This window comes from Mytilus trossulus, chromosome 7, assembly GCF_036588685.1.
Source record: "Mytilus trossulus isolate FHL-02 chromosome 7, PNRI_Mtr1.1.1.hap1, whole genome shotgun sequence".
In the NCBI taxonomy this organism is placed as follows: Eukaryota; Metazoa; Mollusca; class Bivalvia; order Mytilida; family Mytilidae; genus Mytilus; species Mytilus trossulus.
The window spans coordinates 41,207,953-41,314,317 of NC_086379.1; the positions used below are offsets into that span (position 1 = coordinate 41,207,953).

At 30.7% G+C, this 106,365-nt stretch overlaps 4 protein-coding genes and 1 pseudogene across 7 annotated transcripts in view; 2 read left to right on the forward strand and 3 right to left on the reverse strand.

Annotated features, from left to right (window-relative positions):
* LOC134725085 (inhibitor of nuclear factor kappa-B kinase subunit alpha-like) overlaps positions 1-5,602 on the forward strand; it is a 25,127-nt gene extending 19,525 nt beyond the window's left edge. The window contains exons 14-19 of the mRNA XM_063588606.1: positions 853-965; positions 1,215-1,264; positions 2,087-2,189; positions 2,340-2,484; positions 3,344-3,486; positions 4,723-5,602. Of these exons, the coding sequence (XP_063444676.1) occupies positions 853-965; positions 1,215-1,264; positions 2,087-2,189; positions 2,340-2,484; positions 3,344-3,486; positions 4,723-4,816 (648 nt within the window). The 3' untranslated portion in view covers positions 4,817-5,602. The remainder of the gene's footprint in view (positions 1-852; positions 966-1,214; positions 1,265-2,086; positions 2,190-2,339; positions 2,485-3,343; positions 3,487-4,722) is intronic.
* A 5,151-nt stretch (positions 5,603-10,753) lies between these two features.
* On the reverse strand, positions 10,754-22,354 carry LOC134725086 (multiple inositol polyphosphate phosphatase 1-like). The gene is made up of 4 exons (XM_063588607.1): positions 21,613-22,354; positions 19,922-20,043; positions 14,789-14,904; positions 10,754-13,596 (listed from the first exon to the last, which is right to left on the reverse strand). The coding sequence occupies exons 1-4, from the start codon at positions 22,340-22,342 to the stop codon at positions 13,221-13,223; spliced, it is 1,344 nt and encodes a 447-aa protein (XP_063444677.1). The 5' UTR covers positions 22,343-22,354; the 3' UTR covers positions 10,754-13,220.
* Positions 22,355-22,540: 186 nt separating this feature from the next.
* Positions 22,541-60,748, forward strand: LOC134725087 (bifunctional 3'-phosphoadenosine 5'-phosphosulfate synthase-like). 4 transcript variants are annotated; one of them, XM_063588611.1, is made up of 12 exons: positions 22,541-22,674; positions 49,910-50,260; positions 51,278-51,416; positions 51,979-52,097; positions 52,574-52,687; positions 53,055-53,166; positions 55,082-55,287; positions 55,795-55,926; positions 56,407-56,536; positions 57,586-57,728; positions 58,103-58,228; positions 60,503-60,748. In XM_063588611.1, the coding sequence occupies exons 1-12, from the start codon at positions 22,645-22,647 to the stop codon at positions 60,743-60,745; spliced, it is 1,845 nt and encodes a 614-aa protein (XP_063444681.1). In that variant the 5' UTR covers positions 22,541-22,644; the 3' UTR covers positions 60,746-60,748. The 4 variants fall into 4 exon arrangements, with proteins under 4 accessions (XP_063444681.1, XP_063444678.1, XP_063444680.1 ...); XM_063588608.1 differs by lacking the exon at positions 22,541-22,674 and adding an exon at positions 29,139-29,232; XM_063588610.1 differs by lacking the exon at positions 22,541-22,674 and adding an exon at positions 30,631-30,733.
* Positions 60,749-64,882: 4,134 nt separating this feature from the next.
* On the reverse strand, positions 64,883-81,284 carry LOC134725088 (transcription initiation factor TFIID subunit 6-like). The gene is made up of 12 exons (XM_063588613.1): positions 81,093-81,284; positions 80,415-80,501; positions 79,900-80,053; positions 74,927-75,144; positions 74,365-74,430; positions 73,822-73,899; positions 73,024-73,125; positions 72,336-72,460; positions 71,461-71,593; positions 70,791-70,916; positions 66,274-66,480; positions 64,883-65,575 (listed from the first exon to the last, which is right to left on the reverse strand). Exons 1-12 carry the CDS (start codon positions 81,249-81,251, stop codon positions 65,123-65,125), a joined length of 1,908 nt encoding a protein of 635 aa, XP_063444683.1. The 5' UTR covers positions 81,252-81,284; the 3' UTR covers positions 64,883-65,122.
* Positions 81,285-87,790: 6,506 nt separating this feature from the next.
* LOC134727039 (adenosine deaminase 2-like) lies at positions 87,791-91,386 on the reverse strand (annotated as a pseudogene).
* Positions 91,387-106,365: the final 14,979 nt, after the last annotated feature.

Sequence of the window (106,365 nt, forward strand, 5' to 3'; positions counted from 1 at the left end):
ACCTGTGGTAAAATATAGATATATTCAAGCCCCCATGAATTATTTCGATTCTAATAGGACAAATATGGCAATTCTTTTGGATCAAAGCGCTCTAGGTGGAGGCTGATATTTGCCGTTCCCATAAATAAACACACCATTCAAATCGCGTAAAAGAATGGAACAAACTGAATAAATAACATGCTTAAACTGTTTACAATTATGTATTTAGATAGTTTTGGATGAATTTAATGATAATTTACTCAAATGTCTTATATGTTTAAAAAAAAAATTTGGCTTATATCACATTTTAGCATCGTTTGTTTACGTTATCTTGTTGTGATGATTTTCGGTTTCACAAGCGTGTATTTTCCCGTAAAATGCTTATATTCTGACGTTGTTGTTTTATGATGTCGGGTAGCTCCTTCATTAAAATACATATGACGTGGGAGTACAATAGGAACAGCCCTAGCAATATATTCATATTTTACCACGGGTGTGTACTGGGGTGTGTACTCAAAGCGTTTGAAGGACGTCATGTTAGAATACACCACATACACTTTAATATGGTTATTGATGAAAGTCACAGGTCTCAGAATTTTTTTTCCTATATACCTTATTATAACTTGCATTTTAGAAAAATGTCAGGTGGTAACGAAGTTCCGTTATATGCCGCTTTAAAGGCTGTCAACCCCACTAAAACTTGTTATATTGTAAATCTAAATTGATTTATCTTTACAATGGTGTATAACATGCCTACATTTGTTGATGGAATCATCTGTAGCAATTCTACCAAAGTATGTCAATCGTAACAATTTTGTTCTCAGCTATTTATTACACTACATAATCAGAATTTGCTCTGTTTATATTTTACAGAAGGAAAAAGTGGACAGATTAGACCAGCAAGCTGCAGCCTTACAAACTAAAATAATGGAGTTAAATAAAAGTCCTTTCTCTAAAATAACTAAAAATGAAAAGCTGGAAGAATGGTAAGAAATGTATCTAGGTAAAAAGTACATGACTATGTAAAAAATATATAACAATCATAAGATAACATTGATTATTTGATGTTTTATTGTCACTGTTTGAAATAATTTACTGAATTGTCTGCTCTGTATTTCTGTTTTAAGAACTAGATTGAGAAATAAGTACAACTTTTGAATTTGAGATTGAGTATCAAAACTTTTAAGTATAAAAGGGATATAAGTTTATTACATTAGTACATTTATAAATTTTAGTGAAAGAAAATCAAGAGAATTATATCAAGAATTAAGACAAGCTGGAAAAGGTAAAAATAATTAAATATTAGTTTTAGTGAATAAATCTATTTGAAGGAGGTGAACTGATGACTCTTTTCATAAAGAATCTGAAAAGTAAAAATAGATGCACATTACAAAATAACTCTTACACAATCAATGTTAATTTTGTGATTTATTGTGGAAAAGTCCAAAAATGTGAAGTCATATTTGATTTTTTCAACTCGTATGCCAATTTTTAATATTTGATGTCACTTTCAACATCTGTTGTTAGAAATAACTGTCTGTCAATGTTTGAAATATAAAAACAAAACATAACTGGCTGTTGTCTTCCTTTGTTTTAGTGCTGTGGTATTTTTTTCTGACACTTTATATACGATGAATAGAGTATTTGATCAACAGTGACATGACCCCATTCTGTCATCTTTTGAGTCATGGAGTAATTAATTGGGAATCTTTTATGATTGAATAAAAAAGTCAAGTGTTTCAGTTTTAAGGATATTCACATCTCTTATTTAAAAAATAACAAGCTTTGAAATAATCTGTTATAAGTTATTAGAATATTAAGATATGAATATGAAACAGAAAAAGGCACAACACAATAAAAAAGAAACATTATACATGCAATATTTCAATATATTTGAAACATTTATAGAATTAAACAATTAAAAAATACTTAAAGTGTATTTACATGAGTGAAAAAAAACCATACTGGTAACCATATAAAACATAATTAAACATAATTCATAAAAGTTGGATACAATATGAAAATAATAGAAATGAGAAAAATGGAAACTGTTTTATGAAAATCTTTTATATATGTTCTAAAATATGCCTTACAAATTCTTTTTTAGTAGCAAAAGAGAATGTAAAAGACCACAAACAAATGGTACAGGTTGTAGTTAAGTGTGTGATTACAAGGGATAGCAGTCTACATGATCTTTTTACACATCTATCGTAAGTTATTCTAAACTCTTTACTTTCTTAAGTTTGTTGTACCAATTAATAGAGACGCATGTAAAATGTATTAGAATGTAGTTGTAGTAGTAGTATTAGTGAAATAAAATTTAGTAATCATGTATTGTAATCATGGAAGTAAATTTTCAGAAAAATCTGTTCCTGTAAGTGTGAACTGTCGCAGTTAGAACCAGAGATTAAACAACAAAATAGAGAACTGGCTGAGGTTAACCAAAACTTATTAAGTATACAAAAACAACGACAAGATAACATATGGAAATTACTTAATTTCACTGTAAGTATGAGTTTTATATTTTTGGCTAAAAAATACAGATTCTAATTGTCAGTCTTTTGGGTCCTCAATTAGCTATCTTCAAATCTGCCTTTTATCTGAGAGTCACTGACAAAAGGTGTGTCTGGCATACACAATTATGAATCTTTTTACTTTGATAAGAACTTGTAAATTCTATGGTATTTAGATTTTAGAAATAAATACATTATAAACAAGAGGCTGTCAGAGTGAGAACAAACCAAAATATCCTGCATCTTTATCTAAACAATGTGAAGTAAGGAAAAAAATCCTTAAAAAAAAATTTGAATATAATCTAATGAAAATGACATTTGAAAATCTGAACCCCCAAACAGTATCAAGTAAAAATTAAACATTAACACATCCCAACAAAAATAAAAAATAAACATTAACACACCCAACAAAAATAGAAACTAAACATTAACACACCCAACAAAAATAAAAACTTAACATTAACACACCCAACAAAAATAAAATATCACATAACAACTGTGACATCTCACTTCAAAACATGCATGACTTATCATGTAAAGACCTTCTATCCAATTCATATACTTATAAATAACACCATTTCAATTCAGCCGGAAATAACTCAAAATAAAAACAAATTGTATACAGAAAAATTAAAATGGTGAAATTGAACTTGACCTTCATTTAGTGACATAAAACAACATATCTAAATTTGAAAAGATTTCTTCAAGGCGTTTCATGTAAATGAACAGACACTGGCATGGCAGCCACCCGCCCCTGTCCTCTGTACATCCTCAAATCAATAGCTGATTTTCCCTCCAAATATCCAGATAAAAATAATGTAAAAATATAAATGTTAACATTATATTTGCAGTTAAAGAATAGTGTGATAGCTCGACAAGATTCAAAATCCAGTAGCTCTTCTAATGAACAGGCCAGTATGCTTATGTCTATCTGTGGTGAATCTTCAATAGAAACCAGCAAAGTTGTTGCCAGCTCCAAAGATTTGAATAAAAAGTAAGTAATATTAGCTATCCACCATAAATCAATTCTCAAAAACGATATTAATACTTTAATTCAGGAATTATTTCTAGGGTTTTATTAATGCAGATAATATGACTGGGTATTGCAATAATAACTCACAGCTGTGTGCAGATTTACCCTGAAATAGCAAAAAGATATCTTGCATTTTTGTTCATTTTTAAATGATTTATTTTTTGATGTAACACGCCTTCTGATTGGCTGACGTTATTTTGTTATCAGCCCATAGACATAATTAAGTCATGTGACTGTGACGTCATCAACTTTTTTTTTTATGGTTTTCTACGGTTTTAAATGGAATTTAGAATTAAATTATAAGAAATGACTAATATTTTTTCTGTCCATTCAAAATAACAAAAAAAATGTGGTGCTCACTGTTAAATAACCCGTTTCGCACGTTATTTAGTGTGCACCAGATTTTTTATTTTATTTCTTCATAGACAGAAAAAATATTACAGTCATTTCTTAAAAAACTTAAAAATAAATAATGCAATAATTTCAGAATTTACAGTAGTCTGTATGACCGAAATGAGATAAATATATTCATCATTGGGACATCAACCCATCAATACAATAAAATATTAAAGACTTGGCAGGATGTTTTATAATATACATTTACAAATTTAGTGGCCTTCAATCATAAAGCAAGTAAAGTTTCTTATTTCCTAAAGGCTAAATGCCATGACAACATGCTGCAATATATATCCTGTTGAACTCTTTAACATGAATATATACATGTATGGGAGAATACATTAATTCAAAATGAAACAAATGCATACACAAAATATAATAATTAGATAATAATTAGCATTCACTTAAAAGGAGATGTAGGGTTTACATCGAAGTCAGCAATAAATCAACACACAATTAAATTCATCTAGAGGTTGAGGTAAATTGTTTGTAAAATTAATTACTGTTGAATAGCGAAATATATAGGGTTCAAATATGTATGTATAAGGCCGTTAGTTTTCTCGTTTGAATTGTTTTACATTGTCTTATTGGAGCCTTTTATAGCTGACTATGCGGTATGGGCTTTGCTCATTGTTGAAGGCCGTACGGTGACCTATAGTTGTTTATGTCTGTGTCATTTTGGTCTTTTGAGGATAGTTGTGTCATTGGCAATCATACCACATCTTCTTTTTTATATGTAGTTTTAAAGCATCAACATATTTGGACATATTTTCTTATAAATGTTTGATCTTATCTTTACAGACTAGGTGATATTGTGGATCATGTTATATTAGAGCAAGAAGAACTATTTTCTATGGACTGGAACTTTTTATCTCCCAAACAGGAGAATTCTTGACAGGGAAGTGAACAAGTAGTCATATTTGCTGAACAATCATTACAATGATAATCATGTCATACTAAACTATGATTCAGTTATGTTGTATAACTAAGTGAAATTCGATGTGTCTATGAAGCCATAAAAAAATAATAGTTAGGTTTGTTTGCCCTATTAAACCCTACCTACCTAGAAATAGCTGCCTACTCAAAGCCGTTTTGTGTCCTGAGGGGTAAAAGTTTTTTTTTGATCAGATATGCATAAAAAGTTAAATAACATCTGGCACATCAATTTCTTTTTGCTGAAAAAAAAGAAAATGCCTTCCTACCTACCCAATGACTTTACCCATGGGTAGTGTTTGGGCAAACCAATTGTTTTTGGCCTGGGATCACACTTGAAAGCTTTGAGTGTTCAATGTCTGAAAAAAAATTGATTGCAAAAGTTCTTTGATGTCTTCAGAGTTATTTTGTTGGTGCTCAACATCACATTCATTACAAAAAAAAAAGATTATGACATCAGACTAATTTGATGATAAGCAAGTAAAATGCATTTTTACTTTATATTCTTTCACCAATTGTCATATTATGCTTACACCTTATTCATGGGACCATTTAGATGTCATGTGCAATAACATTCTGCAGGAAAAATAATTATCAACACCAGTACCAAAACCTCAGTCAATTTTATATAAACCATTGATCTTATGATGTGTTTTTATTATTATTATTATCAATTCTTGTAAATAATTTAATTTAAGTAAATATAAATGGACTAACTAACACTTTATTATGTAAATTTTATCAGATCTCACTTCATGTATTGTTATGTTTCATTCATGTTATATATGAAATATTTCACACTGGATGTTATGTAGTCAGAATAATAATTATTTCTCTTGTTTAAAACTTCAAATCATGAATATTTTTTTCTATTTATATATATATTAGCTAGGATGCAGTTTTTAATAAGACAGCTGTTTTAGAATAAAACTCTCTGTTAGTCTTTGAAGTCACTTTGTCTCCAAATTTCTATTTGATTATGTTGTACCATGTTAAAATTTGAGTTTTAGGCAGTGTTTTATCAAATTGTGATCAGGTTATCTTGAAACTTATTGCACATGTTTGTTATGATTTTTTTATGATGCAAACTTTATAGATAAACCAGAATTTGAAATAAGGATGTTTAATACCTAGATTTCAGGTTTCATTGAACATGAAATAGAAAATTTTGAGATGGGCATGGTGTCCCATGGAAACAAAATCATGTTCCCCATTAAACATTAGTTAAAAATTTAATGAACTTTCCAATCATTTTCAATAATCAAAATGGTAGATTTGAATACATACTATGGAGTGCCTTTTTTTCTGGAACATTCTTTCCAAGATTACCTAGTACAGTTTTGATTTATTAATCAGGATTAACTGTGAACTGATTATTTCTCATTGTAAATGTGCTTTAAATGTGAACATTTGATAATAAGTACATATAATGTATATATATTTTACATATTTTGCATTTATTGTGACAAATTTTTATCTTGTTAATTATGTATGTCATAGCTGTATATTTGGCGTTAATTTTATCTTGAAATTTCATATTGTGTATCATATATTTGAGTTCCCATTATGTTCAACTTCCTGTTTGCCAAAAAATAAATCTCTTAGCCAGTGAATATTTAACTATTTTAACCATGTTTTGTAACGTTGTAAAATGATAATTGTTTTGTCATTTTTCTTACTTGATTACAAAAGATTATTGCTGGATATCAAATATAGTATTATTGATAATTTTATGTCAATCAAATTTGTTAACAAACTTTTAAAATTTGGCAAAATTTAAAAAAAGAAAGATACACTTTTCTCTTTAATTAATTGATAATCATATGAACACTTTTAAATAGCTTATTGCTGGTTGTTAGTTAAAAGTAATAATGACCCACTTCAGTTTAAAAATTTTGGTCAAGGTAGTTCTTAATAAAGTCAAAAATCAACTTGAAACATGGTGCACATGTTCCCGATGATATGATCTTTCTAATTTTGAAACTTTAAATAAGAGTTTTTACCCCTATTTCAGGTTCACTGAACATTAGAAAATGATAGTGCGAGTGGGGCATACATGTTCTATGGACACATTCTTGTTTGTATTTATATTTTTTTGAACATTTTTGTATGTCATTACATTTTATGCTTGGCCAGCTACCACTTGCAAATTTCTAATTTGACACAATCCAGTTTTATAGTACTGTAACCATATCATATTTTATTACTGTAAAATTTTGTAATTTCAAATGACTGCAAACGGTTTTGATGGTGTGATTGTGTGATGTGAATTAGAGTATATTTAATGAATGTGTACATAAGATGATTATGAACAGACCTTTTATACACACTTTAATTAGATATATGTGTGCTTTCGGTAATTTATATTTTTCCCTCAAGTTGTGTTTTGTTTCTGTTGTTGCAGTAAAAGCTCTTGCAAACTTACAGAATACCAAATAAGGATACTTATTTTCTCATTCAAACTGTGAGGATGTGAGATCATCATAATTTGAATGACTCTAGTACAATATGGTTTCTCATTATTGCATTAAAACTTTGTGACTTAAAATAAAAAAATTATTGGGGTTACGGTATGTTGATTTAAAAAAAAACAATTCAACATATTTTAACTAATGTAAAAGGGAAGCTATTTTTACTGAAGAAAAAATTTGTTTTTATTACAATATTTTCTCTCAATGTGTGCATTAGTTTTAATTTTTTGCCTTAGAAATTTTACTTATAACTTTTTCTGTTGGAATATATGTGACTTGAATTTCTCCTACGAAGTTTCAGAATTATAAACAAGTTGTGACGTTCATTTAAGAGATTTACTATAAAACTGTCATTTTTTGTGTTGATTCAAATAGATAACTTCGGTTTTAAATTGACATGTGTAAATTAGATTGAAGAAGTAGATGAAAAAGCCTGCTGACATTCAATTGTTAAACTTTGAACAATTAGTAAAAAGTGCCATTACCAGAAGATGGTTTTCATATTATCATCTATTTTGTTATACTTTTCTCTACTTGAAACAAATTTATACATGTACTAACAGTTGTCCATAGTAAGTTGATACATTTTAAAAAATTGCATCAATGTTTTATGTTGCTATTAATCTGTGATATTGTAAGATAAAAAATATTTATATATAGCAATAAAAATATGAAAATATTTGTTTTGGAATTTGTATAATACAAGTACATGAACAGTGTTAAAAAAATTCTGAAAAGTCCAGTAATGGTAAACAAGGTCGTAGACATACAAATCAACCTTTTAATTGTTTTAATTCATGCTATGTATATAGATGTCTAATGACCAATAGGCAATCATTTATAACTATTAAAGACAAAAGTTTGTTAAGGGTCTAAGGAAGCCTTCCTTGATATATGACTCCTTATTAGTACTTTAGGTTTGCACTTAGTCTGTCTGTCCATCCATCAGTCCGCCATATCAGTTTTCCACACTTTTTCTTCATGCTTAAAGATATATATTGATTTGATATTTGGTGTATTGATTTATCATGACAAGTTACAGATCAAGTTCAAATTTTGTGATGAGTTATGGTCCTTGGACTTTGAAATTTGACTTGCTGTTTGTTATATAGTTTACACCATGACAAGTTATAGATCAAGTTAGAATTTTATTCCATGACAATGAATTGTTGATTCATAGCAGAATGTGTGTGTGATTGTTCTTGTCTAATCATAAAACATGTTAAACATATTATTCACAGTCATGGTCATTGATAGATTGATTTTTAGGTGTTTAATGCATTTAACACTATAAGCTCCATTGTGCAGGTCAGATATTAATGTCAGAGTAACCAGAAGTGCCTCTGAACTTTTAGCCTGAATTTTCAAGTCTTTAAGTTTATCTTAGACAGGATACAAATTCTGGACCTCCTAGTAATTTTCTACATTCAAAAACCTAATTTGCCATTTGAATTAGAAAGATCATATAATAGGGAACATTTGAACTAAGTTTCAAGTTTTTTGGACTTCATCAAAAACTACATTGACCATAAACTTAAACCTGAAGCGGAACAGACAGACGGATGAACGAATATTTAATGAACGAAAGAAAATACCAAAAACAAGATACCATGAAAGCACCAAGGTGGTGCTACCATTATAAGGGATGGATCACATGTGTCTGTGTCATGAATGATCAGTGATGTGCTTCATTCATCTGTAATAATAAGGCTTTTTTTTGTAAAACATGTTAAACATATTATTCACAGTCATGGTCATTGATAGATTGCTTTTTAGGTGTTTAATGCATTTAACACTATAAGCTCCATTGTGCAGGTCAGATATTAATGTCAGAGTAACCAGAAGTGCCTCTGAACTTTTAGCCTGAAAACCGAGTCTTCACACAGTTGCCAAATGCAGGGTTCGTTATCATTTTCTGGTTGCTAGTTCAGTAAGTAGCTCTAAACAGCCTGTAAAGGCTCTGGTATCTGTTTTACTTCTGAAAACCTATGTGCTTACTTGCAATACAATTTGGAATATCAGTTGATATAAAATTGAGAATCGAAATGGGAAATGTGTCAAAGAGACAACAACCCGACCACAGAGCAGAAAACAGTGGAAGGCCACCAATGGGTCTTCAATACAGCAAGAAATGTTGCATATGTATGCATAACAAAATTATTTATACAGGGTTCATTTTAATAGTGTATAAATAATAAAATGAACATTCTCTTATAGTTATTCCTGTTATCAATTTCCAACATGAAAGATAGTTCTTGTATCACACTGAACAGACTGTGATATGCTATAACAACCAACTTCTTTTTTCCTGTGACAACAAATATTTGTGATTGCTTCAATAATATACAAAACACTTGTCTGTAAGTTGATGACAATAATGACTACAATGATCATAGGAGGTTAGCATAAACGCCTTACATTGTCATGCTTTTATAAGGATGGGAGGATGCTAACATCAAGAGGCAAATTAAATACATATTCAGAAAGAGACCATTATAATGTGATACAAGGATAAACTTGGTTATGTCCTAGATTGACCAATTGAGCACATTATTCAGACTTCAGGTCTTTTACTCCTAAATAGTACATACCTGGTGGTGAAACATCAAATACCAATTTTAAAGTCTTAAGTTTGACATTGACAGCATACAAATCTAGGACCTCCCATAATTGAAAACTAGGTGCTCCGCAGGGTGCAGCTTTATACGACTGCAGAAGCCTTCCCTGTGTTATATGGAAACTTGTGGTACAATGTCAGAGAGATCCATACAGTTACAAGTTATTATCTTGAAACTAGAAAAATCCTTGTTTTTGGCCCTTAATTCCTAGACTGTTTGCCCAATAACCCCTTTAAATAAATCCCAACCTTCTACTTATGGTATTAAACATTGTGGTACAATTTCAGAACAATTGAAATACTAAGGCACAACTTTTTGTCCTGAAACTAGATAAATGCTGTTTTTTACCCTTTGGGCCCCTAATACCAAAACCTTTGGGTCCATAACCCCCAAAATCAATCCCAAGCTTCCTTTTGTGGTTATTAACATTGTGTTAAAATTTTATTTGATTTCTTTTCAATTAAATTCTTAAGTTAATATCTGGAAACAATCCCTCTTTGGACAACGCTGATGACGATATGATACCAATATACAACCAAAAAAATTCATTTTTGCTGTCATATAAAAACAAGCTATGAGTATGATGAAAGTACCAAGGTGGTACTGCCATTATAAGGGATGAATCACACGTGTCCATGTGATAAATAAACTGTTTTCTGCTCTTGGTCAGGTTGGTGTCTCTTTCACACATTTCCCATTTGTATTCTCATTTTTATTCTCAATTTTAGTAATGTACCTTTTTGTAATTTTTGGACACACTGATCATTTATCTGTAATAATAAGGCTTTTATAACATGTGGACATATTTAATACTCAATTGTAAAAGTAATTTATAAAATGTAAATAAACTAACCTTCAAAAATAACATATAAACAATGACTTTTTTGATTAAGTTGTCATACAGCATTTAAGAAATAACTTTCATTATCAAAGATATTTTTGTCAAACTGTGGAAAAAGAAAAAAAAAAAAAGTTTTCTTTGAAAAGGGAGGGATAAAAAAAATCCCTCATCAAAGAAATTAAACCAACATCATAATTAAATAAAAACAATAATGCACTAAATGAACTGTCCTGGTGCAAGCAAAGGGAAGTAACAACCCCAAAAGTTTGGATATATTAACTAAGTAGTAGCACCAGTAACATGGCAAATTTTACATGTAAATTATCATGATTTAAAACTGTTAAATGATTTGCATAAAATAATGATATTTTTCCTATAGCTCCATGACAGACTAGCCAGTTTATTGAATTATTCAGAGCAGAGTTACTCTTCTCAGTTGCATGAACTGAATAAATTCAATCCAATCGTCAACTGATTCAAAATATTAACATATTAAAAATAAAAAGTATTAAAGACATATTTTCAAATCAGGTGTACTATTCAATAAAGCTTTTGTCCGACAGTTTTGTCCATACAATATTAAAATAAAGAGATGTGGTACAATTAATCTTCATCTTTCGTAATTCATTTGAAAAAGTCAGAAAAAAACAGATTATTGAGGAAAATTTGCCAATTTATTTTCCTTGTCATGATTTTTTCCGAGCCTGATTATTTAAAATAAATTCAGTGAGTAATAGATTTCATTACATAGTTATATCTTATAGGTATATTGATCCAATATCCACCTGTTTATAGTATGGATCACATTTCGGACCTTTTACCTATAATGTACAGAGTGCACACACTGTAATGTGTTGCCTGCATGACTGATTATGATTGAATTTTTAAAATAATTGAAAGTCTCTAGTTTCATACAAGTTCTTAATCATGTTAATGCAGGTACAATAGAAACTTATAACATTATCAATGAATCTATATATACAAAATATAAGTGTCAACCAAGATTGTGGTCATGGGTTAATACTAAAATTTGTTCTGAGGCATTTGAAATTTTCTTTTTTCAATGTATTTATAAATAATAATTAAAAGAGATATGGATTCATGGGAATGAGTCATCAACCCAACAATAAAATAAGCGGGAAAATATTTAGAGATCAACAAACATTCTTAATACATAATTAATTCAACAAATAAATGAAATACAACAAATTAAAATTACAATAAACATATCTTTCAAATTTAAGCCACTATATTTTTGAAGGCATAAACCTGATGAAAAGGTTTTCAATTCTAATGGATTGCAAGCATGATTGACACTGTTTCTTCAGTTTGTTCAAATTTCTGACCAGCTTGCAATTTAATAAGAATTTTGAATTAATTGCTAATGGTGGAGAGAAATTTGCAGCTATAATCATGATAATCAAGTCAAACTAATATCAAAATGTAGTTCTTGTTCCTGTAAACAAAGAAATATAAAATTCCACTTTGAATAGCAATGACTTATATCCTACATGTTTCATATCCTTTGATGTAAAAACTACAATTATTATCTTAGGGTGCAATCAACAATTTTTTTCTATGACGTCATATTTTGAGGGACCATTTATAATTGACCCTTAGTGGTGTTAATGTTAATAAAGATACTTGTATAAAACTAAATATCATTAGAATCAGAATTTTCTCTAGTTTATAATGAAATAAAAATAAATTGTACTTTTAATAGTACCAAAAAGTTTTATCCAGAGAAAATGGGGAAACATTACCTAATCTATGCATAAAAAACCTGAAATCAGGCCATATGCACACCCATGTAGACATGATACATGCACATTTTTCATAATCAAAACTTTATGAATTTCATAGGTTTTTACCTGGTCTTTCTAAAAAATTATGCTTCAGGCTATGTTCGCCTGCTCCGAAAAGAGCTACAGTGGGTGCAAATAAGTTTTGCACTTTTCACTGCCAAAAAAACAGGATGTTTACAGTTTGTCTCCCCTCAAAACATGTGTATTTAATCTAATTTTTTAAAACCTTTTTAATCATTCAACCTGTCTTAATTAAAGCTAATTAACTTATTTTTACAATCAAATACAAAAAACATGATACTTTTTCACCAATTATGTTGATAAAAAGGGACTTCCCTCCATGTCTATTTTTAGTCAGGGAATAACCCCTAGTTTTTTATACGAAACTGTTTATAGCCCCCTTAGGTTTTCTTCTCCCTGTTGTTTTTAAATTATAGAAAAATCTTAGTAGTAATTTGTTTGCAAAAGTTGAAAAAAGATCATAATGGTCTTTGATATTTCCAAAAATGCAATAAATTCAAGAGTGTATCTTACTCTTCAAATACTACATTTGAATTGGAATAAAGCAGTTAATTACTTTTCCTGAGACTGAGACTGATGTGTTAATTTCCTCATTATTGGGAAGCCTTCATCACAATTCATCATGAAGTTTGTTATTCTCACATATTTCTGCATAATTACAATTGACTAAGTCATCATAATACTTCATAAATTGTTTATATTCACATATTTCCTGTTCACATGCAGGTATTACAATAGGCTTTTCATTGACGAACATTCTAACAACATAAACCTCTTCTTCTGTATTTTCACTGGCCTCACACTGGTATAGTCCTATGCCAAAACTGGCAGACATTGGTACTATCTTACTTGTTCTAAATTGTCGTTCTTTTTGAGCTTCATAATTATCAGCTTTTAGTGGAACAGAATCATTAAATAAACCAAATGCTGTGTAAATTGGAATGATAGTTTCTGCATGTGCAAACTGTATATCTGCCACATTATAACTGAAAAGAAAGAAAAATGTAAGCATAAAGTAAACAAACTAGAACTTTTTTCCTTGTATGAATGTTATAACCTTCAAGAACAAAGAGCCTATTTTTCTTATCTAGCAAAAGTGAATCAATTAGATTTACATATAAAATTTGATCAACAATTTATTTACAAAGGCTAAAGCTGACCCCTGTTGCCCCTCAGCTAAGGCTAAGGTCGTAAGGAGGAATTAAATGATTGCAACCAAACAATTAATTTTCAGATCTGATACTCAATGAGCTAGTTTTCTTCAATTATAATATCCCTAAATGCCTATGACAGTTTTACTGGAATAATTCTTCAAGAATTGTCTGTATTTATAACAATTTTCAATATATAATTGTTAATTTCTGTGTTATTTGGTCTATAGTGGAGAGTTGTCTCATTGGCAATTATACCACATCTTCTTAATTTTAATAAGCTGTTTATCTAGTGATACCCTGTTAACCATGTTAACTCTGAAGTTGTTTAATAAAAACCCCACCCATGAGAAGTCTTCCACTCCAAATCTTATTCACAAGGATTGCGCCTGAACCTCTGGCTTCCTTATCAATCAATACAGACCTTCTTTTTTTTCTGTGACAATTTTGTAAATATTTCCTTAATATATGAATAGAATCAAATTCAAAACAGTGTGGTCCTGGCCATTGATTGACGACCTAAATTATCCCATTGACTGGGACAGATTAGGTGAACATTTGTCTGTAACGACATTGCTCACTTACTTATTATAGAATTTAAACTGTGGGGTCACCAAAGGTTCTTAACGCCTTTAATAATAAAATAATTCGAAAAATTATTCAGGAATAACCTTTATGTTTTGATTTATATTATTATTATAAATCAACACATCGTATTAATCCGGATTCGTTTTTCATATTGCTTTATTTAGGTGTTGAGAACCTTTGGTGACCCCACAGATTCAGTGTCTTTAACAAGTACATAGTGAGCAGTGATTGTTACCGACAAACGTTCACAACGTTCACCTAATCTGTCCCAGTCAATTGGATAATTTAGGTCATCAATCAATGGCCAGGACCACACTGTTTTGAATATGATTCTAAGTCCTTTTTCAATTTGGATATAATTTGAAATAATTTACACATAAACCTAGTGGATAATTGTGAATGCTGTAATTCATTTAAGTTTGAAGATGAGTTCACTTACTCTTCACCATTCCTAGCTTTATAGATCACATCATTTAGCTGTTTGAATACATTGCTGTTAAATGGACATGACATTCCCCAGTTAACTGAGTGACCATAACCTCTTTTCCAGTATTGCTACAAAATATAATAAAAAACAGGTAAATATGTGTAAGTTTGCCAAAAAAAATGTATCTACAGAACAGTAAAGTCAGGTGCTTTATTTTACAATGTTTTATGTGCCCTTTTTTTTCCTTTTTTTTCAGTGAGGCAGATAATCCACCATTTTTTTTTAAAGACTTTGTAGTTGAAGCAGGGATGGGGTAATCGTAATCTGTAATCATAATCGATTGTAATTGATTACATTTTTTCAAGTAATCAACAGTAATCTGTAATCGAAGACATTTTCGATTACATGTAATCGTAATTTAATCGATTACAGCAAAAATTTGGATGTAATCATCGATTACTTTTCGATTACATTTCGATTACTTTAGTAAAATAGTTTGATAAAAAAGTTGCCTATTTCAGAGGAAAATATGTATGTTATCACTTTATAGTACAGATAAAAAAATTATGCATCAACAATATTTGAGAGTTATTAAGCAACTGCCTTATTTCTATCTATTGTCTCAAGCTGTATTATGAGTAAATTTTCTTTATATCTAGCTTTTGAAACAAATGGATGTACATATATGTGCTTGTCAATAATTCAAGAGCTTTAATATTTAAATAAAAAATAGATTTGAAATAATAACATAGATCTTAAATAAGAAAAGTGTCTGTCTTTCATTAAGTTCTGTATTACATTTTTTAAAAGTAGTAAGCTTATTTGTATTAACTTTCCTGAAAACATCATTTTCAATCAGAGTTGAAATTAAAGCTTAGAAAAGATATACAGCTGATTTCTTAAATGTTATGATATACATGTATATAAATTAAATTAAAAAAGAACACAAAATCCTTTTAACCAATGGTAATGCATAGCAATTCTTTTTAGTAATAGATATGTTCCGGACCATATGAGTATTTGGACCATACGCGTATGGTCATGACCATATGCGTATACTCATATGGTCCGACCATACGCGCGACCATATGAGTATAATACTCGTTTGGTTATTAACGGGCCGGACCATATGAGTATTTGGACCATATCGGTATATATTTTTTTAAATTACATTATAAAAAAAAATTATCTAAAAAAAATGATGGTAACATGACAATGTATATTTATATAATACAAATACTACGTAAAAATTAAATATTGATGACATAGTTAGTTTTCAGCGTAAATTATATTCTTACATGTAGGCTTGGATGACATTAATTTATTTCCATACGGTATCATAGTTTTTTTACATTTGCAAGTCTTGGTTGTGCACGATCCTTTTCATTTACACCTTTTGTTTGCGAGTGAAAAGCTAGCCTTTTTGTAAGCTCTGCTTTGCGTACAGTGACACTGAGGTCTTGGGCCATTCCGATGTCTACAGGATTTTTTTAAAGAAGCTCTAGATCTCAAATATCGTAACATGACTAGTACTGCAATACATTATATTCACAAACCACTTTTAAAAATAAACTATGTTACTTTCCAGTAACTTCTTAATTGTGTAATGTTGTTCAATTCATTAAGAAATTTTGGAATTCATTTTTTTAAGTCGAAATGTTGCCATTCCGTGACTCGTAAATTTCATACCTGCCAACTGTCACTATTTGCGGGGGATTTCCCCCATGGAGGCTCCCAAATTGAAATTTTGAAAGAGCAATTCTGTCCACAATTTAACCAAAACAATTAATTTTACAATGACTTTAGGCTTATAAAAGTATGAGGAAGCCAAAAAAACAACATTAAAATGTATTTGAAGGCCCCCTTGAAGGTTTTTTAGGACTGTGGCAGCCATCTTGCATGCAAAACCCCCATGGGCATTTTGAAAAGTTGGCAGGTATGCGTAATAACAAATCGGTGTTGACCATCGGTAATGACCATAAGTATAAAATGTATTTATTATAGTTTGGACAAGTAAGTAAAATTAACTAGGTGAAACTTCTAATTTTTATTTAGCTTATCTTTTTATTATAATTTAATAATAAAATTACCTTTATGATAGCGTCTTTTTGCTGAACGGTCATACCATATGAAGAGTTTAGAAGTATTAAAAGTAAACTGTAACAGAGTGTTAATTACCCCGACCATACGCGTATGGTCGGACCATATGAGTATATACCCATATGGTCATGACCATACGCGTATGGTCCAAATACTCATATGGTCCGGAACAGATACATGTATCCCTTTGACACTATAAATATATTTTGTATATAATTTGTTTGAAGAAGTTACAAAACTTAACAAAATTTTTGTCTTTACTAATGAGATGATCAAAGTCTTCTAAACAAAAAAACAAACATACTTTGTTTTTATTTCAATTATCTTTTGTCTAATTAAGAAGGAAATTTACAATATTCAGCCCCAGGTTATAAATTGTACTCCAGTGGCATTTAAATAATCTGTAATTAGGGTGGTTATCCAAACAAAAGGTTTAAATCATGCATGTCATTATAAAAATAAATTTTGATCTTAAAAATTTGCTGAACTAATTCATTGTTCTTCTTATTTTATATTTCCTTATAAACATCATAATTAAGGTGGTATGGGAGTCTAAAATAAAAAAGATAGAATTTGTTCATACTTTGTCAAAATGTAGTATCTATTGATACATGATCAAAAATATTATAAAAATGATAGGTCACCATGCATTTTCTCAAGCTACAGGTTGTGACAAAATGACAAATTTTGTATGGATTATACTGGAAAAAACACCATTTTGTGAATAAAAACTAAACAAAATGATAGAAATGTAAAATAAATTAGGAAAAGATTGCTTTCAGACAATGCTTTGAGAATATCAAAAGAAAAGATAGGGTCACCGTATGTTTTTTCCAGCTAAAAGACAAAATAGGAAAATTTCATGTAGAGTCCTTCAGAAAATGCACTGTTATAGAGTTACCTCCCCTTAAAATGCCAATTTGAAAAATATTCAAAAACAACCAAAATTAATCTACACTTGTAAAAATATTAATATTTCTAAGTTATATTCTTATAATTTGGTTCTTTTAGATGAAAATTCACATTAAATTCTGCATTCCTGCATCAAATTTTGATTCTCTGTTTTTTACAATCCAAGATGGCGAAAGACACCCATACCACCTTAACTATGCTAAAATGTTTTTTTTATAAAGAGTAAAAACAAAAAACATAGGTCAGTAAGAAATCTAAATTTTTGAAAAACAATTAGTCATGAATAAGTGGTTATTGCAATGTGATGACATCTTTCATTTATGTTGAAAGTCAAAATTTCAAGATTTGTTTTAAATATTTCTAATCTTCTTTCAGAGATTTGATTCTAAAAAAACAGCTATTAACTTATAATTTAGAAACAATGCTTTGAATGATGCATTTTATAAAGATCTTTATTTCCACTATACAAATGTTGAGCAATTGTGTTTTACTCATGTTATTTTTTGTTGAAATGTTGAAGTATGTAATTGACAGTAAACGAAAAGTAATATAATTACTTTTGATAAAGTAATCGAATACATACTAAAATTTTAGTAATCGATTATTAATCGATTGCACAAAAATCCTTCATGTAATCGATTATTAATCGATTACATTTGTCAGTAATCGTGCCCATCCCTGAGTTGAAGGCAAATATATTTGAGTCTCTGCCTAATTTACTCACAACTTTTCTAGAGTCAGATTTATTCATATAGAGATTGGAATATTTTGCTGTTTCAGCCACCCTTTTCACAAAATAATTTACTATTAAAATTGAGCTTAAGTTATCCAGAATTGTGTATTAAGATTTTTTGTGAAAAGAGCATCTGGTTTATTATTGAAGATCATATATTTACATTTAGATGTCCCCTCAGTTTTGATATTGTGAACTTGGGCTCCTGTCTTATAATAATTACTTTTTACATCATACAGAAAAGATAGGAAGGTAGATTGCTTTACAGTGGTTGTCGTTTGATGATGTGTTATATATTTATTTTTTCATTCATTTTTTTGTACATAAATTAGGCCGTTAGTGTTCTCATTTGAATAGACCACTTTCGAGTTCATCCGTCACCGGAAAAAACTCGTCAATTATATGCGCCTTTATCACCTTCATTTGTGCGTTTAGGGGCGTCGTCACTTCTGTTCCAAAGTTGAGCGAGTGGTTGGAAAACTATAATTCTATATTGTACGAATTCTTCGGCAAATTGAATTCTCAAAATTGACAACCAGCACTGCTGTCATTAGGGAATTGTCATTAAGTACCTACAGAACAACCATTATTTCTAGTTTATCCTTCACAATGATGATCACTAAGACGCTTGATGAATGTAAATAGTGCAGGGATACAGGCGACCCCCTCTATCTGGTAAATGACGTCATAAAGGTGCATATAATTGTCAAGTTTTTTCCGGTGACGGATGAACTCGAAAGTGGTCTATTGTTTTACATTTGTCATTTCCAGGCCTTTTATAGGTTAATATGTGGTCTGGACTTTGCTCATCATGCTCATTGTTGAAGGCTGTACAGTTACCTTTAGATGTTGATTTCTGTGTCATTTGGTCTCTTTTTGGGAGTTGTCTCATTGGCAATCAAACCACATATTCTTTTTTATATACATACACATATATATCTATGCATATAAAAAGATAAAGAGTATTTGTTCAAAGCCTGATAATCTGCTGAACAAAATAACATTACCGCCCACATCACTCCCCCTAAGAAAAAAAAACTTAATTACTTACACGTATCTGATAAATATAAGCCATACTTATATTTAATTACATTAAAATCAGGAACCAAAAATTGTTTTTCTTTAAAAAGTTTAGAGTTTTGGTCATTTGGGATTTTAATCCAAGAAACCAAATGATCAGATGAATTTTCTTATCAATCATTGTGTATAGGTATAGATTTCTGTTGTCATCATTTTTTCTCAGTATGTTGTTATTGACGTAATGAAGGATTGGTATACAGTTGACATTTATCATGTTTATACAAATCTGTTGCAATCATCTGTTGCTAACATCAATTATCTTCATTGTCTTATTTGTTTGATTTATTTGATGATATATATATATATATTCAATAACTTACCTTCAAATCATAAAGATATTCAAATATAAATAAATCTTCTTTTTCTAACATACCACACCAATCAGACTTATCAAACATTGCTAGCTCAAAGGCACATAAATGGTGAATTGTCTGGGCTTCTTCTGTAATTGAAATTAATAAAATATTCTAAAACTTTTGGGGACAATATGTAAATTTCTGCCTAATTCCAACCGAGTTTTTGAAAGCAAGATGTAAGGTAGAACATAAGTATTGAAAATATTTTTTTTTATTCTAAATTTTTTTTTGCACAATATATATTATATACATTTCTACTTAGTTCCAGCATCATGAACATTGTCCAACTGGTTTTTGAAAGATGTTATGAAAAAATTTGTATATTAAATGTCATTAACCTAAATAATAAGTAAAATATGTGCATTACCAGCTGTACAAAAATTGACTTGCAAAAGTCATTTTATGTATTGATTGAGATTTGCCTTAAATCGACTTGTTGAAGTACATGTTTGTCAATGAACTATCAAAATGAGGTCAAGGTCAGATGAAACCTGACAGAATGACATGTGCTCCTTGCAATCATTCCATACACCTTATGAAGTATTATATCTTCTGTTTATATACATAATACTAGTATCTGAGAAAAAGACCTAATCATGTTAGTTTAACCTTAATCATTAATCCATGAAATGGGATTGAGGTCAGAGGAACCAATGTCTTGTGCTGACAGATGTGTAGATATTGCAAGGAACCCATATATATACCAAAATTCTATAGTTATCCTTTTACTCATAATGAGTGAGAAATTCACAATACAAAGAAAAAGTTCAACATGTTCAAGCAGTCACCAATCCATGAAAATGAGGTCAAGGAATATGTACCTAAAATGTATGACAGACAGAAACTTCAAAACATAGGATATCTGCATTCAAGGTATGCAGCATCCAGGTCGTCTACCTTCTGTAATATAAAGCTTTATTCAAAAGGGTTACACTGCCAATGCTGGATAGTAAAATCCTTGACTTGCAGGCATGTTAAAAAATAACTTCCATGTGTTATTATGAATGTTTTTTAAGGTAAGGTTAAACATATTAAAGTCTGTGGTTTTTTTTTTATGTTTCAGTGTACAATGTAACATGGTTAAGATGATTCTTAAGCCATAAAGGTCTTTGGTATGAATGACAATTGTATATAGTTTCTGACTGTTGGATTTTACAGCATCATTTTCTTTCACTATGTCGAGATTCATATAGAGAGATATTAAAGCTGATATAATAAATAGAGAGAAATGGGCAAAATTAATGATAATGATATTTGGTACATGTATGTAACATGATCAATTCATTATGATAATGATGATAATATTTGAATATATATCTAAAAAATATGAAAATAATTTCTATGGATTTTCTATTTTTCAATCTGTGTGGTGAATAAAAATGTACATTGTAACTATCTGTTTTGGATGAAGTGATGTCTTATTATGATTTGATTTTTATTTTTGGTGATCATTTGTGAAGTACTGTCAAATGACTGTTAAACATGTTAAATGTTAATAATTGATAAATGATCACAAATATTGTGAAACCTCTGAAATATTATTGCTTATTTCACTTGTTTACAACTTTACAAGTTTCAATCAAGATATATATGCAATCCATAAATTATAAAATTATATGAAAGCTTCAGGTGTTTTTGTCTGATGCTTCATATACCTGAATTTAAAGTCTTTAGTCCAAGTTTATCAGCAATCTTTTGAGCAATTCTTTGCATCTCAGCTCCATACTTAAATGAAGTATGTTCTGGGGCAGCTGTTTTATTATTTTCAACTGATTTAATATATTTGGAACAAGTGTCAAAGAACCTCAAGAGTTTATCATTTATTGCAGGCTTCACATTTTCCCTTGATTCCCCATCCAATGTGTCAGTTAAACCCTCGTAAAATGAAGCACAGCTTGCCTGTGTTCGCTGCTTGTATGTGACACCATAGAGAATGTTTTCCAAATCACCAGTAAATAGTAAACTAAACCTTTGCCCAAATCTCCTCCCAAGTGAAAAATGTTCATCTTCTCCTAGGTCAGACAGATGACCAGCCTGTGTTTCTGGGAAAGGATTTTCCCATGAATTGAGAAATGGAAACCGTTCAAGAACCTCAGGGTTGGTCTTAAGGATATTTCCAAGAACTGTCATTTTCTTTATCCAAGATAAAGTAGGTGATCTAGACCCATGTCTAAGAATTAAGTTCAAATGAATAATTTGACATTCTTTATTGTCATAATCAACCCAAATTTCCTCATCTTCCCGTATAAATTCATCTATATCTTTTCCCCAGAAATATGGTGTTTTAGTTGAATACAAAGGAATCCTAAAATCAGTACTGCCCATTCCATAATTTGCTATAAATAATGATACAAGACACAAAATCAAAAAAAGCAGACTATCCATTTTCACCGGAAGTGACTGAAACCAAAAGTGAAAGTAGATTTTAAAAATATGTCTTACGTACCGAAAACAAAATTTCAAACATTAAACTTTTCAAAGAGGATTGTTTAATACACATCGATGAAAATAATGATCGTATTTTTGTTCAAATACTGTATTATTAAATGTTTGTAAAGCAAAATGATTTTACTGAGCCAAATAGGATTTTAATTGATACTAAAAGTTGGGTTTTATATCGGGATTAAATAGCTTTTTTATATCACACAACATCCTGTCTGGTCAAGCTCCAATTCAGAATCTGAAAGATGAGTGGAGAAAAAATATTTTCAAGACATGTAAGATTATATAAGATATTAAAATACAACAGCGTTTAACCATTCACAAGTCGAGAATGTCATTTTAAGTTTAGATGATCCTGATTCTAACTTCTAAGGGTGAACCTTTTGAAGGTTTGAGCCTTTGACACAACTTATCTCTAGAGTTGATCTACTACCATGACTACTCTTCGTCTCTAGTCTCTGGAAACACAATCATCTACATAAGCTTAATCATAGACACTGTATATGATTTGAATAGAAAGTCAAGAAGATTAAAATGAAATATATAACAATGGAAATTATAGTACACCTGAACAACAACATCCCAATAGGGCTCTTCACGGTTAGTTCGGCCATATTGGATAGGGGGCAGATTTTCATAATAGAGGTAAAAATGGTGTGAAAAATACGGGAAAACATCATTAAAACAGAGCTGTTGCTTGGAAACACACATAGGATTTCCCACACTTTCATACTATTTCCACCTTCTTCCAAAAAATCTGCCCCCTATCCAATATGGCCGAACTAACCGTGAAGAGCCCTATTAAATTTATCATGAAAATGTTTCAACTCCAACATTATAGAGGTCAAATTTGACATAGCAGAAATTGAGTATGACAAGGCCTATAAATATCTTGCTGTTATGTTGGGGCCTTTTTAAGCTGACTATATGGTAATCAGGTATTTCTCATTGTTGAATACCATATGCACAACTGTGCAGTGTGCACAATGAGGGGGGATAGGAGGGTACCTGATCCCGAAATCCCAGACTTAAAAAAACGAAATCACGAGGTCCCAAATTTAAATGAAGTAAATCCCAACGTCTCGAAATCTGAAAAAAAGGATTCCCGGATCACGAAAGGGTCAATCAAGAAATTCCGAGCTTAAAAAGACCCGATCCTGCAGTCCCGATAAAGGTCCTATCCCCCCTCCACAATTGATAACAGAGGGGGGATAGTACATGTACCTTTATCAGGACTCTGGGATCAGGTGTTTTTAAGCTTGGGATCTGGGAATTCTTTTTTTTTAATTTCGGGACCTCTGTATTTCGTGTTTATAAGCCCAGGATTTTTAGCTTTTTAGATTTCAGGATCAGAACCCCTCCTACCCCCTCTCATAACATGAACGTTACAATGTACATCCACTTCAATTTAACTTTGTCGGGTAGCTGTTGTCTTATTGGCAAATCCCCAACAATACATTGTATGTACCACATCACCTTATTTTTATATTAACATGAATATAATTGTGAAGACTTAACGGAATGTGAGTTTCACTGGCTTGATTGGTTTTAGAGTTGTGTTTAATTTGAAGAAGTTTTAAGGACAATAGGAAGGTGGGACAGCTAGACTAATACTTGATAGAATTGCTTTTCATAATACACATACATGTGATGGACTGTGAAACTCAGATCAGGAGATTTGGAAATTTTGGTCAGGAGATAAGGACTCAGATCAGGAGGTTTTTTATCGACATAAATTTTGTCGTTAACGTAACCGTATGATGTAGAAATTGTGTTTTATTCTACAAATTTCCATCAAATTGTTATATGTTAAAAGTACCCTTATTGCCTTTCTATTTGAATGAAATAAAATATTAAAAAGAATCTGTTTCTTTTGTTTTGTTTTTGATAAATGATTGTTCACTGCTTGCAAATAAATCATTATATTTTTTTATCTTATCTGTATAGATTTGTATTCATGTTTCCATCTCCTTGTCATTGGTAACTGTATAGACAAATAAGAAAGAAATATGCTCTACATGCATATTTGCAACATCATAAAGTATTTAAAAAAAATAACAAACACTAACAATAGTACTGCATGGCTGTTCATCATTATGAAAGTTATATTTGTCATGTTTGTAGAAAACTTATAAAGACTTTAACAGTGTAAATTGTTTTGCTCTATATAGCTACAAAAACAATAAAATTTTATATACTAACATGTACAATTTTAATCCCATGGTTTTATTAGGAATTTACTAAATAAGATTGATATTTAGTGTTAGTGTAAACAATCTGCAGACATATTTACTATATAAACTTCAATTTAATCCTTGAAAGGAAGTCTAGATTGCTAAAATAATTTTTATACGACCGCAAATTTTGAAAAAATTTTCGTCGTATATTGCTATCACGTTGGCGTCGTCGTCGTCCGAATACTTTTAGTTTTCGCACTCTTACTTTAGTAAAAGTGAATATAAATCTATAAAATTTTATCACAAGGTTTCTGACCTCAAAAGGAAGGTTGGTATTGATTTTGGGAGTTTTGGTCCCAACATTTTAGGAATTAGGGTCCAAAAAGGGCCCAAATAAGCATTTTCTTGGTTTTCGCACTATAACTTTAGTTTAAGTTAATAGAAATCTATGAAATTTTGACACAAGGTTTATGATCATAAAAGGAAGGTTGGTAATGATTTTGGGAATAAGGGGCCCAAAAGGTCCAAAATTAAACTTTGTTTGATTTCATCAAAATTGAATAATTGGGGTTCTTTGATATGCCGAATCTAACTGTGTATGTAGATTCTTAACTTTTGGTCCCGTTTTCAAATTGGTCTACATTAAGGTCCAAAGGGTCCAAAATTAAACTTCGTTTGATTTTGACAAAAAATTAATCGGTTGGGTTCTTTGATATGCTGAATCTAAAAATGTACTTAGATTCTTGATTATCGGCCCAGTTTTCAAGTTGGTCCAAATCGGGGTCCAAAATTAAACTTTGTTTGATTTCATCAAAAATTGAATAAATGGGGTTCTTTGATATGCCAAATCTAACTGTGTATGTAGATTCTTCATTTTTGGTCCGGTTTTCAAACTGGTCTACATTAAAGTCCAAAGGGTCCAAAATTAAACTGAGTTTGATTTTAACAAAAATTGAAATCTTGGGGTTCTTTGATATGCTGAATCCAAACATGTACTTAGATTTTTGATTATGGGCCCAGTTTTCAAGTTGGTCCAAATCAGGATCTAAAATTATTATATTAAGTTTTGTGCAATAGCAAGTCTTTTCAATTGCACAGTATTGGGCAATGGCAAGAAATATCTTATTGCAAAATATTGTGAAATAGCAATTTTGTTTTTAATTAGAGTTATCTTTCTTTGTCCAGAATAGTAAGCAAGAAATATCTAATTGTAAGATTTTTTTTTATTTGGAGTTATCTTTCTTTGTCCAGAATCAACTTAAATCTTTGTTATATATACAATATACAATGTATATTCACTTTTTACTACCAACTGATAAATTAAAATAATCTTTATCATTCAGTGATAACAAGCATTTTTTTTACATCTTAATATTTTAATGTATTTAAATGAGTAGTAATTGTTGCAAACTCCATTAGAAATTTCAATTGAGATTAGTTTTGGAATAAGGGAAAGGGGGATGTGATTAAAAAAAATGGGTTCAATTTTCTCATTTGAAATTTCATAAATAAAAAGAAAATTTCTTCACACATTTTTTTGAGAGGAATAATATTCAACAGCATAGTGAATTGCTCTAAGAGAAAACGAAAATTTTAATTTCATTAGAACACATTCATTCTGTGTCAGAAACCTATGCTGTGTCAACTATTTAATCACAATCCAAATTTAGAGCTGAATCCAGCTTGAATGTTATGTCCATACTTGCCCCAACCGTTCAGGGTTCAACCTCTGCGGTCGTATAAAGCTACGCCCTGCGGTTCTGGTTAAATTTATATTATTTATTTGTCCCAAAACATTTAAATTCATTTAATTACCACCCTTTTATGCTTATTTGATTAAAATGTATATCATTTATAGTCTTTTTACAATTTACATTTTTAAAAGCAAAATAACTGAAAACAGGATAAAACAAAGGGAAGTAACAAAAATGTATTTCAATTTTGCGTGTGCCATAAACAGAAGCTACATAGAGTAATTGATAATCCAACACCTTATGATTGTTCAATCAAACTATTATCACTTGTTAATTAGCCTTTAACAAGGATTAAAATCTCCACATGTTGCGTAATCAGGTTACACCGGATACGTTCGATAAACCTCGGACTTTTACAACTTAAAAAATCTCCGGTTTTTACGATCTCAATGATAAATTTTGTAACCAAATAGTAAAAATGGCGACTGAAAATTTTCATTCATGATTTTTTTTTTGCACGGGAGTTTTTCCTCTTCGACGGGAGGACGGGAGGGGACACCTGAAAACGGGAGTTTTGTACTCCCGTCGGGAGGTTCACATGTATGAATACACAGGTTTTTGAAGTTGACCAAATTATTGTAATGCCATTTTGATTTAATGATTTTTAAAGGAGTTGGGTGACTATCACTATGACCAAATTTTGACTCTCTTACCACATTGACGCCTTTTGAAACATCATTTTATTCATTATTTACCTAATGGCTAGGTAATTTTCACTAGACCTTAGCAATCTTTTAATCATTAGTTAGAACATTGAAATAAACCAGATTTAGAATTTTATTGCCAAAATACCTTTTTTGTTAAGCCTTAAGGGGGTCTCATTGGGGATGGTTCCGATCCCGGATCCCGCTTACTGTTTTGTCAGATTCCCGTACACTATGTACGTAAGCAATTCTCATTTTTTTGTCATTTCCCAGGTCCCGCTAGACCTTATTTCCCGTTTTCACGACACAATAATAAGACTTTTACATGTCCCGCTTACAAAAAAACAGCAATCCCGTGACACGTTTAGACTCTAATGAGACCCACTGTTAAGCCTTCGACTTTTGTCGAAAAAATGAGACATCTCAATTTTACATTCTCACTTTCTCAGTGTGGACGCCACCAAAGTTTTGAAATTGTAATCACTTTCTTAAACTTACCTGGATTTCTATCAAACTTAAACAGAAAATTATTTTTTTTATGTATTTTCCACATACTTATAAATGGACTTCTTTTTCTGCCACGAAAACTACATTCACTAGATCTGTGGTTCAAGTTTTTAAAATTTGAATAAATTATGACTTTAATGTACTCAAACTGTCATCATGGTCATGGATTTTTACCAAACGTGGACAGAATCTTGTTTATGATGATAAGATAGTGTCTAGAAGTATTTTTTGTAAAAAAAAAATGTTATTCTGTAATTTGCATATAAACATGATAAATGGACTTAGTTTTTCTGCAAGGAAATGTTGTTAAAATCTTCCATTTCTTTGCCAGGGAAACATTACATTCACTCTGTGGTTAAAGTTTTTGAAATTGTACAGATTTAACCCTCTTTAAATGAAGTATTTATTATTATCATTATTATTATTAGCTCGTCTACGATCATAAGAAAGTATCCAGAAGTTAATTTTTTGTAAAAAAAAATGTACCTGTTTTTCTGTATTTTACTTATAAATGGACCTTTTCTTCCTGTTAACATTAACAGTCTGCAGTTAAAGTTTTAAAACATGTATAAGATTCATAAACTATCCTGGAATTTTATCAAACTTAGACAGAATTTTCTTACAATCAAAAGATAGTATCGAGAGGAATATTTTGATTATTTTTTTCTCCTCATTTTTGTTGAGCCTGCAATTATCAGCATATTAAAGTAGGCAAGAAACTGGGTTCTGTGGAACCCTTATGAATTTTGTGTTTGACAAACACTGAATAATATTACATATTATGTAACATAAGCCAAAATTTTCTGTACTGGTATACCTCTTATATATATGTCTTTTTAAAGTTGTTGAATTTGATGGACAATTTGAATCCATTTTGGTATTTATTGGAAATAAACCCATAATATAGGAGATATTTATAAACTGAAAACATTATCAACATTACAATGCAAGATCAACATAAAAGAAGTCTTATAGTACATTTGTAATGATGTATATTCTTTTCTTTAATTGACGTAGAGTTGCAATTGTTTATATATATATTTAGTCCACAAGACATTCATGACATTGAAGACAGTATGCTATTTACATTGATATGCATTCATTGTATATAAAATGGCGGCCAGAAGTTATAACAATGAAATAGAAATAAATTCAAATACGAAATCTGTCTCATTTTATAGTGTACTCTACATTCATATACATTTTAGATAGAATTGTATAGTACAACCTTTTAAGCTTGCACTCAAACCAATGATTAATTTGTCAAGTGTAGTTGCCAGTCGGTCATATATTTAGTTCAAAACAATTATAATGTACTAAGTCTGTTAGTGTATAAATAAAATAAAGGTCAACATTTAGAACAATGTTGCAAGTTTACTTATTATGACATATTATCTTAATAAAATCATAATTGACCCTATAATGAGATGACTATATACTGTACATGATGTAAAGTGTTCCTAAGATTTTGGTATAAATATATATGTCACTCAATAAATTTTCCAAATTATATGGGATCAAAATGATATAATTTAGGTAGTGATAAATGACCTAGAGCCAGTTAATTTCATCTTGTTACATGTAGATAACATTTGCACTGAAGGCAATTTTGTATTCAGATTTCTTGAACAAGTTTTTGTAAATGATTTATAAGGCATAGTGATTCCTTCTAGTTATACCCAAACTACCTGTAAATGATGGCAGCCAACTATTTTGCATGGAATTCATATGGAGATCATAATTGCAAGAATGTAGGTTTGACAGTCTATTGAATTTTTTATGATTTTGAAACTCTTTATGACAATGTTTCTAGACAATGCTAGATGAATTTATATGAAATTACCAGCAAAGTACAAAATCATTAAAAGGAATGAAATATATAAATGTGTGGTATCCCTGTATAGCTCAATGCACAGCAACAAAACAAAACAAATTTAAACACAAGAAATCTACAGGTTATCTACCATGTTTACCATCAACATACATACAATGTATGTACATGTACAGTCTATAAAAAATTGACATCTTTTGGCCATACGGTTGCATATAATGCTTACATCCACACCATTAGAACTTTTATGGAAACATGTAGTTGTCTTATTTGTATTCATGCCACATATATAATATCCTTATTTTAACAGTTTACTGGTCGCTGCGGGTGACAATTTGTTGCTTAAATATTATATTTACTATCTGTAATTGACCCCATGTCTGTTTCAAATTCTATTTATATGAGAAAATGTCAATCCCTCGTTTTTGTGTCAAATATAATTTATAAACATTTGATTTGAATCCGTTTGGCTCTATAATAGCTGGGTCATAGCTATAAATAGATAATTATAATGCTTTTCATGAATTTTAAAGTTATTTTTAAAACTGCATGGTATTTAAAATAATAATAAAACATGTTACTGTATTTAAAAATGAGTTATCTGCAATATGACGATTAGGAGTTATAGATACATGACATGTACATTTATATTAGTAACAGATGACTTAAAAGTCTGTTACTACATGTATATGTACTAAGACTAGTATATAATTTAAGATAGCATACTTAGCTTGATAAAAGTGGCCAGAGATCTGAATTCAGGTCTGAAAATAGCTATGAATTAATTATAATTCATTCTCCTTCTACAGGAAGTGAAATTGTGTATTTCATGTTCATGAAATGTTTTAAGATTTTCTTAGCCAACTATTTGTTTTTTTACAAAAAAAAATTTGAAAGTGCATATTCCTCTATCAAAACGTGGAACTGTTCATAGGCAAGGGTACACTAGTATTGTTCTATATATTTTTATGACACCTTGATATTCACATATTTCATATAGAATTGGTTTCTTTGGATTGTAATTGTGTTGCAAAAGCATGCACTTATACATGTTTTTTTTTTTAACCATAAAAATTAGTATCCCAATTTTTGTACCACTTTCACAACTAAAAAAGTTAAGTGATTTCCAATTTGTTATAAATTCATAATGTAATTATTGTCTTTTTTTTCTTACCTCAATCCATATATGATTTCTTACTTGGTAGATCATTGAGAAGTAACAGATGTTGAAAAAATAAAAATAAAAGAAATATATATATATATATAAATCTCTCATTAATAATCCTACGTGACAGTTGTAAAGTGACTTAGTCCTGTCTCAGCATACACATATTCATAATTTGGACCTAAAATTTACATCTCCAGTTAGGAAAAGTTTGTTTATTATGTCAGCTTTCAATTTTTCTTATGCAATGCACCAGGTAAGCAGAATTAGCAGATCAATATTGCAGAAGAATGAATATAAGCATTTGTATACATAATAGTCTTAAGGTTCATTATTAAGGGAGTTTTTCATTGATGAAACACTTTCTTTAACCCATTGAATAATGATGCGGTGCATGAGACTTTCATACTTGACTAGTTAATGGTAAACATTCTTTTTGTATGACAGTTCAAGCTATGAAATTTCTAAATGAATTATAAAAAGATTTGAAGTATTTTAATTTTGAACTAAATTATTGCTGCAATTTAAGCCTGTGAATTGATGGGCGTTGTCCTTCCTCCCTTTTAATCTACAAAAGTTTAAATCTAAATAATATAAAGATAAGGAAATATATGGTATGATTGCCAATGAGACAACTTTCTACTAAAGTTCAAATGAATTGAATTAAAGCAACTATAGGCAACTTTTGGGCCTTCAGCAATGAGAAAACTCATACCTTAGTGTACATGATTGTTAGATTTCTAATAAAAACTGTAGTTAAGTATCTTTTAAAATTAATAATTCTTAGTTTGCTAATGAAATAGAGCTTTTTGTATTCTTTCATACAAAGAAACTTTAAATTTAAATTTGGAATCTACTAATAAATCATTCAATTTTAATGCCCAAATGAAAAATAATCAATAGTTTCATTCAATTGGTTTAATTAAATGACATGACTTTTTCTCAGCATTTTTTTTTATACCAGGTATAATGTCCTTATGGGAAAGATTTAAAGTTATATAGTTAGATAAAATTTATTCCTGTAAAAATAGATAGATTATTATTGTAAACTATTAAGTTAAATCTCATTTTAACACTCATTATTTTAAAATCAGATTTAAAATGTCTAGGAGAGTTCCCACAAAACTTAATTTTCAACTATAAGGGGAAAATTTGAAGGCATTTTTTATTTAAGAAAGATTTTTCTTTTAACTACAGAATAAAAAAGTTGGAGTACTGATCATATACTTATATATTGTCAGTGTTTTTTTAAAAGAGGGTGTAATTACTCAGCTACAATATTATCTAAGGGGAACAACCCCGAGATCAGATGTAGCCCAGAAATATCCTTGATTTTTTAGGCAATGTCAAGTCAGTAATGTAGGCTTACTTAATATATTATAAACAGATATATCATGTAAAGGAGGTATATTTGCGAAAAATACCAGTTGAGAGAATGTTAAATTTCACGAGCTGTAAGGCGAGGGAAATTCTTTATCAAGACTGGTATTTTTTGCAAATATACCTCCTTTACATGATATATCTGTTTAATTACATCAAATGTTAATGTTGTAAAACGCATTGATGATCGTGACGTTACAAGCGTCCAGTCAGATAGAGTATTTTTTGGCAAATACCACCACTGAGAGGGTAAAAAAGGCAAATCCTTTTTGCAAATACCGAGGCCGCGTTAAAAAATGAATGATATTCGTTTGATAACAGTAAATTGGTGAAAAATACACTGGCTATCAACTAATCAAAACCCAGGATTCTTACATAAGGTGGAATTATACATCAAATGTTTTCTTTCCGATATAATTACACCTTATATAAGAATGCCAGATTTTGATTGGTTGGTAGCCAGTGTATTTTTCACATATTTTAACATTTTTTCCTTATTTCAAATGAATTTGCTTATTTTTCACCACTGTTAGTGAATTTGCATCAAATACCATGGTATTTGCCTTTTTGGATATTCCTTTTTTCCCCTTGCGAGCATCTTCTCGCCCATTTTTTTTTTATATGACGTTACATAAAGAAAGCGAGCTAATGCTACATGTGCTATTTGCCACAGTTCTATGATAATATCCACTTATCCTCAAAATTATGAAATTATGCATAAACATGTTTATGAATTAGTGTTGAAGGCCGTACATTAACCTATAATGGTTTACTTTTTAAATTTTTATTTGGATGGAGAGTTGTTTCATTGGCACTCACACCAGATCTTCCTATATCTATATATCTACAAAAAAGGTTTATCTTCACCTGTGTGCAGAGTGCTTCAATCTGAGAAAAATACCAGTCTTGGGATCAAATTTCCCTCATCTTTTGGCGTGGGAAAAAGTAAAAACACAAAAATACTGAACTCCAAGGAAAATTCAAAGAGGAAAATCCAAAATCAAAAGTCCAAACACATCAAACGAATGGATAACAACTGTCATATTCCTGACTTGGTACAGGCATTTTCTAATGTGGAAAATGGTGGAAATTTCACAGTCCCTTGACTGGTATTCTTCGCAAATACCCCTCCATAATATATATGATATAATTATCTGTTCATAATCCATTGCAAAATATAGATATTTTATCAAATTTAGATAATTATACAGTGGCTGTTCAAGGTCATTATTCATTCAGTGGTTTATTTTTAATTTGATGAAATTTTTGACTTTTGAATTTATTAATAACTTGTACTTTCATTTAGAGCATACATACTTATTGTGACAGTTACTGTCATTATTTGATCAGAATTGCTTCTATACCATCTTTATCATTGTCTTTTTCATTGAGGAAAATGAATTTTAATTATAACTATTTTATTTAAGAATTGAATGCTTCTTTTTGTAAATTTATTGGGGTGTAAAAGCGTTGACCGAAGTACATTTTGTATGAAACGCGAAAGCGCTTTATTTTTGGTATTCTGCTTTGTTTTATTGAATATAAAAATTATCACATAATAAAAAGGCACATTAGTTTAGGATAGAATATAGGGTTTTAAGAAACACAGATCTTTTATTTTTATTTAAAGGCCTATTCAACTTTTGTATTGAGAGATATTCTTGAATTTGGTATTAAAAAAACTATATTCTAAAAAATTTCTTATTAAAAATGTCCCTCTCACTCAGCTTTGCTTTTCCCCTCCATAATAAATAAACTGAGAAAAAGTATCATAGTCTATACCATCTTAATAGGTAAACTTCCGATTAATGATATGAGCTAGGTCAGGAGATATGAATGACCTTAACATTTCTGTTGTAGGTTAAAATTTAGGTGGAAATCTAGAAAATGTGATAAAATGAAAATCATGATTTTTCTATTTTTTTTTAAAACACCTTCAAATTATCTGATCCTGTAAATTTTTAAAGTATTGTTACTTGAGTAATATTATTGAACAGAATCATTAAAAGTTAGCAAAACTTGAGTCCCTTAAGGTTTGTTCATTAAGTTACTGGCATAAGTAGTTTTATTCGTTGGAAATCTTGTATCATTACATTTAAGTTTGGAGTCCTTGGGAACATGATTGTGCAATCTGACAGTTGATATATATGTTTATGGGATTTGAAATATTTGTAAGGTTTAAGAGTACTACATACATCGAGTCATTCCAGTTAATATCTGATAAAGGGGGATAGATATTTTTATTGGTCCTTTCTGAGGGGTGTAAAATTTTTACATCTAATGGGTGAAATTTTGGGTTTTTTCATCTAACACATACACTTAATTATAGGCAAAAAACTTCTGAGGGTCTTGCAGCAGTTAATAATTAAAAATAGTTACATCTTAGGGGTTACAAAAATGTCTATGTCAGATCTTGAAGGGTGCTTTGGAATCTAGACAGTTTCATATTATGTATAATCTGGTATTGTATTTAATATTCTGATGGGTACAATATCCTTGCAGTAAAAAATTCTGATAGGATGTTGTTATTTCCCATAAAAAAATCCACCCAATATGAACAGAAACTCTACATCAAGTCTTCATTTTTAGATCTGATAGGTAGTTTTTCATGATGTTTTTTTCTGATACGTATTTAAAAAAATATCCCCATCCATCCCCACCTGTCAGAAATTAACTGGAATGGTCCATCACATTAGAATAGAATAATTTATACCTGTATTATATACTCTTAATTTTTTGACTACATGGCAAATGTTCAAATACAGTACTTTTACCCCTCAAGTCTGCAAGCTGACCCCACCTGTTGTTGAACTTGAGTTTAGCCAAGTGAAAGGGGAAACTTGTTTTCGTGAAGAAAACAAGCGTAAGTTCTTTTTTACATATATTTACATGCAAAGATACATATACAATGTATATGGGCAGGAATTCGCTAATGCTCCTTTAGTGTGACATTGTAAGAAAAAAATAAAAATCATTATAAGCTTCTAAATTTTTTACAAATTATTGCTACAAATGGTGTCCTTCTATTTGTAACCAAAAAAATCATTTTTAAACTTGCGTCAGTTTGGAACCAAAGCAAATAATGAATTTGGAGCATGTAACATGGACACTTTTTCCAAATTGAGATTAATGATTCCTTAACTTATTCAACATTCAATATCATATATATTGATCACAAAACATTGTCTATCATCAAAACTCTAAAATGTATATTTTCATTTCTTTCAGAAATTTTGTGAAAACAAGTTTCTTCTACTTTTCTGTCAATGTTACATGCAATGTTTAAGAGAAAAAATACAGTAAGAATCATTTTCTTTCTGAACATGTAAAGGCTCTTTTTCATTGTGTTACCCTCACATTAAAAAATTGTATTAATATTTTTGCAATTATCTCATTTCTGTCATAAAATAGTGACTTAAATGTTGCATGTAACGTGGACACAAAAAATATGAATAATGAACCATGCCAGAATTGACCTTAAAAGATATAAAAAGCCTCCAAACAACCATCTGAATGTAAATTAAACAATAATACTGCCACATTTCTCATATATGATATTATTTAAATAGTGGTTAATACCAAAACCATTCACCTAAATTTCAGACAGCAGACATATTTTTTAACTATACCAGAAGTTATGCTTGTTCATGGTGGTACACTATGGAAGGCTAAATTAAAAGATATTCAAATGTCAAAATAACCAGAAAAATAAAATTAAGACCAAAGATAGATCAATTGATGAAGGAGTCATCCAAAATTTCCACAACATGAAACATTTTTATATCAGTAAGTAAGCAACCGGTTTTTTTATGCACAGGGATGAGATTGATAAGAAGACAACCACACAACCATTAGCATCCACAAGTTTCTCACTCAATAACTAATACTGACAAAGTAAGGGTACAAAATGATTACATGTATCCCTCATTCATGTGACACAGTTACACTTAAAACTAATAGTATGAAAAACCAAGACAAAACATGGACAAATCTACAAGAGGTTGATACAGCTGCATTTATTGAGAATCTTATTTTCAATCGTTTACATAACTTCTTTAAAGAACAATTTGGGTTTCATCTTTGAGGTTGTTGTCTGATAGACATATTACCCCATATCTCGTTTTATTTCTGCTGGTTAATCTTACATTTATGATAACTTTTTAAGGTTTAAACAATAATTTTATTTCAAACATTCAAAACAAGTTTCTTGTTTCTTGTTTTCTGTCTCCAACATCTTCAACTATCTATCTGAAAAAAGAAAAAAACAAAACAACAATTAATCTACCCTCAAACAGAACCAAAATCCATGCATAGATTATAAAATTTACAATAATATAGAAACTCTCAAATATCTTGTTTCGATTTTTCAATGCCATTTCATCTTGAAAACTTGTTACCTAAACTACAGGAAGCCACAATTTAAAGGGCCCCATAATGACCGGTGTAAAACAATTCAGGAGAGAAAACCAACACCCACTAGACCATAGTCCTGTTTTCAACTTTATTTGGCCTTCTTTTACTTTTTTGTTTCATTGGCGTCACTGAAGAGTCTTTTGTAAACGAAAAGCGTTTCTGGCCTACAAAATTTCAATTCTGGTATCCATGATGAGTTTATTATTATTATTTTGAAATCAGAAGGAGCCTGAACCTCTTATAATGCAAAAGATATTCTGGAATGTCAATTATTGGCATAACAATTTTAAAAAAAATGTTACAAATTGAATTCCTCATGATTTCTATAATGAGCATCAGTAAATACACATGATACATGTGTTGACTGGTGATTGAAAAGGGATAAATAAACAAGATTTTGAAATAACTATCTTCTACACTGCTGTAGAATAGTTAAATTGGAGATCACTAGTATGTCTGCATGCACAGTCACCATCATCTGGTTTTCTGACACAGAAAAACACTACTATCTGACTGGCTGAAAGGACCGTCACCACCTGACTCACTAATAGGGACCTTATCAGACTGGCTTACACAGACATCATAATCTGCCAGGCTGATAGGGTTATCACCATCTGACAGGCTGAAAGGGATATCACCATCTGACTGGCTGACAGGGACATCACCATCTGACTGGCTGATAGGGACATCACCATCTGATTGGCTGACAGGAACATCACCACATGACTGACTGGCAGGAACATCACCAACTGACTGACTAATATGAACATCACCATCTGCCAGGTTGACTAGGACATCACCATCTGTTGGCTGACAGGGATATTACCCTCTGACTGGCTTACAAGAACATCACAGACTGACTGACTGACAGGAACATCACCAACTAACTGATTGACTGATATGTACATCACCATCTTCCAGGCTGACAGGGACATCACCATCTGTCTGGCTGCCAGGGACATCACCATCTGACTGGTTGTCAGGGACAGTATCTTTTTGCAGCATCTTCCTGAGAGTTTTCTTCATCACATTTATTGCTGATCATCTTTTTCTTTCTTTGGTTTATATTGCCTGTAGATTTTTTTTATTAAAAAAAGCATGTAAATTTTCAAGACCGACACCAATTTTGTTGTCAATGAAGAAAATACACTTCTATAAAGAATATTTATATTTAGAAATAAAGATGAAGTTTGATGGTGGTAAAACAAGTTAAATTATCAATAATCTCTTTATAGAGCAAAGGAGTTAGTAAATGTTATCAGTTCTGTTCATGCGTGTAACATTGACAGAAAAGTAAAAGGTTGTATGTCAATGTTACATACATGAAGACCAGAAGATATAAGTGGTGTGCTTAATAGTCAACTTTGGAGAAATAATATAATTGCTGCCCAGTAATATCTAATTAATCATTTAGGTTATAAAATGTTATATTAATGTCTGACTTTAAGGAAGTAATACCTTTGCATGTAACATAAAATAATCTTGACACAAAATATTGTTGTCAATGTTACTAACTAGTGTTAAAAGACAAATTAAACAGGAAAACATGAAAACGCTTTAATTTTGTAAAATAAAAATAAGATAATAGCTCCATATGGCAGTAAGTTTTGTTTACGCATGTAACACTGGCCTGAACATGTAAAAGTCTAAATAATAGACTCTGTCAATGTTACATACACAATTTCTTAATGAAAAAAAAGTTTAATTTGGGTTTACTTTATACATTATTTTTTAAAATAAGTATCATAATAATAACTTTGAATATTAAAAATTAGATAAACTGTTGATTTTAACACAGTAAAATCTTCTCATGTAACACAAAAAAGACCTGATACAAAAATCGTGGTCCATGTTACTCATAAAGTTATCATAGGAGCATCAAAGAAATTGTGTGATGACAATATTTCAAATGTTAGTCATTTATAAACTCAGATAAACTCATTTTAAAGCTCATAACAGAGGTTTGGAAATCAATGCTTTTAAAACATTATAATTCTGGGTTATGTATGTAACATTGACAGGAACACCAACAAATGATGAGGAAAAATTGCTGGTCAATCAGGAAAAAAATAAACACAAATAATTAAAACTCATTTATTTCTTTAATATCATTTTAATGAAGCAAATTTAAATTTCAACAAGATTTTATTGATTGAATAATTGTATGCACATTTATTAGGTTGTAGCATGTAACCTGGACGCAGAAGATGTGTCAATGTTACATGCCTTTAAACAATTAGAATTACAAGTAAATATTGTAAAGTCTAGAAATCAAGAAAGATCAACAACTTCTCTGTTTAGAATTCAGCATAAATTTACATTTGATTTAATATTATGCACTGGCCAATTATGCTTTAAGTGTAATAAAGTAATATTGTTTTTATTCTGGTGTCAATGTTACATTTAATGTTTTCAAATTAAGTGGCCAGTTATCTTTATAATGCTGAGAATGAATACAAGTACTAGTTAATCAAATTGGCAATTAACCTGTGGTATTTCATGTAATAAATTAGATTGATAAGGCAAACCGTACAAAAAAAAGCTTTTGCATGTATCATAGACACCTTTCCTTGGTAAATATTTTCGTGTCAATGTTATGTACAGAAATCTCTCCAGCAATAAAATGGATATCGTAAGGGTCAAACCTGTTTAAATACAAGATAAACTTATATTTTTTGACAAAATTGCAAAGCAAGTCACACATCATTATCAAAGAACCTAATTTACACAGAAAGTGCATGTAACACTTCATTGTGAGGTAAAATTAACCTGGTCCCACTCTCTTATCATCTGCTTGATCACTGGTAGATGCCAAGTGTGAAAGATGGCAAAGCCACATTTTAATGTAATTGTCAGTGGGTTGAAATGTGAAAAAAATAATTATGGTAATGCTTACTATAAAAAGTATGCAACTGTTATAAAAAGATGAGTATTATTGGGCAGTATTGACACGAAAATAAAATAAATTTTCTTACCTTCTATATTTTTCAAACTTCAGTTGATTGATAAAAATCATGAAATCCAAATTGTACCCATTGTTGACAGCTTTCAAAATTTGCCATGCTGGACCAATAACTTGTTTCCAAAGCTAATCAGCTAATGAAAAGGTGCATGTAACATTTGTTGACCCGAAAAGTTACATGCACTTGTCCATTTTCAAACGTATTTTATTTGCAGCAATAATCGGTTTCTGTACAAAATGGGGTTTCTAAATGATAGACCGATCATTTTGCAGTTGATTTTCAACTATTATAGTAGAACAATTCTTCAGGCATATTCTAAATATGGCTAGGGGTTTTGCCACTGCAGAAATGTCACACTTTTTGTCTACAGTTTTCAACTGCCAGCACTTAACAAGTGCTGATTTTTTGTTGATTTTTTCAATTGGATCAAATTTTTTTGCATTTGGCAATAAAGACTAACCCACTTTGATATTTAAACAATGTTTATTCTCCAAATTTGCATGATTTCTTTATTTTTTAATTGGATAAACACTATTGACCCTAAAATTTCACTAGCGAATTCCTGCCCATATATATATCTACCAACAACATGCCTGCATGCATCATGATCATTAGTAATTGTATACAAGAAAGATTTAATGTTCTTTCATTTGATTTCTTTTCAAACTTGAGGCTTGAGAATGTTGAGTGACAGCTTGTTGGAGTTTCTATGAAATCAACACAATCTTTTGTTAGTGCAAATTATCTATATTGATTATTAACTATTTATATACTGAAAAGATTCATTTCTGGAGCATCAATGAAATTTCTTTCATACGTGGCTCAAAAGGACAGTAAATTTTCCTTTTAAGAATTTAACCATTTATGAACTGAACATTTGTTGATAGTAAATAATGAATTAGTTGTAACAAATTTGTATTGCAAAATTTCATGTTTTGAGGTTAATTAAGTTGTTAGTAGGAATTTGTATTGACTCTCAACATGTTAAAATGGGAAATTATATGTTGGTTATGAAACTTTTGGTCTGCATACAGTAAATGATGAAGTCTACTCTTGATGCTGAGTAACTTATCCAAATATAAACATAAGTTTCCATATGACCACCTCTGATCAGATTTGATTCTCATTTTATCACTATATTTATTTTATATTAACTTAAGTTAATTTTTTTTCTTTTACTTAACTTTTGATCAATGGGGAAATGAGAAAAGCATGGTTGCCCATGCAAACAAAAAAAAATGAAAAAAAAAATCAGTTTCCCCTCAAAAAACTTATGTAATGAGCCTCATGAGGTATTAAAACATGAGATTAATTCTAAAACATGTCAAAGATAATCATGAAAACGATCCATTGTGCACTTACAAATGCTTTAAAAATATTTATATAAAATCTTTCTTTCTGCATACATGGCATATATGACCGCCATGCACTTTTTTAAAGCAGGCCTCAAAATTCCAGCCGGGATTCCAGTGGAATTCCAGATTTATTTTCTCTTGGGCGCGGATGATAATGACAAAGAAGAAATTTTCATGGAGGATTTAATTTCCTTTATTTCATAGAAAGTATATGTCCACGAAATTAAAACCTCCACCAAAATTTAACCTACATATGATATCACTTCCATTTACTGGAAACCAAGAAATGAAATCCCAATGAAATCTTATATAGAGATAAAACTACGAAATTTTAACCCCACAAAAATTAAAGTTTCGTAATTCTACAGTATATATGTTTTAGACATTCTAAAACTTCTTCTAATGATTTCAGTCATGTCAGTCATGCAATCTTAGTTCTTCTAGTACTTGTTAACTCTCAAACAGATATTTCTCTCCTGTGCTTAACCTGCTAAGGACTAAGTAGAAACTTATTTTTCATTAATTTTTTTCAAATATTGAAAATCAGTTATTCAAATTGATGATAAGTTCTACAATGAATCAATCAGTTTCTCCAGAATGTTTATCTAAAGTAGGACAAGAAGACTGGTAAAAACAATTATGGTACATATATGTATTTGCACAAGAGTCTTATAATATTGTTCTTAGGAAACTTGAAATGGAGAAATCATATTCTTTTCATATAACAATCTTTCTTAGTTTCAACCAATAGGACTAAGCTAAGTGATAAATATTTGAGATTTCAATAAATTAGTCCAGTCAAACTAAGTTGCAGCAGAAAATGTTTTAGTTCTTATCTATAGCATAAAGCCCCTAATATACTCAGAAAAAAGTTCCATAAAATCTAACTTGAGGAAAACTCATAATAAGCATTTTTAATTTCTTATGCAAATAGGCATTGGAAGGGGAGATAACTCTGCAAAAATGAGTCTTTTTTTCAGTTTTTAGTTGATTCTCTTTAAAAATTCATGTAGTGTATGATACTTTTATGAGTTTTTAAGTTTGTAGTAGACTATATTATATAATCTTCTGCTCATGAAATGTACAAAACCTAAGAGTTTTGGGTATTTTTTTTTTTTTGCACAATTTTATTAAAGAAATGGCAAATTTATTGCTTTGTGACCATTTTGAAAGAAAAAAATGTTAATATTTGGTATTGTTTATATCTGTAAATTACATTTGTTCAGCATCTACCTTGTTCAAAGAAACTTTAAACTACAAAAAGAAGAATATATAAAAGACTATTATTTAAACTTGGAATTATTTTCAATTATGGAATTTGTATAATTTCTTGAGATTGAAATTACATGTTTTTTTCTGTAATCTAATGTTCTGTGCGGCGCACAGCACAACCTATTTCCCAAAAAATAGCACATTTTCAATAGAACGCCTATTTGGTTTTATTCAATTTGAGATTCTTAACCTTGACATTCTGAAAAAATCTAATAAATGGATTATGAAATCTAGGTTCAATTGAGCTTGATAAAGGATATGAAAACTCCTTTACAGTTGTATGTTAACTCTTAAGATGGCTAAAGGTTTAAGAATCAAACATTCTGTTGAATAGAAGAGGTCAAGTTATAATTTTGTATCAACTTTTATTGATATTTCTGCCTTTTTTGCAGAGTTATCTCCCATAGCAATGCAAATCTCCATAGGAATTTTAAAATTGTGATTTTTGTTTGTTTGCCTCTAGTTAGATTTTTCTGTGTGTATTTGGGGTATAATGCTAAAGAATGAACACATACAAATCTTCTGTTGCAATAACTTTAAGGTTGAGGGTCAAATTTATGCTAGATTGACTCGATGACTGGACTAAATGTAATGTTGCATACATGTATTGCATCAACATTTAAAATACAAATTTATATATTTTCAAGCTTTGCCTTTTTAATACTTTTTTCAATAATAAAAAAACATTGTTCAATTTCTGAATCTACAGTTTATATATTTGAACAAGGGTTAGAGTTTAAATGTCATAAAAGTTCAAGGGCAATTCAAATCAAACCCTATTGAAATATTGCATTCTTTTAATGTATTACCGTATAGCGGGTTATTTTCGCGGGTGTAAAATTTCGCGATTTTCATTGAATAAGGTATACGAAAAATTTTGGCGGTTATTATTTTGGCGGATTCGACATTTTTAGCATTACCTTTGCATGTACACTTTTAAATTGGCGGAATTTATTTTGGCGATTTTGTTCTATCCGCGAAAATAAGCGAAAATTTACACCCCACGAAAATAACCCGCTATACGGTATTTACCATGTTTACAGACCATGAATACAAAACATGCAAAAGGAATATATATATATCTTAATGAGTAAAGATTTTAAATGGTACTGTAATTAACCCACTACACTGGGCCATAGTATGCTAGAATATAAACAAATCAACAAAATTAAGGTCAAAATAACAGGCTTCAAAGGGTTTGCTCTGTGGTATGGGATTTGCTCATCGTTGATGGCAGTGACTTATAGCATGTATAGTTGCTGACTTCTAAATGATTTGGTGTAGGGTAGAAAGGTTTCTCGTTTGGCAATCGAATCATGTGTTGTAACTTGTAATCTGAGTTGTTATAACTCGTAATCTTGTTGACGTCAGATTTGTATATTAAAAGAATTACACTGTAATATATTTAATTATTTACAAAAATAAAGTATGTTTTTATTTTGTATTTTCCTATGACATGGGCATTCTATTTAAAATTCTGAGATTTAAATGTTATATTTAGTAGTTGTAAAAATAAAATTGAATAATTAAATAGAATTGATTAGTATTAAAATATTTGTTAAGTCTTAGATCAGTTATGAGTTAGAGTAAATGTTTATAAGAAAGCTGATTTCTTTTAATCTGCACATCACGAAATCAGTTTTCGTAGTAATCTCATGCCACGTTCACACTGACATTTAATTCGAATTGAATTTGAATCGAATTGGCTAATCAAGTTCACACACTCTTCTATTTTAATTCGAAATTAAAAGTTAACGTCGTTTGGACAGTAAAGTGAATTTGATGATCATTTCAATTCTAATTAGAATTGACGTTAGGACGTAAAACGTTTCGAATACTAATTAAATTAATTCAAATTAGTTAACTAATGCGAATCGAATTCGAATTACGTGTGAACAGAGCATTATAATTTAACAAGAAAACAAGAAGACAATTTTCTTTTTGTTAAATTTGCAAGAGTCAAATATTTATATCCCTCTTAAGCTTAGCTTTATAAAGTCATGAACAAAAGTAAAAAAATACCGTACTCTGATTTCAGAGGGACCAGTCCCCCACTTTTTGTGGAAAAAATTAGATTGATCATATAATTGCAGAAACATGACTGGGGCTAGCCCCCCTCCACCCCCCCCCCCCCCCCCCACCCCCTCTTGTGCCTTCAAGCTGCAATGCCTGCATTTTTAGAATGAATTACCTCCCTTGAACACTTAAGCTATTTTTCAGCATGATCTGTTGACAGGTAAAATACAGAACTGTTATAAAAATTAATGCCTTACACAATGTTCTTTGATCCCAGAATAACTTTTAAGTGATATTTGTTACTCTGATAATTTGTCAATTTCTGCAGCTACATTTAAATTCTAAGTTATTCAATTATTCTTTGACCAAACTAACTTGATTATTGAACTGCTAATTTTAGAAGCCCCTTGTAATATTGAAAAATATGGAAGTTGGGTTATGGTTTTGAATTGTGTAATAGAACAAAGTTATGCTCTTCTTTTACCATGTTAACAATCATCATGTACATGGAAAACAAATATATACCTTTAATATAAATTGAAAAGAGTGTTTAGATTTTGTATTGAAGAATATCCAGAAGTCAATACTGTGTAAAAGTAATTACTGTTATTTGGATAATGTAAATACCGGTAATACAAATAATACACATGTAAAGGGTTGAAGACGTGCATTTAAACTTGTAACTAGGTAACTCTGAGTTAAAAAGGTGGATTGTTAAATAAGAACATTTATCATGTTTATCTGTACATGTATAAAAACAGTTCATATGGTCTGAAGGTGGAACCTTGAGAAAGATAAAATCAAGTAAAACTGATGTCATAATACCTGTACATTACTGTAAAAATCATTAAAAAACATATTGACACCTGACGACATAAATAATGACCTCTCATTTTGTAAAATCACTCATCCAATGACCTTACGCTATCTATAAATACTAAGTAAAACAAGTCTATCATCCATACCACAAACACATCATCATATTGCCACGTTATATGAAAAGTTTTTAAATCAATATATTGTACGAAGAGGATTCAACATGTCAGAGAAAAAGCTGATAACTTCAGTAAGTCTTATTTTTTAATTTTATGTTAATTGCAGAGAACTCTTTAAATTTCTTCCTATTTCTAAAAAATATCATGAATAAATTACACATAAATATATGTTTACAAAGTTTTGTTTTTAACACACTTTTCTGCACTCAAGTTGTAGTTTTTAATCTAAATCAGGTAACAGGTGCAGTACACTAAAACATTAGATAATGGTTGATTGTCTTGGAATTTTCAAAAAAAGGAATATAGGACTGTAAGATTATTGATTACTTTAATCATATAGAAGGGGAGATGGAGTTTTAATCAAGAGGCCCGCATTTCAAGATCATGACAAGCAGTTGAATAAGTTTATTCGATTTAAGATATATATCAATATCATGATCTGGTAACAGATGCATACATTAAAACTTCTTATTTCTATTTTAAATTCTTGATTATCTGTAAATTTTCTGAGAAAGTACCTTTGTTTTATCATACAGAAGGAGATGATTATACCAAGGGGGCATTTAAAAAAAATGATTAGAACTTTAATAAGATGTTTATACATTAAATACAGATTTCTTAAGGTTATAAAATATAACCACAGAAATTCACTAATCACCAAAACAGCATCCATGGTATTGTAGACATCTTTTACAAATGTTAATGTTGACAGCAAATAACTTTATTTTTAAGGACATACACTAGCTAATAATTAGTGTTCGTCATGTCCATAGGAGATATTAGATATTTAAAAATAACTTCAAAGATTTATTCTTGCTCTGTTAATCACTACTACCGGTATATTAATACTGTTATTTGTCATTAAGGTTAAGTTTAAGGTTTTTAAAACAATCAGATTCTGTAAATGGCAGAGACTAAAGAATCCCAAATCTAATAGTACACTATTTAAGGGCTCTGTACACTGTTTTTAACAGATATACATGACATACTAATATTGTGAACATTATGATGATGTGCAGCAGCAGTAAAATGCTATGAATTAGGCACATGATTTAGTGTTTTAAATATTGACCTTTGAATTGACACTGCCAGTACATTATTATCTATGTTCTGCATTATAGTTTAAGAGATACAGAAATTTGACCTAGATTAGGTTACATGTTCGGTATATAGTACATGTAGTAAAAATATTCAAATCAGTTCACATTGTCATTCATACTTACCTGACTGCTTAAGTATCACACTCACTACAGGAATTATGCATTGGTGCATCTGTGCATATGGTGTGAGACCACAATATTTTGTAGTGCATTTCTCTTAATAGACAATAAATGAAAATTAAAAAAAGTCCCACTTGCGCTTTCTAAATATTTTTTTTTACAGTGGTGTTGTACTACTTTTTGGACAAATCATATCAAAATTATAGAAAACTTCATCTGCTCTTACTCAAACTATGGACAATTTCATGTTAAGTGGGTCTTGAAATTTTTTGACGACTTCTGAAGTGTTAATTTTAAACCTTTTTGACTTTTCTTTAAAATTCATGGCCCAAATTTTTTGACTGTCATTTCATTCCCCTACTTGCTATTTGAGGCACAAAACATGGAGAAATACATTTGGAAGGGGTATAAAAAAAATTGGCAAGACACTACTAAGGGACTATATTTGTGGACAGCAAATATCAAGGGATGACAATTGTGATCTAGAACCATATTTATATATGTATGACATTTTTACATTGATTAACATTCATTGGAAATAACTGCTCAAATCCCTGCACTTATAGAAGCATTCATATGGGAGGTAGCAGTAGCCATGTTAAGATGTTACAATAAACTAAGTCGATTATAAATCCTTTGGTTTTTAATAGACAATTTATAACATTTTGTGTTCAAAGCAGACCTATATGATGTGTTTGAAAAAAAACACATTAAATGAACACAATTAATGAAGAGAAAAAAACTGTCTCACTATATTTATATAAGTACACATATCCTTTTACCTGTGACTTATTAACCAACTTTTTGCATAAATGACATTGACAAATAACTTTCTTTAAGTAATTGATGTTAAATATTTTTTTTAGAACAAAGTGTTGCATAATGGGTGATACATTGTGTATTTGTATATATATATATAGACACCCTTTTAAAAAAGATGTGGTTGAATTTCCTAGGGAGCAACATCCACTAAAATATTCATTCAGATCCAGTGATGATGTTTTAATTTAAAAATGTCACATTTGTTTACCCTATGTTTTGTTAGAATTATAAACCATGACTTTGATACCTTTTAGTGAGAAAACTAATTTAAAATTAAACCACTATTTCATAGTTTTACCAAATTTTCTTTATAATTTAATTGATTAAAAAGGTGTTGTATCATTTAGATCTCTTAAATCTTTAATGGCCATGGCAACTTACATTAAATCAAAGTTTTGATGATGAAATCAAGAAATATATTTATGGTTTTATTGACATTTAATAGTTCATGTCATTGATGAAATGTGTTATAAAATCATTAGTATGATGTTTGTTTATGTATGTGGGAGTCATACTGCCCAAACAGGGGCCCTTAATTTAAAAGAACCATTATTGTATGTCCACTCTTTGTAATTGTATTAAATGTATTTTTCACCTTTTAATTAAAAGTTATTTTTCAGTTCTAAAAATAGAATGAAACTGGCATATTTAGATTTATTAATGTTTAATTTAACAGTTGTGTATAACTGTTAAGATATGCAAGACAGTGCAACTAGGCCATTGAAGCAGTACTAAATGTATAGTATTCAACCACTTATAAAGATATAACGATCATGTACAGTCTTTTTATACAAAGTAGATTGCTTAAACCATTTATTTATATACATAGCAACAACTATCAATATAACTTCATGATGGTGAAGTTTCAGAATGGATCAATTTTAATTGACAATGGACTACTTGTTAAGAAAACGTTTTAAAAAGATGTTTAAAGAAAAGGGTATGGGAAGTTAATGAGATATGAGCAGAATGAGGAAGAAAGGAAGATACCTTTAAAAAAAGAAAGAAAATTGTGGAAAATAATCAATAACATGAATAATCTACCTGTAATTTAATAATTTATGAGTACTTAAAATAAAGATTTAAACAATAATAAAGTTTAAAGAAGTTATTTCCCAATTCCTCATATATGTAGGGAAAAAATAGATTTTTCTGGAGTACATGTACAAGTTTTACCATTTTTTGTTCCTCCGTATAATGCATGACTTCAATCTAATAATGTCTTGTTCCTGCATATTGATGATTAGAAATTTTATTCTCAGGGTAAATTTATATTGATGGCAGTACTCTTAGTTATTATCACAGGATCTTAAAGTTCTCAGGTTCCTGTATATCAACGGCTTTCAACGCTAGTAATCCTATTCTCACAGGAAATAACGTCTTGATTGTTATGCCAATTACAATTTTTTGTAGGAAAAAGAAATGTAATACTGTATATGAATTTTTAGCTTTGTTGTGATGTCCCTAATTTATTTAAAATTTAAATTTAATATCATGGAAAATCTATCAAAATCAAAAGTTATTTATCAAAAATATAAGCTCCTCAGTCCTCAGAGACGTTATTTGTCATAGTTAGTTAATTTTCAAAACTGATATGAATAAGTTATACATGCATGGGCGTATCCAGCCATTTTAAAAAGGGGGGTTCCCAACCCAGGACAAAGGGGGGTTCAAACTATATGTCCCCATTCAAATGCATTGATCATCCAAAAAAAAGGGGGTGCAAAGCCCGGGAACCCTCCTCCTGGATCCACCACTGACATGTACACACTGTAACAGTTACATTTATAGACATGATAGATAATAAAGTGTATAATGTGTGTCAAATTCAGAATTGTGCTCCCATTTTGTAGATATGTTGCTGAGCCAGTACTTGAATATTGCTTAGAAAAACCAAAGAGTACACAATTAGTAATTCTTCACTATGCGGATCTCATGTACTTTTTGACTTCCCTAATAATTTCACATCACAACTCCACAAAAAGCTATCAATACATAAAATTGAAAAAGGAAATTAAATGCATGATTAAATATGTAAAATGTACTGAAAAAGTTTCAAAACTTTAAATATTATACTGTGTTTAAATAATCTATATATTAAATGAAGTAAAGAAAATACTTTAGAAAATACAATAGTTTGTAAGTGAGTGAAGTTGAATTAATTGGTAATTTTAGAAAAAATATAATAGTCAATAGAAATGCAAGATTTTTGTTTAAGGTATGCCTTATTAAGCTAGAAGCACGATTATTTTAAACTTTTTTTTCAGAAATATATAAATATAGTCAATGTAAACGTTCTATGTATATTTCTTAAATGTAATACGAATAATTTCTAGGAATAAATGAAAATAATATGGGATCTCTTAAATGTTGCACACAGATTAAAATTAGTTATCAAGGTGAAACTATGATAATGGAATTCAATAGGCTACTGAATTATAATGAAAATTATTTCTTGGAATGAAGCACTAAAAATAGCCCAGTAGAAATTAAAAAAAATCTTTTGAAATGTTTGAATGGGCTGGAGATTTATAAGTAATACAATGTTGTTAAACTGGTTATACTATACTGAACCAGGAACCTTGTTATTTTCCAATAATTCATTAAAGGCCAAACCACAAATTACGTACTTACATGTCTTTACTACATTGGACTAGGACATATATTTATTTGTATTGTTTTGAACATTTTTTTATACATGATACAATACAATGTATATATATTTTGTGAAAAATCTAAAAAGCTATGCCAGACCTTACTTGTAAATTTGTAAAACAGAAGTTTGACATGACATTCATTGAAACGACAAATATTTGAAGACATCAATCAAAAAGATCACATTTAATGGGGAAAAGTGTTGTTTTCTATGAAAGATTTGTATACATTTGTAGTAACGTTGATTTATATTTATAGACTTGGTCAATATGTTACAAATAAATAACATTAAAAACTGGATGGACATGAAGAAGGAAATTTATTTTGATTATCATTTACAGGCCGTGCAGAAAGCCACAAATGTTACGTTTCAAGAAAACCTTGTTGGTCGTGATAAGAGAGGTCAGGTCCTAGGACAAGGCAACCGTTTCTTGGGATGCACTGTTTGGTTGACTGGACTCTCAGGAGCAGGAAAGACAACTCTTTCATTTGCTCTGGAAAATTATTTGGTTAGTCAAGGAATTCCATCATACAGTTTGGATGGAGACAACGTAAGAACTGGTTTGAACAAGAATCTTGGATTCACACCTGAGGATCGTGAAGAGAACATCAGACGTATTTCTGAAGTTGCTAAGCTATTTGCTGATGGTGGAATAGTATGCCTGACATCCTTCATCAGTCCGTATGAAAGGGTTAGTAAAGAAAAATATCATACAATTATTAGCAATATTTTAAGGTCAGTTTTATTTTTGAAAAGGCTTGATTTTTTTTTTTAACTTTGTAAGATGGTTCCATATATAGAATTTTTAAATCAAATCATATGATATTATTAGTTAATTTTCCTTTCTTATCTGCTTATGGCCATCTGTAATAAACAAAATTCACAAAAACTAAAACAGTTCCTCTACAACATGCACTATACATGTCACTCAATGACAATAATATATATGTGTGTATGATTATCATTATGATTCTCATTATGATTCTCATTATGATTCTCATTATGATTTTCTCATTATGATTCTCTTTATGATTCTCATTAGGATTCTCACTAGGATTCTCATTATGATTCTCATTTTAAATATATATTTTAAAATTCTTAATTTATGGAAGGAGAGCTATACTATACAAATGCATGCCTTATGAACTAGTGCATGTCCATTTCTAGAATCATGATTTCATAGAAGTAAACAAATGTTTATCAAGTAACTTGATACTATCAGCTTTTTATAAATAAGCAATAAAACTACAAATTAATTTCAGATACATGATATTCAAAGATTTTAAATGAAAAAAAAAATCGCAATATTATATTTCATTCCAGAAAAATGTACTTAGTTGGTTTTCATGAGTTTAGTTAATTAAAAAAAGTATAACAAATATATACAAAAACTCCTGAAAGGGGAAGTTCATAAAAACTAAAAATTAAAATGACTGCTCCAAAAATTGTACTAAATAATATTGCCCACAGCAATAATATTGCAACAGAAACGTAGGTCAATTTTCAGCTTAAAAAATCATTGAAAAAATAATGTAGTACTCAATCAACTTCATGTGCACGTCAAAAGCATTTCACCATTTATATCAGACTAAAATTATTAATAGATTTCTTAAAATCTGCAAGGTCCAACTTATTGTATAAAATTGAGAATGGAGTTGTGTATATAGAATAAAAATGTCTTATTTCTGATTATATATCTGATTTACAGGACAGAGCAAAGGCCAGAGAATTACATGAGAAAGCAGGACTAAAGTTTGTGGAGGTATTTGTAGATACCCCACTAGAAGTTTGTGAAGAGAGAGATGTCAAAGGACTGTACAAGAAGGCCAGAGCTGGACAAATTAAAGGTAAAAATTGTTACAGTTATTTCTTGCCATATTCTTGCTATATTCTCTGAGATTTATGGTTTAAAAAAATGACATGCTATCTCTCTATTTCACAATTCACAATCAGTTTGGTTCATTGGACAGAATTTGATGCACAAAATTTGTTCCAATTCAGAAGTTATTAATGTATAATGTAATTCAAACTCATTATTTAAATAGTCTTCTTAGAATCAACTGATGTTGATTCTAAAGGTATTTAAACTTGATAAGACTCAACTCAGTCCAGATTTGGTAGTAAAGACAGAAAAGTAAACTGTAATTGGATCTTTTTAAAACTTCCTAAGAAAATATAGATATAAGAAGATATGGTATGAGTGCCAATGAGACAACTCTTCATTCAAGTCACAATTTATAAAAGTAAACTATTATAGGTCAAAGTACGATCTTCAACAATGGGCAACATTTACTCCCAAAGATTCAATGAGTTGGAATTAGGCTTTTTTATTGACAGAAAATAATTGTCATTAAAAATAAACTTAAATGTATTGAACATATCACTAATTTTGATATGTTTCTATGACAGGTTTCACTGGAGTTGATTCAGCCTATGAACCTCCATCTAATCCTGATGTTAGAGTAAAGGCTAGTGAATTTATTGTGGATGAATGTGTTAATCAGATTGTTCTACATCTCATGGAATTGGTATGTGAATTATATTGTAGCTTAACAAATAGTATTTCCCCATGGCCTAGCTGCTGAACTGAAGCTCTTATGGTCCTTGTGATATATTTTGACATTTGTAGACAGAAAATTGTTAAAATACATCAGAGTTACAGTTCGGCAGCTTGGCCAACATGAATAGATTTGGAATTGTCAAATAAGTAAAATTACAATATCACCTTTTATTATTATGGTATACATTATTATTATTTTGATGACAACTTTATTAAATTTTTACCATCATATACTACTGTTACAAAATCATTTATACTTGATTGTGGAAATCATTATTTATCAATAAAAAGAGATATGGTAACTTGGAAAAAAATTGGCAAAGACACATGCAACTTTTTTTTATGTCTCATAATCTGGTTCAAACCCATAATTGTATCATAATAATGAATTCAACTTTACAGTTTTTCAGCTATTTTAATATTTATTTACTCTATGTTTTTAAGGGAGTAGTTCCTTCTACAGCCGTCAGGAGCGTGAAGGAGTTGTTTGTACAAGAGAACCAACTAGAAGCTGCCAAGGCAGAAGCCGAAGCTCTCCCATGTATGGAGATCAATAAGGTATTTAATTTACTATAAATTATTAATATTAAGTATAAAAATTGATAATGAAATAATGATAATGGTGAGATTTTTATTGTAAGAAATTCAATCATTTCCTATGTACATAATGTATTTCAGGCAGTACAAATAATTTGTTATTATTAATTTTTTTCGTAACATGTCAGGTGATTTTGAAAAACTTATCTCCATTGATTTATCCCTTACATAAACACATTCTGACGTTATCATTAATTAAAGTATTTATTGCAATATTTTGGGTGTAAAATTTTTCTCTTAAAGTTTTTTTGAAAGTCTTTCCTCTTATGTTGGATTTTTAGCAGCAGTCAAAAGATACTAAAACTAATGTGATATATTATTTTTTCAGCTTGATACTCAGTGGGTACAAGTTTTATCAGAAGGTTGGGCCACACCATTGAATGGTTTCATGAGGGAGAGAGAATACTTACAATGTCAGCACTTTGGCTGTTTGCTAGATGGTAGGTATAACAAATGTAAAACTTTACTATAAATAGAAAAAAGAACATGTGGTATGATTGCCAATGAGACATCCTCTCACAAGAGACTAAAATGGCACAAAAATTAACAACTATAGGTCAATGTATAGCCTTAGACAATGAGCAAAGCCCATGCCACATAGTCAGCTTTACGGATGTACTTAGGTGAGGTTAGGTGAAAATTAATAAATTAAGAAGTTAAAATTGATACTATAAGCTGGTAGAGCATCAATTAAGGATTTAAATAAGCTAAAAAATAATGATAGGTCATGGACCTCCTTTTCGCGATATTTGAGATTTAAAATATGGCGGGAAAAGGCTGACTCGGACTTTTACCTTATATTTGCATTGGTATTATTTGGTCTCAAAACAAACGAAAGAAAATTAAGAATCTTCTAAAATTTTGGTAAATGATCTTTCATGAGCTATTAAGTCTTATATGAAAAAATAAATGGGTGTTATGGGGCAAAATATTTTATATTGTATTGTATGGGAAAACACCAAGGAGTCCGAACATTTGACACAAATTCCAAAACCTCACCTAAGTACATCCTCAAAAAACACTTCTATTGAAAATTTTGAATTTGTTTTAATCAATTGTGTAAAGTTTAGTTCAAAAATCAAATTGTCCATGTCCCTATTAGCTACAGCATTATGACTGAGGTAAAAATGTTTCTTTTTCCTGGATTTTAAAGAAAAAAACTGTCACTTGACTTTTGATTTATAATTGCTTCGGGGAAAAACAAGCATTTTATATTAAAATAAGAATTTAAATGGCAATTTTTATAAATTACCTATGATAGATGTCATTATCTGTAGTTATACATGGTGTAATTTGACATTAATCATGTTAATGCCTGAATGACTTTATAAATTGGTTTTATCCTGACACAAAAGATACCCTAGGTTTTAATATTTTCAGTAATTCAAATTAGGATCTAGGGTAAAATGTTCAGCAGCAATTTATCTGCACTAGAAATGGTTGTCATGAATAATATTTATTTCTTGGTTATTTAACTGGGTCACTGATAGAAATTATTATGTAAGGACTCTTAGAAGATTTCGTAAGATGGCAAAAATATACATATATTATTATATACAAATTTTATGTACAAATTATATTAAAAAAATCTAACTGTTGTAACAAAAAAATTTGAAAGATACTGAGAAATAAATTGAGAAATGGTGAATGTGTCAAAGCGACAACAACCTGACCATAGAGTAGACAACAGATGAAGGCCACCAATGGGTCTTCAATGTAGCGAGAAACTCCTGCACCCAGAGGCGTCCTTCAGTTGGCCCCTTAAAAAATATGTATACTAGTACAGGGATAATGGACGTCAGACTAAAGCCTGAATTATACACAAGAAACTAAAATTGAAAATCATACAAGACTAACAAAGGCCAGAGGCTCATGTCTTGCGGCGGAGTTAAACATGTTTATGAGATCTCAACCCTCTCCCTATCCCTCTAGACAATGTAGAAAGTATACAATTAACAATATCTTGATATGATTTTTCCAAAATCAGAGAGAATATGACTATGATAAAAATTGACTATTATAACAAATATATTATTTATTTAATGTGGTACCAAACACATTGACTAAAATTAAATTGGCTCGTTTAATTTTCATAAAAAAAGATTATAACAAAATAGTTACCTTGACCCTTTGACAAAAATAGAAAGATTTAAAAAAAACTTGAATCATATCACACACTTTACCAGAAAAAAATCATTACAAACATAGCAGTTTGCCAACCACTTATTTTGATCATTAAGAATCTTAATATTTCCTAACAATAGACCAATTATTAATTCTGCTGAATTGAACAGAGTTATCTCCCTGCAATGTTATATACAACATTAAAAACTATTTCTTTTAAATAATTTGCAGGAGGTGTGACGAATCAGTCTGTACCTATTGTACTTCCTGTGTGTACTGAAGATAAAGAGAGACTGAAGGATTGTACTGCCTTTACGTTAAAGTATGAAGGAAAAAATATAGCTATCATCCGAGATCCAGAATTCTATGCACATAATAAGGAGGAGAGATGTTGTAGACAGTTTGGGACTAGTAATAAGGGCCAACCATATGTCAAGGTATGTTGTAGACAATTTGGAGATTATTACCCTTTTCCAACGGTTTGTCCCAAACTTTTTCATTTCCATTGCCTACCTCACCCAAATGTTTTGAAACTTATATACAGAATACCATAAAAATCAGATCAGGTACGAATTTGGGTAGCATCCCTTATATCATTTTTGAGTTGTGTCCCTTTGAAAGGTTACATGCAAGTGGGGTCATCATCTGTGGTCCATGGACACATTGCTTATTTATTTTGTTAAAAACAATAATGATTTTAAAAATACAAAAGATGAAAAAAAAAAACAAGAAAAAGGAAAGTGTTGCCATATATAATAACAATAAATGATAGCAATTGCAATAATAGTTTTAAAAAATGTTAAAAAAAATGTTAAAAAAAATAAATGTAAATAGATTAATTGTTTAATTTTTTCAAGCCACTTAACTTTTGAAATTAAACTTTGCCCCTTTGATTTTGATTTGAACACTTTAATGCCATTTCTAAACTATATTATTTTTTTCAGATGATATATGAAAGTGGTGACTGGTTGGTTGGTGGTGATTTGTCAGTGTTAGAACGGATAACTTGGAACGATGGTCTAGATGAATATCGATTGACACCATTAGAACTAAGAGCAGAATTTAGAAGACTAGGGGTAAGTGTGATTTAATTTGGATGTTGCTAGATACTGAACAGAGTTTTAAGTGGGTAATTTGGAAAGATATTAAATTTAGATAGCATTGCAACCATATGAACTTTAGTAGAGTTTGATTGCACCAATTGAATGTATATGGAATAAATTATCGCTAGAAACCTAAGTCGCACAAAATTGAAGTGGCAATGAAATTGATAAAGTTGTCATATGAAAAATAACGATAAACAGATTATCATTTGTCATTACAACTCAATTACTTTTCTCACTATCACCATACTGGCTCCAGCAAGAAAATCAATCTCTTTGAGAAGACCAACATTAATCTATAATTTTCTTTGATTCATATCTTATCTTTACTGAAAAGTTTTGTTATATTACAAGTATTTAAAAAAAAAGGTATACATTAGATTTTAATTGAATAAACATTGAATCACAGTATGTCTTTACCACATTTTAAATTTATTCTGTTATTCATTGTAGGCAGACGCAGTGTTTGCATTTCAGCTACGCAATCCTATACACAATGGACATGCTCTATTAATGGCAGATACAAAGAGAAGACTTATAGACAAGGGATACAAAAAACCAACCCTTCTACTACATCCTCTAGGTATATTTTCCCACAATAATAATCCTGTAATTCACATGATGATAAATAAATTTTTTGCAAGTGCCCCTCTGCAAAATAAAAAAAGATTCCATATTCTCTATAGAGTGGGGGGCCATATTCCCCGGGGACACACTTTTGCCCTTTTATGATTTTGAGGTGTAAACACTTCAAAGGATGGCTGAAATGGAAGAAATGTGCCGATAAATTATAATTTTATAACAAATATGATTATTTTTTAAACTTAAACAAAATTACGTCACTTACAGCAAAAGATCCAAAAACGGACAACGATTTTCGGTTAATTTCCTGAATATTAAACAGGTTTTTCAAAGATTATTTTCTTAGTAATTTTTTGACTGATTGGCCTAAATTTCTGTTTTGTACACCTTTGAAATGTCTGCTGTTCATCTATAATGAAATTTATTTGATAAATATTATATAAAGCTGCAGTTATTTGGTTTTAAATAGATGTGTAAAAACGGCGAATATGTGTCCCCCATTGACAAAACTTCAGGAAATTTCAAACACTCTTTAATCTAACTTTACAGATGATTATTTTCACACAAACTTGTTTTCAAGCTCAGGAATGTTTTGCATTTGAAGTTATCTTCATATAGAAATATCAGTATACTTCAAAAACATATAGACCTGAACATAAACTGTAGAAAACATGGAAATTTATGGCGAAAATGAGCACCCCACTCTACGAGCAGTCCTAAAATCATTACAAGCAGCTTTTTAGAGTGAATGATGAAATAAAAACTAATAAAAACATGTATAATGACACATAGACATTTAATTTTTTTAAGAAGGGTCCTTATGTTTTTTTACAATTTACATATTGTTTTTGATGACCAAACAATACCTACTAAAGGGACATGACTTTACATGCTGTATTGTCAGTACAACAAATGTTAGTTTTCTTCTAGTAACTGCATACATATATTTTTTGTACTAACTATTAATTCATATTTGATGTAAATACCAAAGATTTCAAATTTATGATAATTAAATAGATTTTTTCATGACTTTGATCTTTATGTTTAAAGGTGGTTGGACAAAAGATGATGATGTACCTTTACCTAATCGTATAGAACAACATAAAGCTATATTAGAAGAAGGTGTTTTAGATCCAGAATCAACAGTTTTAGCCATATTTCCATCACCAATGATGTATGCTGGTCCAACAGAGGTTAGCCTTATATTTACTCATCTATAGGATATAATCTTGTTTGGTTTTGTTTTAATTAAATTATTATATTTTCCTATTTACAAAAGATAAAAAAAAACCCAGATAATGGTGAATATTCAGAAGTACATGTATTAAATTATTTAACTTTAATTTTTTTTTTATCATGTGCTTTATTTCATTCTCAGGATTACACTGTATTAAAAAAAGTCCATTATTGTCAGAATTCAGAAGTGGTGTCTATTATTGAAACATAATGTTAGCTTATAAAATTTAATGAAGTAAACTCAAATTATAGAATTTATGAATTAGGAGTAGTTTAGTTCTTAGTAGATTGCCTAAATCTAGAATCTTATCAATTTGATTCATTACAATAGGTACAGTGGCATGCCAAAGCCAGAATGGCCACAGGAGCAAACTTTTACATAGTGGGTAGAGATCCAGCAGGAATGCCACATCCAGATGGAGGCAAAGATCTATTTGACCCTACACATGGGGCAAAGGTAAGTTTTCCATATACCAATGAGAAAATTAAAATTGTATTGTTTTTTATAACATTTAGGCTTTATTGCAGTTGATGAGAGCTAGCTTAAACTCCAATTACAACTAACAAATAAACCATGTTTTCCAAGACTTAGATATCAATCAGCCATTGTAGAGATTACATAAGGAAATACATATTCGTATTTACATTAAAACAGCAAAATGTGACATACATGTACACACAAAAACATGAAATTAGATATGGTTTATGATAAAATACACAGCTCAAGTGTCACACAAAAAAACACCAATTACAAGTAAGCACACAGCATTTTAATAGGGTTATTGAATGCAAAAATAATTTGCAATTAATTTTCAAATCATCAACATGATCAAGATTGACATTAAAACATTCAATGTTCTGGCAAACTCTGGTCACAGTGGCATTGTACAATCACATTACATATTAAAATCTGTGAGAGCTTCAGTGGCAATGTGGTCTAAGTTATTCTTCTTCTGTTATCGCAAGCAAGTCAACGCTAAGGTTGTGATTTTAAACCCCACTTGTGTAGGTGCAATTGTCTGCAATCTTAATTGACTAGGATGGTCAGTTTCTATTGAAGATCATGGTTTTCTTCAGCGCTCCAGCTTCCTCCACCCATAAAAACTGACTTTAAGTAATTAATCATATTATGTTTTACATATGTACCAGGGCCGTAACTACATTGAGGCAAATGAGGCAAATGCCTCATGTTGAAAATTAAAAAAAAAGAAAAAAAAAGGCTGAAACAAAATATTGTCTTCATATCAAATTGTTTGCACGGAAAGTGTCTTGTGCAAGAAGCAAGTTTTCTTTACTCTCTGATGTCAACGCCTTGCTCGGGAATTAGATTAGCTAACAATGCATTTTTTTTCGTTATCCATGTTTCTTTTCTACTTTTGGTTTCCAGAGTTGATGGTGTATTGTTTGTACTTCTGTGTCCCGGGTTTGTCTTTTGTTCATTTATTGTCCTACTTTATGACTTTAAGACTATATAATCTGAGCATTGATTTTCATTTGTAAACGTGTGCAATGTTGCATGTCCAACGATGTTCAGACATAATCATTGTGCGGGGATATATTTTACAGAGAATATATGATGCTGTTAGACACTAGAAGAAATGGTCGTTTGTTCATGGAGATCGAATTGAACTTGATATCAAAGAATACAAAACTACCTTTTTGTATATAAAACCAAAGGCGCTTTGGTTTATGATACAGCTATTTTTGACGATTAAAATATTCAATTTTCTATATTTATAATACATATCTATCACTTCTGTGCATGTCTCACCTAGTTTAGAGAAAATACTAAATTGTTCTTAGTATGGATTGTGCCAAGCGCCTGTGGATAAAACTAGATAGCTGACATGGTTCAAATTAAAGTAAGACCACATATTTTCGAGTACCAATTCATATGAGAAAAAAAAACAATGTATTGCCATATGGCATTTTACATTGAAGGGTTAAACTTGCACTACGTTGTGTTCAGACCCTTTAATAAAAAAAATAAAGGAATATTGAGTAAACGTGCATGGAACCTAATCACACTGTGCGACACAAAGTCAATGCATAGAACAAATACAAATGATTGATGCTCAAAGTATTTATTCCTGTTCTTCATCTTGATAGTTGCAGGACAGTCTTCAATAACTAAAGAATCATTAATGCCATAAAACAAGGTCAAGATGTTCCTTAGTGTCAACCTAAGCAGTACTAGTACTTAAGTATAATACTGCACTGTCACTATATTAAAACCTACCGGTAGTCATAAATAATCACCAAAGTCAGTACAATACAAGACAAGATCAGAGGGACAAATCCAGTATAAATGATTATGAGAATTACGATTTTTTGTCTTATTCCGGCCTTTTAATGTCTCTTAAATCTTTAAGTCTTAAATTTATAATACAAAGAATTATGTTTTTGCTTTGAGACAAGAATATTGTCGAAAAAATAACTAAATTATTTGCGTTTCAATGCAAGAAAGAGTGCAAGAAACCTCAGAATGCACAATTTTGCGTTATTTTTCTCAGAGCTTATGGGGGCCTTAATCGGCCCCAAGACCCCTCGCCAAAATTTTTTTGAATATATTTGGCCTCTATATTAACAGACGCTAGTTATGGCCCTGTGTACTAAGTGAAATTTCAACTATAAAGAGTTTCTGGCAAGTATATCTTTTTAGGACTTGGTTACATAGTTTTAAAAAACTTTTTTGTGTGATTGACTAATTTACATTTTCTATTTTTGATAGGTTTTGACAATGGCACCTGGTCTCACACAGTTAGAAATAGTACCATTTAGAGTAGCAGCATACAACACAAAACTCAAATGTATGGATTTCTATAATCCGGAGAAGAAAGAAGATTTTGAGTTTATATCTGGCACAAAAATGAGAAAGTTAGCCAGAGAAGGCCAATACCCACCAGATGGGTTCATGGCACCAAAGGCATGGAAGGTCCTTCAAGCATATTACCAATCTTTGAACAACCAATAACACTTAACTCGGAACAAAACTCTATGTGATAATGGGATCGACAAATTGTGGGACCATATTTATTCAAGAAGTTGTACTTCTTATATTTACCTTTAATGAAATATGTTTCAAATATGTCTTTTATTTAGAGAAAAAAAATCTTTTAGAAATATTTACAAAATTACGCAAATGGTTTTAATTGGGGTTTGATTAGAATTATGTAAAGTATAATATTTTATAAAAAGTCTGCATAGTTCCCCTCTTTTGTCAAGTTTTTTTTTGCTAAAAAAGTAAATTTTCTATTAAATTTTTTTTGAAAATTTTTAAATCCAAAATTAGTTTAATACGAAATAGGTGGTATATAACCCACATCTATGTGTGTGGTATAATATAGTGTAATTACTGATACACAATGTCATTACAGTTCTACTTTTTAAGATTTATTTTTCAATCCTTCTTTACTATGGATATTATTTGTTTGAGGTTGTACAGATTTTTTACACCAAGAATTTGAATCATTTGAAAGAAAATTTTATTGCATATTTTTCAGTTGTGAAAATCATCACTGCCAAAAGGTAAAAGTTATTGACCAATCTTCCTACATTTTTGTAATCCAATTGTTGGATATGCTTTCTATAAATATATTTGTTTGTTTTGTAACATGCATTTATGAAACAGTTTCAGTTGTTATAGTATATTTTATCATTTATTTATTATAAATTTGTATTGGCTTTTTATCACACAGATTTTTTATGAAATTTATATTTTACATATTTCTGAATGCAATGTTACTTGTATCAAAATTTTAAGTTTTTTTTTATTGTTTGTTAGAAGAGAAAATATATTTTGGTTGAATTTCAAAGATTTTAGATATACATTTGGGACTTAGTTTATATGTGTTGTTGTTATTTAAGCCCAAAAAATATAATTTGATGTCAAATATAAAGCAGAATCAGTTGTCTGTTCTTTTCAAAACAGCGAAAGAATATTTCCCTACTTAAAAGTTTTCAAACATCAAATAATTTGTTTATGTACACTTAGATGTTGTTAAATGAAATTGGATAGATATAGGAAGGTGTGGTATGCGTGCCAATGAGACAACTCTCCATCCAACTCACAATTTCTAAAAATAAACCATTATAGGTCAAGGTACAGTCTTCAACACCAGGCCTAGGCTCACACCGAACAAAAAGTTATAAAAGCCCCAAAAATTACTAGTGTAAAACCATTTAAATGGGAAAACCAATTGTCTAATCCAAATAAAAAATTTGTAAGGGTTTCACGGAACCCAGTGTCTCGCCTACTTTTGCTATAAATCGCAGGCTTGACAGAAATTAGTAAAAATAACTCAATAAAAATATTCCTCTTGTTACTATCTTTTCATTGTAAGAAGCCTCTGTCCCAAGTTTGGTAAAAATCCAGAATAGTTTATGAACCTAATAAATGTTTTAAAAACTTTAACTGCAGACTGTATGTAATATGTAATATGTCAACTGGAAGAAAAACTAAGTCCATTTATAAGTAAAATTCAGATATTCAGGTGAAAAAATATTAACAAAATTTTCTTCTAGATACTAGCTTTTGATCATAAAAAGCTTCTTTCCAAGTTTGGTACAAATTAAAAATAGTATAAGAAAGTTATTAAAAAAAAATGAAAACTAACGTATGTAGGATCGCTTAGTCTCGCTTTTTCAACTAAAGTCGAAGGCTCGACAAAAATGAGAAACAAAAAACACTTATGAACCACATAAACAAAAAAAAACCACTGAACAGTAGATATATCTGCATTCGACAACCACTGAACATCAGATTTCTGTATTCCTGGATACATATATTTTACTTTTTCAATAACATAAACATGTAGTAAAATGGCTGATAGACCCCAGTTCTCCCCTAAAATCTTGAAAATTATCATTCTGCATTGACAATGATATAATGGTGTAAATAATATATACCAATCCAGGCTAACATATTCAATGTGTATCCAATACATGTTGTACATCAGTTTGGTTTTTGGAGGTTGGTAATTCTTTTTTTGATGGGAAGTGTTATTTCTTGTCTTCCATACAGGAAATACAGCTGACCGCTTGCATATAGTAAAAGAAAAAAAATATGGAAAACTTCACTTTCACCCCTGAAAATAAAAATGAGGTCAAGGTCAGATGACACTCATACATGTACACCTTACAATCATTCCATACAATGTATATAGTAGACCTATTGCTTATAGTATCTGTAAAATAGACATAACCATTTAAACTTGCCCTGTTTGCTGATCCATGAAATGAGGTCAAGGTAAACTGAAAAGTATCTGATGTGCATAAAACCTTGCCAGGTAAGCAAATACCAAATACAGTTATTCTGTTAGTCATAATAAGAGAGAAATTAAGATTACTAAAAATCTTAACTTTTTTGTAAATAGTCACTGAACCATGAAAATGAGGTCAAAGACAATGGACATATGATAGACAAAAACTTCATAACATATGGCATCTATATACAAAGTAAATATTAAGCTTTTCAATAGGCTCAACAAAAATGGACTATTATACATGTACTTGATCTCCACATTCTAATTCTTATTCTGAATATGTTTGTTGCAGCTAGAAAACCTCTCAGTTTAACTGACATAACTTGCATTTACCCATGTTTTATTTGAAAGTATGGTTACCATATTGCTTGGAAGAGGGAATAAAGCAAAAAATGGATAAATTTTTGTCATTTAAAAAAATTAAGACTTTGGGCCAGGTGAGCTAAAAATACAGAAAATCTTTCTGAAGTTCAAAATTAGGTTAGTTAAATAACATCACTTTGTAATCATGGTGAGAATAAAGAGAAATTAAAAGTATACATGTATGGATGAAACTTTCACAAGAATGTTACATAAAATCTGAATGTCATTGAATGTAAAATATTTGCTGCTATTCATCTGCCCAAGTTTCGTTACTTGCTAATAAAAAAATGTGTTAGTCATATTGTATAATGGAACTCAAATGTTTTAAAAGTTATTGCACAACTCTGTACAGTTTGTGATTTACCAAAATTTGAACTGCACCTGACTTGCTATTTGGCACCATTTCAACTACCCTCACTCGATCAGGGGATTTAGTTCCATTTTTTGATTTTAGAACAATAAATTAAATGAGAAATTTGAGTAAATATTTCTTTCGCATTAACTTTATCTTATCTTGCTGATCATGTTTGCTGATTAAAGAACTTTATTATAGTTGTAACAGAAACAAATACTTTTAGATGTCCTCTGACAACTTTAGTGAAAATAGACATTCTGAACGTACCTGCCAGATGTTGTCTGTTACAATTTTACAAATATTAATAATACATTGTGTAACTGATTGTATGCCTTATCTTCTATTTCTAGTAACAGCTGCCATGTTTGTTGATCATCAAACACATGTTAAACTTGCCTATCTAAAAATAATTCTGACCAAGTTTTGTTCTAATTGGACAGAAGTTTATTAATGTTAACAAGTGACTAATGCCAAGTGGTGGTCATAGCTCAGAATTGTCCTATGCATAAGTATACAACATATTCCTAAAGGTTTCTACAGAACCCTGTGTCTCACCTCCACTTGTTACGAAGAATAATGTTGACTGTCAGAAACTCAAGTGTTATAAGGATTACTGAAAACATATGTAAGAAGAAAATATTTCTTCGATAAGTTGAAAGGCAGACTGTAACAGTCAGTACTGTGAGTTCATTGTTATACCTTGGATACCAATCTTTAGGGCTTACATATAACTGATTCGAGAATTCAAATGTCCAATGAGATACAAATTGTCTATAGTCTTAAATGCAGACATTGTCAAAACCATGAAATCAAATATCCACAAAAATAAAAGTTGTCCTCAATCTGCGAAAAATTGATTTTGCATACATACAGATTCTTTCATATGTTTCTCACATGTTTTTGATTAACTATATACCATAAAGTGTTTTAGTTTGGAGATCAGGCATATTCTTATATTAGTCAATGAATAAAACTTTTAAGAAGTTTTAAATTTTTAATTCACAGTTTTGACATAATAGAAAAAAATCATATTCTAGCAATACTTTAAAATAATACACTTTCTTCAGAATATTTTTAAACCACTGTAGTGCATTTATATGAAACAATGAAGTAATTTATGTATTATCAATCATGTTTGTAACAGTTATCTTGAACATGTACAGTTACCGTATTACACAATACCACTATTTTTACAAAAAAACTTTACTCTTCCTTATATTTTTAACGATTTTCAGTCTTAATATACAAATATCTATACAATTGTATTCTATGACCTATATATACAAAAATCTATAAAATGATCATGATTGATGTGTTGATATTCTTAAAAAGTCTGTTTACAGCAAAACACATGTGTCTATGTAAATGTTCAACCATTGTCAGGTTCTGGTTTAATGTTTGATTGTGCTGCTTGTTCACTGAACACACTTTTCATGCCCAAGTCCATGGCTGATGATACAGTAGATAAATCTGAAGTACCAGTCCCTATACTGGGCCCTGTTCCTGACGGTAGAGATACTACAACTATTTTCTGAGTTGGTGTTCTTGGTATGACACTTTGAGTCCTTGGTAAAGACCCTGGGTTTGATGATGACACGACTTTAACGATAGTTGGCGTGTTTCCTAGTGATGATGGTAAAGACTGTCGTATCTGTGGTGACATGCTGATGGGTTGACCTGGTGTATGAGTTGCCCGTGGCTGAGATGACATGACAATGAATTTGGGTTGAGATCCTATGCCAGGTGTTCGTGGAAATGGTGATTGATGTGTCATTGTAGGACCTGCTGATCCTGGCTGCTGTAAAATGATTTGTGGTCTGGCCTGAAAATACATAAACAATTATATTAACTCAAAATAATGAAAAATTCAAGAAAGAACCTAGAAGATCTTAAAACAGGGAAAACATAAAATTAGTAAAAAATGTCATTCAGGGACAATACCCCTAAAAGTAGTCAATTGGTATATTTTCTAGCAGTTTTTGCACTGTTATATATTCTCTTTTCTTATGGTTTTTAAGATGTTAGACAATCATTTGTATTTAACCTTAAGTTTACCTGTTTAATTTTAGCTCTGTGGCCATGTTGTTTTGTCGACAGGAGCAAAACCAGAATATTTATACCTTATACCCTAAATTATTCAGCCAAATTTTTGTTGAAATTGGTCTAATTTTTTTTTTAGATGAGGATATGATTTTTTTTTAAAAGGTTGATGATGACAATGACAATTTTCTAATGATGGCAATAGCATAGAACAAGTCGAGGTAAAAATAAGTATTGAAACCATCTATTTTTTGAAAAATTTCTTTCATTTTTTGCCATTTCAACCAATAAGAAACAACAATTTCTATGTATACATTTTAGTACCTTATACATGCTTACATTGTTGAAGGCAGTACAGTGCCTTATACTTGTTAATTTCTGTGTCATTTTGGTCTCTTGTGGACAGTTGTCTCATTGGCAATCATACCACATGTTATTTTTTATAAATATATCAAAGTACAAATGAATATCTTATTTTACCTGACTGAGGTTGAGCTGAGGTCGAGGAGGCTGAGCTATGCCTACCATTGACCTTGAGTGTTGTGATTGAGGTGATATTTGAGGTGTTCTTCTCTCCCTTTCCACTGACTGGTGTATATGTGGACCAAGATATCCAAACTCTTGTATATACTCCTCAACAGTTACTGATGGTAACATTGTATTCTTTAATACTGGTGACAGGTATTTCTGAAAAAATGGTGCATACATTAAATAAGGTTTATCTTTAAATTAATATCAAATAATTCCCTACTGCTGTCACCTAGCTCTGAGATTAAGTTTATATAGTTCAATTCAATTCTCTTTAAAATCATTTTCATTTAAATCTTAATAAAAGCATACCACCCCCTTGTGTAAATTTAGAACTGTGATGCATTGACTTATATATCCAAAGATAAAGCAAACATGTGTTTTGTTCCTTATAACATTCTACTTCATGTACATAAACTGGTTGTTCAATTTCTTCTTGAATAACAGAAAAAGACAATCATACAGAATAACAGAAATTAATACTCATTCTCTGTAACCACTTAAACTTTTTCGGCACGCATAGTCACCGATCTTTCTAAAAGTTGGCTGATATGTAGATCCTATTAGACTAGTCAGAAAAATAATGCCAACCGATATTTATATTGGTTGGTAACCATGGTAACAGCGGAGAAAGTACCGATTTTGGAGAAAAATACAATATTTGGTGTAGTGCTGTGAAACCATGCGGCTACATCTATTATAAAGAAACACAAAAACAATTAATTGCATTCTTGTTTTAGTCAAAAATCAAAAAAAGTTATGGGTAATCTACCTAGAAACATGTGAAATTAATTTCTAAAAAATGGTCATCGTGCAGTATTCCTCACAATACGAATTATCTCCCTTTGGTGGGTTACACTAATTACTGGACCAAAATAAAAATGCTAATAATTGTTTTATTTCTCAAAGGTTTCATGTCAAATTTGAATTGTAATACATTTAGACCATTTAAAACATAAATATAAGAAAAAATATTTGAAAACTTTTTTAAATATTCATAAAACTTGACTTGACCAACACTGACAATGATAGGACTAAATGAAAATTCTAAGAACTTTTTTCTTTTTTAAAAGATTTATGTTAAACTTAAAATAATAATGAAATTTTATCATTTAATATATAAATATAGGAAAAATTATAAAACAATTCCCAAAAAGTGACTTTCTAACGTTGACAATGACCTAACCAATGAAACTTTCTGTGTTAATTCACTGTATATTATTAAAAAAAAACAACAGGAATAATATATGTTTTTGGGTAAAACACTTGACCTTAACAACCTTGACTGTGTCCTGTTTGTTTTACTTCCTAATACGGTATGGTATGTATATCTTATAGGATTTGCTTTAAATTTATTAAAAAAACCAACAGTTAGATTAAATGGTAAAGTCTTTATCAAATAATAATAAAAACCTGGGGGAAAACAGTTTATGGTTCTGTGACGAGCATGGGTTATCTTAACTTTTTATAATATTGAGTATTATATTGTATTTTACTGTGTTGTAAATTATGTCGTATATTACCGGTTATAATTTGACACGTTTGATCACAAATATAGAGGAACACACAATGTGTGAAGAAGGCCATAAATACATGTAAGTTGATCAATCCAATATAATTATTTCCACGTCCTACTGAAGGCATGCCCAAGCCTTGTGCAGGATATCTTGTTAGTTTAATATTTTCATAACACACAAATAAACATTATGTGAACTACTTGTGGTATGCCTGACCCCCTGTATGCACAATATCTTGGTAGTTTTGAACGTTTTCATCAAGTATAAGTAAACATATTCGCGGATTTAACTTGAAGTATGCCAGAGAGGCAGAGCCTTGTGTTAGTTTAAATGTTCCCGAAAGTCGTTAACTATTATGTTTAAATATCATTTGATATTTTCTTTTTATTTATAAATCAATGGTTCAATCTAAGTGTTTCTATAAATTTAATGCAATTTGATAGCCTATTACGTAAAATTAGGTATAAAGTAATTTTTCCTGATCGTGATAACTGTCAAAATGTAGGACAGAAAGTCACAGACAAAAAGTGACATGATGTATAATATGTTATAAACATTGAGTCCTGTTTCATAGTAAAAGCTTATTTTTGTTTGTTAAAAGAAAGACAGTATACTTATATTTAGAAACATCTTTCTGTAATCGGCTTTCAGTGAAAATCAAATTATATGTACATGTTTATAATTCTTTTAACGTTACCCTGTGTAAAGTTATATTGTCAATATTTTTTATTTGCTGCTAAAAATCCATAAAGATAATCGTGATTTTCTCAAATTTCAATAATCCAATGCCTATTACTAATGTTAAACTTAAGAGAGTGCTACCTAAGTCAGATCCAGGGGGCCCTGAGGGCCTACCCTCTCTTTTCTTTGGAAACATTTGGTTGATTACATATGGAACCACTGAAGCATGTATGTAGTGGGCCCTCTCTTGAGGCAGTCAGTGGCACCCCTTATTTGAAGTTTGTCTGGATGTTATACCCCCTGCTGCTCGTCGTAAGACCCGAGGCCACCCGTTGATAGAGTTTCATTTGGTCCATGTAGGGAAAAGAAACTTTTTGGAAAATCTCGAAAATTCCTCCCTTCCAGAACGGCAAACAAGAAATATGCCAGATGGATAGCAAGGACCATCAGGTCAACGGCCGACTTTACCCACCCTGGATGGTTACGCTATTAGTTTGCTAAAGAACCATTGCATTGATTCTTTTAGGGGCTCCCTAGTTGACCAGTTGAAACTTCTGTCCTTGGCTAGTTGATCCCCATTTTCATAGCAGTGATATTTCAAATATTCCGCCTTTATTCCAGCCTAGTACCCCTATTGCAGGATCTTTCTGACTTTTTTTAATTCAACTTCACTACAGCATTTGAATAATTATAGTTTAAGGAACTAACTTGTAAAAACCATTGTCCTTTGACACTGCATTTAATTGAAAAATTTACAGAAGAGAGATTGTGTATGAGAGATTTACTCTATTTTAAAGTGTTTTCCAAGTTTATGTATATAATTTATTGTTTCTATTGCAACACTATCACTAATCATGCCTAGAATATTATTGATAATTCCCATATACAAGAAGACCTGGATAATGTAAACAAAAAAGTAGATATTCATTGATATATATGTATCGAGGATCATTAAAACGAATTTGCAAAAATCAGCACTCATCAATAATTTTGAAAATGGACTGCATGTTCCCTGGCAACGAATTCAATGGCAAATATTGCACAATTGAATATATGTAATTTTTTTAATGATTGTATTAATTTTTTTTTAAGAAAGAATAATTGTTTTTCTTGTACACTTTTCATGATGATGAAAACATACTGAAATTTGTTCACAATCAGCACTTTTATCCAGATTAGAGAAATTGTGTTTGTTTCCTCCAAGTGGTTACACCTTTATGGATATACTATACTTGCATACTCATTTATATATACACATGTGTGTATACAGTGAAACTAAATAAGAGTTTTAGTTTTCCTACTTTTGTGCAAATTTAAGAAACTGAAACTTTTTTCAAAATTGTTTGAAACTTGTGTAATTTATCAAATTGTTGCAATAGCAACACAGTTAAAACTATAATACCATTATTTATGAATATGTTTAAAATTTAGATGATTACAATAATTTCTACAAATTTGATATTTATTTATTTTTTCTGACTTGCAGAATTAGGTTTTATAACATTTTTTTTCAAAATTTTTCAAAATTTTTTTTTTCTGAAAAAATGAAAACTAGGCATTTTGTATCCATGGTAACAAAAAAATGAGATATACTTCCCCATGACTTTTTCACATCATTGATCAGATAAGACTTTGGTTTTTATGAATTGATGGTTGACTCTAACTCAGGTGTCCGCAATTTTTTTTTGTGAGCATTTAAAAATGACCTCAAAAGGGTATTTTTTACCTAATGCAAACCACATAAAAAGGGGGGGGGGTGTATGTGATTATGATTGAAAATGAATATGAAAATATCAGTTATTTGATTACATTAATAAAATGCATATATTTAATAAAATCATAAAAAACATTCTTTCTCTTATTCATTTATTATGAAAAATTATGTTGAAAATAGCCTTTTTGCGCTTAAATTCATAGATATTGAGAAGAGGTTAAACCGGTCATCGGTTGCTATGGCAACCAATGTGCTTAGCAACCAAAATTTTGCCATTTTTTGGTTTTTTTCATAAAAACTAGTAAATGTGTGAAGTTTGAAGAAAATCCATGACCATGCGTGCCACACTCCCTATGTAAGAGTTGAAATGGTTACAGAGAACCAGTATTTAAAATATGTATACAGCTTCATAAAAGATTGTGGGTTGTTGCATATCTGAATCTTGTTTTTGCAAAGTATTTTTAACATTGAGGTTTTTCATTTGATTTTCTTCTGTCAGAATCTATGATAGACATATGCCAACAACTTTGTTTAAAAGCTACCATATGAATACTTACAGATAAAGCTTTCTTTATATTATCAGCAGCTATTTTGTCAGCATTATTAACAACCAGACCTTCCATTGTAGCTTTCATCCTGTCTGATACATACTTCACTCTAGGTACAAGGAATGTTCTTACAACCTAAAAAACAGTACATTTTATATCATGTCTATTTGTTGTATCTTTTACATCTAAAACAGATAGAGTAAACCTTCTGAGATTAAAAATAAAGTTGTCATAGAGCATATGTTTCAGGATTTTCAGCTTAAATTTCATGAAATCAAATCAGAGAGCCAGTCGACCTATCAAGCAATATCTAATCTTTTGACTGACAAACTGTTGAAGTTTAAATTTCCTGCCATCAGAACAGTTATGTGAATTTTTCAGTGCTTTATTGGTTATCTCTGTATACAGATGAATAGCCTGACTCTTAATTCAACCAATTTTTTGGTGAAGGAAAGAAATTTCACTTCATCAATTTTGTGTGTACCTAATGCTTTCATTGTCTGGTGTTTCATGAAGTTTATGAAATTGAGAATGGAAATGGGGAACATGTCAGAGACAACAGCCCAACCAAAGAGCAGATAACAGCTGAAGGCCACCAATGGATCTTATATTTTTGTTGCAATAAAAGTTAGGGGTTTACTTTTATTCAATATATCCTCTAAGCAAAAAAAATACAGACCTCTGCACCAAGCTCACCAAGGCCAGCAACAGCACCATATTGTGAAGCTAAGGCAGCCTTCTCACTTTGTATGGCAGCACTAAATGTTTTGGTAATCCTTGACTGGATATTGTTGATATTAGTGCTGAAATTCCTACAAAAATAAATTGTTGAATATGGTAAAAATAAAAAGTAATGGGTCTGTCAATGTTTTGTGATTAAAGATTAGATCATTATCTGTTTAATATCCCCATGAAAAACATTGTTTCTGTTTTTCTTTACCTGAAAGACTATATAACATATTTTGATGATTATTAAGTTCCTCTTCTTTAATTAACCGAGGGCCTCAGTGGCCCAGTGGTTTAGGTAGTCAAACTATAGTTTCATTAGCCTGTCAAAAGCGAGTTTGTGAGTTCAAATCATGCAATTGGCAGGTATGCTCAACTCTTATCTTTACTAGGAATGTCAGATTTTCTGCTAAAGGTCATTGTACTCTCTGGAGACTATGGCTACCAGTACAAACTAATGGGCAAAATAGGACAATAGTGTTAAAAGTGGTGTAAAAAATCAATCCATTAATATTTTTTTTGTCAGGGAGACTTTCTTGAAATTCTGAGCGGCTCTTGGGCTGATATTGAACCTAGGGCTGATAATACATGCGATATGAAAAATGCCATGTAATAATCTGATAATATACCATTCTATACATGCATGCTCATACATATATTTTTGTATAATATTGCTACAAATGTTAAATGGAGAAGACTTCATAAGTCTGTTTGACTTGTGTCTTATCCAATTTGTATTTGAACAAATAAAATATGTTTAAACTAAAAAGAAAGCGTAATATACAATGCTTTTGGTAAAACTTTTTATTCTGAGAACAAAATACTAACTTGCACATCTGTGCCATAAGTCTAGCAGCAAAATCTCTTAATGCCCAGTGGTTATCTGCTTCAGGTCTCATACACAACTGTTTACTTACTATACAAGTACATACAGCTGGGACAAACTCATGCAACTGAAATTATACAAAACTCATATAAATTCAATTTTACATCATATCTAATTCTTTATAAATTCAATTTAACATCATTATATTTTTTCTTTATAAATTAAATTTTTCATCATATTTATTTCTTTATAAATTCAATTTTACATCATATTTATTTCTTTATAAATTCAATTTTACATCATATTTTTTTTTTTATAAATTAAATTTACATCATATTCATAAGTGGAAATTCAATTTCTCACCAACAGATATATTTTTCCTTATTCCATACAAGCAATAACTGCAATTCTCTTTACAAAATTCCTGTTTTCTTTTCCCTTGATCATTATTAAAAATTTCAATGACTTTCATATACACTGTAAATTAAACATGATTTTAAATTCTTAGATTCTTTAGAACAAGCAATAAATTGATAGATACAATGTTAACTCCACATTATCGAGTCAAACGTAATAATTCAGGTATTTCTCAACAAATTTTTGAACAATTATTTGGCTTACCGGTATCTATCAAAAGAACTGGCCTTTCTCAAACAGATCAAACCTATTTTAAAACTTAAATTAACTTACATATTTTTCCAGGTATAAAGTCTGATTATCCATCAAGGATTTTACCATTCTCATCAAGTAAATCAACAAAGCTAAATTGTTCTGTACAACATTGGTCTTCACCTAAAATATTGATCATTTTTTTTACATAACAATTGAAAATAGTATACATGCCAATACCCAATATATATATATTGTTCTGTTCAGTCTAGATGGCCAAGAGGTCTAAATGCTGGACAAAGTATTGTCTCAAAATCCCAATAGTATGAGTTTTAATTCCAGTGATAAGATTTAGGAGATAACTGTATTGTATTTTAAGCTCCGACGGCATCAATTGGGGATTTTATGGTCGCAAATACCCGTTTACTGTCTCCGCTAACGCGTCGCCAGTAAACTTAATTTGCGACCATCAAATCCCCAATTGATGCCGTCGGAGCTTAAAATACAATATTGTTATCTCCATTCTAATGAAACTGACAGAAAACAACGTTATAAACGTTGTTGCATTAGAATTAACATTGGTGTGCTTATATTTAGGGTCATTATGTATATATATCTAAATATAAAACTTTGATGGCATTTTTAACCCAAGTATTTTTCCATGATTTTTTTTAACTAGTTGTTTAAATTGCAGTAGAGAAAGTTGATACCAGTTGTATCTATCTAAATATATATATAGTCTATAACTTTGCAATTTTAATCTGTTATATTTTTTTTACACTTTAAGAGGTTTATTTATGATTAATTTAATACATTGCAATACGTGGACAAATCATCAACAACTTAACAAATGCCATAATCATTTTATCCAATACCAACCCCTTCAGATATAAAAGTACTAAATCTTGGCAGCATCTGGTGTAAGCCAGGATCTGATGACAAACTCTGTAAAGCTTCCTACAATTAAACAGAATTCAATAGTAGACATGTGTATGCAACAGAGAACTAAATTTGTGAATCACTGCCCTTACTTATGAAACAATAATTCTTTTTCATGCTCTATATATATAGTCATATTTGATATGCATTGAATATCTAACTATAACATCTTATAATTAATATAATTGTCATGAGCACATGCTTTTTTACCCTTCTTGTTTTCATAGAATAAAAATATAATCTATTTTTTTTAAATAACAAAAGGGAGCTCACATCAAAAGATACATCTATAAACAATTCACTAAAGTTTCATTCAATTTGGTTGAAGTGTTTTTGAGTTAATGTCTGACATGTTGACGAGAGACAGACAAACAACTATAATATGACAGTATACCATAGTACGTCCCATAAACGGGCGTATAAAATTTCCTTAATTTTACCAGGATAAGAAATACATTTTGAAAATACAATATAAAATCTTACAGATCTCCTTCCTTCATCAGCACCAACACAAGCCTCTGTAATCTCCTTGTAATACAGCTGTTGTTCCTGAAAAGAAAAATAATAAAATACATATTAATAGGTATGTTTTGGTCAAAAGTGGTTGTTGATAGCATATACGGTAACCAATTTCACAAGTTAATTAAAATAAATATCTACAGTAAGCAAATAAAACAAACAAATCCGTCTTCTTCAACAAACAAAAGAAATAAATTTGTAAATGTAGCTTACATAAAATGTAAACGTGTAATAAAGACCTGTAAAAATCATTAAACAAATAACACCTATAAATTAAATTAATACTGATGGTTTTCTTTGCCATGTGATACTTTTTTTACTGTCCATTGGTGAAATCTGGACATATGATGTCATCCTAACCTGAATACTTTTGATTTACTTAACATTTATAATTTCAAGATTAAACTTTCAGGGGACAGTATCTGTTACTCAAAGACAAATTCCAAACAGAATTATAAATGATATTTACAGAGAAGTCAATGATATTTATTCTCGTCAGACTACATACAAACTACAAAATACAAACCACAGATAATTCATGGGTAGATAACTCTTTGACTTTGACCAAATCAACAGCTTTATGTCGATGTCGAGACTTCTCTGGAACAACAGGCTTTTGTGGTTTGTTGTCAATAGCTGTCTTTACTTTGGTATCTAATATCTCTTTCTTCTGTTGGTCCTTGCTGGCTTGAGGAGGATTTTCTGGTATAGTAGGCTGAATACCCTCAATACATAACCAATGAGCTAAAATATTAACAACATATCTATAATCATTTTTTGTTTGATAAGGGTTATTTTATGAAAAACAATAAAAAATTATAAATACAATAAATACAAAAAAGAGTGAAAAATATATATTTTTAAGTGATGTTGTTTAATTTCAAATAAACTTTTTTCCCCCGTAATTAAACATGTTAAAGTAGATGATTAATGCTGCCAGTATATTTTTCTCAATCTGAATTATCTTGTACATGAATCATACTGATTGAAACAGCTTATAGAAAAACATTAAATGACAATTAATTTAAATTGCCAAAATTACTATCTTCTAATACATTTTTGTATATAAATAATATCATTTTTAATTTTGAATTCACAATGCAGAAAGCAAACTATCAATATTTGGTATGCTATCTGTTGCAGATTCTAATTAAAGGGAAACTTCGCAAAAAAATCAAAAATTGATATTATGTTCATTCTGTATAAAAATGCTCAAATTCATAGATATTAAAGTTTTATTCCGCTAGATAAGCGATCACCATCTATTTTAAATTTAGAGTATCAATTCTTTACGTTCCGCCATTTTGTCTTCTTTCCCGATTAATGAAACGATATGTCTATAAACCACAAAGAAACAAAACTACAGTAACCGATAGTCGTAATTGCGTGTCGATATCTTGTCAATCGTACGGTTGTTTTATCCGACTAACTAACTTGATACGGAAAATATTCTTTAAATTACCATGGTCTGTTGTTTTAAAACTTGATATTGGAATTAGGTGAAAAGTCAAAGTTGAAATCATAAATAAGCGTTCCGTGAAAATTGTTTTCGAAAATCTAATTTGTTCATAATTCTTTAAAGTAATAAACTGTTTTCAAATAAATTTTGATCTTCCCTCTTCTGATCACCAGCATGGCTAAAGGTATTACTTACAAAGGTATTGTGAGGGGTGTGAGGTGACACGTCCGGGTATTCAAGCGATTTCCTGTCGGGCTTGCAAGTTCACGCATCGTTTCACTTCTGCAGGTATTGATCAGTGTACACGGCTGATAACATTTAACTTTCCATTTTGAACTATCAGATGTATAAAATACAACTCTGTCTTACTTGTCATTACCAAACTCATACACTTGTTTATGAAAACATTTCTGGTGTAAAGAATATTATTCATAAAAATATAAATAATACCCAAAAAATAAGATTATATGAAATTAAAATCTACTTAAATATTTTTTCCAAGGGTGAATTTGGGAAAATGTAATATATACTCATTGTCAAAAGTGAAGGACAGATTGGAACATACCAGAGATATTGATTTTAAAAAATGTACTCACTTGCCGACGATTCTTTGATACGACTGGATAGAAAGTTACGGAACTATAGCGCAATTTAAAATATATACATGTATACATTGAACATAAGAAAAAAACATATATTTTGAATAAATAGGGGTAAAAGTGTTGTAAATAGACTAGTCCACGTATGCCAACAGTATGTAATCATCAAATGTCGATAGACTATTGTATACCAGAAGAAGAAGAGAACCAATTTGATTTAAATACAGGTCGATGTATAACTTTTGCTTTGGTTCATTGAAGTTGTGGACATAGTAAAATCACAGATTTATATTTCAATAAGATTGTTCTCGAACAAAGGAAGGAATTCGTCATCACAATTGTTATATATGCTACTGGACGAACACTAATTATCCCGACGGGATGTGAATATTTTGCTGGGAAACTTTTGAGTATCAAAGTTTCAAATTAATTTCGGGATTTTTTTTCTTCTCGGTATTCCATTACAGAAAAAAGAATAAATTACTTGTCCGCTAAATAGGGGTATTCTTGTCAAATAAAAGACTTTTAGTTATATTTAAAAAATAGGGAAATATGACATTAAATTGGTTCTGTCTTTTTTTTAAACATCGTTAAAAAGATGTGTGTCTAAGGTGAACGCCACAAGAACCCTGTAATACTAGTACGAGAGTATAGCATGTAAACATTCCTTCTCAATAATATGGTTGTATTGGAAATCTTTTCATACAGATTGACAACTCATTGTCCGATATGCATGTAATATTTGCCAGATGACGCCCATAGTTCTTTCTACCATCATTATCTTATTCTTTGATATTGCTGTCAACATCGATGGTTCACACCCAAACAAAATGGGAGTAATGGATCTTCAGAGCTTCTCCGTGTTATACACTTGTGAAATATATAGACGAAATTTCTGTATTAAAATGAATATACATCTCACAAACAGGATTTTCAAATAACGATTTTGAGTAATTACCTTACAAACCAATATAAACGAATGGCAAGATATAACCATGAAGGAATTTAGTTTTTGTCAGACCCAAGAACTCATCACTATCAAAAACGTATACGTATATATGCATACAATTTCAAATATCAAGAACAAGCGGTCGATGTCGAAAGTCTGTTTTCTAACTGTTCGAGATAGACATGTCACTTGTTCATTCTTGAAAGCCTTCATATTCCCCGTCTAATGATGGGAACTGTTTCTGATTGTGTTGACTATAAATGCTTGTATGGTAATTCTGTCGTTTATCTGTACAAGCGGTTGCATTTCCTCTCCTTTCCCAACAAACAAACCAATGAAACGCTACTAGTCTGCTTTCTCTGGAGCTCATCCTCAATGGCTCTTATACGTCAGGAAACTTACATGTATACTAATAATGATTGTTTCAAGAACAACGATGTATGGACCAACTATTCTTAATTCGTCAATATCAGTTTATATGCAAGACTAAAATATAACTTTTATTACAACTACTGTATGACTTATTTGAATTAATGACGGCTATCATGTTCAACATTGCACAAATATTATCATAGAATTAAAAAAAAAATCCTCAAAAATCCTTAAAAAAAAATAATGCCTTAGCTTAGATAATTGGTATTTTTTCACAAAAAGTTCGTGTAAATGATTGTCAAATGAATTTAATTATGTAAGAATAAAATGTTAAAAAGAAACTAAAAAAACAAAATCATGTATGTTGTATTTTTGGTCTGACAATTAATAACTTTAAAATTGCAATAGTTTTATTTATATTAGCATTTAAACACAGCCAGATTTGAATACAAGTTAAGAAATTCTGGTAAAGTCAATGATATCAAACAGATGTACAATGGTATATCAAATTGGGTAATATTGCATTTAGTTTTTATTAAAGATTAAAACTACTATTTTTTACTTCATATTTGAATCTTTACGCCAATTGCTGCTAAGAAAGTAATCAAAAATTGTTTCCTTTTATTTTTATACATTTTCGGATTTACGAATCTGAATTTTATTTTCAATTAATTTACACAATTTAATTATTGAATCTTTATTCTCATCGTGTATTAAATCTTAGTGTATTAACATCGTGACATCATACTCTTTCTAATTCTTTCTGTTTATCCTTTCCAAATAACAACATTTATACCTGTGTACGCTTGAACTCACACCTGCGGATAAATAGCTACAAGGTAAACGAATTGACCTCAAGCCGAGAAATATACAGTGACCGTTACAAAATAATATACACACTCTGCTCACACATTAGTTGCATTGAAATGGTTATCAAAACAATAACGGTAAATAGAACTGAAATATTTTCAGTTCAATATCAGTAAAAATGTTCAATAAATATTTTATGAATAAAATCTCAACAATAATTAATTAAATTTATTCAAAAACATTTACTAGAGATAATTTTATAGGAGTTTAATTCAATCAATACAAAACGGTATATGCATATTCATTTTCGTTCATTATTATATTGTGGTTAATAACTACAACCATTCGTCAGCTGTGCGCTTTTAATTACGTATATTGTCGATAAGCTATAAGAGTTAAACAGATTTTATTTTTTCCCAGAATTCAATAAATCTGGCTAATACTTCACGACCCACTCGAGAATTCAACCAAAAAAGTTACAGATACTTGATTTTCTCCGTTATTAGAAGGAATATAAATTTAAAACTTTGCGAATGTGTTTTTTATGTTAAGATGAACATAATTAGATGATAAGTAAAAAATCACGAATTTCCCTTTAAATTAATTTTCATCTGTTTCATATGAGAAGCTATTTTTAATGCTATAGTGGATTTCACGATACCAATATTCATAGATTAAGGAAAATATGTCAATACGTAAATATTGGATTTCTCTGTATATCATTTTGAACCAAAATCAGCATACGTTGAATATTTAAATTTGTGATTTGCCTTTACCCCAAAAATAGTGTATTTGAAATTAATAATAAATCCAGAGTAAGTGAAATTATTATGTCTTGTGTACTATTATTTGTCTGTTTGTCTTTTTCTTTTTTAACCATGGCATTGTCAGTTTATTTTTCATTTATGAGTTGGCGCAGGGTTCCCTCTAAGGATTTTTGAAGGCGAGTCTAGGGACTCATCATTTTTGGCCATGATGAGTCCAACAGAACATGCAGAAAGAAGAAAATATTTTATTGCATTATAATGTAATATTTTAGTCTTCATTTCCTAAAAGAGCAATGAAATGACATTAAATTCAGATCACTTTTAAACTTTTGCTATAAAATGCTGATATTTGTGTTTAACTGTGTTCAGTTTATACAAAATATTTCAATCTTGATGCATCTGTGGACTCACCAGTTTTGAAAATGGTGAGTCAAGACAGATTTTGATGAGTCCATGACTCATGGACTCACCTAAGTGAGAACCCTGATTATTCTGAGTCTGTTGGAATGTTCCCCATGTATTTTTTTGCCCCTCAATTTTTACCTTTCAAAGCCACATCTAGAGGGACTTTAGGCAGTGTAGTGTTGATGATATCTGATAACTCTAATTCTTTCTCTTCAGTAAAATGGAGCTCTCTTCCACCTCCACTGGCAAAACGGAATGGCACAAATTCTTTACTGTGAAATCCATAAAGAGGCTGTAAAATATTGAAAATTTGATAAAAATAATTTAATAAACAAAAAAAGTTCTAATGTATTTCATAATAAAAAGCATGTTAAATACATCTAAATCATGTAAATACATTTGTTTAACATGATTAAATTTCTTAAATTTTCATAGATATATAACTTTTTGGTGTATATTATATAGGTGTAACAACCAACACAAAACTTAATGTTTTATATAGTCATGGGAAACCTTTCTTGTTACTAAACACAAATGAAATAGAAAAGTTTGTATCATTTCTTTTACTATTCATAAGACAAATCTGGTTGAAATTGTGAGTTATTACAGCTTTTGCTTTTCTACTCTTTTATCTTCATAAGTATACATTGTACCTCTACATTCTTTAACCTCAATGCCTGATCAAAATCAGAGGTTGACAGCTTCTGTCCTTTTCTATGTCCAGAAAATTTGATTGCTTCCTACAATGTACAGGTTATATAAAAAAATGTGCACACATATAGATGAAAATGAGGTACCACTATATAAATTATTTACTTCTTTAGTTTATATGTGTGTGTGTCTTAGTTTTGTGCTTCAAATTTTTTGAAAAATTAATGAACCAAAAATGTGTTTCTTATCCATGTTTTTTGTAGTGACAAACTATAAAACCTTGGTCATATTGCTTAATATGCAATTTCATGTAAAAGTGTAAGTACTACATTGTACTAGGTCAAAATGTGAAAATCGTATAGAGAACGGAAACGACAAATTATGTAATTTATATGTTTATGAAGGGGCATAACTCATGAACAGTAAAAATGAGCCTCCAATTTTGAACTTGATCTGTATCATGTGGAAATCATCATTGCATAAAAGTTTCATAATACTTGGTTAGGGTTAAACAAAGTTGGAGAAAGGAAACCAACTTTGGTACGTACGTTTGTGTATACAATGGTAAAACATAATGTCCCCTCCGCTACAGCAGTAAATTAAAAAAAAAGGTAGAAATGAAAAACTGGATATTACCATCCCCTCAAGATCTATTAGTAGTATTCAATTTACTTTCATACCTGTACTAATTGTTTAACCCTGTATGTACAGTCTGCTGCTAGATACTGTGCTGCATCATCTGGCAATCCCACAATCCCAACTTGCTCAGAGACAACCTTGACAGACTCTGAAGTAAGATGGCTGCTGATCTTATGGTCCTTGTGTTCTTTATCAGCCATGATAAGTTACATTTCCATGTCTTTTGGGCAATATTTATCCTAAAATTGAACCCTAAATTCATTAGGTCAAATAATTATTGGTTTGAAAAATTCATGCTAAATAGTACATCAGGTCATACAAAAATATATGGGTAATTCCAGTTACCCTACCATACCTAGTTTTTAGTCTTCATATTAGCATACCCTAAAGATTTATTGTTTTTTTTTCATTAGGCACTATTGAAGTCAGAATGTTGCTCTCAAAGTCAAAGACTCAATGTAATTAAAAAACATTAAAAAAATCATAACTATGTATCCTACATATATGTACATGATACATGTAACTATTTTTAAGATGTACATTGTAACTGGAACCACACATACTATTTTATTTGGCCATATGTCTTAAAAGAAATATGTGTAACTTTTGTCATTATTGGTAGACATGGTAGATACATTTATATGTGTATTATACATGGACTTAGTGTCCGATTTGCAGGAACTAAGACATATGCATAAACAAGATCACTATACCATGTATACTGTAGTAAAATATCCTTTTCAATGTAAAAATAAATAAATCAAAATTGTGCGGTATAATGGTCAATATACAATTTATGGTAAAAAACATACAAATCCAAAAAAAATTATTAAATCTAAATGACATAAAAATATTATTATCATTGCAGGTAAGGTTGTGAATGACTTCTTTTTGTGTATACGTAAATTACAATGTAACTATACTTATATTCTGTCATTATAACCTGGAATGTATTAATGTCAAAATGCAACAGGCTGATTAGTCAGAAAACTTAAATTGAAAATTTTGGATCCACTTGTACATATATGTTGTATATTGGTTTTTTCCTGAAGATTTTTCTACTGTATCTGTGTTAAGTGTAACAGCAATAGGTCCTTCACAACTTTTAATTATTGATAATTGCAATTTAGCTGCTAATAGCATATTCAGACTTTGTTAATCTGTTAACATGTGTACAAGTTTTTTGGTACATGTACATGATAGCATTAAACAACATTAAATAACTTTTCTATTATCATGATTATTGACTCTGATATTGATCATTGATTTTATCACAGTCATGATCATGATGATCACCAATAAAAATTTTGACAAAGAAAATATCCTAAGCAGTCCTGTATTTTGGTCCAAATAATATCTAAAATATATTTTCCAAAATTCGCATAGCCCTCAGTTTGATTTAAGTCAATAGATTTGTTACTGAATTCACAAAAAGTGTAATTTAATAATCAGACCAAAATAAATAAATAGTGTGTAAACTTCCTATTTCACCTTGAAAAAAATTAGGTAGGGTAGGTCATTTTAAGTAGAAAACATTTTATTTTATATAATATTTTGAATTTTGGCCTCATCTCCCTTAAGCTTTACATCATTTCAACAAAAATTTTGCTTTTTTTGTTTCTTGATCAACACCATGATCATTAGCAAATCTAGTAACCATTGCTTACAAATCTCAAAGTACAATTTTGTAAATGTTGTAAATGCTGAATTAAATAACATTATTTGCAGCATTTGTTTTTAAATGCCTTATCATCAATAAAATCAGCTGTTATTTTTAGCTACAAAAATATCTGCCCTAAATGGGAACTGAGCTTACATAAACTATCATGATTATCATGATATAAATATTTACATTGTACAAAAGTGTTGTATAAGTCCAGATTATCACAATATTTTTTTATTTTTGACAGGTTTTTAACCTGCACCTGTATATAAATTTCTAGCACAATTTTGGAACCATTTGTAAATATAGAAAGTTTATTGTCATGTTGGAGGACGTCAAAAGTTAAACCATACTTGAGTGATGGGTCGAAGTACCCTTTTCAAGCGGAGCTATGTCGTAGATGTAGATGTAGATGTTTGAGGGCATCAAAATAAAAAAATTAGAATAGCCTTCCAAGACGTTATAATTATTTTGACTAACATTGTATCAATAATTTGTATAGTTAGATCATCTTACCATGCCTACTATACAAATCCTTGATTGTATCATATATTTTAATCAGATTGGCATTGCTTTTCGTTTTAATGTTAATACTGTGAAGCAATAAATCAATCCCTGAAAAAATCAAAAAACAAAAATCATATTAAAAAATAATCAAACCTGTTTCTATTATATACATGATATATTTTATAAAGTTTAAGACTGTAGAAACTAAATTTCTGTTCAAAAAGTGCTAAAGGGGAGGTAATATACTAAGGAGTTTGTGCAAGTAAATGAGTTTTGAAGCAATCACTGTACCTACTATCCACATGACTGTCCTTGAAAGCATTCAACAAAGTGTCAGAATAGCTTCAAACCAATGCAACATTTAATTCATTTGCATTAAACACAACACCAGAAGGAAATAATTTAAATCAGGTCGCTGAATGTTTTTCGGCTCGAAACAACCGGATGCAGGATTATTAAACTATATGTAAACCAATTCGGGATGAGGAATTTGTTCCGGATTCGTCAGAAGACTTTTTTTTCGCGTTTTTAAAAATGTATTAAACTATTTACTTCTACTTCTATTTCTACCAATACGCAACCACCATCAATAAGTTGATTGTTCTGCCACTTTGTGAATGCGCATTTAAGATTTAGACAAAAAAAAGTGTACTAGTAATTAATTAATTTGAATTTGTGCTAATAATTTTCATCTGGGGTTGGAATCCCCATTTTTTTTTTGGACGCCCCCTTTTTTTGTCCTGAGTTGGGACCCCCTTTTTAAAATGGCTGGATTTGCCCCTGAAATGTAATGATTAATCCTTACATTTGCAGTGTGGGTGTTTATTGTTGCAGATACAGATATTTGATAGACATTTCAGTTTGGAGACTTTAATTAAGGAATTTATTGTTTGTCTTAGGGTGAGGAATGTGGCAGTTAGGATTATTATGTCATTATTTCTTCCCTTGTTTAAACTATAAATTTCATATTCCTTTATTTAATGTTTTACATGAAGCTTTTTCAGTACATATTTGTTAAATTGCATAGCTTTTGCTATTTGAATTCATTGGTTAAAGATATTTATTTATATTGTAAAGTTTAATATTTGCATCGTCGCTTGAATTACTTTTAGTGCTTTATAATAGCTATTGCATGAATGTTAGTTTATCTGCATTTTATGTTTGCTTATGTGCTTTAATTGTGCTTATATTAATTGCTGTGCTTGATAACATTATTTATTTTGCATGATGTGCTTTATGTTTTATGTGGTTTATGTATTGTGCTTGTCTTATATGTATGTCGGATAAAAGCTCTACAGAGCTTATGTTGTATTGTTATATGTATAACCGACTTTAAATAAATCGTGTATGCTTTATGTTATGCTTATGCTTATGCTTATGTCGCAAAATCTTTGGTTACCTTCTTCGAGAAACTTATATATTTTATAGAACTCGTGTTAGATTCTTATATTGAATCCTCTGAGGACTAACATTCAGTCAAAGCAAGGAAAGCCAAGCTTTCCAACCACCCTATAGGTTAGTGCATCTGCTACATGTGTTCCTGCTACACACCATATATACACTCAGTATATACAGTAAATTTAAAAAAAAATCATCATGGCGTTGTTCTAGTTCATCTCATGTAGGTAGGTCTTGAATCATTTAATAATACCTGCATTATGAGATAGGGCGTTCCATTCTCGTATCGTCATTGGGTAAAACGATTCCTTCCGCGCACTTCGGTCCTACAAGATGGTACTTGGTATCTATTAGTGTTTCTGTTTCTGGATAGCCTATCTGGTAGAATCTGAGTATAACTAGTGTCAACTTTCACAATCCTGTTGGCAAGTTTATACATCATTGTATACCTTGATGTCCTCGATCCTTCGGTCTTCGAAGGTTTTCCATTCTATAAAAAAAAATATAGTTGGTTAAGCATGTCACTAACAGATGATGTGTTATGATATATATCTGTTAGTGACATATATAACGGCTCTCCTCTGTACCATTTCCAGTCGGTTTTTGTTGTTTTGTTGACTTGTCTATCCTTTTTAGTAAATGGGGAATATAAGTGTTTACAACACTATATTCCACCTTATATGAAAACTAAAAACTGGAACTTTGGTTCAAATCTGTTGAACAGTGACTTCTATCAACAAATATTGAATGAACTTCGACATGCTCAAAAATCCGACTTTTATTCTGAGATGCATGATTTTTATTTATTAGTTGTTGTTGGCTTTCAGCTCTAGCTTCGTCTTCAGCTGACCTACAATAAAAACCCTTGTCAAAGTGCGCCGTCCAGTTGACTGTACGGGATGAGAAACACAACCACGTCACGTCTAGTCTGGTCTGACGACGCTCTGCATTGTTGACCATGCAAGTTTGTTAAACATATGTGTTATTTTGCTAGTTTTATAGTAGAATGCCAATGCGTTGCCTCTGTACTATTTCAAGATTAATAATAGGATAGAAAATCATGAGCCATCAGCCTTCCATTTCACAGCAATATCAAGGTCCGCTTGTAAATTTGTAAGGTCTTCTTCGGAAGCAGTTTCTCGACATATAAAGGTGTCGTCAGAATAGAGGTTTATTTTCTATCCTGTACTTGTTTTTCTAGACTTGCTGATTTGGTGTAGCCAGTTTCTAATGTTTGGTAAAAGCACATGTTCAGATTGGAGCTTTAAATGATCTAAGTTCTTTTAAGACTACCACTGATGTTATCTGGTCAACTGATTTTGTGCGGATTTAAGATTTGTTGTATTTTATCCACACCTGCTTATCTGATTTTATATCTGTTATTTAAGTGTACTGACTGAACTGTTGGTTTAAGATATCAGTTTTTTTACAGTAGTGTCTGTTGCACAAGTATGCCCTTTTCAGTTATGATATTTTGAAATGATCACATTGAGTGCTTTTAATATACTGAATCATTTATTTGATTTTGTGTTTGAGAATAGGTATTGATTTTGTTTATTAATGTATAATTAGTTTCAACATGATGTCCTTTTTTCTTTGTGTACTGCTTTTAAAATGTTGTAGTTTCTCGTTTTTGGGTCAATTTTGGTTTTCTATCTTTATAGCATTTATTTTTCTTATTCATGAGTTTCCTACTTCTGTTGTTCACTTATGTTAGTCTGTGTTTGTAAGCCAGTAAACCTTTTTTAGAAGATCATTTTTTGTGTTGATCGTATTGTATATATTTCGTATTAGGTGATTTTTATATTACCCCAGTTTGATATAATTTGTGATCAAAGGTTTGCCTTCAATAATCACCAAACCTTCCATATGCATATGCAACACTTTTAACCAGATTTTGACATTTTTCCATAAGCTGTTGGGACTATCTTCTTTTAAATACCTAATTGAGGTATAGAAAAAGTCCTCGCTACAATTGACTAAAAAGAATTATTAACTACATAGTTTAACGATGTGTGATCACTGTTTTTTGTGAAACAGCAAATTTCGCATATTCAGTAGGAAATGGAAATGGTGAATGTGTCAAAGAGACAACAACTCGGCGACCAAGGAGCAGAAACAGCCGTAGGCCACCAATGGGTCTTCACTACAGGCGGGCTTCAGCTGACCCCTTAACAAAATGTGTACTAGTTCAGTGAAAATGGATGTGACACTTAACTCCAAAACATATAAATGAATAAGATTTAAAAAAAGCATACAAGACACACAAAGACCAGAGGCTTCAGACGGCTTAGAGCAGGTGCAACAATGTGGCAGAGTTAAACATGTTTTGTGATATCTCAACCGTCCCATATTCCTCTAGCCAATGTAGAAACCATGATTTTCACTGAACCGAAGCGCTGCGTCTTATAGTTTTAACCTGCTTACTCACAAGGTAAGCAGCCAGTTGGAAGATATTTCAACATACCCGCGCACAATTTTTTTGTTAAATCTGGCTGTGAATCAAACCAACCAAACCTACAATTTTCGCACTCGAGACAACACGCTTCCGTGCAATAAAAGAGACAGCTTAAACTTAATACGAAAATATATTGTTGTTCATTCTGAAATGAAAATGGCTTTTCCTGAAATAGAAACGATCGGATGTGTGAAACACTATTCTCTAGAATTATTTCACCGAGGCGTTATCTGTTTTAGGTTTATTGCAAATTGAGTCAGTTGTTATAGTAAACTGACCGAATCGATTCTGAAGTTTTTTTGATTTAGCTTTTCCAGTGAAAGTTGCAATTCAGTGTATTTCTAACATTGACACAGTAACGCATTTAAATAATACACACAGTTTCTCTGAAATAACTATTGGAAGGCTTATTTAATCTTTTGAATGTCAATACTTGAAGCTGTAAATTCTTTTTGTATTTACTTTATTCAAAGTAAATAAACGTGACGGCTTCATAAGTGAATCAGGATCAGCTTACCCTTTAGGTACAGCTGGGATCATCCTATTTTTTGGGTTGGATTCGCACTTTATAGTTTCCATGTTGTTTTTTCTTTACCTTTTTGTTTGCTTACAGTCACCTTTCATTTATCTCCAACTTTTGAATGTGACATTGAAATCATCCGCCTGTCATCAAATAATAAAAAAAGATGTAGAGAAAACATATATGCTTAAGATTATTTAATCATTAATTTATTTTATCTTAAGTTAAAACCGAAAACAAATGAAATCAAGCGAAATCAAATCGAATATCACTTTTAAATGTTAAAAGGTCGAAGGTTCGGTCATTTTCCAATACCGTGATCTGTAATTGACACATGATGACGTTGTAGATAAGAGAAGGTACAAGTCTTCGACAGGAAAGTATGGCCTCCATCAAGCGAAACGCTAAATGGTACATGGTTAGTAGTTATCCCATTGGTTGTTTGAGGCTGATTAGGAGATTTGCAAATGATTCTGTTGTTGTATACATATCTTCCTGTTGTTGTAATATTACCAAATTGACAAATTATTTTTTGGCATATTGCAACTTGAAAATGTCTTCCAAAAACCTGGATGTTTGTTCCCCCTGTCACGTGACCTTCTTGTGGAAAAATTCTGAAAACTTGTGGCACTGTGTTTTGAAACGATTTCGAACAAGCACTTCCTTTTGTGTTGATGATAAAGTCATTATATAATTTATTCCATTTTTGTATTGCTGCGATTTTTTCAGAACTGGAAAGTGAACTATACTGTAGCGAATTAAGAGCTAGATGTCGGAGATCGGCCAGAGTAAGTCCCCAACTCATAAAAGCCTCATACCAATCGACTGTGAATTCGTCATAGCCGAAAGTACCTGGATCGTCTGAACCTAATATAACAGGTATTCCATACCTAAGATAGGTGATAGCTGGATGATGGCGCTGATCTGCAACGTATCCCAACATTTTGTTGCTAATTGGATTGACCTCTACTGCAATTTTATTCTTTTTAAGTACTTCCATGAGATAGGGATGTTTCACGTATCCTAGTCCGTGACCAACTCTTTTCGCACCAAGAAGGATTGCATCGTCATAAGATTGTCCATTGTCGGGACAGGGTCATCATCACGAAGAGATGTCATAAGATCGTCTGGCCAGTTTGTTTCCCCATCGTGAAAAAAGTAGGGCAACGTTAAGTTCTGAACTGTTATCTTGGAAAAGTCTTCAAGGAAAAACAAAAGAGAATAGCCCCTGTCTTCCTCAGACACGAGATCAAACCCTGACACCAAGTTTGGATATTTTTCATACAATCTCAAGGCCTTTTGTACGTCTTGTCCAACATAATTTATTTTCCCGCCGCGATAGGAGTTTACTATTCTTTTATATCCGATAAAATTGGTATGGCTTTCTTTGAATTTTTTTAATAACTTCCTCGATCATTTTCAATTCTAGCTCTCCGTAATCATTGTCAATAAAGTGTTTTCCATTTTTTGAAGCATATTTTGTATCTCGATCCAGCACATAAAGTTTATTGTAGGCTGACGACTTTGCTTCGAGATATTGCACGTTTTCGTCGATTGCCGCCTGAAGCACTGCATCCATGTATAATTTGGTAAATTTGCATTATTGATAATATGTGAACCTAACACGCTGAATAATGGACCAATTTCTTTCCATCGAAGTCCACTGTCTGTTGGATCATTTATTGCTTTATCGTCAATAATTCCCAGAAAAGTTGAATGCTGAACCAAAATTTCTTTCGTGTAAGTAGAGTTCTCTTTGACTTTAGCCCATCCTGCTGGTGGATTCAAGAAAAAGTCCATATTCCATTGTTTTGGTGGACCCGTCTTTACGTACAGATTGTCATACAAAGGGCTTGCAAAAATTAGATCAAGCATCGTCGACTTACTCACAACATGATCTGTAAATAATCAAACATATTTGGAGATTAATTCTTTACATTCTTTACATATTAGGAGTTTTCATACATATCAGTCGACTGGTACACGACTGTTATTTGGCAAGTTTGACAGTACTTGTATATTCCGAAGGGGTACAAAATATTTTACAGAGGAAATGATATTGGTTAGTTTTATGAATATTTATGCTTTCAGAGAGTACAAATCATATCTCATCAAATATGTGCACTGTTCTGAATATCAAAAGTCTTTACTATATATTTTCTAACGGTACTCATGATATAGAACTATATACACATCTTATTACGTTAATTTCATATAATTTTCAAACAACCCGTGTGTCGAGCACACTATGAACGTTTATGATATTTGTCTCTGTGTGTATATATCTTATGTTAAATATTCAGTTGGATAAGTTCATTACTTACATATTCTTTAAACAGAAAAACCTAACAAAATCGTAATTAATGTAACAAAAGTATGTAGACATAACTTACTATGATGCAAATGCATATTCCCCCCTTTGGGGAATCTTTTGAGAAGCTTGTAAATCTTTGACTGCTTGATATCAGCGATATGAAGTTTCAAAGGTCTAGCAGGCGGAAAGTCACTACGGGTTCTGTTAAACTCTTCCCACTTTAAGTACTCAAGATAGCTGTATACAATTTGTTCATTCTATGAGAAAATATAGATATGCATGAGTGTGCACACTAATATAAGTACTATCAAAACTATAAGTGAGGCTTATGTTATGAATTTGAGGTATGTGGATAAGGCAATTCTTAATCGACGAAGTGTAGACCAATATACGGTTATGTTTCAAAGCAATAGACTACTTTCGAGTTCATCCGTCACCGGAAAAAACTCGTCAATTATACGCGCCTTTATCACCGTCATTTGTGCGTTTAGGGGCGTCGTCACTTCCTTCCAATGTAGAGCGAGTGGTTGGAAAACTATAATTCTATTTTGTACGAATTATTCGTCAAATTGAATTCTCAAAATTGACAATCAACACTGCTGTCATGAGGGAATTGTCAGTAAGTACCTACAAAGCAACCATTATTTCTAGTTTATCCTGCACAAAGACGATCACAAAGACGCTTGATGAACGTAAATAGTGCAGGGATACAGGCGACCCCCTCTATCTGGTAAATGACGTCATAAAGGCGTGCATAATTGACGAGTTTTTGCCGGTGACGGATGAACTCGAAAGTTGTCTATTGGATTGGTAAATTATGAAAATCAACATATGATTGGTCAAAATAATTTTCTCTCTGTATCCTCTACCAGGACCAAGATATTGCACAGAGAAGAGCTCAGGCTGAAACCCTTTCAATGACGTGTGTCCAAAATATTATTAAGCGATGTATTTCTGCAAGTGGTTATATTGCCATAAGAATTACTGCCAAAATGAGACCTTAAACTTTCACTGTTATTAATTTTAGAGCTTGCTTTTTTTCCGTATATCTTTTATTTTTAAACATAAGACTGATTATATTGGGTTCCTCTGTCATTGGCGTATATCCAACATCTATGATTAAATGCCCGGTATCACATTGAATTGCTAAGAACAATCATTCACGCCTTGCTAACACATAAAACTGTTGATAACCGTAAATACCAGTAAACTAAAAAAAAAAAATTTTTTTTGAGAGTATAGATAGTGCCAATTCCCGTTGTTATCATTCTTATAACTTGTGTATATGTATTCTTATAGACATACTACTAACCTCGTCATACACTTGCTGATATCCTGCCAAAGTATGTTCTTCGTCCTGCAAAGCTTGTCGCTGTAGTGAGTAGTTATACTCAAACGAACCAAACGAATCATCATTTGCAAGCATGGCGCTTACCATATATAGTAATATGAATGTCAATCTTTTATTGATCATGATAAAGTCCGATATTTGGATACTAGTATCTTCTTTTGCTGAAAAAAAAGTGTTCATCAATATCGTAGATAATCAAGGAAACTAATATAATTATATGAGCCTTGTTATTAATAAAACAAATCCAGATATTTTTATCCATATTCATTAGTGGATATGGTTAATTTAACTACACCCTCAAACAGATATGAGACAATATCTGAAAAAGTCGATTTTCCATGTCCCCCACTTCACCGGCAATTATTTTTTTATTCAACCATCTTTTTTGAAAATTTCAAGTTTCAGTATGAACAAAATTATATAATGCACCAACTCTTGCCAATTAAACACTCATTCTTATATTTCTTCCAATAAAATATTGTAATTTAAATGTTCAACCCCCCCTAAAATCATGTTGTCCTTTGTGTTTTTTTGAAAACTAAATCATTCAAATAATATCCAAATTAAACAGGCGTCCGATTCTCACATATATGATAAATTATATAATAAACTTGCCCTTAATTTGTCTTTTTATATTATAACTATAGCATGTAATAAAATTTTGCAAATTTTAAGACAAAAAAAATTTGTCCCCAGAGGTGATTTCCCTCCTGTTACCACATGTTTTTTTTTTACCTGTGGAAACGTTTATAAGACTTAGAATTTATATTTTCCCATTATGTATTGTGAAGAGCATCATTTCCTGAATGCATTAGTACAAAGAAATAGTTGGAAAGGCAGCCCATCCAAAGTAAGAATTTATAGAAAAATACTTATTGGTGTTCTATCCTGTCATAGCCTTTTCTTCCACTTTCTGAGAATATTTTTAATTGTGCACCACAATATTAAGTGTGTTTTTATATCATCTTTTTAAAAGTTATAGGACACAGGAAATACACTTACATTTAATGTGATAAAAAGGACAAAAACTATCGCGTAATTCCTTTCTGTTACGTTCTGTCATGTTACCTGATAAAAAGTAACAGCATAACCATCATTAGTAACAGGAAGGATGTTCAAGACATTTTCACTGAAGAATCGAAGAGTTAATCTACTATATGTCAACCATTTCATTTAATATAAGTTATCACCACCATATCAAATAAATTTCAAATAATATACAGTATATTGAATAACAAAATAGTAGTGTTGTCAAATCGTACACTTTTGCGTAACCGGTTACTCGGATAATCGTTCGACCGATTAACCGGTTAACCGGTAGTTTAAGTTGTCGTTTGAAAGCCTTATCAATAGTACCCTACATGTACAAATAGTTATAAGATGTGGTATGAGTGTCAATTTGACAACCTTTTCATCCAAGTCATAATATAATGATTAAAGAATTGAAGTTTGTCCTTTTAATAAGGCTTGTCTGTGAGGATTCCTGGAGAAATTTGGCTTTTAATAAACAAATACACCGTATCAACTATAGCATTTGTACCAACTTCAGATATAAAAAAAACCATCTTGATCTCGTACAATTGAATTTGTCTGAAACCGATCATTGTTTAATTTTCTGTTTCTTTACTTTGTTTGCTTGTTTCTTTAAGCATGTTACTGTTACTATCACGTATACATTGAGAACATTCACATTGGTTTGTATTTCACAACTTTTGAGTTAGCATTTCGTTTGAGTTATCATTTCGTTTAATTGCACTCCGGAAGTTACACATTTAGATGTTAGTTTACACAATATAAGATCAAAAACAAAATAATGAACTAATTAGTAAAATTTAATCGCATTTCTGATTTAAAGTTATTGTTAAACAAACATGCTTACCAATCATGTTTCTTTAAGGTCCTACCCCGAGCTCTAATTAATTTTTTGTATTTAGGATCAACAATAGCAATCAATGAACTGGACAAATTAAAAACCACAACGAAATTTTTAAATAAAATATAACTTTTTAATGATTTCCATGCAAAGTTATATGAAAACTATCAAAATTGAAAAAAGTCCGGTTAACCGGTTAGCGTTTTTGGTATTTGGTATTCGGTCGTTCGACCGGTTAACCGGTTAACCGGTTAACCGTTGACAACACTACAAAATAGGTTTTTTGCTTTTGATAACAGCAGAGAACATTGTGCAATTTAAGTATAGTAGATAGTAACAGAAAGGAATTAAGTTTATAATTTTTCATTACCTAGGCAGATTTTTCATCTTGCAAATACAGTTTCGAAGTATAAATGATATTGTTTGCTGTTATCTTCCAATTGTGACCAATCTAAAATGATGTATTTTTCTTAAACTTTTAAATAAAGCAGAAAAATCCTTTCTGTTACCAACTTTGTCCTGTTACCGTTGTCCTGTTACTCAAGATTCTTTCATGTTACCGACATACCGAACTATATTTAAGTATATTTCTAAACCTTTTGTATTGCAAATGTTAAAATCAATAATTGGCATTTGATAAACTATTGCAGGATATACTAGCAAACCACAAATAACGTCTTAAACTTATTCCTTATTCCCATTAGAAACTTTTTAAAATTGATTCCCTTTGGTAACAGGAAAGAACTGGATTTTTGTTGTACCATTTTTAAAATTGCCATTGTTTCCTTATTAAATAATTGTTTGAATTACAGACAACAGTTCCTAGATCCCAAATGTGTGTTCTTCGATTTGTGCTATTAAAATACCGGGTTTAAAGACATTTTGTTTTGTTTTTTCTTATAGCCAAAAAATCGACTTTTTCAGATATTGTCTCATATATCAGATGTGATGTCACATGCAATGACCTCATATATTAGAGGCAACAGTGGTTGAACGTTAGCAACATGACAGTTTCCACATGTGGGTAGCATCTGCTTTCCTTTCCGAAACACATGATATCACCCCGATAATTGGCGATGTTCGTGTTGCCTTGAGCTAATCTTTAATTTTGTTGATTGGTATTGGTGTTTTCGTCATTTGTCTTGTTTCTTCCACGAAATATGAATTTTGTCGCCCCCTTTGGTATCTTCCAACTGTTTCCAACTGTTTTTATCGATGCTCAAATCTCTTAGATTTATTATGAATATATCATTTAACATAGAATGCAACTCTAAAGAAATCCCATGAACTGAAAAAGGCGCAATACTGAGCTGGTCGACACAATAAGTGTTATCTCTTCTATATATATTAATATATTAAAAATATGTCGAAATTGTTATATTTGACACAAAAGGGACAGTTTATTCATACTTTTGATACTCATCATAGAATTGTAATGAAGTCGGCAGTATTTAAAGACAATTAAGTTGTGAAATCTGGGTCACCGAATTCGTATCAAATACTAGACCATTATCTACCTAAGTCTACCTAAGTCTACCTAAGTGTTTCCAAACGCAGGAGATCAGTTTGCCCCTCTATATTTGGCTCTGGTTCATCGTCACTAACTACACTTGTGCTACTTCCGGTGTTATAGGTGTATATCAAAGAATTTTATCAGTTACTAAATGCTAGCCCAAATGCACAGTCATCATACCAGCTGATTCACATTGTAAGTATATATAATTTGCAAGATCAACTGTAGAAAGTCAATAAAAAAGACCGGTTTAAGATTTCTTCAAAATTACCTGCTGTTTGAAATTTTAAAACGTCAAACAAAATAATAACATTTTTTTTTTCTCACACAAATAGTTAACTGGTTTATCATTATAAAGGTTGAGTTAAAAGAAAGAGATTATGATATTAACAATTTGAAAACATATATATGCCTATTTTTTTGTCTTCATTTGTAAAACATAAACTTCTTACCTTTGATTAGCAAATTTTCATCAAGAACAACTTGTTACATAATTTCGTTATCTAGCTACCATGATGATTATGTGTAATCTCTTGTCACTATAATCTTTTTATCAGCTCCCGAAAAATAAAAAATAAAGTCAATGATGACAATGTGTATTTGTATTTCTCATCTCATGCAGTATAACACATCTCCTAAAAAAATACTGGACTAGGCAACTGAGGATTGCAACACCATATAATTGTTGTAGCAACATGTATCGCGTTTGGGAATACTATCAAATCAGTATTCAGGTACTTCGAATATTGTCAGTTAAAAAGCTATTTCGCTGCACGAATGTTACGGATGATTCAACCCTATTCCTCAGCGATAAAAATACAAATCGCATTGTTTAATTGTGGTAGCATAATTTGTATGCCAGATTTCTTAAAATCGAATTTTCTCCGCGTTCTCAACGTGTTTTGAACTAGACGAATAAATCAAAATGAAAAATTAATGTTAAGGTGTACCGGCATTTACACAACATTAAATTATTTATTGTACATTACTAGAACCCAATAACTGCTTTCATTTTCTGGAATCTTTTTTGAAAGCAAAGCATAGAAAATTGGTTTGCTGATCTATCACAATAATGATAAATGAAAATACTATATACAACGAAGAAAATGTTTGACGCAGAATTTTTAAATCAAGTAGTATGAAAAATAACTATATGGTTGTTAAGACAACTTCAATGGTATATGCATTAAACCAAGTCTCCACTGCAACCCATTAAATATGCTTCTGCTTTTACACAAATATCATTAAAAATTCATTACATTCACACAAAACTATTTCCATTACCTCTTCAAAACGTAAGGGTATTGCAAATTATGTTTGAAAACGATTGTGTCACATATGTCCATTTTTATTAATATAAACTTGGATGTTGCCTTCCTCATACTTTCAGACTGGTTTGTCATTATAAAAGACGAATCAGGATCTGATTCATTATGAAAAATTTACAAAAGTGTTCTAACAAACTAGTTGTGCTGCTTGGTATTTCAAATGCTTCACGAAATCACTTTCCATGTTAGTGAAAAGTAAAATAACAAAAATATTGAACTACGAGGAAAATTCAAAACGGAAAGTTCCTAATCAAATGGCTAAATCAAATGATGAAAAAGATCAAACGAATGGACAACAATTAACTGTCATATTCGTGACTTGGTACAGGCATTCTTAGATGTAAAAAATGGTGGGTTGAATCTGGTTTCATAGCGCTAAACCTCTCACTTATATGACAGTCGCATTAAATTCCATTATATTGACAACGATGTGTGAACAAAACAAACATTCATCAGTTAAGTTACTTTTATGAGACGTGGTAGGATTTCCCATGTAACAGAAAACCATGTTGAAATTGAATGAAGATATCTATATCATTAGAAAATATTGTGCATATAATGATTGGTGACCAGGAGCAGTTCGTGTTCAAACATGTTCTCGTAACCGATTTTAAGATTCTTATCATTTAAGAAAAAACTATACATTACATTATTTATTTATTTATCAATTTAAGGAAGTTTTTCCAGATATTAAGTGACCTACAATGTATTATCATATACATTTTATAGTCGAGCAAATATTTCATTATCGGTAAACCTTCAACTTTTAGTATTATCAAGTAAAATTTGTAATAAGACGAACTTTGTAATCGATGATTGTACCTACATTTTGTTTTGATATACACATACCTTAACTGATATGAGACTTTAAACAAAGTTTGCTTTTTCTTGGGGTGGGGGTGTGGGGGGGGGATGGGTATAATAAAACCAGATGAATGTAAAAAAAACCAAGTAAAATACACATATTAAATAGATCAAACATTACACGACGTTTTGATTACAACTGCTGATAAAAAATTCAATACAAAACTAAAGGAAGGCAATATGTTTTGATAAAATCAGCGTGTAGAAAATCATGTTTTTATGGAAATACTTTGAATATATGCACATTTAGAAAGAGAGCAAATCATAAAAAAAAGATCATCTCAAACGTTTCATATGTTTGACTTTCCCAAGTTTTGCAGTTTTTATATCTTTTAAACGGAAGTGAATGCTTAGCTCTTCACATATTGTATACAATGTTGTATTATTACAACAAAAGAACCGAATGTGCATGTATAACCATAAAGAAGAATGGAAACCAGGTAAGGATTTTCCGCTATATGGATGACGTTCTTTCACTAAACAATTCAAAATTTGGTGACTTTTGAACGCATCTATCCCAACGAACTAGAGATAAAGGATACAACAGATATAGTTAAGTCGACCTTATATTCTGACTAATATCTAGAAATTGACTGAGGGTCGGTTGAAAACAAAAATTTACGACAAAAGATATTCTTTCAAATTGTAAAATTTTCATTTCTAAGTAGCAACATTCCAGCAGCAACTGCATACGGGGTACATATCTCCCAATTGATACGATATCTTTGTGCTTGTATTTCGTATCATGATTGTCTTGATAGAGGATCGCTGCTCACAAAGAAGCTATTAAAGCAAGAGTTCCAAAGGGTGAAGTTGAAATCATCCCTTCGTGAATTCTACGGACGCCATTACGAGTTGGTTCACCGTTAGTGAATAACCGTTTCACAAATGATATCGGATATATTCCTTATGTCGTAACTACAATCCTCTTCCCTTTCATGATATGACTTACCGAACTATACTATTTACCGGATTTGTTATAACATAGGCAACACGACGGGTGCCACATGTTGAGCAGGACCTGCTTACACTTCCGGAGCACCTGAGATCACCCCTAGTTTTTGGTGGGGTTCGTGTTGCTTATTTTTTAGTTTTATTTGTTGTGTCATGTGTTCTATTGTTTTTCTGTTTGTCTTCTTTCATTTTAAGCCCGGCGGTTTCAGTTTATTTTCGATCTGTGAGTTTAACTGTCCCTCTGTTATCTTTCGTCCCTCTTTCATTACTTAATCGTATGGTTCATGTCAATATATTTCTGATGAATAAAGGATGGTTTAAAAAAACATATGCTAGTTTGAACATTTCATTGGAGACAAATGAAGGCAACAGTTGTATACCGGTGTTTAAAAGTCATGTCTTTGTTATGATTGATATTAAACAGTGCATGATAAAATAGTACAACAACAATTATGTTTATCAATCTATTCCTTAACAAGGGAACATATTATTATGATCAATTGTTGTTTGTTTATGAATCCTACTTGCGAATGTGTTTATAAAATATAATTGTATTATTCATAATGCGATATTGTTTACGGGTAAATTGTTAATATACATGTATTACCGTTTATTACCCAACGGGGTTAATTGGATGATTAACGTAACGGTTATGTAAAAAATTTACCAAGGTGATTTAGATATAACATGCATTTATATAGAATAATAGCATATCTTTAGTGAAATAGAATTGAAAAAAGAATAGTTTACAAACAACTTACATGATGACAGATAATCATATTTCTGAATACACTATATATGGTCGCAATTATTAATGATATGGCAATTCAGAGGAAGCAATGTTTTAACAGCGAGTGCAATATTGTTGTTGGATAATACAAATAAAAATGATGTAAATCATAGAACTAGAATTATATATAGTATACTATTATACACTAACAATTATGAAGAACACACTGTAACTTCGAACTGAATCCATGAATTTTATTAAGCATATTATTTATAAAAAAAAATCAGACTCTTTTTTAATGCATCATTTTGTAATTCCCGTCTTTGTAACACTACACAATGAGATATTCACTTTATTCAACAGTTTTTCCAAAGCCATGTTTCCAGTGAGAGCAAAATATGGCTGTAACAAGAGTCACAAGAACCAGCAACGCAAGAGAACTCATTCCTATGATAATATATGTCTTGTTATTGTTCTTCTTGACCGGTGTATGGTCAGATGTATCTGTAAGAAACAAATAAAACATATCGTGAATATCTCAGTTTCGTTATGTATATCGCAGTTAATACATATTTCCATCCAAGGTTTGAATTGTTCAAATCAAATTGTATAATTCATCAGTATGAGCCCTTGCCACATACAAATGATAAATGTCTGAATAAATATGAAGAAGGTTGTTTGTGAGGGAGGGGATAGGAGAGATGATGGAAATCGGTTTTCACCTAGAAACATTTTATAATAAATTTAATCATATAACTTATTGTTTTCTCATGTAAAATATCGAATACTAGTAGCTAAGCGTGAATAGGTATTTTCTGTAAATTTGTATTCGACCATATGGTACATACGGGCTTTCTTTATCCTTGAGGACTCTACGGTTGCCTAAAATTGCTTGCATTTACTAAATTTGACCTTAAGAAGAAGAAGAAATTTACACATAGTTACTGTTTGAAACATATTTGTATATTATGTTCAATTACCTTTCACAAAAGGGTCTGCGGTAACATTAAACGATATGACATTACAATTTGCATCTGAACATCCTTGAGACGAAATGACTTTAAAGGAAACGTCTTTCGTGTTACCGAATAAATCACCAGTTTGAACCTTTGTTTGGAAGTCAGCAACCGTGGCATTCAAATCTGATTTTAAAACACTGTCTGCATCTAAATCGTATGTTTTCCGATCTGCCAGAAACATATTTATTAGCAATTTCTTAGATGCGATACTGGTTGAATTGTCATCGTAAGAAAACCAAACGATCCCTTTCTTGTCCCAGTTAAGTTTTTTAGCAATATGATCAACTATATCATGTGAAAGTCTTACTGATTCTCCAGACACAGAACGACGTCTTCTAATCACTTCGAACCCTTCGTGTTCAACTGTCATTTGTATATTTCGAATGTCACTATCGAAACTGTTAGTTTTGAAAAATCGACATTGTTTCATAGTGTTCCAAAATCCATTGATAGTTTCAAGTGAAGAGTCGAATGACATTACGAGACTTGACTTTACAGTCCAAAACACAGAGAAAAAGTCAGAAGGACCGAGATTACAAATTGATATTCCAGGTGCATTATCGTCGGGCTTAACATAGCATGGAACATGGGAAGCAAACGCAAGTCCTTTGATTTCTTTACACGACAAAGATCGCCAAGGACGTATAATTGGCACCAGTTTTACTTGGAGGCATTTACGCACTGCATTTATCCATGTCTGACCACTTCTTGTAAATTTTCTATAATGTTCGTTATAAAGGTTGCAAAATTTTGTTGCAAAAGACATTGCGTAATCGTCTTTTGATTCACTGCATTTATATTTTTTTTCTAAGCAGTCCTTATACCATTTGCAATCTGTCCCTGAAGGACTGTAGCATCGTGCGGGAAGAGTGAGATTTGATACAATATGTTTTTCACCAACAGAACATGAACAATCAGCAGACACTGGACCATATTCTTTGTCATGCACTTCAGCCATACACTGGGCGTAACAATATATTGCTCTTCTGTTCGCGCAATGCCACTTATAATTGGTTTTTGGCTGTATATATTTGTCGGTCACACACGTAGCCCATTGGTACATATTATTATAATTTTCCAACCGGATACAGTCTGTATTTCCAGATGGCCCAATAACACTATCACAATCCGCTAAAACACAATTAAATAGTACAAGTGCGTTAAAGATGTATATGCTTGTAATGAAAAACGATCCCTCCATTGTATTTTAAAAAATGTGTTTTTGATAAATTTTGAATAATAATTAGGTTATGTGAATCACACAGATAAAAGATAACATTTGATAAATGTTACGTGTTTATCGGTGAAGTGTCGTTCACATCTCTTATCTATTACACAATTTAAATTTTCCTGACTTGAAAATACATTTTGAGAACACCTTTGCTCATCATATTTTGTCACGGAACTATTAAAAAAAATATGTCACATAAGAGGGAGTTTAATATAGCTACAATGTATTATAACAAGATTTAACGCATTATATTCTTCGGGAAATGCCTGTACATAGTCAAGAATATGACAGTTGTGTTTCGAAATTTTGTATCTGGGCGTCACTAGTAAGTCTTGTGTGGACGAAACACACTTTGGTGTATTAAATTTTAAACCTGGTGCATTTTGTAAGCTATTATTCGTGTGTTTCTTTTTTCATTATGTTTTCTTATTTATTTGTATTGTAGTCCTGTAATGCTGTGTTGTCATTTTAATGTTATATTTAACATTGCCATAACGCGGGAGTTTTGGCATACCACAAAACCAGGTTCGTGTACCAAGTCAGGAATATGGCCATTGTTATATTATAGTTCGTATATATGTTACAGTGAATTTGTATAATCAGGGATTATGTAAAATCCCTGATTTTTCAGGGAATATGTAGAATCACTAAACTCATTAGTAATTATATATAATCCCTGAAAATGACCAGTGATTTTACATAATCACTGAACATTTTAATAATTATTCTACCAATTCCCTAATATAATTTCAGGGATTATGAATAATTTAATGGTCCTTTGTTTGATAAACAAAATTAATATAGACAAATTATAATTTTAAGTTTCTTTCATTTTCCTTGCCAGATGAAAAAATTTAGCTTTTAAACAAAGAGGATGATCTATGAGATATAACCAACACAAGGTTTTCGAGATATAGTTGAAACTTCAAAATTAAAAATATTAACCTTCCCTTTATAACGATAGCTTTACATGTATTGTTCGTTTATTAAAAGCCATCGTCAAATGGATATTCACTTTGTAAATCCACAAGCATGTTATTTGTGATACATGTAAAGCAAATGGTGAAGTAGATTATGGAACAACTGTTTTGTGTGGTTTTTCTTGTTCAAAGAACAATTTGCAAGAAATTCAATCTGTGAGAACTTAGGCATCTAAATGTAAAGAAAAACAGGCAGAACTTGGGATTGACATATAGAACAAACTTTTAGAGGAAGCTTGTATATTCTCATAGCAATTCGACAGGATAAAAAAGAAAAGTGAAACCCAAAAAGAAGTGCAATATTTTACATAACTAAGGCCGTTAGTTTTCTCGTTTGAATTGTTTTACATTGTCTTATCGGGGCCTTTTATAGCTGACTATGCGGTATGGGCTTTGCTCATTGTAAAATACCGTACCGTGACCTATAGTTGTTAATGTTTGTGTCATTGTGGTCTTTCGTGTCTCATTGGCAATCATACCACATCTTCTTTTTTATATAATGGCAATTCTTAAAAAAAAAGTATAAAAAAGGATATTGCAGGACCACAAAACAATGGTATCTTTATCTTTCTTGCTCGAACCAGTTCCAGGTTGCAAATTCCCATTTATTTATTTTTCTATTTTTTTTTGTGGGGGGAGGGGGGGTACCTTCGTATGTTTTTACTGAACTTTTTATTTCTCTTAAGCGTGTTGTTAAAATCTGATTCGATATGTGCAGGAAAAGGATTTTTAAAACGTGGATATTGTGGTAAAAACAGATGTGAAGCATATTTTTTTAATATATTGTGTTTAATATTTTAATATAGTGTTCATAACTTAAAAAAGAAATGTGTTTATCATTTTGATATATTTTTACAATTTTTTTTACTTTATTATGATGTTTTTATGTGATTTTATAGAGTAAATTATTTTATTTTCATTAACTTTCTTTATAAATACAACTATTTCTTCATTTCAGTTATTATGTAGAATCCCTGACGTTTTTTCTAGTGATTATACATAATCTCTGAAAAATATCAGGGATTCTACATAATCCCTAAACTAGCCAGAGTTTCTACATAATCCCTGAAAATTTCAGGGATTCTACATAATCACTGATTATACAAATTCACTGTAACATATATATATGTTTCATTTTAACGTTGTGTTTATTTTGTGTCGTTTGTTTCCTCTTATATTTGCGTGTGAATTCACATTATTATAGACGTGTCACGGTACTTTTCTATCCCAAATTCATGTATTTCGTTTTGATGTTATATTTGTTGTTCTCATCGGATTTTGGCTAATGCTGAGTTCGTTTCTGTGTGTGTTACATTTTAATATTGTGTCGTTGTTCTCCTCTTATAATTTATGCGTTTCCCTCAGTTTTAGTTTGTAACCCGTATTTGTTAATTTCTCTTTTCCCTTGGTTTCTGGCTATCAAATGACAGCGGTTTATCCGAATATTCTCGTGTCATGAAATTGTTAGGCAGTCTAGTTTATTGCACTCCTTGAATTTTAATTTGTTGTAAGCTCCTTCTCATGAAACTAAACACAGCCTCATTTACTATTACCTTTTCCTATCTAAAGGCGAATTGATGTTATCTTATAAATCCATACCTATACATGCAAGGGTTTGTTTGAACGGACTTTCTACTGTAATTCTATTGTCTAGCAGAAACAAATCGTTTGAGTTTTGTTTTATAAACTTATCAGCTAGCATTTTCAGCATTACAATTTTCATTCCTTAATTTGCAACCCATACCAGCAATTTCAGAATTGTTTGTCTAAGTGATTTTGACTACTCGATATACAGTGGCGGATCAAGAACTTTTTATAAGTGAGGACGGGGCGCTCCCGTCATTCTTCAGTGATTTCCCCCTCTAGATTCGCCTATGATATGGTAGGAAGTTGTCTGTAATTACACAGCCTTCGGATTAAACACATTCTGAAAATCGTTAATGTTATTGAGACCATTTGTGTCATAGATATTTTATAGCGGTCAACAAACTCCTTATGATGTACGTAAAATTCAAACTGGATGATCTCAACTAACACATGGAACCCAATGATGCAATAGCTGCCTGTTAAGCAGCAACTCTCTATCAAGAAATGCATGGTGGAAACGCAAGTTCTGAAATACTGAATCATGCAAATATAAGGTAAAGTCTGAGTCAGTCTTTTTCCGCCATATTCTTTTTTATTATCTAGAAAAGGAGCTCAATAACATATCAATATTTTAGCTTATTTTGTTTCTTTATAATTGATGCTCTTCTGACTCATAAATAGTATCAATTTTAAATTCTTGATTTTTTTAATTTTACCTACTAGGAATATGTGAAGTCACATATAATACTATATAAAATAGTGTCTGAGCAAGCTGTTTACCAAAACTGAAACAGCAATTTTTAACGGATTAGAATTCCTATTGGAACAAAGTGCACTGTTTAGCTTGCCGTTTTATTTCTTTAACAGACTTTATAAAATTTTAGAAAAAATCAAAGTACCTTAAGTTATCCTTTAACTTCAAGGACTTTGACTAAGTTGACTACACTGATATAATTAAATCAGCCTCGTAACTAGACTTAAATCTAGAAATAATACGGTAGATTAAGAAACTAATTCTTCAATTAAGTAGATGCTTTCCCGAATTTCCCCATTGTGTACTTTATGTTTCAGCAGCGCATGCATATTAATTACAAATCTTTCAGTTGATACGACATATCCGACTCTGTATTTTCTGTAATGATTTCTAGAAAGGGGATACTACTGCTTACAATGAATTCAAAATTATTCAACCAAAGGTGCCAAGTGGTAAATAAAGGCAACAGTGGTAAACCGGTGTTCAAATCATAAATAGACAGAGTGAAAACAAATCCGGGTTATAAAACCAAAACTGAAGGAAACACATCAATTATAAGATGACAAATACAACACAAACACACGAAGGAACAAACATTCGTCAAAGAGAAATGCACAAACAATTAATACAATAATCGACACAACATGCAACCGCACAACAACAACGAACAAATTCTATAAACGACAAACACCACACTATATCAAAATCAGTGACGCGCTTACGTAACTAACATGCAATCATTGATTTTCTACAATCGCTTTCACAATACTCGTGCAAACAATTTTATGACAATGATGTTATGGAAAGGGAATTTCATAATTATTTGAATTACAAAAGATAAGAAATAACAGATTATCCAACCGAAACCATTACAGAACATCAAAAGTAAATGTGAAGTTCAGCGAGCGACTTATCAACGGATTTCCCTATGCATGAATACCAATACGAGTGCCAGATTTTGAACAGAAACTGCTTATTCTTGCAATAAACCTGTGTTAATCATGAATTTTGGTTTGGTTTTTCTATACTGGGTTATGATGTCCATTTTTGCGCCTGTCCTAAGTCAGGAGCATCTAGCCTTTGTTAGTCTTGTATCATTTAAATTTTAGTTTCTTGTGTACAATTTGGAATCAGTATGGCGTTCATTATCAGTACATACTTGTTAAGGGGTCAGCTGAAAGACGCCCCCGGGTGCGAGAATTTCTGCTATGGTCAGGCTGTGCCTCTTTGACACATTCCCCATTTTCATTCTCAATTTTATAGTCTTTATTTGCAATTGTTATCACATAGGTATACACGAATATAGCTACACTGATACAGATATTTAATTCTATTCTTTTTAAAATAAGCGATAATTGTTAATATAAAATCACAAACTTTTATTATCCGATGAAGATAATTGAAAAAGTAATGAAATATCGAAATTTACCCAGGTGATATAAATTCAACAAGCATTTGTAGAGTATAACAGCAAAATTACAATGAAATAAAAGTTGAAATAGTTGTGAACAAACTACTTACATATATCACTTCAGATTATCTAACGGAAGAATCCATGGTCTGCTGGTAGTTATAAGCAGGAAACGTTACTGAGATAGCTATTCCGAAGAAGCAATTTTTCTAACAGCGAGTACAATATAGTTGTTGGATTAAAAAAATTAAATATTACAATTTTGAGTATAACACGTATATAATATAATATAAAGTTATACACTTAAAATTGTGAAGAACAAACTGTACTTAGAACGGTCTGAACCCATGATTTACTTTTAAACATAGTTTTAATCAAAACGATAAATTTCTATTTTTTCAAATCCTTTCTTTGTAACACTACACATTGAAATATTCACTTTATTCAACAGTTTTTCCAAAGCCATGTTTCCAGTGAGAACAAAATATGGCTGAAACAAGAGTCACAAGAACCAGCAACGCAAGAGAACTCATTCCGATGATGATATATGTCTTGTTGTTGTTGTTCTTGACCGGTGTATGGTCAGATGTATCTGCAAGAAAACAAATAAAACAAATCGTGAACATCTCAGCATCGTAATGAGTATCACAGTTAATACATATTTCCATCCAAGGTTTGAATTAATCAAATCAGATTGTATAAATCATTAGTATGAGCCCTTGCCACATAAATGTCTAAATAAATAGAAGTTTATTGGTGGATAGGAGAGAAGATGGATTTTTTTTTTATAGAAAAGGTACCCATATAATTAATTGCTTCCCCACATAAAACATTGAATACTAGGGAGCTAATGGGCATT

Bases quoted from the DNA above. Each gene is read 5' to 3' on its own strand.
- LOC134725086 (XM_063588607.1), bottom strand. From the start codon at position 22,342: ATGGATAGTCTGCTTTTTTTGATTTTGTGTCTTGTATCATTATTTATA. The intron at 20,044-21,612 runs GTATATGAAGCA...TTTCAATTACAG, and splicing joins ACTAAAGACTTTAAATTCAG to AAGAAGCCCAGACAATTCAC. The intron at 13,597-14,788 runs GTAAGTGAACTC...CTTTCTTTTCAG, and splicing joins AAAGCTAGGAATGGTGAAGA to TTATAATGTGGCAGATATAC.
- LOC134725087 (XM_063588608.1), top strand. From the start codon at position 29,176: ATGATGGCAGCCAACTATTTTGCATGGAATTCATATGGAGATCATAAT. The intron at 50,261-51,277 runs GTTAGTAAAGAA...TCTGATTTACAG, and splicing joins TCATCAGTCCGTATGAAAGG to GACAGAGCAAAGGCCAGAGA. The intron at 52,098-52,573 runs GTATGTGAATTA...TATGTTTTTAAG, and splicing joins TTCTACATCTCATGGAATTG to GGAGTAGTTCCTTCTACAGC.
- LOC134725088 (XM_063588613.1), bottom strand. From the start codon at position 81,251: ATGGCTGATAAAGAACACAAGGACCATAAGATCAGCAGCCATCTTACT. The intron at 71,594-72,335 runs GTTAGTATTTTG...TTATTTTTGTAG, and splicing joins CTTATGGCACAGATGTGCAA to GAATTTCAGCACTAATATCA. The intron at 66,481-70,790 runs GTAAGTATTCAT...CCATTTTTTCAG, and splicing joins ATATAAAGAAAGCTTTATCT to AAATACCTGTCACCAGTATT.